At 44.6% G+C, this 143,446-nt stretch overlaps 2 protein-coding genes and 2 long non-coding RNA genes across 5 annotated transcripts; 3 read left to right on the forward strand and 1 right to left on the reverse strand.

The window, feature by feature from the left end:
- Nucleotides 1–27,719: 27,719 nt before the first annotated feature.
- LOC135376027 (uncharacterized) lies at nt 27,720–86,395 on the forward strand. Of its 2 annotated transcripts, XM_064608639.1 has the most exons (10): nt 27,720–28,058; nt 34,961–35,023; nt 36,045–36,196; nt 36,480–36,520; nt 50,965–51,082; nt 55,244–55,315; nt 56,325–56,454; nt 67,019–67,120; nt 71,404–71,436; nt 86,150–86,395. In XM_064608639.1, the coding sequence occupies exons 1-10, from the start codon at nt 27,876–27,878 to the stop codon at nt 86,267–86,269; spliced, it is 1,014 nt and encodes a 337-aa protein (XP_064464709.1). In that variant the 5' UTR covers nt 27,720–27,875; the 3' UTR covers nt 86,270–86,395. The 2 variants fall into 2 exon arrangements, with proteins under 2 accessions (XP_064464709.1, XP_064464710.1); XM_064608640.1 differs by lacking the exon at nt 67,019–67,120.
- On the forward strand, nt 57,206–58,001 carry LOC135376028 (uncharacterized). Its single transcript, XR_010417494.1, has 3 exons — nt 57,206–57,329; nt 57,386–57,604; nt 57,791–58,001. It is a non-coding gene; the product is annotated as an uncharacterized LOC135376028 (long non-coding RNA).
- On the reverse strand, nt 59,120–63,328 carry LOC135376026 (uncharacterized). Its single transcript, XM_064608638.1, has 12 exons — nt 63,072–63,328; nt 62,725–63,007; nt 62,254–62,319; nt 62,116–62,175; nt 61,703–62,054; nt 61,414–61,578; nt 60,891–61,077; nt 60,582–60,827; nt 60,291–60,462; nt 60,071–60,213; nt 59,559–59,706; nt 59,120–59,447 (listed from the first exon to the last, which is right to left on the reverse strand). Exons 1-12 carry the CDS (start codon nt 63,298–63,300, stop codon nt 59,435–59,437), a joined length of 2,064 nt encoding a protein of 687 aa, XP_064464708.1. The 5' UTR covers nt 63,301–63,328; the 3' UTR covers nt 59,120–59,434.
- A 36,558-nt stretch (nt 86,396–122,953) lies between the features above and the next one.
- Nucleotides 122,954–127,200, forward strand: LOC135376019 (uncharacterized). Its single transcript, XR_010417492.1, has 3 exons — nt 122,954–122,977; nt 124,288–124,341; nt 127,179–127,200. It is a non-coding gene; the product is annotated as an uncharacterized LOC135376019 (long non-coding RNA).
- The last annotated feature ends 16,246 nt before the right edge of the window (nt 127,201–143,446 follow it).

Here is a 143,446-nt window from a genome sequence, read left to right on the forward strand (position 1 = left end):
TGCGCACTTGATGTCCAGGAAATCCAATCAAGAATCCGCCGATAAGCACGAGCATGCTGGACTGTAGAGACTACGTCGAGAGCTGGATCAGTGGAGCTTCGGTGGCGAGGAAATGAGGGAACACACAATTTATGAGGGAACACACCTTGTTTCTTCGAGCCACCAGTCGCGTGATGCAAAACCATTCTCACCATCAGTTTTCCCATGGAGCTTGTCAGGCTCACATGGCGAAAGGAGGATAGAGCGTTTGAGGGATTGCCTAGTTTCAGGATAGGCACGACTAATGTCTCCTTCCAGGTAGAAGGTACGGAACCCTGTCGCCAAGACGTATTATAAACATGAAGCAGACCTTGGAGTGATCGCTCGTCAAGGTTTGGCAGTGCGGCATAGGTGATTTTCACAAGTTTCAACGCAGTCTTCAGCTCGATTATAGTAAGTCGCGGTCCATAACCTCCGGTGGCCGAGGCCTGTCTTGGTGAATTTATGTCATCATGCTCTGAACAAACCGCCGTGTACCGCTGTCGTCGAGGCGGCCGCCGGTGTCGTCAGGACGACGGAGAAATCTGTCGGTAGCATGTTTTCGTCTACACCCTTAATGATAGCCAATGCCGCGAGAGGATTGTTTTGTGGGGGCGCATCCTTCAGAGCTCTAATTGTCCTCCAGATCTGTCCCAAGCAGTACACCATCATTGGTCTAATATCGGTCCAACATTGGCAGCCAGTACAAGTTACATTGCTCCAATATAGGCCGTACAACTCGGACAGATATTGTGCCAATGAAACTGACAATATTGGTCCAGTGTTGCAAGTTGAGCCAGTGACAAATATGAATGATCTGTACGTATAGTAACTGCCACACCAGTCTTGTTTTAACTGGCTTCAATATGTAGCACGGCAACAGGAACGCATCATATTACGGGTCATTATTTTTTCTTTCGTACAATTTGTTATATTTTTTGTGTAGATACTGCAACTTTGCCATCGGCTGCTGGCGATGGTGAAATAGTAATATCCCGCTTGGTCTGGGATCCGGGTAGTCACATAGAACAACCCATCATAGAAAACATATGCGAGCATCCCTCAGCAACCTTCATTGGGAACATCGCGGTAACAGCCAGAATCATTGGCAAAATTAGCAAATTTCACGCACAACCCGCACCTTGTCTAAAGTGGAGCGTAACTCTCCTGCAACGGTGCGAGGCATACGTCTTAGCAACTTACAATCAATCTGTAATTGATTCGAGCGCTTAACGTACAACATCAGTATTGCAGGAAGCAAGCGCAAGCAAGTATCTAACCACATTCCATACGGGATTACCAGACTGAGTTTCAAGACGAGCAACCAATGTGACCATGTTTGTGATGAGAACAAATAGAATGAAAACGTGACATGTATCCTTAATACAAAAATGCGACCCAAGACCTTGGTAAAGGAGGACGGTTTAGAAAAACGGCTGCGTCCGTTCGTACTTTTTTTTCTTACTATGTCTACCTGTAATTGTATTATCGAACGGGGATCACTTCAACCGATCCCACCTTAAGAATCAGGTTTACGACCATGCCCAGTTTCAACGGGTACCAGTTCAGACTGGGAGCGGTTGCAATTTGCACCAGTTGAACTGTTATCGAACAAGGACCACTCCAAGTGGTACCACTTCAACCTATTCCAGTTCAACAATCAGATTCAGATCTGGTCTGGGACAGATGTTGGCCACGCGTGGGTATACCTCATGTTCGAAGTTCCTCTCGTTGTTGTCGTCAACGTCTACTGTAAGATTATGGTGGAATGATCACGGATGAAGACGGATTAACAATCTGAGAAGTCGGGAGCGCGGAAACATACGGCGGACGTTGGGCGTTACATTTCTAGCGCGAAAATGTGAATAAAGTATTACGGTCGATTAACATTGTAGTTATACACGGGTCTCCTAATGTGTGCAGCCACTATTCCAGGCATAGAAACAGTGAATAGCTGTATTTGCATTTGTGTTGACTGATAAACGGTAGATCCCATGGGAGAAGACATACCATTTGTGCATCGTTTTCTTCGGGAGTGTTGATGTGCTCTGTTCTAGAAGGACATCGTTTATGGTATCTCCACTCTTGAAGCACGTATGCGACACTGAAGAAAATGAACCAAAATTGCCGAACTTGTTCACAACAATTTCTCTTTTTTCGTGAATCTTTGTGCCAGACAACGGTCTCCAAACTCATTTATGTCTTCTCTTTTGCAGCTGACGCGAGTTCCATGAGTTCTTTGAGTGGAGTAGAGTCGGCGAGCGAGATGTCGCGTAAGTTCTCTTTCCCTGCCTAATGTGTTGAACGGATTCCCTTTATATGACCATTTTCTTGAACTTGCAGAAAGCACGGTCGGAGCTGCAGGAGCAGGTAACATGTTCTGTTCTGAATTCATATTGTCTAACAGATCATGCGCATCCTTTCTTTTAGAAATATATGAGATACGCGCGTTGATACATCGTTCGGACCTGACCAAGCTAATTACCGTCGGCAAAATAAGGGTTAACATCTATTTCGGATACGCACACATCCCTTGCACAGATGTAATATGCGCCGAACGACCAACTGTTAGAATACACAACATGTGAGCTGTAGTACTTTATTGGCTGCCTGTGGGGTTCGTATTTTAACGTAGTCAGTTCAAAGCAGTGGTGGCCAAGTGTCCCGCATAAGTAGTACGAAGTACCACATTACAAAGGTACTAAAGCACATAGCACAAGTATATTAAAGTAACCATTAGATGCATTACCTATTTAGTTTGCATTCAAATATATGAAGAGCGCAATACACACTTTCGTTGTTTATTTTTTTTTTCGCATAAATACAGTTACATTTACTTGTGACCATTTACAAGATCGTAAAATGCATACATGAAGAGTGTGTGTGCCTTTTAGGACTGCTCTCAAGCGGTGAATCACCCCAGGCCATAGTCATGATTTATTTGTTGTTGTTGTTGTGCCTTTTAGGTATTATACTTTTACTGGATCGTGTGATACCTAAAAGCCAAGCATACGATTCCGATATCAAACGCTTAGTATCTGTCAATGAAGAAAACAATGGAAGAATTCAGTGGAATCATGTATTGGGAAGAAAAAGAAAAGCCATCGAACCGTCATAACGTGTGTAACTACAAAACACCATGAAGGTCTTTGGAAGAACTGCGGAAGACAGCGAGGGCCCAGCCTCTGGCCTGTCCTCCTCCTGCGCGCCTGTTATTTTCCTTTAGTTGGCAACTCACTACCATCTCCGGAGCAATCGAGGCCACTATTAATTCACGCCCTCTGACCTATCCTTCCAATGACCCCCCGAGATTTCTCTCGCTTCCAGCTTTTTCACAGCTCCCAGATTTTTCGATGACAAACCAAAATTTCCATCAAACCCCCTGATCGACAGAAGCGCCGTCCAGCGCCGTGAAGTTATATTTGCTCACTTCTGGCGTAGGTGGACTCGGGAGTACAGCTCCGCAATGCCATCTGCCCGCCGTTTTCAAGACCTAGGGGTCGTACCCTTTGCAGTATAGGCGAGCTAATACTCATGTCTTTTACTCATGTCGGGGAGTGGAAGAATTGTGGAAGACAACGATGCTCTTCCCCGACCACCCTCTGCTCCTTCGCGCATGTTTTATTCGTTTCGCTGGCTAGTCAACAGTCTGAGCAATAAACCTTCGTGTGTTCCAGCTGGAGTCATTCCTTCCCCGTACGTTTCCCAACAATATTGTTATTGATAACTCGGCATGTTGAGCTTGTCAACGGTGGCGTTTCACGAAAAATGCCTCTTCGAGACAGAGCAAAAAACAATCGTAATTCCCAGATTGATGACTGCTGTTAAAGTTGAATAGTTGAGTACCTCGTGGAAAAGCACGAGAGAAACGTTGATATGCACTTTTAAGGGTAGGTGCTCAGGAATGCACTTGAAGGCTTCCCTTTACGTAGAATGCTAAAAAACAAGAGACAGCCAGACGCATAAAACTACCAACAATGCTTCCCGTATTCCGAAAACGAGTGTCCAATTTTGTAATCGCTGGTCATCCATATGTTTGGGGAACACTAACGAATAAACCAATGAGCTCAATCTGTATTTGTACCAAAACTAAAGCCCGTGCGTATGACGATAGCTAGCGCTTGCACACAAAATAACAAACGGTCACTGATGGAAGCTGCAAAACACACAAGAAAACTACGTTCGTTAACCCACACTATATAGGGTGTCTCAGGAAGCACTGTTTTACGTGCCGGGACCTTAAGCAAAAAATATTCAAAGCTAAAGATAAAAAAAAACATCGGCACTTAGACTTTTTCGACTAATTAACCGGTTTGGGTATACATATTTCTTGCGTGGAGTAGAGCCCGGATTCGGTGTTTGGATCAGCTATCCCGCTGTTAATTTCGTGTTCATTCGCCTGGTTGGCACACCAGGCGGGGGTGTCCAATCCCCGAGATCGCAAGAGACGCTTGGTCTTCCTCTACCCGACTAGTCCAGCTCTCGAGGTGCATACGTCATCATCCATGATGATAGCACGTTATCTCGCAAACGGAACGACAGAACCGCAAGCGCTGTTCACCAGTCACTTTGATAAGGGACAGGAAAGACACCAAAGCATCTCTGGCAGCTGTTCCTAATCTTCCGTCGCCCCCGTATGTGAACCGGGTGGATGAACACGAAATTGACAGCCGGATAGCTCCTCCATAGAGCGGATCGGTGCACTGCTCTGCGAAAGAAATATGTCAACACAAGCTGATCAATTCCTAAAAAAATCGCGAACTGTCGACGTGTTTTTTTTTTCTTAGAATATTTATCGCTGAAGGTCCCCATACGTAAAACGAAGGTCCCGTAAAATTAGACATTTAAGATTTTTATATAATCAGTGAGCAAATGAGTGGCTCACTTGTCAGTTCCTGACCGATGTCCCAAGGATCTTTACCAAAAATAATTCGATGGTGCCACCTGCTTACGAATTATTCAATTTTGGTTTCAGGTACGGTTGCATTGCTACAGCGGATAATGCGTTTCAGTTAGATTTTGTGGAATATAGCGAGCTGATAGACACGAGTAACTTGTTTAAGTGCTAATCCCGCACCAAAAGCAGGTCCCAACTATGTATGCTACCGAGAATAGTACGTTGAGATGAAGGAACGGTGGTATACAGGTGTAAATGTCGACCTTCTAGACACGCCAGTAGGATTGAAGTAACATCTTTTGAAAGCAAATCTACATATGCATTTTTTTTCGTTCTCGCCAAATTATTTATTTTCCAGATAGTGTGTTGTTACCCTTTATTTAACACATCCACGCGCCTTGTGACGACATATGTAACCGGAATAGCCGGACCAGGTTATTAACCCGCGTTTCTTTGCTGTAAGCTACCGTAGAGGATAAATTAGCGCTGTATCCAAAGGTTTGTACCATTAGCCATCAAAGTGACTTGGACTCGCAGTTGCCCTGACCTACTTCTCTCTGAGCTTCCTCGACTCTCAAGTGATTAATACGCCGTTCTTTCTGCTGACCTTGCGGGAGCCCAACTTTCAATAAGTTTTCCCCTAGAAAAAGCATGATGAAATACCAGCACTGATAGGTGCTATTAACGTACGCCTCCAAATTTTATATATCACGATTGTCAGACCGGCAGACGTCATATGTAGCCAATAGTTCGTTTTATTTCACGTTTTGAATGTGTATGGTTACTAGCTCCTGAATGTTAAGAGCAGACATTGTGTGTTTGTTTCACTAGACAACCGCGATCAGAGTAAACAGCGATTATGTAAGGAAGTGTGAACGAACGATAAGTATTATGTCAGTGTGTTCTTCTTTAGTTCGAAGTCCTGCGCACTGTGCTGTCTTCTGCGTACCCCGATTACAGACTGCTAGTACTTGATGCAAGAAGAATAAGTATATGTGAGACTGGTGATCGCGTCGGTGATATAGGATTTTCCCCCAGTCGGTCATGTGTAAAATGTACCGTGCAGGAGCAGGCATGCAGTGTATGGTGACGGTTGTTGCCTGTAAACGTAGAGAAAAAGTTAAATATGTTACGTCTTACGAGAATATTTCTGGTGAGAGATAACCGCCCAACTCGTAAAAGCAACCATGTTCCATGTTCCCGATTGAGTTTCTGCTATTGATGACTATACAAAACCTCAAAAACACAATGCAGTCCTTTGAATATCTAACCTATGTCAGGTTCAAGTGAGTGAAACAGGGAGTCCGCTTGGACATCTGACGAACATTTACGGAGACAATGAGGTGCAGAAGGTGGGATGTCTTACGGACATTGCTATTATATCTCTTTTGGGTGTTTATGTATAGGGCTATTTATTGACTTGTTTATTGATGTGAGTACCTCAAGTACCCGCAAGGCCGTTACATAAAGATTCAAAAATAAATTTGAGCGCTAGTGTAGGAAAGAGAACCAAAACTGTCCCTGTATAATTTTGGAAATACGCGTACATTTAGCATAGTTTGTTAGCAAATACGTATAATTAATAGTAACACGGGCACAAAGACAGTTTCTGCTCCGATTTCTTCTTTTGCCTTGCGTGGCTCAGCTTATTCGACAGGTGGCATTTAATACATCTAATATTTTCGCAGGAATCTTCAATCTACACACTGTGCGAGATCAGTGTGAGACAATAATGTCAGCTCTTACTGAATGTTGCTTGCAACGATAAGAAACCGAATCTTCTGTAATGGTTAAGAGAAATTCTGCTTGCGGCTTAGAATCCCAGTAAACCAGAAATATCTCAGGCGCGTCGTGGGAAAGTTGCGCACATCGCATATGTCCAAGACGTCTACCGGACTGCATCTGTACGTCCACAATGTGACGTTGAAAACTATCTGATACTGTGTATTCCTGGGATATGTGCAGGACGTAAAAAGAATGGACTACTAGTGTATTATTATGATCATTAGTTCATATCCGTGCCGGCGTCATTTCTGTTCATATATTTGCAAAAAACAAGCACACTGCGTTATGTGATGTGATGTTATCTTGATCTTTCTCAAAGTCACTTCACATTGTTTCAGACCCCTCACATATTTCACAATCACGTCAACAAAGCTTAGTGAGTGGGAGGAACTACCACACATCTTATATATTTGTGACCTTATCTTCTATAAATATACTTACAAATTTGGTTGATAGGCGCTAGAAATGTACAAGTTACGGCTGGAAATGCTAGGGTATTCGCTGAGTCATCGGCCCGGGTCGGACAGCATAAAAACAGGGAAACGCAGGCCGGGTCGGGCCAAGAAAAGTCGGGTCGTGCAGAGCTCGGGTCTTCCCTACTGGCACAAAGAATATGGATAGAGGACAAGCAAGTGTGGCTTTGTGCATAAGATGGCCTAAAATTGCGGGTGGTGAGAGAGTTCCCAGCCGTTGGTAAATAACGAAATAAGTAAATACCCAAATGGCGAGAACAAATCAGTTATAACACAGAAATAGTAAAATGGGAGCAATCAAATTTTGTATGTTGATAGGTGGTACTGTTTATTCATGACCCCCCTCACACACACATTCATTTAGGCATTACCAATAACCATCATAGTTCCTGCCCCCTAGCTTCAAGTCAAATCTTTTGTACTCCTGACAACAGTGATACCGTAAGGCTTGTGAACATGAGTCGAGTAACGACACCTACAAAAAAAAAAAAAAAACCTCGTACGTGTTAGCACATTGACTTCATATGTTTATTATTGGAATTTTTAGGTCAAGAGGGTAAGTACTGATCATTTCTCCTTTATTGATCCAAAGCAAGCAGCGTGCTCGGTATATTGTGTACCTGACGACAAACATTGAAAATGAATTTAGCTCAGTGTTTAATGAGCAAAGAAGTAAGATGAAAGAGAAATTTTGTAATTAATATTGGGGGGGGGCGGCCCCAATTCTTTCCCCTATGGTTTTTGGAATAAGCCCTTCTCTTGACACGGCAGGGTTGATTCGAAAGCCTTACTTTCGGGACTGTGTTGTCGCATTGAACCAGTGAACAATAGCGTTTTGACGCCCTGCTGAAACACTCTGCTCTGAAAAGAAAGCTAGTGTACATCTACATATCCTTAAGAATTCAGTTCGGCAACAAATTACCTGGCTAGAACACCCGGGTTACCTACTGCAAGGCACTCCACGAAAGCAATTCTGTAACTGAATCATCTACCACGGCATGCACTTGTGCAGAATTGCATAGGTATAATGACCCCGTTTTTCACGAAGTGTTACATTCCTTTGAAAAAGCAGGTTCTCCGCCCAGCTTTCAGCACACTTCCAGGGTGTAAGTCACAAACCCTCAAAGATCACATCATTCATGCCGCAGTCCTCTAGGAAAAATTGTCACCTAAAGCATTCAAAGACATTGTTCTTCAGCGCAGCAAGATTTACATTGGGGGAAGTAAATGCTGTATCACTAATCCGTTATGCGAACATTGTTCGAAAGTTGAAAAAAAAAAAACACTCTTCTTTTTTTTTTTTCTTTTTTTTTGCTCAGACTGCCTTAGCATTTGGATCCAACGCCAGGTTATGTTAAGTGTGTTGGATTAAGTGTGAGAGATGACACAACCCGTGTCATTATGAACAAACAAGTCCGTGACTACTTTTGTATTAGTCAGCTGTCGATGAATCTACCTGCACGTACGTAGGGTCTTCTTGTAGAACATATTATAATTTTGGTTGTTTCTGTTTGTCCATTCGGGTCTGTTGGCTACGTGTTTCCTCCTTATACCCTCAGGGTAGTGCTACCTACAATGTTGTTTGCTCAGAAATCTGATTTCCTTGCAGCTCCAACAAGAGAGTGATAGCAATATCCGTTGCTGCGCTGGGCTTGCTGTTGATAGGTGGGGCTGTCATATTTGCTTTCACAGGTATGACAACTCAGTGTGAGAGGCTATAGTCGATTTCCCGCGGTGATTAGTTCAAGACATAACGTGAGTTTCATCTTGAGGAGCCATGTCCAGAAATGTGAGCGGTGCTCTTCAGGCAAGAATTAAAATCGCGTGAAATATAATCGTACAAACCTAGTCAAATAGCATTATGAAAGAAGACAGTTAAAGCTGTATCGCTGTATCGTTTTGTTCCACAAGCTTCAGTATAATATCACCGTACCATTTACCAGCATAGCTGGGCGAACTCACTCATGAGGGCCCTCATGAGTGCCCCTCACCCTCACCTCATGCCTTTGAGGTGAGGGTGAGTGAGGGCAAGCCCGCGATCAGGCCATCCGTGAGTGCACTCACGAGGTTCTTACCCTCATGAGGTCTCCTGTGAGTGCACTCATGAGGTCTTACCCTCACGAAGTCTCCTGTGCGTGCACTCATGAGGTTTTGCCCCTCATGAGACCTCCTGTGAGTGCACTCATGAGGTCTGAGGGGCGCCAGGTCTGTGTGAGTGAAGTCACTGGTGAGGCCTGAGGGGTGTGAGGTCAGTGTGAGTGCATTCAGAAATGAGGTTAAATGACGCTTACGAGACGTGGGCAAGTTATGAAGGCACTAGTGATATGGTTCCAGCGATCCAGCTACCGGCAGGGTGCACTTTAAAGGGCTGATGTTCTCGTTTTTAGCAATTTCGTCTACGTCGCACTGGGAACACAGTCAAGCATCCTGAACTGATGGATTAGTTGGTGATATGGTTCCATCGACCCACGTACACGCAGTGTGCACTTTAAAGGGCTCGTCTGCCCGTTTTTAGCAGTTTCGTATATGTCGCGCTGGGAACACAGCAAAGCGTCTTGGCTGACTGATTACTTGGTGACGTGGTTCCAGCCACCCAACTATACCGGCAGGGTGTACTTTAAAGGGCTGGTGTGCCCGTTTTTAGTGAAAATATTTAGTGAAAATATATTTATTAAAGTCATTAGTGTCGAGAATTATGTTATGATCTGTGTGAAAGAGAAAAACTCAGCAAAAAAATCTGATGCAATAGCATTGAAGGGGTATCACATTTTTTATTAGTGATAATCAAGCAAGTTTTCAATTAAGCAGGAGGAGTATCACATTTTAATCAAAGAAGATATTTTTTAATCAATACGATTACAATCAAAATTAAAAGTTTTATTATAAAAAGTCTAACATGACCACCATATTGGAGCTTTAATTACAAGTGCCGGTACATGTAATTAATTGTGTACAGCAGAGAACCTGGAAGACCATGGGACAGGAAATAAAATCTATAACACTACAAAGAAGATATTCTTAATCATAACAACAGAAGGGGAGAATAATCTATTATTTCTCGTATAGCACGCTCCTAGCCAACAACCAGCTATAATAATATCTGCCCTGATTTGTTGAAGACCGGAGGCGTACGCCTGACAGTTATGAACATTTTCGAGCGCAATAGGAAAGATAAGTTCCAACATTACACAATTAATCAATTTCTTATTAAGTAATCAGCATAGACATACGGAAATAACGAGAAACAAAACAATCAACCGCTAATAGAGAACCAAAACACATCACGTAGACAAGAGGTACATGCAGGAAAATAAATGAAAAAAGAATCTATCAAAACGATAAACATGCACGGACGAATAGCAGACAAACACTTTGAACGGCACATGATGAATAACTTAATACAGCACAGAGCTAACGCTGAATAGCAGAGAAACACTCTAAACGGCGCATGTACCAACGGTAAACAACAGACACGTGCAGGAAAATAATTGAAAAAGAATCTATCAAAACAAGAAACATGCACGCATGAATAGCAGAGAAACACTATGAACGGCACACCATCCACACGTAGACAATGAAATAATGAGAAATACAATCAATAGCCAGTACAGAACCAAACATATGCACCAAAGCAAACAAGAGGTACACAGAAGAAAATAATGAAAAAAAGCAATCAATCAAAACGATAAACATGCACGGATGAATAGCAGAGAAACGATTTGAACGATGCATCTGCCAACATGTAAACAACACACAGGAAAATAATAGTAAAACAAACTATCAAACACTACAATTTGAAATTGGAATAATATATCTTTGAACTATCATAAAATCAACCTTGCGAGCTAACAATATAGAATTTTCATCCTGCTCAGGCACTATAAACATTACCTTGACAAAGCTATCCAAACACGCAGCACAGCTATACTTTACACAGTACAACCTGACTCGAGACCCGGTGGGGTCACTCTCTCCCTCTATGCAGCCCGGTGGGGTCACACTCTCCATCTATGCAGCCCAAAGCGAGGAATCTGTTGTCAATCTGTGGTTGGGGAAATCCTATCTTTTTCACATTCTTTCCTCCAAAAGGAAATATTCTTACGACTGGTGTACAGAGACGATTTTTTTTTATTGATCGCAAATATACATTGGAATTATTCGACTCTCAAGAACACAATAAGAATTCTATCAAAAAACAATAGCACGCAAAAAATCTAAGAATAGACTTTTATGTCAGTGCACACTGGTTTTAGAGAAACATTATCTAAGCAAACGAGAAAATATTATCAGCTAAAGAACTTTGATAACACACATACCGTCCCCCCTATTGCACTTTACTTTCAGTACATTGTGCTGCTTGGGTACGTCTTCGAAATGTTCATTCAATGCTTGTGGAGAATGTAGATATCTCTGTGACAAGTCGGGAGGCGAACATCGCAGGTAGGGAGAGAGTGACCCCACCGGGTCTCGAGTCTGGTTGTACTGTGTAAAGCATAGCTGTGCTGCGTGTTTGGATAGCTTTGTCAAGGTAATGTTTATAGTGCCTTAGTAGGATGAAAATTCTATATTGTTAGCTCGCAAGGTTGATTTTATGATAGTTCAAAAGATATATTATTTCAATTTCAAATTGTAGTGTTTGATAGTTTGTTTCACTATTATTTTCCTGTGTGTTGCTTACATGTTAGCAGATGCATCGTTCAAACCGTTTCTCTGCTATTCATCCGTGCATGTTTATCGTTTTGATTGATTGCTTTTTTTCACTATTTTCTTCTGTGTACCTCTTGTTTGCTTTGGTGCATATGTTTGGTTCTGTACTAGCTATTGATTGTATTTCTCATTATTTCATTGTTACGTGTGGATGGTGTGCCGTTCATAGTGTTTCTCTGCTATTCATGCGTGCATGTTTCTCGTTTTGATAGATTCTTTTTCAATTATTTTCCTGCATGTGTCTGTTGTTTACCGTTGGTAGATGCGCCGTTTAGAGTGTTTCTCTGCTATTCATTCGCGCATGTTTCTCGTTTTGTTAGATTGTTCTTCAACTATTTATCCTTTGTGTACCTCTTGTTTACGTGTTGGATTTTGGCTCTCTATTAGCTGTTGATCTTGTTTCAATAATATTTTCTTGTCTGTTGTTTACACGTTGGCAAATGCGCCGTTTAGAGTGTTTCTCTGCTATTCAGTGTTAGCTCTGTGCTGTATTAAATTATTCATCATGGCCGTTCAAAGTGTTTCTCTGCTATTCCTCCGTGCATGTTTATCGTTTTGATAGATTCTTTTTTCATTTATTTTCCTGCATGTACCTCTTGTCTACGTGATGTGTTTTGGTTCTCTATTAGCGGTTGATTGTTTTGTTTCTCGTTATTTCCGTATGTCTATGCTGATTACTTAATAAGAAATTGATTAATTGTGTAATGTTGGAACTTATCTTTCCTATTGCGCTCGAAAATGTTCATAACTGTCAGGCGTACGCCTCCGGTCTTCAACAAATCAGGGCAGATATTATTATAGCTGGTTGTTGGCTAGGAGCGTGCTACACGGTGAAGTTCATTTTTTAATATATTTTCTGTGTTGGATTCATAAAACAAAGTAATGTTTGTAGTGTCTCTTAGAAAGAAAATTGTATGGGGTTCGACTAGATTAAGTCACGAGGATGATTTTATGACAGTTAAAATAATAGATTATTCTTCCCTTCTGTTGTTTTGATTAAGAATATCTTCTTTGTAGTGTTATAGATTTTATTTCGTCTTGTGTTCCTGTCCCATGGTCTTCCAGGTTTTCTGCTGTACACAATTAACTACATCTATCGGCACTTGTAATTAAAGATCCACTATGGTGGTCATGTTAGACTTTTTATAATAAAACTTTTAATTTTGATTGTAATCGTATTGATTAAAATATCTTTTTTGATTAAAATGTGATACTCCTCCGCTTAATTGAAAACTTGCGTGATAATCACTAATAAAAAATGTGATACCCCTTCAATGCTATTGCATCAGATTTTTTGGCTAAGTTTTTCTCCTTCACACAGAGTCATAACATAATTCTCGACACTAATGACTTCAATAAATATATTTTCACTTGTACTTTTGTGTATGGCTATCCTTTGCATGTCTCTGCATGTAAACCGCTCACCTGTTGTAGCGGGAAAAAATTGTGATTGAAGTCGGCACAGATTGAAAAATGGCGAAAGAAGTCGGCCCAGGCTGAAAAAATGTGAGCGGGTAAGCGCGCACGCAGCCCTCCGGCCACGCTCCGCCCACCGGTAAGAGCCTCCACCCGAGCGCCGCCTGCTGGGTGTGGGAAAAAATACGCGCAGGGCTCAGGACAGGGTCCAGAGGTCCATGTTGCTAACTGGACCGCCCGAAGCCTGGACCCCCCCCCCCCTCCCCTACTACTCTTCTCCACACAACACGGCGGGGCAAAGTTTCGCGAAGGCAGCTTCCCTGCATAACTTCCAACTCAGTCAGTGAGAAGGAGTCGGCTTTTACACTTTGAGACGAATTGTGCAGTCTGGTTTCAGATAGGAATCTCATTAACGAATGAGATCGTGTCTACTATTTCCAGCAGGGATGGTGCAAGCCAAGAACAATCTTGTCGTTCACTCTTAGAACTGAACTTCAGCGCTAGCTTAAAGTGGATCATCATCTGGAATGATATCGTTATCTGCCATGAATTGTTAAAAAGGGGAGGTGTATGCCTGTTTTGTGACACTTATGCTGTCCATAATTGCCACAAAAAGGTTTAAGTCTCCCGTTTTCAACGAATGAGGGCAATAACAAAAGAGGTTGGCGAGTTGGTATACGTAAGATATTCTGGAATGTACACAAACGGCAAGGATGAAGGATGGGGACATCCAGATTTTCAAAATGGAATCCCGCGATATGTATGCATCTGTCGAGTGAATAACTTCGCGTGGTGCGTTTTAGTATTCATGTTAAATGCTTGGTTTGAAAAGAATATCGTGACGGAAGCATTTTCTGTGCTCCTTTAACAGCTTTATCCGGTGGCGACACTGGCGATGCTGACGACTCTGCCGGTGGCAGCGACGGAGGGGTACAGTATGATCCTCCCAGTGGTGTGGCCTCCGCGGACAGCCCGTCTTCAACACGAAGTACCACTACAACAACAACGACAAGTAAGACGTACTGAGCTGCATAGCACGACGGCTTTCCTCCAAGACTAGAAAAATGCTGCAACATTATATCTAAACTTTCATTATCGTTCAACACAATAGGAACTAGCACTTCAAGCTCCGTCGTATATATATGTTTTTAAGGAACTGCTCATAATGAGTGAACGTACATCACTTGCACTACTTCGTTAGGTACTTATATTTTGATGTTGGAAGTGCGCTTCCAACATCAGTGGAAGAACAATTCATCTGTCTTTAACCCACGAGCGCTACTGGTTGCATCATATGCATCTCTCATAAATGCCTAACGGATCGCGCCTTTGTTCTCTACACAGAACGAACAACTCCAACTTCACCCGAAAATGCACCTCCTCGTTCATGCAAAATGAGTTTCTCAATTTTGTCTTCCTATTACGAAAATTAGTGAAACCAAAACAATCGATAGACGCACCCATTTTTTGTGACGAAGATTTGGAAAACCTGCCCTCCTACGTAGATAGAGTCGCTCTTCTGACTGGAAGAAAGGTGAGGTTTCTCTGACTTTCCTGGGGGTTTCTTCAGTTGTTGGAGAAAAGTCAGTTATGGCAGCCAGCTATGATCCGGGGCGTCCCATGGCTCCGCCCGAGGTAACGCCCGTAGATACTGGACGACGAAACAACAACTGGAAGCTTATCTGAACAACAATTTCGACGTGAAATTGGATTATGTGCTCGATAAATTCAGCACAAGTTCAACACTGACATTCATGTGGGCCTTTTGCTGTTTTCAATGCAACTGCAAGAAGGAATCGTTCGTGCAACATCGTTCGAGCATATACCTGCAGAGGATTGTATTCAAATGAAGGAGAACCATGTGTCTTGCCAGACATCCTGCACGACATTCATTTTCTACCGCATCGCAGCGTGACCGCAATGAATCATGCACGAATGTATCGTGACCATTCGAATTGCACTGCCTGCATGCCCAAGAATTAGGGACAAAACGTAAAGCAGGCTTCACCTAAAACGACTTCCATAGAGCCTGGTATTCTAGAACGAAAAGCGCGTGTTACATATTCTGCTGGCAGCGCTTTGCATTTTGTTTCTCTAATTGCATCTTGCCTCTGCCAGGACAAAGCTTTTGAGCATTTTTTTGGGCATGAATAGTGGCATCTTCAAGGTTCCATTCGGGTTCCAAATTTTGAACCTGTAAAGGAGCCTTCCATCGCCGGACGAGAACGTTGCGGCGAAGCCTACGTTCAAGGCCACGCGCAACCACAGTTTGGGAAAATGGCTCAGCGCAGAAGAGACCTAAAAAGAGAAGATAAATACAGAAATAACAATACGGATTTGTGTGTAACATCACGTGGTAAGGGTATAGGATATAAAAAACTAAAAACTTGACAGCTGTTGACATCGTTGAGGTTGTTATAAAGAGCAAACGTGTGTACATTATGGCTGTTACGAAGTCTGTTGGTATCTGCTAAACTGTGAGCAATCAAACAAAACATAAAATAGAGTTGTGGTCGGAGTGAACGGCACAACAAACCATAAATGATGACGATGAGATTGGGTGTTCACCGCGGAGGTGCGTACCCTACACCACTGCTCGTGGAACGTTATGTGAAGATAATGAAGGAAGGAAGCAACTACAAGAAAGAACTAAAATGAACGGCAGAAAATAGATCCAGCGACAGCTTAAGACGACATGTACTACTTCGCACAGGAAAATGTGATATCTGAGGTTCTACGATGTACTGACGTTGTCAAACCAAGTTTATCGTAGGATAGGTTCATAATTATAGACACCATTGTGTCGGTCATAGAGAATGTACAATGACTCCAAGGCTTCGATGCTGTCATTGGGTCCATCTTTGAAAATTAGTGAAGCTAAATAAGTATACCATTTTAGTTAGCCATCGAACACTGATGCGACCGCTAGGAGAGATATCCGAGAGGCTTCGTTTTCGCTTTCTTCTTTCTCGATCGATCCTTTTTCTTTTTTTTGGGGGGGGGGGGCTTATTAATACCTGAAGACAATTTATGATACAGCTATAGGATGTCACGCTTCCTCACAAACGCAGGAGCCTCTCTAGCGAGGAAAACGCAATTGTAAAAGGCGGCCACTTGGCCCATTTGTATTATAACACTTTATCTACTGCACTCTTTTGATCACTGTAATGCTCGTTGCCTTGTCAATGTCATCTGCATTTTTTAGATAATGTAGATTTGTCGTTCACTCTCGAAACTACAACAACAAAAAACTTTAAGAGATCACGACTTTCTGTTGTTTGAGTTTGAGTTTGATTTGCGATTTCTTGCGACTAGTTCTGTTGTTCCCCATCTCCTCAAATGTATCTATCAAATCCATCAAAGTAAGCAACAATTTCAGACCACGAAAAAAAAGAGGAAAATGTTGTCCTGCGTTCCTGTCTTTTATCTCCATACTTAATACCAGCTAACGCCGTAGTGGATCAAATCTATCCCTATTGCAGCCTAATACTGCGTGTTTTCGACAGCCGTACTCTTGGCTTTTCTTTTCGTCTGTGGAGAGTGTGCTAGCAGTGTGCTGTCTTATCAGCGTTCTTCTGAAGATTTACAATATTGATCCAGCCGTACATGCTCGCGCTTTCAGCATAGAACTGCTTGGGACTGTGTTGTTCGCCATCGCGTCTTTTTTCATTCGTACATCTTTGTTTCTGTAGGTGAGAAGAAAAGTTTATTGACTGGTTGATAAGCAACTGCGTGCACCACGTAAAAGTCAATCGTGTAGCACCGATTGCTAGTACGTATGAGTCGAATAAGTACGAATGAAGCACGATCAACATTTTATTTACACATCAGAGTCTTCATGTTGGGAAAAACTTCGCATGGCTGCATATGCGATCACAATGTCCTCCTTTTAACGTTGAAGCCAAAATAAACGGGGGCATTTCAAACCACCTTACTCAAACTGTGACGCAACATTTGCGTCAGCTGGATCGAGTCGTCTGGATCGGGTCGTCTGGATATTTGGGACGTCGTTCCCGATTTCCGTTCTTAGCTCACCTCTCGTCAAAGAGTCCACATCTAACACGCGTGACACGCGCTGTTCGAGTTCGAGTTCGACACTTAAACGTGGCCTCTTTCCTCTTGTCTCTTGGATGCCACCTTCTTCCCAGTACGTGACGTCACGTTTCTGATATCTCCTAGCCTGTAGCGCTGATGAATTTCCTTCTATCCTTTAACATATCCTATGTTGCGTCCCATTTGTTTGCTCGCCGATTATGTAGGTTCTCTAAGGCACAGTTTTTCTTTTCTAGTCCTTGGCTAGAAAACCGTCCTTGTCAGCACTGCTGCATGTGGCTCATCGCGGCGTGATGCAAAAAAAAACATGCGTATACGGGGTCACGCTCTCCTGTCCGTACCCCTTGCATTTGGTTCCCAGATCTAGAAACACAGTTAGTACGTTTAACGTCTCCTGACGCAGATATTTCCCTGCAGTATCTTGCTCAAATTCTTTTACCACACCTCTGAAAAGATCCTATAACTGTGCTCGATCATCTCTGCTGTCCGATGAGAGGACTAGGGTCACAAGGCGTGGTAGATTCTCAAGAAGTAAATCGACATTCTTTCCTGTTAACGATGTGAATTTAGCAACTTCGGTTTTGCTGTCAGTGAGCAGTCTGACGTTCGCACCAGATCCCTTTATAATGTCCACCAGTTTTCTCACAGATGTGTAATATATTCCTTGCATATTCTCTTACAGATTATGGATTACCGTTCTTGCAATTATTCGTTCTACGGCGTACAGGCAGTCTGAAGACATATAGGAAAGCCCATCTGTTCGTACTCCAGTCGCAGACCTCCCAGAATTCTCAGCCGCAGAGCTATACGGGCACAAAAGCTCTTGCATACAAGAACAATAGCAAGAACGCGCGCAGAGTGAATAAGCTTTGGCAACGTCCTAGCATACTTCCTACTCAAGACAAGACCGCAGTGCTTTCAGCTCCAGTAGATATCTTGATGAACAAGGAATGATTTCATTGGATGAAGTATGGAAGGAAAAAAAAAAGTCACTAAAATCAAACAAAACAATATGATAAGTCGTAACTTTTGTGCACGGGTTTCGTTGATAGCTGCTGTAATCGCCCTCGCCTTTCTGTCTGTCATGTGGTTAACGCAGAAGCCGTGATGAAGCGGGCAACTCTACAAGATCCAGATAAAATAATTCCGGGCTTGATGCCCCGTACAAGTACTGCTTGCGACATACTTGTTTGATATCTCCAGGCCCTCGTAAAAGCGGGTTACCGAACCAAGTTGCTGTGCTACCGTCGCCTTCGCCTCACTTCCGTTCCCCTGGTGGCGGCGGTAAAGTCCCTCGATCGCTCTTTGAGAAGTAGCGACAACCCTTGCGGCGCCGACAGGGAGCGTTCGTTGGTCGAAGGTGCTCACGTGGTAGTTTGCGCCACTTCCGCCGTGTCGCTTTGCTTCCGTCCGCCATGATCTTCCCAAGTTCGCTCCTCGCTCAGTTCGTGCGTTCGTGCTCTTTGCGCGTAGTTTTTGAAGGCCGAACTATCGCGTTGAATCGCCTATCATCACCGACTGAAAATGACTGGCTGCTGTGCCTTCGGGTGCAATAGTCGTCCTGAAACAGGACAGGCAATGTTTGCCGTTCCAATGGGGAAAAGCAGTAAAGAAGTAGCAAGGCGGAAGGCGTGGCTGCACAAGATTGGAGGAAAAAACTTCAAGTCAACGAAAAGCACAAGTGTCATAGTCTTCATCCTTGTGACCCAAGCCGCCGTCTCTACTTCTCTGCTGACGTTCCCCACGTGTTAAAGAATTCGAGAAACCATTTATCACACGGCCAACAGATATATACAGGGTGTCCCAGAAAACGTGTCATTGAATTATGATAAAAAAACTACACCACCTAGAGTCGTGCGGTCAACAGCATTTGTTCTTATTAGGTTTTTGTCACCTCCTAATGTGAATGTCATGTAAGTTTAATTATGTAAATATTTGTGAATTGAACTCGGAAATTTGCCAAGTAAAGGTCACTTTTTTAACTCACCAATATGAAGAGCGTGCCAAATTCACTCCAAATCATGATAATTCACAGTGATATTCACGAGCTATCCATCGGAACAAATAGCCGAATATCATGCTTTTCGGAGCACCGGACCATAGCGCGCGATGGCTTTTTGAGCGCAATCGCTCTGAGTGCGACGAAAGGAGGTTCCGAAGCCAGCCCACAGAGTGATAGTAGAAAAAGTAACAGTTCCTAAAATTGGGAGAGGGAAAGCATTATCCCAGCGAAAGTCGGACGTGATAAGCTGTGCCTGTTAATTTGACTAAATTAGACACGCTCTTCACATTGGTGGGGTAAAAAAGTGACCTTTACTAGGCAAATTTCCGACTTAAGCTCGCAAAAATGTACATAATTAAACTAACGTTACACGACATTCACATGAGGAGGTGGCAAAAACCTAATAAGAACACCTATAGATGGTTAAGTTTACCTATGAAGACAACCCGATTGTGACAACCTGACAAGAACAACCTGACATGACAACACGCGCTGAAAAAAATACCCTTTTCAGGGCCGTTCCAATTAGTCAGCATGAGGCTTGCAGCTGTGTTAGCAGGAAATCCAAATTGTGTGTTTTTTCCCTTATACTTGAGGGTGGGAAAATTATAGTAGCCAGGCATAGGGACATTAGTGGGAAAAATTACGGTAAACCGAGGCATTACTTGGAACAGCTACCTCCTTACAAGACGCTGTGCAGAAAATGAAAAAAGTTTGGTGTAGTTGAGGTTGAAGTTTGTTTGATTCTGGAAAAAAAAAAAAGAAACGAACGAAAAGGCTAAGTTGCAATTCCTAGCAGATGCATTACAGAGAGTCACTATCGGTCATGCTTGTCCAGATGTTTTGTCTTTTTATCTTCCTAACAAGGAAACGGAGTCGTGCAGGACTGGCAAACAGCACTTCCGAGAAATAGATGAGAAGTCTTCCTTCGAAGACGTTTTCATTTGGTTTTCATTCAAGCGTTTCACTGCACAGCCGAATGGTTCTTCGTCATGCTGTAACACTAAGCGGCATGCTCCTACTTCTGATTTGGGAGTTCAAAAACAAGTCAAGGACGTTTAGCATTCAAAACGCACCCACATACACAAAATTTCGGTCTGCTGAAGTGAAATTAACATGCGGCAAGCAAGACAATGTATCAGCGAACCGAACCGGCGTCGATACCTGGGAAGAACATGGCGGGCGGAGGAGTGAAAGGGAGAAAAATAAAGAGGGCGAGGGAAGGGTTGTCGCTACTTCCCAAAGAGCGATCGAGGGACTTTAGGCGGCGGGGCTGCGCAGCGCCACCAGACGGGAGAGATGGCGATCCGATAACCGCGCGTCGTCTGCTAGCTCCAAATGCGTCGACGGGGCAGCGCTTTCCTCCGAATGCGGAGTGCGAATGCATGGACCAGTGAATGGTCAGAACACCTCAGGAAAAACACATCGGGAACAATCGAGAAAGTGTTGATAAGCTTATCAACACTTTCTAGATTGTTCCTAAGGTGTTGTTCCGCCCTCTACGCTTCCCTGCCCAGGCGAATGTGCGCAGTGATTGAGAGTGGAGGGGCACCACCGCGTTACTGAGGTCCCGTGTTCCACAGCGTTTCTTTTCCTCATTTTGTATAAATTTATTATTTCTTTTTTTATCCTAGCCAGCAAGCAAGGCTTGCTTGCTTCACATAACACCAGTAAATAAAATGAGGTAGTCCCTCGCTTGTGCCAGTTACACGGTGCAGCCGTGGTCCCTTGCATTACTGTGACACCTTTTACAAAAAGTCCTGACGACCGCAGGAACTGCTCAAATGTGGCCTAATTTCGGTGTACTTATGTTTTAAAATCAGTAAACAGGAACAAAAGGAAACAAGTTACAATTCCCATTCCACTCCGCATTCCGAGGAAAGCGCTGCCCCGTTGACGCATTTGGAGCTAGCAGACGACGCGTGGTTATCGGATCGTCATCTCTCCCGTCTGGTGGCGCTGCGCAGCCCCGCCGCCACCAGGGGAACGGAAGTGAGGCGAAGGCGACGGTAGCACAGCAACTTGGTTCGGTAACCCGCTTTTACGGGGGCTGGAGATATCAAACAAGTATGTCGCAAGCAGTACATCATGAGCCGTGCAGCAGTGGCCGGTGAGCGGCCACTGTAAGAAAAAAATAAATAAGGAAACAGAGAGAGAGAGAAACTTCAGTAGTTGCGTGGCATCGGCGAGTCCCGCAAAAGAAGCTGATTTATCGCTCGCAAATAATTTGTACGCGGAAGGTGGACGGTTGTTGTGCTGTAAGACCTACAGACTAATTTATTTATTTACCCTCGCGGCCATGAGGCAATACAAACGGGAGGTTAACACTTGGTAGAACAATGTTAACGAAGCAGCATGCAACATTTACAACCACATCAAAAAATTGCGCAGATACGTGGAGGTAAATAAACAAGTACATGAAACAGTTTGGTCAACTAGAGCAAACAATGACAACACGTACGACGTGGAAATTGAAAAATGACTATGAAGCGCAACAGTCATGTCAGCCAGACGCGTGAGCTTTCCACTTCATCTCCCCCTCTTCGTCCCTTCACCGAGCAAAGTGCCGCCAGTGTAGGCAGGCAGATCGCTCGAATTCCTACGTCACCCCACTCCCCCCCAGCGGTCGCATAAACGTTTCTTAAATCGTTTGGCATCGGTAATGGAATGCATATAAGCTCTTAGGATTAACGATCCTCTTAGGAATTATTATGATAATCAATTTTGTGAAACAAACACTCACAAGTTATTATTCGGCGAGTAGAAAGCCGACGCAGATTGAGGTTATGTATGGTAACATGAAAAACTTAGTGCGGCATCCCCCATTGTTCTTCATAGAACCCCGCTTCATTGTCCCTGATGTTTTGCACATGAAGGTGCGAATAGTCGAGCGGCTTCTTGAAAACCTGCTCTTGGAAATGCAGGACGTATACACTGCTATACACTGCTAATAAGTGTGCCACCCGAAAGGAAAAGACACGTTCGTGAGAAAGCTGGTGGACATTATAAATGGATCTGGTGCGAATGTCAGACTGATCACGGACAGCAAAACGGAAGTTCCTTAATTCACATCATTAACAGGAAAGAATGCCGATTTACTTCTTGAGAATCTACCACGCCTTGTGACCCTAGTCCTCTCCTCGGACACCAGAGATGAACGAGCACAGTTACGCATGGGCGCCGTCAGGGGAGGGGGGGGGGGGGGGCACTTGCCCATCCCTGACTCATGATTTTTCTTTTTTTTCGTTTTGTGACTTTGCCAGAGCCCTGCCTACGTGGCGAAGGCTGCACATCTCTGAAAGTTCCCGCCGTATTTCTCATACTTTTCTTTTTCGCAGCACACGACCTCTCCCAAATGTGCTGCGGTGTCCAAGCACTGAAAGCTCCAGCCACATAATAAGGCATGCGTTGCGTTATCATTAATAAATTTATGAGAATAAATTGCTGATGGCACTGGTGGTACTCGGAATAATTGCTCAAGAGAGCTGTCGAACGGCACCCATCCCGGGGGACTGTGCAGAGGCGATCGGGCCCGAGATTTTTGCCCCTCCCTGAAAAATTGCCTAGCGGCGCCCCTGCAGTTATGGGATCTTTTCAGAGGTGTGGTAAAAGAATTTAAGCAAGATACTGCAGGGAAAGATCTGCGTCAGAAGACGTTAAACGCCCTAACTAAGTTTCTAGATCTGGAACCAAATGCAAGGGGTACGGACAGGAGAGCTTGACCCCGTATATACATGTTTTTTTCGCATCACGCCGCGATGAGCCACATGCAGCAGCGCTGACTAGGATGGTTTTCTAGCCAAGGACTAGAAAAGAAAAACTGTGTCTTAGAGAACCTACATAGTCGGCGAACAAACTAATGGGACGCAACATGGGATAGGCTAAAATATATGTTAAAGGATAGAAGAAAATTCATCAGCGCTACAGGCTAGGAGATATCAGAAACGTGACGTCACGTACTGGGAAGAAGGTGGCATCCAAGAGACAAGAGGAAAGAGGCCATGTTTAAGTGTCGAACACGAACTCGAACAGCGCGTGTCACGCATGTTAGATGTGGACTCTATGACGCGAGGTGAGCTAAGAACGGAAATCGGGAACGACGTCCAAAGGTCCAGACGACGACAAGCTGAGGCAAATGTTGCGTCACAGTTTGAGTAAGGTGGTTTGAAGTGCCCCGGTTTATTTTGGCTTCAAAGCTAAAGGAGGACATTGTGATCGCATATGCAGCCATGCGAAGTTTTTCCCAACATGAAGACTCTGATGTGTAAATCAAATGTTCATCGTGCTTCATTCGTATTTATTCGAGTCATATGTACTAGCAACCGATGCTACACAACTGACTTTTACGTGGTGCACGCAGTAGCTTATGAAGCATTCAATATACTGTTCTTCACACCTACAGAAACTGCTGAAAGCGCGATCTGAAACCGCAGTACCGCTGAAAGCGCGATCATGTACGGCTGGATCAAGATTGTAAATCTTCAGAAGAACGCTGATAAGACAGCACACCTGCTAGCACCCTCTCCACAGACGAAACGAAAAGCCAGGAGTACGGCTCTCGAAAAACACGCGGCATTAGGCTGCAAGAGATTTGATCCACTACGGCGTTAGCTGTATTAAGTATGGATAATAAAAGACAGGAACGCAGACACGATATTTTTCTTTTTTTCGTTGTCTGAAATTGCGCTTATTATGATGGACTTTGATAGATACATTTTGAGAGGTCACAGCAACGGAAAGTCGTCAGATAATCGCAAATCAAACTCGGACTCAAACAGAAAGTCGTGATTTCTTACGTTTTTTTTTTTGTTGTTGTTGTTGTAGCTTCGAGGTGAACGACAAATCTACATTATCTAAAAAATGCAGATGACATTGACAAAGCAACGAGGATTATTGTGACCAAAAGAGAGCAGAGTAATGTGTTATAATACGAATGGGCCAAGTGTCCCCCTTTTACAATCGCGTTTTCCTCGCTAGAGAGGCTCCTGCGTTCGCGAGGAAGCGTGACATCCTATAGCTGTATCATAAATTGTCTTCAGGTATTAATAAGCCCTCCCCCCTCCCCCTCCCCCCCCAAAAAAAAGAAGAGAAAAGGAGAGAGCGAGAAAGAAGAAACGAAAACGAAGCCTCTCGGATATCTCTCCTAGCCGGTCGTATCAGTGTTCGATGGCCAACTAAAATGGTATACTTAATTAATGATGAAAGATGGAAGTCACTGAAAAGGTTAGCCACCTGTAGGGATCGAACCCACATCTTCTGGATTACCGGTCCAGGGCTCTACCAATTGAGCTAAGCTAACACGCCTCCCAGCGACTTTCGGGGTGCGTCATCTGAAGGGACGACAAACCAGCCACTCACTCTCACTCCTTTCACTCTTACATTTTTTGCTCACTCATACACACATTCATACGACGGAAATCGACGCAAGCGGCACCTGTTGAACGAGAGAGAGAAACTGATGTTCTGAGGCTGGAACAACATGGAAGGGACAGATACAAACAAAGCCTCAAATTGCCTAAGAAATCAACGATGAAAGATGAAAGTCACGGAAAAGGTTAGCCAGCTGTAGGGATCGAACCCACATCTTCTGGATTGCCGGTCCAGGGCTTTACAAATTGAGCTAAGCTAACACGCCTTCCCAGCGACTTCCAGGGTGCGTCATCTGAAGGGGCAAGCCAGCAACTCTCTCTCACTCGTCCTCCTTTCACTCTTACATTTCACTCACACACCTCACTCACATGCCGTTGATAAGGTTATCGTGCCTATCGGAACCAATCGCACTAGTGCGTGACTTAGAATCTCATCCACTGATTGGTTCCGGTTGACACGAGTCGACGCAAGCCACGTCACTTGAGTGCGGCCAACAACGGCAAGCTACCTCGACCCCCCCCCACCCCCCACCACCACCACCACCACGTTACCAACGTTACCAGCGGCCTGCTACAACTCTCTGTTGTCTGCCAAACGTGGACGAATGACTGATTCTTGCCACTAATCTTGTAGTAGATCACCGCTCCAATGCCTATCGAAAGTGCATCCTCCGCCAAGTAGACGGTCTTGCTGGGGTCCAAGTGTGTCGAAGGATCGGTAGGCGGGACATAGCGCCTATTATCCTGAAGCACTTTAGCGAATTTAAGTGAAAGGAAATCTCTTAATTCCTCAAAAACACAATCAAAGCTGAGCACAGATTCGGAAACGTCTTCACAGTACTCTTCACTATCCGAAGTACCCAACAAAACAAATGGACGCCCAGAGCTCGGTCACGGTTTCCGGGGCTGGCATATTAGCAAAAGTCAAGGCGATCTGCGGTGATGGGTGAAACCTCTTTGCCTGTGCGACTTGTTCTAGATGTTCGACCTCTACTGACGCCTTTGAAGCCGTTGAAGAGCGTTTCAAGTTGCAGAGTTGATGAACTAGAGTCTGCTACTTCCACCAAACCCTCACATTTCAACGGCATCCAATGATTAGGAAGTGACTTTGTTGAGAGTTATTGAGCAGTGGGATCTAGGCTCAGCTTTCCCAGCTTAAGTCATATATCCCTCCATTATATTACACAGTAATAGTGTGTCGACCATTAGTCGAACCTCTGTCGCGGTGGCGTTTATGCCAATACTTGATCCTCATCTCGAAAAGTCGTCACAGTGTTCGCAACGGATGGACCAATAGAATCTCCGAATCCTCGATTCCCAGTGCCCAAAACGGCGAATAGGAGCATTTCGATCCACCAAGCACATTTATTTGTATATTTTTAAAGGTTGCGCCTCCGGTGTCCACAGAAAACCAAATAGATCTGTGTGGTGTGTGGTTGAATTGTTCTGGACTGAAGGAGTTCAGGAAGGAACTCTCCCATTACACGCTTAAAGGCAATATGATTTCGGTTTTGATCGTTTGTTACTTTTATTGAAACAATGTATACTCGGGAGTTTCTCCTGCAGTCGATGAAACAACGTCATAGTTTACATTTACGAAGTAGATTCTAGAATCGTAGGCGTGGTGGAGTCGCAGAACCGTCTTTGGATTCGGATTGGTAAAATTGTGGATTCGTCCTACTTCTAGTCCTTACCTGTCGACGGCCATATAACGCATGAGAAGTTCCCTTCTGCACACGCGTTGGCTATGTACCATTTAGAAACCAACTGTACAGCTTTCCTTTGTGAAACTACAGGAACACTCGACAATGGAACATTTCTTGTGTTCCCGAATATCGGCACTTGGCACTTTACTTACATGTGTTGATGTGGGTGTTGTTCGCGTTGACGAGGCTCTCGTTCTGCCTGGAGAAAGGCTTCGGCGATACGTAAGGCATTATTGATACCAACGACACTTGTTGAGCAAAGCGAGCTTTGAGTCGCTGATCCTGTAAAGTGGTAATGAAAGCCGTGAAAAGCAAGGAACGTGCAAGAGTCTTATTTTTGTATTCGCTTAATGTTACGCCGGACCGCTGCATGCAAAGACATTGGCGTTTCGTCTTCAAAGTTTTACACGTTTTTTTAATGCCCGGTTACGTCTGTTGGAAATATTCGATGGGACTTCTCTCATCACTTGCGGACGGATCAACGAGACTCGAACCGTGACACTCTGTGCTCCCTAGAATCGCTACGAATTGTCCAATCGACAACTGGCGTGTTTCCAAAAATGAAGGAGGCACACGTGAAGGCATCTCTTCCGGCTAAAGGCCAAAAGTCCGTTGCACAAAGAGCCTCGAAGTCCCAGCAGATGCTTGCACAGACTGAGTAGCACACGAACGTCTGCAGTAGCAGATGAAGCAAGGAACTTTGACTGATAGTATTCATTAAAATGAAGTTATTCGCAGTGCGGTTCCAAACTCGAAAATCTCAGTCGTACTGACTCGTGTCAGATGTAGATGTTCAGCATTGCCCCGCTTTTAGTCTTTGTCATCTAACTCATCATGTAAATCTGTTATCCTGGATCATCTCATTGCTCATAATTGTAGATAGCTTTTAACTGCCGCACTCACTTGTTATCGTCATCCTCCCCTCTCTCTCTTATCCTCATCTCTCACACACTCACCATAGTTATGGCGCTCTTTTCCCTTTACCGCTTTCGTGCCACTACACCCATACTGTCTCTCTCTTTGACGTGCGCGGGTTGGGAACGCGCACCATTCAGTATCGCCGGCTAGCACCACTCCACCCGTTATGCGCCTTTAGACGCAAAACATACCGATCACTTGGTAAGACGATGGCAAAAAGTGAATGAACTGAAAAATTACTATTTGGCAATAGAAATCGATATCGATTAGCTGTAGTCCGTTCCATCAAATTAACGCATCAATGTAACTCATACCAAATTTTATTTTAACTCATAATTCACTTCCGGTCATAAAAATCCTAATATCTGCATAAGAACGAATCCTGCACCAATGGCGGGAGAGTACAAATGTTGTGCTGCTGTACAACTGTTTATGCACGTTGGCCCCACACAGTTCCCATTGAATCCATTTCACGAGGCGCACTTAACCTTCAACATGACAAACAAATAGGAGCTAGAGTAACACGTAAATATGAGCAGAGTGCCACTGATGCTTTCATATTCAATTACAGCTACAAGGCGTCCCCTGACCGACGAAGAACTGACTAAACTGGCTGAAACGCGTCCGATCACAGTCCTCTTCGTCGGTGACCGCAGCTACAGTACGATATCGAAGGAACAATTCCTGATATATGCACAAAGCCAGCTTAACATGGTAAGTGTGAAATAGATGTACGTACTGCGTATGGTGGGAATGTGTAGAGAGAAGGTATGTTTCTCACATTGTGGGAGAGGTTGTCTTCATGATAGAGCTTGCTGTGAAAGCTATAGAACTCTGTACTTTTTTTAAGCAAATGGATACGAAATACTTGATTGAGTCCACTTCCTGAGGTTCACCGGACCCCAAACTCAACAAAATGAACTTGTCCCGAATTCATCCACTAGGATGCATTCTACTTGCTGGGTGATTGTCCTGCTTGTCCTACCGTTTCAGGAAAACAACTTGATTTGATCATGATGATGATGGTGATTACCCAGCCAAATACGCGCCCTCCACTATGCAAAAAAACACCAGAGTACCTAAAGTCAGGTGTAGCAGGGATGCGTCTGCTCTACAGGGTGTTTAACGAAAGGACCTCGGCTGAATAATTCGTAAACACCAAAGCGGACCTTTCTTTTTGGTTAAGACATCTGCCGTGAACTGAGTTGTGAGCGGCTCATTTGCATACTCTCACGAATAAAATACACATCCCATTTTTCAATTTTATTTCACACACCTACGGTATATCTGTTTTATGTATGGGGACCTTCAGCGAGAAACATTCGTAAAAAAAAAAACTCGTCGACGCATAGGACTTTTTCGAGCAATTAATCGGTTTCGGTTTACATATTTCTTGCGCGGAGTAGTGCACCAATGTGCTCTTTCAATCAGCTATCCGGCTGTCTATGTCGTGTTCATCCGATTAGTACATAACACGGGGCGACGGAAGATTAGGAACAGCAGCAAGATACGCATTGCTATGCTTGGCATTGTATATGAACGTGACACGTTTGTTTTTTGTTTCTTTGAATATGTTTCGCTGAAGGTGCCGATACGGGAAACAGTTGTCTTGAATGCGTGCAAAGTAAACTTTAAAAATTAGGATGATTGACTACTTAGTGAGCGTGTCCATATGATCCGCTCACGACTCAGTTGATGACCCATGTCCCAAGCATGTTTACGAAAAAGAAATTTCTTCGATGGCCCCACCTCTTTACGAACTATCCAGCCTGGAGACCTTCGTGAAACAACCGGTATATGCCGCACTGCAAGAATGCCGTCTACTCTACACCCTTTCTCCTGTAGGACGATATATGTGCAACTGACTTCCCGCTGTCTTAATGACCGGCTTCCTGACCATAAACGAAGCGAGAAATGCAGAAACTCCGATGTCTACCTTCATCATCTAAGTTTCCGGTCATGTAGACTAACACGAGTACTGTTTGCCATGAGACCATCGACAAACAAACAAAAACTCTTGCATTTAATAAGTTCTTTGCTTCTGTATTTACGCGTGAGGACGCGTCTTCTGTGCCGTCTCTCCCTCCTCTTACTCATGAAATGATGCCACCCGTCGTGATTAATGCTGATGGAATAGTGAATATCATTGACAGATTAAAGCCCTCTGCCGCAGGTATTGACGACATTAACGCAAAAGTACTCAACAGCATTAAAAACCCCTGCAGTAGCTTCCTGTCCCTCATTTTCTCCCAATCATTACTAACTGAAGCCGTGCCCAGCGACTGCAAGGTAGGCAAGCTCGCCCCGATCTTTAAATCTGGCGAACGTAACCAGCTGACGAACTATCGTCCCATTCGCCTTACTAATGTCTGTTCAAAAATAATGAAACACGTCCTATTTTCAAACCTAATATCATTCTTGGAAACTAATAACCTTCTCTCACCATTCCAACACGGATTCCGCAAAAATTTCTCGTGTGAGACACAATTATCTAGCTTTTCTAATAATCTACTTTCCAACATGGATCATAACTGCCTAACTGACGCCATTTTTATAGACTTTTTCAAGGCCTTTGATCGTGTGCCTCATGAACGATTACTTTACACGTTAGCCCGCCTACGTATAAACCCGCCCGTCGTTGCTTGGATTCGCGATTTCCATGACAGACATGAATACACATCTGTCAATAATTGCTCTTCCCCTGGGTCACGCGTTATCTCAGGCGTCCCACGGAACTGTCTTGGGCCCACTCCTCTTTTTGATCTTCATTAACGATCTACCTGATGGTCTGTCTATTTGCCGACGACTGTGTCATTTACAGAAAAATATCTTAACTCCTCCGATCAATCACTGCTTCAGGACGACCTTCGCCGCGTTCAGAACTGGTGTTCCGGATGGCAAATGAAACTAAACAGCTCGAAGTGCAAGGTCGTTCATTTTACGAGAAAACGTTCCTAGCTTTGCTTATTACATTAACGACCTCCCCATTGAGTCCGTAACCTCCTTAACTTATCTTGGAATCACCTTCACCTCTGATATGTCCTGGAAGGAACACATAACCAAGCTCACCGCCAACGCTAACAGAACCCTCGGCGATCTCAGGCGCAATCTTAAACATGCTCCCATCACAGTAAAGAAAGTGGCTTACGAATCACTCATCCGCAGTAAGTTAGAATATGCCTCATCCATCTGGAACCCTCACCAAGACTATCTTTCGCGTGAGCTCGAGAGTGTTCAAAACCATGCCTGTCGCTTCATATGCTCTAATTATTCTCGTCATTCCAGCATAACAGAAATGAAATCTAGTCTTCAGTTATCTCTACTTAACATCCGTCGCAAGGTCGCACGTCTCACACTACTGCACAGAATTTACCATCACCTTCCATTCCTTAAGGACATCCTCATAACACCGCCTGACTACGTGTCATCTCGCATTGATCATCCATACAAAATAAGACGTCCTCAATGCAGAACATTAGCTTACTCTAACTCATTTCTGTCTCTCGCAATAAGCGAATGGAATGGTCTACCCGAATCACTATTAAACATATCAGGACAGTGCTTCATTTGGCTCACAGTTGTCATCATATCTCCTTTGCTAATGTGTTTTTACTACGATGTTCACTTTTGGATTCATATTTTTTTTGCATTAATGGCTTATTATGTACGGTGTACTTTTTGTGGCTCTCATTTATTTTGAATTATTATTTTTCTTTTTTCATGTAAATTCAGGTTTGCATCATGTTTGTAAATGTTCATATTTTGTCAATTTATCCACTCCCTTATGTAAAGCCCGCATGGGCATTTAAGGTGAAATAAATGAAATGAAATGAAAAAAAATTCCGCATAGCATTGGCGATTGTGTCGACGGCAGGTTGTGTCAGGCAGGTTGTGTCAGTCTCTCTGTGGTCCTCGCCCCGGGTGCTTCGCGACTTCGTTTGTCTTTTTATTCTGTCCTAATTGAATGTTCCGCAGATTTCCCTCTCTGCACTAGATTATTCTTTCTACTTCAACATTCGGGGAATAACTGTACCATAAGGGAAGCGAAAAACAAAACCGTAAAACAACCTTGTCTGGTGCGGAGTTTTCTTCCGTGTTTTGTTCATTTCTAACAGTTCAATGAATCACATATCGGCCGACATATTCTCTTCTGAAGAGCTGTCTATGCGACTTCCTCTCCCCGCTCCATATCTCTTGACCATTTTTGCAGACATATTTGCAGGGGTATGATTTCTGAGCCGATTGCGCATTTTTGCGCCCGGGCGATGTCCTCCCACATCCTGTTAAAAAAAGTCAAAATATTTAATTTCCTGCGCCGCTGTGCACCAATTATCCCCCCATATTGAACAGCAACAATACTAAAACAGAAGTGCGTGCTTGCACTTGCGATACCCTAGCTCACGCGTCCACCTAACAACAGTGGCTTTGTCGACTATCGAGTCAGTTCAAGCCATACTACGCTATTTATCTAATCCAATCCGAGTCCACATGGTTCCGGTTGTGCTTCTGGTGATACACGGTCTGCGGGCGCGCTCAAACACGTATTGCGGTACCTACATGGCTTTGGTATTGTCGAAAGTAACAGGTAACACAGCCCTGGAAGCTGATATTACAGTCGTACCCACTGGAGAGAGACTCCTTCATTAACACATGCCGTTGATCTTCACCCGCCATCCTCTCGGTTCTCTGAGAAATATTTCTACTTCTAACGAATCGTGTACGTAATACGTTTCTAACAAACGCTAGAGAGTCGTTGAGAACGCTGAAGGTCATACAACAATCCGGCTCACAGGTGCAGCGGCACAGTGAACTACGCAATGGCCAGACTGGGCCGACCGAACCCCAAGCGCATGCTCTCTTAATCTGTCATTCACCCACCTCGCAGCGGGCCAATATGGCATCATCCACACGACAGTTGTATCTAGTACACTACTACTGTTCTGCACTAAACAAAATCCCCTGCATGCTTCTTCCCGCAACACGGGCGTTAAAAACTCGACACCGTCTATGAAGCCTGCACCACTGACGCGTCCTGCTCCTGACTAATCTTCTTAGGTTTATGGGATAACGCATGCACTACGGTAACCCTACCATCTCCTCTCCCAGGCTCACGCTACGCTCTCCTCCCTTCCCTTAACAGATTGTAGTAACCTCTCGCTCACACAATTCAAAAATTCATGAGTGTCACCCGAACGAGACATGTCCTTCTGTCGAATAAAATAAAAAGGAATAAGGTGCAAAAAGTGCTGCAAAGTTTTACAGGACGGGCAGCAAGGAGTCACACAGAAACAAGCGCCAAGTGGTGTTTTCAGTGTTATTCTCTTCCGAAGCCAAAACAGATCCTATTAATTGCTTAGAACTCGACCAACCGTAAATTCGAGTGCCTGCTCGCCTGCGACACAAAACCAAGGGTGAGCTGTACATGTTTCTTTCGATTACGAAAAGAAAAAAGAAATACTCGAAGCGAGGAATTGATCGAAGTATTAGCTCTGGATCACTATGTCTATGTTTCTTGCAGTGCAACATAACCGCGCGTTGCTGTCCTTTCCACGAGAAATGCTCCATGTATCCTCAGTCATCCTTTTTGAAGCCAGAGAGTTGTACGTTGGAATACTCTTTATTTAAGAGAAATGTCTATCATGTCTCAGGATCGGCCGGAAAAAGCAAAACAGAACAAATGTGTTAGGGAGTCTGAGCATGTAAATTAAACGAAGTATCATTACTCGCCCCGCTATCCACCTATAGGGGCGGGCACAGGACGAATCTGAATTACTCTTCAAGAACAGTCCACGAGCGTTATCCCTAGGACGTTCTGGGGATACAGCTCGATACATGATGACACTGTGAGGACGTCATGAGGATCGTGCGTGTTCTCGGGCATAGCATCTGCTGTAGCAACCGGAAAATGGTGATTTAGGGCATCTGGGATAAACCACAGGATAAAAATGACCACTTACTTGGTTTCCCGGTTGAAGGTGAACAGTTGCCGTATTATGCAACCTTGAAATGCATTCATTGATTTATTAGTTGCCTAAGAACGACTACATGAATGACAATGGGATGAGGTGATTCGCCGCAACAAGTCTAAGAGCGATGACGGAATACATAGGGAAATGTTTAACCTTAGTAATTTAATAACAGTACAATATTAACAAGAGCAGGAACAAAGATTTACAGAGACCACATGAACAAAGAAATCAACGATGAAAGTTGAAACTCGCTGAAAAGGTTAGCCAGCTGTTCAGCTGGTGTTTCGAAGGCATCTATCCGGCTGTCACGCACCGCTATTTTTTTTTTTTTTTTTGCCTGGTAACTGCGCCTCCATTGTACTGAATACGGGTAAATGTCGATCGTGTCGTACGATAGTTATGGATCATGAGAACGATTTCCTGCAGAGTACTTAGATTTCGCGTTAACCATTTCATGGCCTCTTTAATGCCAAACCCGCAGCGCGTTATCCTCTCTAGTAAGCTCCTACATTTGACCCATATTGGCAAAGCATTACACGCAATTTCAAGGTGTCCTCGCATTTTATTTGTTTTGTTTTGTTGAAGTTCAAGGATTGCCATCGCGTTAGTCCTGGGTGCCCCGTATTTTCCATATTATGAAGTAGATGAGGTACACCTCGGTTCACCCGGAAAAATCAGGTCAACTAGTAGAGGACAATTCAAAAATGATAACGGGCATTCCAAAACGTAATTAAAAGCTTTCTCGTGGTCAACACGCGAAAGTTCAAGCTTCAAAAGGAAGCTTCATTGCTGTTTTTCAGTTATGTGCTTTGCAGAAAGTCGCTGAGAGAGCCCACAGCTACCCATATTTGCAGCGGAAAATGTTGCAACGTTGCGAGATCTCTACTCACAAACTGAACACAGAGCCACCACTGTATATGTCCATGTCCGGTACTGCCATGTACAGCTTGAGACAATAGTTGACATGCACGGCACTGGCGCATGTCTTCATCGCAGAGGTCGTCTGCATTATACCAGGAAGAGGTCGAATATGAAACTTTTTTGTTGTTCCGTGTTAGCGCCGCGAAGCAACTGTGGCTATGAGCGGCGTACAGATGTGGACCGGTGAACAGGGAATAGCATAAAGAAGTTGGGGGCAGGGGAGTTACTATGCGTGCTGGGCCGACTTCAGGGGGAACTGGAAAGTCTCAGGAAAACCCCGGGAAAACCTCAGACAGAACAGTCGGCGGTAGGATTCGACCCCAACACCTCCCAGTCAAAAACGGGTGACTGACTATTCTATTCATGTATCAGTATGTGTGTCCGCCCTTGTTTCCTGTTTTGATGTCACTGCAATGTAGACATGCGGCACGGTGCTGTCCCGTGCACTCTTTTCCCCAAGCTGTACAACACTGCTTAAACCCCACCCAATGGTTGGAAAAATGATTTTCGCTCTGCGTGGAACTCGCCATTAGCCACACTATACGATGTTGTTGGAACTTATTCTTGGACGAAGGTAATTCTTTTCTGTAATTTTTACCGCTATGTAATCTACGAAGCTCGAATCTACGAATTTCGACGCGTATGACAAAATTCGACGGGTATGGCAAAAACACTGCATAATATACGAATTAACGGACACTGTCTATCTCTCTTCCTATGTTCCAGATCAATGCAGCCTTTGCAGAAAATAACATCAAGCTGAAGATGAAAGTATACGACACCTATGTGGTACGATTTTATACTCGGCTTCCAGACATGCATTAGCATTAGTGGGCCTATTCATACAGAGGGCAACCACTGAGCCAAGGTCCTGTCATGAAACCAGGTTGAGGGCAAGGCAATTTCATAGCAGCAACAAATTATTGGAACATGTTTGCAAGGGCGTTGATATCGCAGTGTTCTGTGTTTCAAATTCAGTACATCATTAATGGGCAAAAATAAGGCTACTTTCGTTTCCGACCCGTGTTTCGCTCCGACAGAGAACCCACCCAGTTTCAGACAGTCCTTCCCCTTTGGTATTACTTTCGCAGACACTACAGGGCCGCATTTACAAATGTTGCTGATGAGCTACATTTCGTTTCAAGTCTCGCCTTCCGTCGACACGCTATCGGTTTTCTTGTTTTACAGCAGGGCCTTGTAGGTCATTATTGGCTCAAGCAGGACCACTGCCTCATCTGTTATGGCGTATTAGTGTTCATGTTGCTACATTTGACAGCATACACCGAGTGGATATAGCTTGGGTATCCTTACTACGTGAAAGTTAACACGTGTCAAAGTCATCGAAAATGAAACACAATCGGCAATTCTGTCTTTCTCAGTTCAATAAGCTCCCATGGCGCAACGCGTGCTTCATTCAGCACTCTGATTTCTTGCAATCGTCCATTCTCAAACCCATGTAGTGCAATTCTAAACATTTTTAGGTTCAAAATATAGGACGATGGCTTGTCTTTAAGCCGCGGTTAGTAAAGTTATGCTCTGTACTCTTGCAATCAGACTCACTGCTGGAAGCAGTTCAGAAAAACTGAAGCCGAGTTCAACTAGGTAAAGAAGACTACCTTCTGTCGAGAGTAGCTTTGTGGGTTCCTCAGGAAAAAAACGAAAGCAGCGGAAGGACAGTCCCATTAAAAAATCTGAGCCTAAGTCACGGAGCGACCACACTGGCGGCACTGATGATGATAAATATTGAAAGCAACGGAATTTCATGACATAGGGACACATGCATGACTTTGTTAACCGTGTGTATTTCCAGCTGAATGAGGAACAGGAAAGAAACCACCTCGTGGAAATTCCTGGGAGACAGTTTCAGTCAATTGACTCAGAGAGAACCTCTGAGAGACTTAAGGGAAGAATAGTTGAATACCCTGGGGTCAACGAGTCCGACATCGTCTACGTATTTACGAGGTGAGTTCGAGGGAATAACACACGACGCAAGATGCCTCTCCTAGATCGCAGACCCCTTACAAGAAAATTCAATGCAAGTCGTTTCACGCCGAATGCAAGAGAATGTGTTTTAGCATAAACAGTTGCCCATTGTTCAACGTGCTTACTATCTAGGTTTTCACCAAAGCTATAGTTCTGTTTATATATTCTGCTGGTGTGCTGCTATCGTTCCGATCTTCAGTGCGAAAGTCAGCTAATGGTCATCAAAATGGCTCCATCGAAACTTAACGTGTGTCGTTTTCAGAAAGCTCCTCAGCAAGGAAGGTTCTCAACAGACTAGTTGGGGTAAGTATACAAGGCAGAGCAAGTAATAACCACACCTTAGCAGGGACAACATTGGGCCAATTATGTTACATGTAGGGCTTGGCGGCCTATAATACGGCGACATATTGGGCATCCCGACCTCCGACGCATGGTGCTATAGGCAGTGAGAACTAATAATTATTGCAACCAATTAACTATACAACAATTAATTATACAACCCAAGTTTTACACAGAAAATCCGCGGCAAGTTTTGCACTTTTTACTTTAAATGATTTTAAATTTAAAATTTTGAATATTTTTAAATTGTGCAAAATCTAACTCAATGCAATACTTGACGTGGATTTTCTATGTAAAAGTCGGGTTGTAGAAAAAAAAACTAGATAGAAAGGAAGCAGACAGTGAGAACTAATTTATTTGAAAATCAACAACGCCATTTTGAAGAAACCACGCCAGTGCGGGCGACTGAGCCATGACGGTTGCAGAGGCAGGTAGCCACCTAGTTGCAAGGCGTCACACCAGATGGTGCCAGCATCGTCGCTCTATGCGAGAAAGACAAAACAACAAAGTACTAGCGGCACGTAAAAATGGCAGCACTGCTCAACAAGTCTAGGCATGCGAGGGAAAAGGCCTAACCACAGCGTCACCGCACAACACTACGCGGCTAACACAAGGCGGGAACCACTAGCCACACGACTGTAAACGAGAGTCAACAGGCTTGGTACTGGACACAGCTAAACAAGTCTAAACATGCGCGTAAGGCGAGAAAAGCCTTAACACGAGCACGTTAAAAGAACTCTCAAACATCGGTAAATCACTGACCTTTTTCCCCTGCGGCGATGATGAGAGAGCCATCCATCCGAGAGCCAGGCAGAAACTGAGCGGGCGCGGCGACTGCGGAGCAACCGAGCGAACGTCTCCTCTCCGCGAGAGCCAGCGAGCAACTGACTGGGACGCCGCGCCGCGGCAGCTACGCATACCCGCGCGACCTTAGCGCCCTCCGCGGTGACCACCTACGAGAGGCTAAGAGCGAAGAGCATTCCTGCGCCCTCTTCTTGCGTTGCTCATTGGTCGTGACGTCATCCTATTGTCTCAGGGCTACACTGTTTTTTTTTCAGTAATACTACTCTGGACAAGGTCCACCTGAAACAATAGTGTCGCGGTATTACGTCATCACGCAGCTGCGTGGCTCAAGGACGCGTACGTTCTAGACGGGACCTGTTATTTATTGAATCACTAGCCCAAGATTATGTCCTTTATTCTACTATAACGATTGCATAGGGAACTGTTGCAGAAAAACACAATACATAAGAGGTGATTGTAGGAATTCCAAAGTCTAACTAAATTAGACTTGCAAAAGAAGAAAATATCCTAAAACGTAACTCCATCAATGGCTAAGAAGAGGACTAGACACTCAACAAATCAACACAGAGTACGGGTAACAAGGAGCGCATAACTATGCGCCTACTCCATCCGACAGCCAAGCACGGAACTGAATCGTAATGCTTTTTCTCCTCTATAAAGTCATGCATCTGTCCCTCTTGCGGTTGATTTCTGAACTAATTTAATCGCAAAATTATTAAGAATAGCACTATTCCCATTCAGCCTAGCACTATCGACATCGTCAAGACTAGAATGTTCCTTGTCAAAAGAAAAAAATACAAAGCGTCAACAAAGGAAAGCATGCATGTCGGGGCATGTCAGGACAAATCGCACAACTGCCGGGCAACAGAGGAAAGCAAACACAGAAAAACACTTGAACAGAGTGAACACTCACCACCATCGGACACGTACACTACATTCCCTCATTGTAAATCCGTTCGACACAAAATGCACGATTCAGCAGTGATGAACAACACATCGGCACCCCATCTGAAGCAGACAGAACCCCACCGAAGCTACGCCCTTCCACTAACGGCCAACGAATTGCTAGGAACATAATTAATGCGTCCACACCCGTCAGTGTCGAAGAGTGAATCCCTGCACCCCCTGCAGGCTATGCTCATTGGTCGTGACGTCATCCTATTGTCTCAGGCCTACACTGTTTTTTTTTTCACTAATGCTCCTCTGAACGGGGTCCACGTGAAGCAATAGTGCTGCGGTATACGTCATCATGCAGCTGCGTGGCTCGAGGACGCGTACGCTCTAGACAGGGGACCTGTTATTTATTGAATCACTATCCCAATTTCCTTTATTCTACTATAATGATTGCATTGGGATCTATCGCAGAAAAACACCATACATGAGAGGTGATTGTAGGAATTAAGCATTTCATTACCAAAGTCTTACTAAATTAGACTTGCAAAAGAACAAAATATCCTAACACCTACAATGGCTACATACAATGAGCTAATCGAGACATGTCCATCCTTTCCGAGAGCCAGGCAGCTAACTGAATAATGTCGCTTTGTTCCTCGACTGGATAAAGCCATGCACCTGTCCCCCGTCTGGTTACTCTCTGAACTAAATGAATCGCAAAATTATTTAGGATAGCACTACTCCCATTCAAGACAGCACTATCGACATGGTCAAGAATGTTCGTTCTGAAAAAAACTACATGTAGAAGGAAAACATGACAGAACAGGTCAGGGCATGTCAGCGCATGTTTGTCAAACAACAAGGGGGGGGGGAAGCAAAGAGAAACACTTGAACAAAGAAGAAAACCAGCATCAAAGTATTTCTAAGCACACGGACTCCTCTTATTCAAAAACAGTGCTGATCATAAATCCGTCCAGGACAACACACACCATTTTTCGATTGCTACACTTTTTTCCAGTAACGGTCAATGCATTGCTACAGACTGCATGACATCATCACATCCTGCCTGAAGAAGACAGTGGCAAAGACAAACACTCCTATTCTTTATTGAATCGCAAGGTTATTTCCTTTGTCCGACTGTTAATAACGTTCATTTTCACAACAAAATTCAACACAAAAAAAACACCATGCATATTAGCGATTTTCACCCCCAAAGGCTCATCATGGTCATTAGAATCACAACACCAGTAAACTACCACTGCCCTTTTAAAATAATAAGTGAGACCACTCAATATCATAACCAGGTTTGTGTAATACATGACCCTTTCTATGGTCACACATTCGTTGTCTGAGGCTACACCTGCGAGCAAAAAGGCGCGAAAGCCGGGGGCAAAGTCCTATTCGCGCTCGACGGAGGACTAGACACAACGCCTTTACGGGAACATGATTGCATTCCCACCATATTAATGATCATTTCATTGCAGTTTAGAAAAACTACAACAAAACTATAATTTTAGGAGCCTATTAAAATTCTACTTTCTATGGAAACTATAATTGGCCTATTAGGTGCATCGCTATTAATGAAGCACTCCAATTTTTTCTCTCTTCCCATTTCAGCCTTGTCATGCAGTGAAACAGACTCACATCCAAAATAATTAATTTACACTGAGGGTGCCGTGCTTCAGGAATTCCTATCCTGCGCTCAGATGCAAGCGTTTCTGCACGAATACCTATAACAGCTTACTACTTCAACATACCGAGCTCCTAACAACATCTAACAAACAAGCAGAGAAACGCACTACTCAGCTTTAGCATGCGACTTTCTTCTGCGCAAAAGCAGTGATTTGAGGAAAGAGCAGCAAAAATTGCGCACACTTGTGCTTGGCTTCAAAAACTGAAGCATATGCTAATAAACTAAAAAAAAGACACTCATGTCTGGTATCAGATAATTCTTGCATAATGCTACATACACAGCCTCATTGTCCCTTCGTAAAGAAAGCACAGGACGAGGGCACACAAATTCCTTTAAGCGGGAAGGGAAAAGGCTTAAGACGGAGTGCTCAGGAATAATAGCAGAGTCACCGGACATCGCTAAGCGGCTAACACAATATAACAAGATCATAGCGGCGGGTAAAATTGCAACACTGCTAAAGAAGCCCCAACATGCCATGATGACGTCGTAAACCAGGAAAAAAAGCACGCCCGCACACACAGCAGCTCAGGAATGCACAAGGAGTGGTGCTTTATTGGAATTTCTCCTCCACGCTCACATACCAGCATTTCTGCGCAAATACTTATAACTGCATACAGCTTACTCCATCAACATACCAAGCAAAGTGAGTACTGACACTCAAAAACATATAACAAAAAACAAAATTTCCTCTGCCGAGCGGCTTTCTCCTGCTCTACCTAGATGCTTACTTTTTCCCCTCACCTACATTCTGAGTAAAAGCAGTGAAAGAAGAAAAAAAATGCGAACATTGACACGCATTTGTGTCCCAATAGCTGTAACTGCAAGAAACCGTAGCGCACGCTATTAAACTGAGAGACACCCGTATCTCTGCCACCAGATAATTCCTGCATAATGCCACATACCCAGTCGCATTACCCTTGTGTAAAGAAAGCACAGGACAGGGATACACAAATTTCCTTAAGTAAGCAGGGAAAAAGCTTAGGTCGAACCGCTCAGGAATATTCGGAGAATCCCCGCTTATTGCTACGCGGCTAGCACAACATGACAGCAAAAAGATATTAGTGAAGGGTAAATATTGCAACACTACTGAACAAGTTCAGACATGCGACATCGCATACAAAATACTGCTCATCGGGAAAAGGGCTTAAGCCTGCGACCGAAAATCATAGAGCATACGGAACTTCATTTTTCTATTTCGCGTAAACTAAACGCGGTCTGCTTGGAAAATGACGCACAAATTTTCTTAGGGAGCAGAGAAACATAGGACTTTTTACTCCGTGCTCAGATACCAGCATTTCTGCTCAAAAAACCATGACTGCAAAATTAAGCACTGCTTACTTCATCAAGATATCGAACACCCAACAAAATCAAACAAACAACCCCACTTCCACTGATAGAACAATATTCAGCTTTTACCAGGAGGCTTTCTTCTGCGTAAACGTAGAGAAAATAAGAAAAGAGCAGCAAAAAATTACACGCACTTCTGCTCGCATAGCTAGAGAAAAGAGAACAAAATAAAATAACGAGGCACAGGCTAATAAACTGTGACAAAGACATTCATTTCTGCTATCAGATAATTATTGCATAATGCTAAATACTCATTTGCATTGTCCCTGCGTGAAGAAAGCACAGAAAAGGACACACGATTTATCTAAAGCGAGCAGGGAAAGTCACTTCTACTCCGACAGCTTAATACCATAAAGTCAGTCACAGACAGATACATACTAACAAAACTCCAACAACAGGACCGGCGTCGGGCATTCATAAAATACCCTGCCCAAAACAGACTTCACCAGGTTCGCGAGGCAATTCCATTAAAAACGCTCGTCCTATCCTAGATATCCTAGATATCCTAGATATAGCAATGCAAACGCGACTGCCCTTATTTTTTAAACAACTATTTCACGCGATAGTACATAAATGTATCACTCGTGTCGCAACGAAAAGGCAAACAGATAGCACTTACTTATCAAGTGGGGTCCCAGCACACAGACACACAGACACACACTCACATTTTCACACTCACAAACACAGTCTATTTTCACAACCACATAAATCCATATTAATTCCTCAGGTCCTAATAATGATCCTGTCATCAATCCTATCAATAATCATCCTACCATCGTCAAAAGAAGGCACATATATATATGCGAACGCAAAACAATAGGTCTTCGTTCCAGGTGTAATAGGATATCGTCACTCGGCCGGCGCGAACCAAAAAAAAGAAAGGAATGCATGTTCGCTATACATCCACGAAGAAAACGGTGCCGTGCTTCTGCGCAGCGATCATTATACAGGAGTGAATTCACTTCGTTTTCCTTTCATTTTCTTGCACTCATATATTTTGCAAGAATACTATAGAGTAGAACGTGTAAATGTGAACATCATTCGCTACACACTGTAGCTCTCATCATTTTTAAACTAAACCACTTAACATGTGTTCATAGGCTTTCACTAAATAGGTGAGCCAATAATGACTCTAAATAAAATCAAATCAAATAATCATTCACCATCGCTGGCTGCAAGTTTGGGTACCCAACAGAGCAGTTGCGCTCCATCAACGCGCCTTGACTGGCCTTACACACACACACACACACCCGAAGCCTTTTTGAATACATTTCTGCTGTCGCCGGAATATAATATTTATTGCGAGGGTACTACAATGTCAGCTCTGTTGCTGTTTAAGTGATAAAACAGTGCGCTCACTCGAGAGCGAGAACGGGCCCCGCGCGCGGCTCGCGTGGGGCGCGGTTCGGGCGCACTGTTTATATCTCTTAAGGCAGCACAGAAGTCATTTTTAACACCCAATTTTCCGCCCAGTTAATTAACACCCAGTTAAGTTAACACCCAGTTTAGTTAACACCCAGTCCCCGCGCCCTCTCAGTTTCTGAGTGGCTCTCGGATAGAGCAGTCGCACCGTCGCCGCAGGAGAAAAAGGTGAGTGATTTACCGACGTTTGCCTTGTTTTTTTACCCATGCTCGTGTTAAGCCTTTTCTCGCTGTACGCACATGTTTAGGACTTGTTTAGCGTAGTGTTGTGTGGTGACGCTGTGGTTAGGCCTTTTCTCTTGCATGCCTAGACTTGTTGAGCAGTGCTGCCATTTTTTACTTGCCGCTAGTACTTTGTTGTTCTCTGTCTTTCTCGCAGAGAGCTACGATGCTGGCACCATCTGGTGTGTTGCCTCTGGAACCGTCGTGCCCCAGTCGCCCGCACCGGCGTGATTTCTTCTAGATTGTGTCGTTGATTTTCAAATAACTTTTTTCCACTGTCTGCTTCCTTTCTATATATAGTTCTTTTTCTACAACCCAAGTTTATACATATAAAATCCACGTCAAGTATTGCATTGAGTTAGATTTTGCACAATTTAAAAGTTTAAAAAATTTAAGTAAAAATATTTTAATATAATTGAAAGTAAAAAGTGCAATACTTGCCATGGATTTTCTGTGTAAAGCTTGGGTTGTATAATTACTACTGTAATGTTCCCTCCCCCACATTCCTGCCCCACTCGGCCGGGTTTGAACCAGATCTTGGGCTCAGCCAGTCAACACGTTAGCCTCTGAGCTACCGAGGTGGTCAGCCCACTACTGAAATTCCGAAATTGGCGCTGATGCTCAAACTGTATAGGCTCACATCGTTGTCTGTATCTAATTTGAACGGTTGTTGAAAAGGGGTCGAAGCCACATCGCATATTGTGGTCTATGGAGGGTCAGACCATTTGGGATGCTCAGTGGCGGATTTCCAAACCAGCCCATATCGCCGCGGACTCCAGTTCACGCGGCGTCACCGGCGTATAGCCGGCCGCAGAACGCCATGAAATGACATTGCGGCCGCTTCTATTGTGTTCAGAGCGTGTTCTGGACGGATGATGAGCGAAAGGTGATCTGTTTAGGTGCCTCTGGTTGATGATAAGGCATTAGAAGCTTTTATGCGTCTTGCTTTTGGGAACATGATATAGTCGATTGAAGGGACGAGCCCTGTAAGGGGGAGAGAACGCCTTTCTGGTCGAAGGCCGAACGTAGGAAAAGGAACTGCAGTCACGTCTCGCGCCTCTGTGGCGCAAACTAAGCGGAGAGGTTCGCGCGAGCGGGGAATCAAACGTTCGCATAGGACGCAATGTCTTTGGGTATTTCAACGCGGTCAAGCAGTGAACTTTTTTTCCCCGCTTTCCATGCTGCTCTAAAGGGCAGTAAAACAAGGTGTGCATTTCTCTGCATTATATCAGCGCAACTTATGCAGTGAAAGCTCGCTGTACTTATTATCGCTGAAATCCGAAAGGCGCTTGGATGTGGATGACATATTCAATGCACTCTGTCGCTTTTTAGCTCCACCCTGTGATCTCACTTGACGTCATTTTGACTTGGGGCTTTCCTCACCAATTATGAATGAATGAATTTTATTCCCACTTTAAGTCGTGGTTGGAGCCTTGAAAAAAAAAGTCGCAGTAACGACTTGACGGGTTCACAGCTCCCGTACAAAATGACATTGGTTAAGCGAGACGAAAAGCATCCGTGGAAGGGTAAACTATAAATGCATGCAATATGAATATCTTTCTTTGACACTGTCAAAATGAATCAATAGGGGCTCGTTCAAGATGCAAGGCAATATATATGAACACTCTGTTCACCATATCTGATTCTCATCGGGGGATATGCCGAAACCTCTTGGCGCGATTATTATAAGAATAACTATGCTCTTTGAGGTCAATTAGTGATAAGATATTATCTAAGGACGTTTTATGAGCAGTACGGTAATAACACAAAAGTTTATATCGATACGGGTTATTAACAATAATCAGCGAGTACCGTTCAAACAAACCAGTTGTGGTGTGGTTATATGGTGGACGATCCAAAGTTCGGGGGAATTTATTTTGCAACACAAGCAACCTATGTAGGTTGGACATTTTCGTTGTTCCCATACCAAGAAGCAGTAGTTAAAATGTGTGTACAATAATGAGTTTTAAAGTAGGCATAACTCGTTTGGTTAGATGCTTACGATATCTATACAGAAAACCAAAGAATCGCGATGCCTTGGAATGCACGTCATCAATGACCAAGAAAGTAGTAGTGTAGAAGAAAAAGTTACACCGAGAGTTTTGGATTTCCTACTATGTCGGCAACTGTGTTATCTATTTTAAGATTTACTGAGGGCTGAACTTGTTTTTGCGTGAAGAAAACCGCCTTAGTTCTACTGGCGTTAGTGTTCAAACAGTTAGGATCAGCCAAATACTTTACCCGTTCCAGTACCTCATTTGCATGTGTGACTATCCCGTCAGGGTCTGAACCGTGAAAAAAGATGCTCGCATCGTCGGCATGTATGATAAACTATATGGTATGATAAACACTAAAGAGCAAAGGACCAAATAAGCTACCTTGCGCTGCAGTGCAGAAGAGTAGACATTAATGACAACCTTCTGATGCCTATTATCTAAATATGACGAGGACAGCGAAAGTGTCGGGCCCCGGATTCCACAACGCGACAGTTTTAGTAATAGTATCCTGTGTGAAAACGAATCAAATGCTTTGCTGAAATCAATAAAAATTCCCAGAGTAATGAGTTTCTTTTCAGTGTTTTATTAGTACGGTTCCTTTCTGTACTAAAACAGCCAGCTCAGTCGATCTGTTCTTTCGGAAACCGAACTGCCATTATAATCAAGGGTTCCACGAATGATTTTACTTCACTTACGGAAATTGACTAGATGAATGTTAATGCTATTACATTCAAGCCCTAAACGGTTCAAACAGCAAACTGGAAAAGAAATGCATTCAATTTAGCTATCACACTTGCACCACGTTTTCTAGCACGCAGAACACCGCAAGCGCGAATGAATATACGGCGCTACAGTTCCCGAATCTCAGGTAAGCGATGGTCGTCGTCTTGGTCACCTTCGAATGGTTCGGACGACTGGGCTGACGTACTTTGGATTGAACCACGCGGCATCGCGTCACCATCTCGTGTGGCTCAGTGGTTAGTGTGCTGCCCATGTGACGTTGTATCTGAGAGGTACCGGGTGGGAATCGCGCCAGCCCAACTATTGACGTTCGCCTCGGCATTGGGCGCTTAGTATTGTTTAGTCGAGCCGGAGATGTCAGAGATGTCATGACGCTGAATTTCAGAACGACGGAGGGCGAAATGTACTTCTACAGAAGCAAACGGACCAATCCGCCTCACAGCTGATAATGAAGTCTGTTTATTGGCTGGAAATTTTAAACGTCACGTCCCTCCATAGCGTAGAACTCATCCCGGACTGCAAAAGACCACGTAGTCTGGAGTAGTAGTCTGGAGTAGAGGCAAAAGTCCACGTAGTGGTGGAGAGAAGCGTGCGGGTTACTCATGTTTGAAAGCATTTATATATGTCACTGAGCAGGCAGGAGCTGCTTGGGTATACTGCTTGTACGCGGTGGCCTTGGGAGAGAGAAATGTTTGGGATCACCTCTCAACCTTCCTGTTTCGGATTAATTCCATCCTAATAGAAATAGAATAAAATGAAAGTATGAAATACAGATAGCAACTATTTCACTGACCTCTCGCACTACTCCGTTACTTGAAGGTGTGGCGGCATATCCAGCGCCATCACATCAAGGCGCGAATAATAAATAGCCTTGTCTCGCTCAGCCCGAGCTCTCGCTCTGACCTGGCCTGGTCTCGATAGTGTTCAGTAGCACTACAAAGGTGCTAGTGGCCATCTTCAAGTTCGTTCAGTTCCTAATTTCAATTTGAAATGCAAAAATGTTGCCTACACTCTAAACCCAGTGACGGATAGCTGCCGTGTGATCAACTGGCACATTTTTATTAAAAAAAGGTGCCAGATGTCTTCAAGGGGCACGCGGTGCCTGCGAGAGCTGCGGGTGCCATATGCTCCCTGAAGCAACCGGTACGACATCCCTGCTGACGCCAGGAGCCACAGTGTACCGGACGTATCGAAGGGTTACTTGTACCCCCTAATACGCGAAACACATTGCGCCTCTCGAGTTCCCTAACAGAAAAATGACCTCCACGCTTCGCAAAAAAAGAAAAAGCAGAAAATGCTCCAAGCACATCGAACATGAAACACCAAATTTTATTGGCTTGCACATACCTTTAAATTGCATCCAGTACATAATCCTTTGCCGAATGGAAAGCATACACGGTTCACTAATCCCAACACACACATATGGAGCACACGTTGCACGGGCAGACAACCCATCCGATGATCCGATGCACCAGGCAGTCCTCCAAATGCCGAACACACAATCCTCGAAACTTCGAACACGGAACACGACAGTTCCTCAAACGAAATGACCGAGGAACAATTGTCCAACAAGTGGCAACAGACACCAATTCCATGTGAGAAGCAGTTGCAATCTTGAACGCGTATGTGTGACCGTTGAGACAGGAAACAACCTGTAAAGACACCGAAGTGAATATTACGCTGGTATTGTTCCAACGTTAATGCTGGAATAGTATTCCATTTTGTAACTCACCTCCTCGTAATCGATACAGTCCCACGGTCACCTATAACGAAAGGAAAGAAGGTTAGCTTTGCTCAATTGGTAGAGCCCTGGACCGGTAATCCAGAAGATGTGGGTTCGATCCCTACAGCTGGCTAACCTTTTCAGTGACTTTCATCTTTCGTCATTGATTTCTTAGGCAATTTGAGGCTTTGTTTGTATATGTCCTTTCTGTGTTGTTCCAGCCTCAGAACATCAGTTTATCTGTTGTTCAACAGGTGCCCCTTGCATCGATTTCCGTCGTATGAATGTGTGTATCGGTGAGCAAAAATGTAAGAGTGAAAGGAGGATGAGTGCGAGAGAGTGGCTGGTTTGTCGTCTCTTCAGATGACGCACCCCGAAAGTCGCTGGAGAGGCGTGTTAGCTTAGCTCAATTGGTAGAGCCCTGGACCGGTAATCCCGAAGATGTGGGTTCGATCCCTACAGCTGGCTAACTTTTTCAGTGACTTTCATCTTTCGCCGTTGATTTCTTAGGCAATTTGAGGCTTTGTTTGTATCTGTCCCTTCTATGTTGTTCCAGCCTCAGAACATCAGTTTATCTCTTGTTCAACAGGTGCCGCTGGCGTCGATTTCCGTCGTATGAATATGTGTATCAGTGAGCAAAAATGTAAGAGTGAAAGGAGGATGAGTGAGAGAGAGTGGCTGGTTTGTCGTCCCTTCAGATGACGCACCCCGAAAGTCGCTGGAGAGGCGTGTTAGCTTAGCTCAATAGGGTGAAACGCCTCGGCCAGGTGGCGTGCAAGTTCACTGCGTACAGCGCCACTCGCGGTGGCGGAGTAATTACCGTCTCGCGCCAGCCAGGCCATAGGCGCAGCTGTTTCCAGCGAAAGCAAGTGAACGGCTACTTCTGCGTTGTGCCGCCGTGCTTTCCTAGCTATGGCAATGTTGCGTCTATTTTGTGGATTCGGTAAGGTGGGGAACGTAGAAGCATACTTCACAGGAGCGTTATTTTTGAAGATGGTGCGCGATGTTTGGTAGAATATCTAGAGCTGTGTACTGGACAGGTATCACTAAGGAATCAACATTGCTACTACACTCAAATCCAAGTCCAGTTATATGTTATCAACCTGTCCAGGGGTGTTTTGTTTGTGTACAGTCCGAAGGAGACACAGACTGTGGTAGTCACTCGGGATGACTCGTTTCTTTCAGAATTAATCCCAAAGCTAGACTATTTTTACTTTACATATCTCCTCAATGAGCTCAGTGAGACCGAATAAACTTGTGGCTTATATTATTTGAATATCAACATTTGCTTTATTCTGTAGCAATGTTCTAACAATTGAATAAATGATGCTCAAATGGAAGCCAAAGGTGCGTTACTGACTTCAGTGGTTAAAAGGACAGTCTCGTGCCAACACTGTTGTTTCAAAGCCCCACTGAAATTACGTTCCATAGGGTTTAGAGACATATTCACTGCACTGGGACACATTTTTTGGACTGGAGTGCACGAGTTGATGATAGGACGCTCAGGACTTGTCCTCGCTACAAAAGCTATGCCGCTCCGGGGTTTTCACTGTCAGAACGAAAGACAGGAAGTCGCCCGTGTGGATGAAGTTTGGTAACAGCTTTTTTTGTTGGCCTTTTTCTTTTCTTTTTGTGGTCGCTATACCCTCTACTACAAAAAAATATTTTCTCCTGTATACGAAAAAAACACCCTCGAGATTTTTTAGTATGTTGTAGAGCAAGGCTCGTTCTATAAAACTGCGTTGGTTTCAGCCGTATCCTCCAACCTCTTCATTGCGTGTTTTACGCTCGATTGTAGCGAATTTTGGAAAAATCGCATACTTCCTCTTTTTTTCCTACAATGACTGTGAAAGTTACGTGTCTGGCGATTTTTCCTGTTGAAGTATTCCTTGGGGCCTTGGCAGGAAAAAATATTCATTAAAGTTTAATGGTTTGATTGTCCACAAAAAAATCGCGAAGTAGGAGGAAAATTGCGAAACTTCCGGCCTTTGTATCCCTGCACCGATTACAGCACGACAACCGGGATTTGGATGCTGTGTAGAGCATAGTTTCCTCTATCCGCAAAAGAAAACCACACAGTTCTAGGTGCTTTCTATGAGCCGCACCTGCCGTTCACGCCAGGCACGGTTTTCGCCAGCGCTGCGAACTTTACTCGTGTCTAGCACCCGCCACATTGAGATTTGGGAAGAAATGTTTCGTGGTGTGTCGTTTTGCACTATTAGCGACTGCTAAAAAATTTTTTCGTAAAAATTCGGGATCGTTTTGTGGGGGCCGATCAGGTCAGCTGGATCATTTCGCGTGGAATCGTCCAGCAGCACACTCCGGCATACACGGGACGGTAGTTTCGCCTTCCGTCGACAGGGGAGAAATTGGCGCTGGCGTCGTTCCGCTAAACTCCAGGCGCGCGCCCCTATTGGTAGAGCCCTGGACCGGTAATCCAGAAGATGTGGGTTCGATCCCTACAGCTGGTTAACCTTTTCAGTGACTTTCATTTTTCGTCGTTGATTTCTTAGGCAATTTGAGGCTTTGTATCTGTCCCTTCTATGTTGTTCCAGTCTCAGAACATCAGTTTATCTCTTGTTCAACAGGTGCCGCTTGCGTGGATTTCCGTCGTATGAATGTGTATCAGTGAGCAAAAATGTAATAGTGAAAGGAGGATGAGTGAGAGAGAGTGGCTGGTTTGTCGTCCCTTCAGATGACGCACCCCGAAAGTCGCTGGAGAGGCGTGTTAGCTTAGCTCAATTGGTAGAGCCCTGGACCGGTAATCCAGAAGATGTGGGTTCGATCCCTACAGCTGGCTAACCTTTTCAGTGACTTTCATCTTTCGACTATTAACCTCGCTTGTAATGTACATCGTCGCTTCACCGATGCAGTCGATCCTCTCCTGCCGCCATTTGCAATGCGTCCACCGTCTGCAACAGAATGTACTTCGATTGTCAAACACGAGTGAAACGCAGGTGTCGTACGATGCATCACAGCTAGGTTGACTTACCCTGAAAAAACATTAGACCTGTACTTAAAAAGCAAGGTGTCATCCTTCTCAAAAGCGAGGTTGCAACGCAGACAGCGGGCGGGAAGGAACGTACTGCGGGAGAATACGTTGTGCCATGTCACTCCTCACCGGAGGAGCGTGGGGCAACGTAGTACGCTCCATCGAAGTCACGCATATTCAGCCGGCACACGCATTATTCAACAAGCACACCAGTACGAGGTTCAGGTGACGGCTTTGTACCTGCTGAAATTTGGCGATGAGGTTCGCTGGGCTTGCTATTTGATTACCGTTACCGCTGTTTCCAGACGGTTACGGCTGTGTACCCGCTGCACTTTCTGAGGGAGCTTTTTTAACTGGCACATGTCCGTCACAGGATTTAGACTGTAGAGCTTGCAGAGGCTGTCTGGGTCAGGCAAGGTGTGTCTAGCGAAGTGAATTGCTGGCGGAACTGCAACGGCTGTCTCTGCCGGGCCGTTCTAGTACAGAAATATGTGATTCTTCGATTGTGGTCGATAGAGTATCATGATATCTTCATTGTGTCCTTCATTGTTTAAGTGTGCTGACTTGTTTCAGACTGGTACGAAGATAAAACAGGACCCTGTGGAGGACGTTTGCTGCCCAACATCTACTACGACCCTCCCTTTTCCTACCTAGCTGTTACACATTGTATGTGGTCCAACACCCTGGTCAGGTACGTCTTTTATGCGGGAATACGCAAATTCAGTGGAGTATACACTAAGTACACACTATACACATAAGAGGACATGCGTAGAAAAGCTTGCCCATGGGGTCCATGACGACGAAGCATGACCTTATAGGTAGTGATGAGTGCGGGCACGAAAGTTCGTACCCGCACACGTACCGCAACCGCACAACCCGCATCCGTACCCGAACATCCCGACGCCTATCCGCATACCAGCCGATATACCCGCAGCCCAATGCGTACTCATATATGAATTATATGCCACATGATCGTGACGGCACGAAATGAGTTATTGATACTGAGGACAATGTCCTTCCTTTAGCGAGCCATTTTTCCAACGCGTACGCTGTGGCCACTGCGGACATGGTTGCCAGCTTACTCATGCGAAGTGTACCAGTCTTGGTGTCGAAAGATAGCCGAAGTTAGCCCTATGTGGCAAACAATAACAACAACTTTATTTTGAGATGACGAATTGGATGTGGAACGTCTTGTAAAGTATTTTGGGCCAAATGTTCGAATGAATCGGGTCATACACCCCAATCCAACGGGTTGGTTCTGCGCCTGCTGGTACTGCGGGTATACCTCCGTAATCCGCTGAGGCAGTGCGAGTCTACCGGCACCTTGCCCGCAACCCGCGATGACACGGAATTGTGTACTCGAAAATAACAAACTTGCGCGGGTACCCGCGGCTATCCGCGGGTTTACCCGCACTGCAGTCATCTTTCCTTATAAGCACAACGACAAGGACGCGACGTAACAACACAACGCCAGCCTGTGTTGTGTAGTTACATACATCATTGTACTTGTTACAAAGTTGTTGTTGTGTTTCGTTGTAAAAAACTGTTTTCTCAACGCAATGCGGGCGACAAGAATACGTATCCGTAACGCATGCATTGCCTTCAGCAAAGATATTTCATCTTTGAACTCCAATTGGCCATGCAATGGGAGCACGAACTGCTTCTTGAATAGGTTCATTGATTTTCAGTCGAATGTGTGGCAAAAGCACAACTGATCGAAAATTTGATCCAATTGAAAATTTTCTAATTGGACCCTTTACTTTTTTTCGACTGGGACGATTATCCGAACTGTACTACCAGCATGCTCTGGTATGATGCACCTCCTTAATTTCATCACAAGGAATATAGCGTTTTTGAAACACAGCTGTTACACCCTTGTCTTGTGGCTTACACAGTGCGACTTCCGGTATACACTTCCTTAAAACTTTTCTTTTTTGGCAATGTAAGACGTCCTGTAATAATGCGGTTCCCAATGTTTCGCTCTACTTGGAGTTCGTCAGCCTGGCGCTGCGCCAGGCTAACGAGCTCCAAGTAGAGCGAAACAGCTGTCCCTGGCTGGGAGTGCACGATCAAATTGTAAACATATGCTCAACGTGCAGCTACAGAGCTTCGGCTATTTTTTTGCTTTATATATATATAAGTGAAATAATAAGACTTGGACTACAGATTACACAAACGTTAACAAAAACTAATTTATTTAATGGGCAATTTAACACATAGATTAAAAAAAGAATGGTCGACGTTTCGACAGACAACAAGTCCTCTCTCTCTCTCTTCTGTCCTGACTCTTTTTGTCTCTTTTGTCTCTTTTAGTCTCTTTTTGTCCTGATGAAGACAGTGCCACTGTCGAAACGTCGACCATTCTTTTTTTAATCTATGTGTCACATTGCCCATTAAATAAATTAGTTTTTGTTAACGTTCCTGTAATCTGTAGTCCAAGTCTTATTATTTCACTTTTATTCAACTTCATAGCCGTCTGATATATTAACCTATTTGTTCTATATATATATATGCAATACGCTACAAAATTTAGGTTCGAACGACCAGGATGTTGAATATAGATAGGGGAGAAAAGACACCAGAGACTGACGTAGGGAGTAGGGGAAAGTTATTTATTAAGCTGGCATTTAAACTAAGGGTCTGGGGAAGTCTACGTTTCGGCGGAAGCTCCGCCTTCTTCGGGACTGAGAGGAAAATCTCTGTACAAGGTCTTTTAAAAGGTTACAAAAGTGTCGTCACAGTTGGTACAATTCCACTGCGAGGCAGTCGTTAGTGAGTCATGTTCTGGAAGATTCCGGAAGGTTCCTGGGTCATTGGCCGGGGAGATTACGTGCCAGAGCCTTGGGTCGCGCTCGTTGAAAACCTGTTGTCCGGGGTGTTCTTAGAGTCATTGTGTCCAGCTGTAAAGAAAAGAAGAAAAGAGGCAGCGGGCACTCCGAGGACATACAGAAAAAAAGTTATCCGGATATGCTTCTTACAGTTGATAGCACTCCTTTATCCTCATTTATGGCGCGGGTAATATTAACAGTATCCTCCACCGCCACCATAACATCCTTCTGCAATCTGAACGGACACGACAAATATTTGCCGAGAAGCCACGAGTTACCTACAGACGTGCCCGCAACCTCCAAGATAGACTAGTCAACTCCAAAGTTCCCAAACCATTAACACCTACGGCGGGATGCCATCCATGCAATGGTAAAAGATGCCAAATATGCAAATCAATGCAAAGCACGGCAGCGGTCAAGAGTACAAACTCCAACTTCTCCCTTAAAATCAATGGCGACTTTGACTGTAACTCCAGTAACATTATTTATATCATTCAATGTACAACATGCTCCGCGCAATATGTAGGTCAAAGTAAAAATTCATTTAGGATTCGATTCAATAACCACCGATCAGATGTTTCGAAAAAAGGTAGCCTCCCGGTTTCTCGCCATTTTAGTCGACCCGGTCATTCCATTAATAACGTCGCACTTTTTATTTTAGAGTCAAATTTCACATCCGATCGCTGCAGAGAGCAACGCGAATGGTACTTGATCTACAAATTCCAATCTTTAATAAATGAGGATAAAGGAGTGCTATCAACTGTAAGAAGCATATCCGGATAACTTTTTTTCTGTATGTCCTCGGAGTGCCCGCTGCCTCTTTTCTTCTTTTCTTTACAGCTGGACACAATGACTCTAAGAACACCCCGGACAACAGGTTTTCAACGAGCGCGACCCAAGGCTCTGACACGTAATCTCCCCGGCCGATGACCCAGGAACCTTCCGGAATCTTCCAGAACATGACTCACTAACGACTGCCTCGCAGTGGAATTGTACCAACTGTGACGACACTTTTGTAACCTTTTAAAAGACCTTGTACAGAGATTTTCCTCTCAGTCCCGAAGAAGGCGGAGCTTCCGCCGAAACGTAGACTTCCCCAGACCCTTAGTTTAAATGCCAGCTTAATAAATAACTTTCCCCTACTCCCTACTTCAATCTCTGGTGTCTTTTCTCCCCTATCTCTATATATATGCAATATATATATGTATATGCGATAGGCATGCTACTTTCACTATTCTCTCTGGGCCGGCGGCGTTCTTGGCCATATGTTGCTCAACCGTCAAGCGACTAATTACCTAAGAATCGTTGAAAAAGCTGCGAAGCTGTCCCAAAAGAGAACATCTGTTCCTTACGGTGACATCATATCGTTACCATTTTGATAAAGAATCCGTTCGGTACATAGTCCGCGAAAAATTTGTGGAGGAACTCCTTTTTTTCTTGATGTTCTTTCTTTTCTGTTCATTGCGCATCTTCGGAGACGCGTCTTTTCTTCACCCCCAGTGTGAGAGGGTGGAGGAGCACAGTACCGCCTCATGCATCGAAGATGAGCTTTAACTTGCAGAAATAAAACAAAAGCGTGTGTATGGGGTGACTCTATCTGAACTGCCCTTACCTTGGGTTGCATTTTCTGTTTTCTGATAATATTTTTTCCAGGACGCAAGAGGCGACAGTGTGGTCTTTCTTCCTCTCACATTGGGGAAAGAAAGAAAGACGGGTCTCCGAAGATCCGAAATGAACAAAATAAAGAAAAGTCAACGTACAGGTGGACGCATCATCACAGTATCATGCGCGCAGGGAAGAATTTGAAAATATTTGAGAAGGAAGAAAACAAATGCACAAAAATATTCCGCTACGCTAAACATTTCGGGATTGCCGTTGTTTTCAAGTCATTTTCTTCAGCAAGACGCTCTAAATGTACGTGAAAGTATTGTACGCTTGCAGCAGTTGGAGATTGCCACATGTGCGCCACGAAGTCTCAGAGGCAGTCAATAAGCTCACATGACCATATGACTCTCGTTTTGCAGGATAGTGAACACGAGTGAATGCGATGACATGCATCTTGATCAATGCTACCAACATCTCATCCCTGCATATAAGTAAGGGTCACCTTTCATAATGGCTTCTCTCAGCGGATGAGTCGGTAGCGTATCCAAAGCGCCGATCCAAAGATAGCGGATTCTAAGCAGGCCGATGACGCTGGTTACTTTTTTTGGAAGGGTACAAATCGCTGAGGAACTCCGGTGTGGATGGTTTTTATATGTTGATAGTACGTCCATGGAATATCCAGTGGATTAAAATGGATATCTATTACACGTGCACAATATCCAGGACTACACGTCTTATGGATGTTCATAAGACGTTTCTGGTTATCTGGGAAGATTCAAAGCAGGCCGATGACGATGGTAAGTTCTTTGGAAGGGCACAAGTTGCTGAAGAACGCAGTCTTCCACGACTGACATTAAATCTGGTGTCTCATGTGCCGAGATTTCGGCACATGAAAAAAGCAAAAAAAAAAGTAACGTGTGGACAACGTTAATCCACAGACGCGACCGTCTTCGCCTCGCTCGTGATCGCACTTGTCTGGCGACAAAAAATTTCGAACTATGATTATGATCACGATTACTTACCTTCGCAATGGGACAGTTGGCCTCCATGAAGGGGGAAGGTGCTTACATTAACGTATAAACTACGTGTTTTCTACACTGCGCGTAAGCAATACCGTTCGAAGGTAGACATGGAATGATGGGAATGATGGCATGTAGTCTTGAGTCGGAGTGCCAACATGAAAGGAAGGCTGCTGAATAGCCGCATTGTTTTCATAAAAACTCAGGGCAACAGATGTTGCCTGTCCCAGTCGCAGAGCCCACTGGTGCCCTTGCCTGATGCCCCTCAACGGAGAGCAGAGCATAGACGCTTAGCACGAAGACGCAAATACGGCTCGCATTTACAACTACTAAGAAGTCAGAACAATGTCTCTCAATGGTGATTAGCTCCGAGAGTGTTGAAGAAGGCCATCTTAGTTCCTGTTTTGGGACAGCTCTTTTCCAATAGCGTACCTACTCTGCCTGTACGAAAATTTCTGGAAGCTAATTTGTTTATTTACAGGGACGACTTGAATAGAAGTCTATGCTACACAACGACAGACACGCAAAATGCGCCTACATTTTCAGGAGTAGTAGGATTCAACGTAGATAATTTCTGTAAGGCGAGCGCTCTTATAGATGGACTAACAGCGGTAAGCATCACTACGGGAAAAAAACATATATTTCGTATTTTCGTGTTGTTTAAATTGTTGAAATGTAAACGAGGTCGTCGCGCTGAGAAGTAATAGAACGCTTGTTTTTTTTTCGATTGTGCGAACTTTTTTCTGCGAAAATACTTTGTTTTGAATTTTCCGGTAACTGCATTTCCAAGGAAATTGTTTCGCGCGTGATGAAAAGAAGATACGAGGATTGACGGCATTAACGTTTAATAGCGATGGATCGTATTAATGATTGATTAGTATTGTGCGAGCTCCAAGCGTCTCAGCAGCAGACTATTAGTGATGAGGTACTCTGGTACTACAGACGGACCGCTTCTTGATAGAACCAAAGAATAGATCCGATACTCAGGTTTAAAGGGACAGTCGCATCGACCACAGATCGATTCCGAAACCACAGTGAAATGAGATTCCCCGTCCTTCACTGACCATGACTCCGAAAGTCCCATCCCGATCGACGGAATACTTTTTGCGTAATTCGTGTGTAAGCGGCGCAATAGCAGACGACGGATGTGGGCGTCAAGCGGAACTCTCTGCTGAGAATCTTTAGCAACGTCACATGGAATCTGACCAATCAGAACGCGGCGAGCCAGAGGAGACCCCGCGGCTTGCAGCTTGCATGAGCAAGGTCAGGGAGGCGAAAACACATACGGAGGTGGCGGACTCGGAATGCGAAGGTGGTGAATCGTGCTGTTCAAATGCCTTTAGTAATACCTCCCGTGACGAATATACATGTTTCATGACGGCCCATATTCGACGGATCCGCTTCCTCTGCAAGTCGCTGGTGATACGTGCCGCATCTGCGTTAGCGCAACCGAACGAGCCTCAGGATCAGGGGATCAGGGGTTTAGGTAAGTTCATGATGAAGTGCTCAATATGGCCTTCACTGACGCCGAAAACAATTCAGGTGTTTGTGCGGCGTCTGTGCGCCCCAGGAACCGCATGTGTACCTGTGCTGCAGTGCTGTTGGCAAAGTGGCAGAGTTGTGCATTGACAGCTGGCTGTGTATCAAGCAGCACGCTCTGTTCTAAGATATCTGCCACCGGTCAGAACTTCTGGTGGTGTGTGCAACTCAGTATTGCCGTGACGATCACCGGCTTCGCCTACTGAACCCACGAGAGAATAGGTACGTCGAGCAATCTTTGTTTTCCTCGTCGTCGTCCTGTTGTTTGCACAAGACGAATGTCCCATGAAATTTACAAAGACCCCAACCAGCTGTGCAACTCAAGGGCCTGGTTAGGGGGTTTTGAGTTAGAATGGTTGTTAGGAAATTACTGTACTACATTTTTAGAAGTGCCCATTCTTTTTACAGCTGCCTCAGGTTCACCACTTATTGTGTGTTTACAAGCTGGGTTTGGGGCTACCTTGAACCCAGGAACAGACGACAGATACCCGGGTGTGTGGTCCACATGAATCACCAACGTTTTCCATCCCAGTCCTATCAAGGCATCATTATCATATATTATAATTATTATTGTACCACAATTCCTGTACACACCTATGACATAATAAATTTGTGCTATTTCTAATTGAGAGGTGAGAAACAGAATCTGTGTTGCGATAGTAATCTCCAGAACTGCCAAGAAATATGCAGGAGCAATAAAATACCCGGTCATGGGTGGCTGTTATGTTTTTAATGTGAGTGCCATGGTTCTTATCGGTGACAGTATTATAGATTATAGCATGTAAGGGGCATAGCATGTCAAATAATTTTAGTTAACATTTGATAGCTTCACTAAGGTCGCTACACTTCGTTATCATAGTAAGTGATACATACGTCTGGGAATGTTGTCATTCCCATGGAAGATTGTTCTGCCTTCACACACCAAAACAAATTTCGATACCTGTCATTGATCCAATTTTTTTAGCAACATTGTTTTGAATATGGCTTGCAACTCCCTAACTTCCTAACTGCAGAGCACTGCCTCTTGTCTAATCATTATAATAGTTATGATGACAGCAGATTGGTTATGCAAATGTGAAGAAATCTTAAGTGTTGACTGAGTGTTGTCCAATCAAGAGCCATTACATAGGTCCACATCCAACTCCTCTATGCATAGATATTTATTATTTGCACATACAGTGATCAGAGTGATTTCCTTAATTTCCCTGCCAACACTGGCAATGTCCCTTGGCATCTGAAGTGGCGAGCTGCAAAAAAAAGAGAGATAAGACACATAATTAATGTTTGTCATTCCAAACATAAAAAAAAAGAAAAAGCAAACACACAAACACATTTGTAAGGGCTTCAACTGCAATGCACCCTGTAAGGCAATGGAAATGTACAATTTGGTGTTCTTTACATTTCTGGAAGGTTTCATGAACACCAGCTAATTAATATGGGTGAGACAAGTTCCACCTGCACTTAGCGTTCCCAAAAACATAACCAGTATAGTTCATCCAGCCAGCTGGGGGGGGGGGTGCAAAACAATTGGCGTGCAGTTACTTAGTAATAGTGGTAGAGAGGAAACAAACTGAAGGTGTTGCCAAAAATTGGGGGGGGGGGGTAGGGGAGGGATCTGGATAGATCACTGTGTGCACCCACGTGTTAAATTTTGGTAGGGCTAGGACATCCTGAAATGATCCCCCATGCCTCAGCCCCCACTGCTCGAACACTGCACTTCCCCTTACTGTAAGAGCCCTCTATACTATCCATAGCACTTCCTATCACAGCTCACAGAACAGCAACTTTGACCAATGCCTATGTGATGGTGCCTCGTAGAACAAGCAGCTTAATGTTTGGAGGTAGGTACATCATTTTACATTTAACCAGCAGCAATAATGTTAAGCATTTTGAAGGAGAAAACAAGGGTTTCATCTCAACGCTGCGTCAGTCTCTGCGCAAGCATTTGGGTGGCCCTGAAAAGGGCCTTTTTCTGTGTTTTTGGTTTTCTTCCTTCGGGTTCTTTTCTCCTGGCACGTAGCTGTGAGATGTCAGTGTATTCTCCCGTGCTCTTTACTTCTTGAACCTGGATGAAGAAAGCACTTTTCTGGGAAATCCTAATGTAATCCTACAAGCTAGGATGTAGCTCCTATGTACAAGCTAGGTCTCTCAGCAAAATCATCATACACACAAGTACCTTGTTTGATGCCGCTTCACAGCCTCCACTAAAGAGGGTTTTTCCCCATAAGATGCCGACCATGGTGGCTGCGCTTCCACAACTGGAGGTTCCGTTTGGTGCCTTTCAACACGGCTGAGGACCTCTGTTGTTAGTCTTGACACATAGTCTGTTGAGCAAGTTCAATGAGGTGTTGATTGAACACAGTCACAAGTCTCGCGCACAGCTACCAGTTTGTTTTACATCCCACGTAAATATATACACTCTTGGGGGGAAGAGAAAGCAAGTTGAGGAAATTGAACATTTTCAACTAATCTGTGTAAGAAATAGAATCTGTGGAAGAAATAGACTGTTTCCTACTAACATTCCCAGAACTACATTTCTCTGTTTTTACCCCAGTGTGTGTATTCGTTTTGGAGAGCATCATCGAGTTGTCTACACCTACCAGACTTTTTCTCTCACTCCTGTACGAAATGTGTATCTCGCATAATGCGACCCTGCATGCCAAAGACAATGTTGTATCAGTCACGTACCATACGTAGCGTCCTCCTTGAGTGGTACAGCAACCCAAGCCTTCTTGACTTTTGAGGGCTTCAGTCGATACTGTTTCGACCCTTCCTTTTCGATTTGGTCCCTGTCAGCATTCTCGTTGTAGTGCATCACTGCTAACTGTGTCCTATTGTACAAAAATGTATATATTAGGCACAATGAGGTTCTACACGTATGGTCAGCATGCATCCTGTTGTTCTGTACCTTGCCAACATTGCCTCATCACTGAATGAATGAGATTTGGGAACAAAATGGATGAGGACACTGTGGAATGCTTCCAGGCCATATGTCTGGTGCTGTGAGGACAGCAGTGGGACATCTTTCAAGAGTGCAGGGGCCTTTAGGATGTCCACGACTTTCCTGTATGTCTCGCTGTCTACAAGAAAAAAATCGTGAAGTTCAGTTTCAGTTATGTTTGAATCGCTGGAGGAGGCTTCATTTTTGGCAGAACATATAGTGTTCGCATATAACACTGTACTACCGCAATAAGCTTACCTTCTCTAAGCCATTCCCGTGGCTCTGAAGTAGCACCGTGGTAGCACACTGGATAGGCAGGATCGTCATGCTCATGGATGTCCACGATGTGGTTCAGTGCCGACATCCATTTGGCAAGGCATAGGTTGCCGTCTTCTCCACTTGTCTTTGGGCACCAATAAGCATGGCGAACAAGGCTGTCGATCCAGAGGCGAACTACCTGATGCTTGGCTGAGCGACTCAGTGCTATGAGCTTTTTCTTTATCCCTGCAAATTAAAAATTTAAATATGTGTATTACCAAGCAACAGAGGCACTGTTACATTTGATACCTTTGACAACATGCCAAACATCAAAGCGATGTTTAACATGGGGGCAGGAGTCCCGCATCATAGCCTTGATGCCGGTGTGACGGTCTGTGATTAAGGTGTCTACCACCATGTCATTCCATTCGAGAAATGCCAAGCACCTCTGCAGCCCATTTTTCTCCATGGCATTGCTACTTGAGACCTCTGTTGCCTATTCCATGGAATAGAAATCGTAACCTATACGTAAACCCAAACGCTCAGATGATGACAGTTCATGTATTTCATTATTGTACCGTGGAGTTTTGGTTGCTTACACGATGGAATTTACTCAACTGACCCATAACTGCATCGTTCCTTAGGCTATTCCTTACTCCTTATGGAACCTATTCAATTGAATAGTGTAGGCATGCTAGCTTTGTAGCAGATTGATTATCAGTTATGCACAAAAAGTTACCATGCTCCACAGTGACCTTGCAGCAACCATTGTTTTAAGGCTGTGAAAATAGTAGGTGGTTTTGTAGCAGCTACTGCAACAAAAAACTAATACCTTGACCAATTCAAAGTGAATTATCCGGTTTATAGACGTCTCAAGCAGCGTGTAGGTGCCATAGAGTGCCGTGTGCCCTGGGGAGTCACATCTCCCGTCACCGGCAACAATGAGTGGCTTTTGCTGCAGCTCATCCAGGATTTCCTTTTGTTTAGCCTGGTAGACCTGTAAATATGTAAAGAAACAGGATCTTAAAAACTAGTCGGGACGCCTTGTTTTGCTTGTTATTCTTTTATTCCTTGCAGTAGTGACATCTTTGTATGCTATTCAATGTGAGCATAGTATTTACATGATTGACAGCAGGAAGAAGGACCTCTCTCTGTGTCCTGTAGTACTGCGACTTTGATAGTGTCGCCACCTTCAGCGCTTCAAACATGCGGAATGTTTTTGCGATGTTCACTCCAGAAAATAGAATGGACGAGCAAAAGAGTATGTTGCCCAAGGGCCTGCTTCCAATCCAAGGCTGGCTGGACCACGTACGCCGCTGACAACATCTGCTACAATCTGTTGTGGCCTTTATCCATGTACCTATCAGTGTGATTTCTGTGGAGAGGTCCTTGTCATCACAACAAGAGAAAGATGACAGCAGTTCCCGTAGGCTAGATTCCGCTACGAGGAACAGCCGTTCATCATCACTTGGTCTGTAAGAGGAATGCATAATATTCACCCATGTGAGCCTTTGTTTACATGTCCAAAACTTACGCTAGGTGCACTATGTGAGACTTGGAGTGCTGTGGCCGTGAGGAGCTTGCAGGTTCATCACTAGAAAGCAGAGTTCGTGACATCAGTTGGCAAGCAGAGTTTGTACATGGTCACAAGCTCGATAAAAACAGAACTCACTCTTCGTTCCCGGAGGTTTCCGTTAGCTCCGACAGGTGAACTGTTGTGTCCTTTGGGTCCGGCATACTACGAAAGGAACAAAGTACACAGTGATCACCAATTACCCATTCCTGTTTTCTATGCAATATCTATAGATCAGAGCATTGCTCTTCAGGTGGGCACCTTCCTAATTGTATTTATTGTGTGGGGGCATGAAGAAGTATATGTTACCATAAGGACACAGTCACAAAAGGGTCCATGTACAGAACGTGGATGGAGTACCAGGACACAGACACATCATAAGCAAACAGTGAGTTTTCTGTTTACTTTCTCAATGGACACAGCAGTGTAAAAACCAAAACATATTTCTAAGTACATAAAAAATGACTAAAAGGAATTGTATGGAGCACAACAGGACACAGAGCACCGTTTCATATAACTATAATATGACTATGGTGGTCTAGAAGGCTCGGTTACCATAATATAACATACCACAGAGATTCTATGGTGGTATCCCATCCTTCTTCGTCTTCTCGAGGATTGGCAGATATCAGCAAGGGAGATTCCCCTGGGTCTTCTGCTGCTGCTGCTTCTGTTTCCTGTACTGGGGTAGAGGCTCTTGGAGTGCAAATGTCTAGGGGGCCTTCCAATACCATGTCATCACTTGCACCCTCAGTGGCACTTTGTGACGGCCTCAGGTGACGCAATGTGTCCAGTGGAAGGTGCTGTTCTGTTTGTGTGCTCCTGCTTAGCACCGAGAAGCGTGTTTGAGTACCTGGAAATTTAATTCTCTTTAGTTACATGCCGAACTTGACAAACCAAGCCTCAGGAAATAGTACCTAATGTAGATGTTGCTACGACTTTCTGTGTACTCTTGTGCTTTACGGCCTGTCTCATCTTTACCTCCATGCCCACAGGCACTAGGGTATAAAGAAAACCACACTGGCCTACTCTTAGGTATGGTGCCAAAGGCTCCAGGGGTAGTCCATCCAAAATTATGGCTGTAACAAATGAGTAACACACTACATAACCTATGCTATAGCATATGGTTTCATTTTCTCCTATCATATAACAGTCTTGCACAAACAGCTATAACTTTGTGGACATACTGCCTTCTGGATAGGGTGGTGGTAGGGAGTGCTCTTGGATGGGACCTGGATCAGCTGCACCTGGTTCTTCTAAAATAGAACCTAAGATTTAAGGAAAATCTTTCCAGAACAGCACCACAAGAACATAAGAAGTGCACCTAAAGTTGGGCACGACAACCGCAAAAACTGCCTCCCTGCAGCACACAAACAATTCAGAAGCAGAGAGATAAAAGGAAACCGGGAAGTGGAGTCCGTTTTTCCTTTTATTGATCTGTTTGTGAATTGCTCTGTGTCGAGAAATTGCAAACACCTATTTTAATAATATACCGACCACTTGCGCTTGACTCTGTCGAGGTGCTTGCGCGTGCCTGTAATACAGATGAAAACCAATCATATACCACTTTGTACAAAAGAAGACGAAAGTTACGGACAAGCTCAATAGCGCCGCAGGTTCAGTAGTTGCACTATAACGCATCGGGTAACCAGAAAAGCCAATCATATGCTGCTGTCATGTGAATGGCATCACATTTATTGAATTTTATTTATATATTTATTAACGATAGGTTAGGGGATACAGTATTATATCGTACGGAGGTATATCCACTTCGTCGTTTGCGCCTAAGTAGTTCATGCGGAAGAGCGACATATCAGATTGAAAATAACTACGTGTTACTTACTGTCGAAGTTGCTGGCTCCTTTTGTTCCTGGAACACTGTCGGAACGGCGTCAAGTTTCAGTCTTTTCCTTTTTTGCGCCAATCCAAGTTGCACCTGCAGGATACTCTCATCCAGGTACGCATCATCGGCGAAATGCGAGGAGCATACGCGGGCAGCATGAATACACCTTGCTTCGTCTGGATACCTGCTGGTGATAGCAGCTTCCCACTTTCGCTTCGTCTGGCTGTCCCTAGGCATGTGAAATGTCGCCTCGGGGTTTTCTACTGAAGTTTTCCTGCAGCCGGGAACGCTGCATCGGTTTCCCGACGGCATCTCACGCGAACTAACGCGAACGATGCAAGCGCAAAGATTCTCCTGGTTGCTTGCTTCCGTACGCGGTAAGAGTGGACAGCCAAACGATCTCTCGATTCACAAAGAGTATCCGCGTCACTTGAAAGTCAAATTCACATGTGAAAGCGGGCGACGTGCAGGAGAAAACAAAGCAGCTTCAGACTTGACGGCAGACGACAGCGTCCTTCACAGCGGATTAGCCAGATTCGACCTTGCGTCACACGGTGTTGTTGGCGCTGGCGCTTTCGAGGATCAAAACGCAACCCGATCTTTTAAATTCGATTTCTCATCACCTGGGCCGTTTTGTGAAGAGAAAGTTTTGCAAATTACTCGTGGTATTGTGACGAACAAATTTGTACTGGATTCGTAGCCACGGTTCCGGATGCGACAGTCCCTTTAAGGAAACCCAGTGTTGCAAACCTAGTGGAGTTATTGCCGTGGTGTCCTTCTTCACATATGATTAGTGATACCTCCCAAGCAGCACGCCAATATTGGTCCAATATGGGCCCAATGTGGGCTGCCAATATGGGGGTGCACATATTGGCAAGCCCGTTTTGCGCCAATATTGCCAATATTTCTGTAATATCACCAACGGGGAGTTCGTGTAATAATAAAGAATTATCCTGTATAATATTCACCACCGATAATACTTTTCTCTGATCTTTGCTTTTTTATTTCTGCGGATCTAATTGATCCACGTTGCACATGATTGCAAAAAAAGCAGACAAAACACGGCATCGCCCAAAAAGAACGAACAACTACGCCCGCCTTGCTGAAGGCCACAAGCAATCCCACGCAGCTGCCAATGCCAAAGATCCCTCAGAAGCCTTCATTGGGATCGCAATATTCTGTGAACTAAAAATTTCCCACCCGCTCCGAGACTACAAAGGAGCGAAACACTTTCGTGACGGTGACGGACATACGCCAGAGCAATTCACACGGCTTGCAGCAACTTGAAAGCACCTAATTTTACAGAAGAGCCATCCCTTCCTATCAGACATTGTGTTTTTTACTTAAAGGATAGCGAAGGAAGATGGCGGCTATTTCCAGAACGGGGAATGTTGAGTTGTCGAATTCTAGCGAACCTGACATTGGGATTGCCAAGTACGTTGACAGTTTCGAACTATGTGTATCATCTGCGGGAAGTTGTTGGATGTAACGATATCCTGAATTGGGTATTTCACAAGGTTCAACGTTCAATCTTGACGTGCTGCTTGGGCATTTGTGCAACACGGGTACGTACAATTTTCTATATTTTGAGTCAATATGGGGTGTACGCGGGCAATATGGGGCCCATATCGCCAGGATTTTTCCAATATTGGCTCAAAGTGGGCATTATGGGGCCTGTATTGTCCATTTTCATCCAATATGGGAAAACTCTTGGCGAAACAGGCCCCATACTGGACCCGTATCGCCAATGACCAGCCAATATGGGCCCAATATTGTGTGCTGCTTGGGTCCACTGACACAATGAATACGTCACTCACAAAGCAAGTCGTCTACCTCAGGCGGATCCTTCGCCTCGCAACCAGAGAAACAAAACTCCTGGCATGTATACATCATTTTTCTCAACACAACTGTATCTGTGCTATTTCGGATCTCAACACTAAACAGTACATTATTTACTACACCTGAAGGCACTTCAGGAAAAGCACGCTTCACCGGAGTACTACCGGTTTCAGCTATAACAACACTCTGAAAGATGTGTCCTTCATGTGCGTTTGATAGGAGCCCCGAAAGTGGCGAATACGAGGCCTCTGCTTAGACACCACGTTAGGAAACACGCGTGACGCAACATTAAGCACGGTGTCAAAGCATAGACATCATTTTGAGGTCATGTCGTTTTAGCGCTTGTCGACATATTCCGATTGGCTTCATGCCAGAAGACGAACGTATTTTGGCAACGTCAATGCTTCTTCCGAGACATAGTAGCAGATTTCCCCTCAGCTTAAGCCAATCGCATCGACTCAGTGTGTAATAGTAGGTCGCCATCGCATCATTGAAAGTGGTCAACAGTAGGAGACCTCATGTAGAAAACTGAGTGTTTAGTGCGAGATTATCGGATGAATATAACTACCGAGGTCGAAAGACGCCCGGAACAGTGCACAAAAAGAGTAAACGGACTATTTACAAACGATTTTCGAGCGGATCACGGGTGCGGCCATATTTATGGTCACGTGTAGGTTGACATTTGCTGTGACGTGCGACCAGGACCTGTCCTAAATGCATTGCCTTCTCCCAGCACGTTTTCGTCTATGGAGCAACATTGGACGCTGCAACTGTGCCGTCGAGACAGGGGAATTTCCTTGCGTGTCAGGCCGACTTCGGCGAGAACCGTCCTTATATCCATGCCGAAAGTAGAATACTCTTTTAAACGCCACACAACTGTGCCACAAAAGGTGCCGAGTAATAAAGACTCATAGCCGTAGGGATGATCACATGCATTTGATTTCAGGCTTGATCCGAAGCACGCAATTGGCGCCAGGCGCTGCGTCAAGTCCTGGCGCTAGCGTGAAGTAAACTAAAAATAAAACGTTATAGTTCAGTCCAAACCCGGGCCCCGTTAAAATTCATCTAATGCTGTTGATTCTGAAACTTTACTGAAAATGCTCATGGGTGTCATTTTCATGTGTGATGTGTGACAATGATATGGTGAGTGATGAATACACGTCTCGTCTGTCACCGTTCTAGGGCAAAGGCTCTACAGTGAGCAAATCGTGTACCACGCAGTGTGGGGTTTCGGGACACTCGTATGACACCAACTTCTTTGGTCCATGCAAGGCTCCGCAGACTGTAAGTGCATAGGGCAGAGTCAACACTATCTAGATGGATAAAGCCTTGTCACCCGTGGATGTGGCGTAGCCAATCAGAACAGTGTTTTTCACGGCGGTAGCAAATCCCGGTCGAACCTTCAGCTTCACCGGTCCTGGGGAGCGTCTCCACTCTTTTTTCCAAATTGGATTATGGATGTGCTGTGTACGTTTCAGCACGGCCATCAACACTTAAAATCCTGGGTCCAGTAGGTCTCCAAGGACTACGTTTAGTTTTCAGAGCTTCGCCAATACAATGGCTGTACATATAATCAAATCAGTGGTCTTTAGAGCAACACAGGTTTTACCTGGCTCCTTCATATGCATTAAGAATGAACATATCAATGTGTGAAAGGCACACCGTTCAGACAGCATTTCTTGAACAGGCACTCAGCTGTGTCTTCTTTTAGCGTTCGAATGTCACAACCAGTTCATCACTATGGCTTTCCAGAGTACAACTCTATCATCCTTGAGTCAAGTAAAAAACTCATCCATGGCAGCGCCTCCAAACATGTACCTCTCCAGATACAACAAACGTGAAACTGTGAAACACAATACTGCAACAGGAATTTGAGGTGCGAAAGGATAGCTTTGGCAGCACATAGAGTACACTGATGGTTCAAAGGGTGTTTCCGAGGTATCATGCGCTATGGTCACTGGCACTGTTACAAGGTCACATCGTGTGAAGGTCACCATGTCTGTCTTCACAGCAGAAGTGTATGCCATAATTTTAGCCCTTAATTATATCTTACAAAATCGTATTAAATCATCAGTCATGTACGCAGATTCTTTGACTCATTACAGACTATATGTAGCATTCATTGCACAAAAGACCCCATTGTCTATCGTGCAAGGAACCTAGCAAGCACACAGTTTATCGGTTACTTTTCTGCTGGGTACCCTGCCATGTTGGGATACCAGAAAATGAAAAGGCCGATCGAGCAGCTGCTGCTGCCCTAACATGCGACATAACGCCCTTTGACATTCCATCAAAAGATGTCGGGCTATATGTTTAAAAAGCAGCAGACACTGGCAGAGCTTTTGGAACCAACAGACAAGCAACAAATTACGCACTATAAAACCTATTCCTCCATCTGCATCCAATCAACTGTATGAGGTGCTATCCTGTCGGCTCCGCCTGGGACACACCTATTTAACACATGAATATCTCTTACGGGAAGTAGACTGTCCTGAATGCAGTGACTGTGGGGAACAACTCTCAATCTTTCACATCCTCATTGTATGCCCAGCCTACCAGCATCTCCGTGAACGTCATTTTGTTTCGTGCAATAGAAACTTCTTGCCACTGCGCACCCGGCTCTTCAGCTCGGCAATGAAAGTTTTGTACCCTTTGAAAAGGTATACATGTTTTTTTAGAGATACCGAGTTTTTAAAGGATCTGTGATTTTAATTACTAACCCAGCACTTAGCACTGGTTTAGTAAGCACAAAAATTGTACCTAGGTAAAACTTAATAACGCCACTAATGCGCCACAAAAAAAAAAAATCAAATCAAATCAAAGCTTTTAGCTGTCGTAGCCACATAGATGAACCACTGCCGTCCAGGCGTAGTAAACAGGAAAACTTCAAAATAAAGCTCAAAACTGTCCCATATTTCTATCGTCAGTAACTTTGTGGAAAGTGTTCTTTTTATCTACAGATTCGTGTCTATAGGTTTTCGGAGTTATTGGATTCGTAACAGGGCGCACCGCAATCAGACGAAGTCAGGCTTTGTGTCCACGTAGAGAAGGAGGGAGAGGAGGTAATAAGCAGACCTTCTGTATCTAGGTGGCGTTGGCAGAGGCCGCAATGTGAAAATGTTGGAAGAGCGCAATACAGCATAACCGGCGCGGATTGTTTCCCGGTGCCATTGTTATATGGCGTCTAGTTCCTCTACACCGTTGTCGTCATTAGCGATGCGACGCCTTAGCACCATGTGCGGAACACATGGATTACATATGATCAGTGTTCTCTTGCTGGGTGATAACAATCGTGCCGTTCGTACGAATACGCTGCTGTCTTTTTTGGGTGTTGTCCTGTCAAAATTCCAGAACGCTTTTAGAAAAACAGAACAAAGTTATTTTATGTGCCGCTAAACATACGAGAGAATGACGTTGGGACGGATTGCACACTTGCAATACAGGGCGATATTAGCGACACTTCCCCGTTAACGGCTCAAACTTCGCAATATGGGGTCCCTATTGCCAAGTCTAATCCAATACGGGGAAACTCCTGGCAAAACCTTATGTGCTGCTGCCGACACTCCCGACATCGGCCTAACATACGCTTGCAACACCGCTCAGAGTTGGGCCGATGTCGGGTCAGGATATTGGCCCGATATCATTTGGACATGCTGCCGATGAAATTTCGACATGCTACCGATTTGTGACCGATGTTGCGCCAACATAATTTTGTATTTTTATTCGTGTGCTGGCCATCGTAGGGATGAAAACAACGTTAGACTGGTTTGCGAGGAAACTACGTTTTATGTCTACCATTGTTTATTACTCGTTTTATTTTCTCATGGTTTTCTTTATCTCTCGTATTTCCCACGGCGTGCAATGAGCGCGGTATTACCAAAAGCAAGACGAAAAAAAGTTCGAAAGCTCCTTAAAAAACGAAGCGCAAGAAGCTTTCAAAAGGTACCGGCATTTCTTTCGAAACAAAAACATACTATATATTTCATGTCTTACGAGCTTCCGCAAATTCGAGAGCCCTGCTCGTCTCAGAATCAAAATGGTGGAGGTGACGTGTCTGATTTTAGTTCGCTCACGCATACAAACAAGGCTCGAATGAGGTATTGCTTCAAATATTAACTCGACATCAACGTAACGAATGTGTTTCCTACTTGCTTTTGGCGCGGGACACCAAGTAGGTCGATGGAAAGCCAGTGTCTGCGTTATGTCGTTTGTTTCGGTCAACATCTAGCCGACGATGCCAACTTCAGTGGGATGTTGGTCGCAAGTTGGCAGTGTCGGCGTCTTGTCTCTCGTTTCTGTGATCATCAAGCCGACATTGTCAATCTCTGTGAGATATCAATCGCACGTTGACATTGTCAGCGTCGTCTCGCTGGTGTCAGTCAACATCAAGCCGACATTGCCAACTTCAAACTTATATCGGTCGCAAGTTGGCACTGTCGGCTACATGTAGCTTGTTTCGGTCAACACCGAGCCGACATTGCCAACTTCAGCGTGATATCGGTCGCAAGTTGGCAGTTTCGGCTAGATGTCGCGTTTTTCCATCAACATCGAGCCGACATTGCCAACTTCTGTCGTATATCGGTCACAGGTTGGCAGTGTCAGGGATATGTTGGGCCGACATGCCCAACTTGCTGCCGATATCGGCCCGATGTCGTGTGCTGTCTTGGTTGGTGGTGTGCTGAAAACTGTTCTGGACCATGTCGAACAGTGGGAACACATGTCAGAACGCTTTTTCAGTACAGTCCGGTACACACAATACATCGACGCTGTGCCAGAATATTTTCGCAATACCCCAATACCCCACTATACACCCCCACACATACCCCAATTTAAGCAGGGTACATTTGCTCCGATGTGAACCCAATACGAAGTTTTACATTAAACGGGGTAGCAGGGTGTAAATATGTAGCACGAATACGGAAGCTTACTATGCGAGATATCACGGCCATGGCCACGGCAGACGTCTACGGATGACGTATCGTCATGCAGCGTAGGGTTACGTAGCGTAGCGTCGTAACGAAAACAAATGCGATGATCGATACCCTATCTGTTCTCATATCAGGGGTTGGTGCCGAACTTTGTATGATTATAGGAAGGCAGTTGCCTCAGGACAGAAGCCGCCGATATTTCGAACAGAGACTGTTCTTCTTCTGGGCACCGTCCTCATCATTGGCATGGTATTTAAAGGGTTAGGTGTGACGTGTTTAAAGGTTCATGCGAATTGTGGGTCAACAGCCCGGAGGGAAGAAAGGTTCCGTACGGAACACGTCACATCTAACCCTTTAAATACCATGCCAATGATGAGGACGGTGCCCAGAAGAAGAACAGTCTCTGTTCAAAATATCGGCGGCTTCTGTCCTGAGGCAACTCCCTTCCTACATTCCACCGGTTCGCTGGATTTCTACCCATCTTTGTATGATTATGTATCTATCAAACGATGGGGCACAGAAAATGTTTTTCTGTAAAACAGAAAAAACATTTCCTTGGTACCCTTGAGTGTGCTATGAACTGATCCAAATGAACGAGAGCGACACAAAACTGATTAACATTTCGTTATTGCCTTTCAGCCCGGACAAGCATGCTTCGACGACGACGATGCGGTACGTGCACGTTTATCTTCTAATTGGACAACCAACTTTATTAGCTACGCCATGACTAGATAGATTGACAGAAAGCACCAGAATCTTTCGTGAAAACTGGCTGCATCATTCGACATTCCGTCAAACACTCTTGAATGCTTTATGCTGGCACTATAGGACATTGATCCCAAATTTTTAATCAAAGCCCCAAAAACAATCCAAACGACGCACGCTTAGACACAGGCAGACACAACGCAGACACCTAGCTTCTTTATGTCTAGAGAGAAGTGCCCGTTTCATCTCTGATGACACAGCTTGCAGCTCACGCACCCGTTTCAAGCGTCTGAAAAACGTCGTCCCTTCCAGAGCTCGCTCTGTCCTTCAATCGTCATTCGACTAGTATACCTTCAACTCATATCTAAATATAGAGGTGATGGACATGTAACACAACCCTCAGGATAGCCTAAAATGTCTTGCACTCGTCCGCTACCAATCTCCTGGATCTGTCAACGCGGCTGTCATACGCTAATATGGCAAATACTCGAGCCCTGACTTCGACCTGTTTTGGATCAAACCTCCAGGACGAGAGGGCACTGAAACATCAAGAGAGTCACCACGTCGATAGTCACCACGTAGTTGATACTGAGACAGTTACTGAGTTGACTGAGATCAAGTTGATAGGATGATCTCACAATCACAACTTAGCACGCAGACGCTTCATGGACAGACCGCCGTTCTTTCATCACGCCATCCAAGATACTGCAGGCACCTGTGAAAATAAACAGTAAATACTTGAAACAAGTACACTGATGAACAATTTGTGCGCGTGTGTATTTGTGTGTGTGCGTGTGACCACTGTCAGTGTCTCAAACAACTGAACTACGCATGCACTATTTACACACGCAATTTCTGCTACAAAATTCTGCTACCCCAGGGAACGGGTTCACTCCAAAAATCGAAGTACGATTAATTAATGCATCACTGATGCGGCGGAATGCCGGTATTGAATGAGGAAGGGAGCGGAGAGGTTTTTCTCCGGCGCTACGCACATCCATCAGACTGTCACAATTTTCCAACTCGGGAGTTGTAATGCTAAAACATAAAATGGTATTGTACTTTGTTTCGTGTTGAAAGATAGAATAAATTAATTAATTAGCATAGTAAGTGCGAATTTAGGGGTAGTTCCTTCGTTAGTCCCACTTAGTTCGCACTTAGTATTCCAGTTTGTCCTTCAGTTATTTTATTATTTTATTTATGAATTATATATTTTCGATTCTTTAACTTTATTAACGCCTTTCTAGTACTCGAAATCATTACAAACTTTCGACCACCTTAGCAACAGAAAAATCGTACGACAGCCACGGCTATCGGTTCTACATCTGTGGCTCTAAGCGGGTCTGTCTCCAATCCACGTAGCACCTATGTCGTGTTACTCTCCGTTGGGGAGCCGAGTGGCGTGAGGAAATTTATCGCATTAAGTTGTCAGTTGCAACGCATTCGCAAAATCAACAAGCACAATTACCTGAAGCTCTGCTGTTACATACTAAACACGGACAAAGGGAACGAAGTGGGGAAGAAAATTGTAAAAAAAAAAAAGAATATAGCTCTGACTGCTCAGGTTTCCTACGGTTGCGAGCCTTGCCAGAGACAACGATATTCCACGATCCACTTTTCCGGTACCCTCTGCATTAAAGCTTCACAGCTGGTTTGAGTCCTGTGTTGTCCTCTTCGTATTCTCTGTTTCTCAAATTCAACGAAATGTACCTCTTTGATTAATATCCCTGGAACGTCTCTACCTGGTCACGAAAGTCCTGAATATCCGGATATCTTTGTGACATGTAGGGGATATCCCACAAAGCCATTTACCTTGTGATTCTACCCAGTAAACAACACATGTCTCAGCACATGTCTGTGTACGGAATATCACGCTCTGGATGTTTGCATTCCGATGTATAAAGCGCAGTTCATATATGCTGGGGAAGCTCCTGGACTATCCAAGAGACCAGGATATGAACACTCATTGAACGTCGCTCGAATATCACGGGGATGTCGTCTGAGATATACGGATCTGTAGGATGTTTATACAATCTTTTTTTTTTACTGTAAGTCTTATTTTACTGTGTAGTATTTCGATAGCGTTGGGAGCAAGCAAACATACATTGTCTGAGCGTCCGATACAGCGTGAATAAATAGTATTCGCGTGTTGCTCTCTTTGCAAAGCATTTACGTAGCATCCTTAAAAAAACAGACGAATGGCCTTACAGCTCTACGTAGCAGGTAATCACAGTAGAGCTGACATCCTGAATTAAAAACACAGTATTTGACAGGAAATTATGTCGGAATTATTGTTGGCATGGCATTGACTCAATGCAGGTGTAGCGAAATTGCAAAGGCACATCCATCCTCGTCACCGCTACAAAGTTTTTACGCCCCTCTATAATTAGCGCGATTTCGCTGAAACGACGTTGGCAACGCTTCGTTTCATTCTGCGGTTACGACCGATTGTCATCAAGCAAGATGGTGACTCATTACAGCAGGTATACCAGCAGAGTTCCAGTGCATATTACAGTGGCATTGCCAGATATGTTGTTTCGAGCAATGTGTATAGTCTGCGGGAAGTTATTGAATGTAACGACGCGCTGAGTAGGGCACTTCACACGCTTCGAATTTCGATATTCCCGTGCGACTTCGCCATTTGGAACAGGTACCAATACGGGTTCGTCCCATTATCTGCATTTTCATTATTAGGGGGTTCGCATGAGCTATATGGGCATGAGTAATATCTTGCTGACATTTTCCCCACATTGGTTGAATTTTTGCAATATGAGCCCACATTGCCGACCGACATTTTCCCCATTACTGCTCACACTTGGCAATATGGAGCATAGACAAAATGGCGTCAATGCAGGCTAGCTGGTGAATAAATTCCATGATAGGCAAGCCTGAGCGATGCGCAAGACACGTAAACAAACACAAACACGAGGGCTCAAAACCAGCAAGACGTTTAATATATAATAACGAACTTCATGAACACGTAGACGATGCGTGGGAAGACCGAGAGAGGGGGAATAGGGAATTGAGGACAAAGTGAGTTGAAGGAAGGTTAGAAGAGCCGCTTGAAGGCCGGATGGATACATACAGACGGCACACTAATACAATTGCCCACACTCTGTATGGCCAATGCGTCTCTCAAAAGACGTTTTCGCCTGTCTGGTTCCCACGCCAGCACCGCTGTCTGCGACCATAGGGGTTGATAATTATTACAGAGCCTTAGGTGGCCCGACAAATTTGAATCTGGGCTGTTTTTATGCTGGCCCAACCTTTGGTTAAAACCTTGAGACGTTTGACCTATGTATACAAAGCCACAAGCTAACGGAATTCTATACACAACATTTTTTGCACGTGGAACAAATTTGATGGTTCTGTGTTCAGCATTACATCCAGGCTCTGGTTTCGAAAAAGGCGTTAAACGATCTAACCTGAAGTTGTTCCTAAAGAGGAGACGGACCCCCATCTCATTCGACATAGCCTTCAAATTATGTGATATCTTGTGGTAGTACGGACCTACTGCCATGTTTTCGTTTTTCTCTTTTTCTTCCGTTAAACCTTTCGGGCGAGCATGAAACTGTGCAAGTAAATTGTGCTGGATTAGCTTAAACTCATATCCTGCTCTTTGTAACTTGGCGGTCTGTAGCTTGAATGCACTGAACACAAGATTTAAGCAAGACTTGGTCAGGGCACTGGTTATCAAGGAATTTATCAAACTATTTTTCACCAACTTAGAATGGCAACTCCTTCTAGGCAGAAAGGTTTTTTTAGTTGAAGCATCATAGTGCCAGCATAACCCACCTTTGAAGTGTAATGTCAAATCTAAAACCTTCAATTTCCCGTCGGCAGGATGCTCTTCCGTAAATGTTAATTTGGGGGCCGATTCACGAGCCACACGTTGCAGTTCTACCAAGCAGGATCGGGAACGAGACATAAATATCAGACCATCAACGTATCTAGCCACCAACCAAAACAGCGACCAAAACAGCGTCAGGCAAAGACGAATTTACAAAAGCACGTAAATGAAAGTCGAGGCAGCCTAAATAGATTTCAGATAGGAATGGTGCAAACAGACGAACCTGTGAAAACACAATCCTTTTGGGTGTATAAAACGCTATCTATGCAAGTTACATTAGAATTCAAGTACAAATTCAGCAATTCTAAAATATCACTTATAGCTATGCCAGCGTGAGACTGGAAACGTACCAAAAGATCCTAAACGCGTTTCACAGCAAAGGTTTTTTAAGAGAATAGTACAGATCTTTGACATCCAACGATATCGGGAACATTTCAGAACCATGAAATGGCAAAAGCATTTTGACAAATTCTTCGGAGTTTCTCAGAGATAAGGGGTTGGGTACATTTAAAACTGACAATGATTTCTGGATGAACGCTGATACGAACTTCTGCCAAGTGCTATTTTCATTAAGTACAATTCTAAGGGGTAGATTGGGTTTATGGTCCTTCAATAAAAATTTTGAAGAGAACGCGCAAGACGCAGTTCCTTTGATATCTTTACCAAGGTTGACATTTCGTTTTCATTCAAAATATTCGAAACATCCCTTTTCAATGTTCGAAGGTTCCCAATGAAAGGCACTAACAGCTCGTCAATCGCATCCGATCGCTTTTTTAAGAACTCTTCTCTCGGGAGAACACCAAAACGGCCAGATTTGTCAGTTTGAAGCAAGACGAGGATTTTAGCCTGCAACTCTTCCTGTGCCGCGACCACAGAACGGGATTTTGACACAGTAGCCGGGACCCGTGCATTGGGAAAGCTTGGCAATCGAATTTTCAATGAAAGCATGTGTTTGGGAACCACATTGCAGCTATGAGGTCCACGTCGGAGATGAAATCGAACTTTGAAGGTTTCACATTAGGAGGCCATACCAGTCGGGGAACAACTCCGATTCACGATTTTCTCGATTCTAGATGGTGCCACGGTCGACGTCCTTATCACGCCGTTCACCTCCGACTGCGAAATAATCCCCATTGTGCATGGTTCACGTCGCGAGTTTAAGGCGGCGCGCACCCTTTGCGCTCTTTGTCGAGAGGTAAAGTGTCGGACTTTGACACGAAAGGTCCGCAGTTCGATTCGAGACATTCACGTCTTTTATACTTACTTGCCGTACTACTTGCCTTACTATACTTACTATACTTACTTGCCTTACTATACTTATTGTATGCCGACGTACAAGTGTGATCGGATAGTACGGATGACAATATGGGCAGTACACACACAGATGGTATTATAAACGAATGTTGCCAGCAGTGAGTCTGAGGACAAGGCGATTCCCAATTAAGAAATGAGGAAATGGCCAAGGAAAGGTATCTTCATATGCTGTCAAAGCTCGCCCAAGATGTTGGTATTTCGGAGGCTCTCAACTGGATGTACCAGCGGCTGTAAATTAGGCCATAAACACACAGCGCTTACAGTGCAAGTCACGAAAATCTAGTGCTCGAAACAGTATTCCCTTCTTTTTTTTTTTGTACTCGCTTACATGCAATTTACCTTGATAATAACTCCATTATTCATGCAAAAATGACATTTTGGTATGTATATTTCTGGTAAGTAAGCATTATCAAATATATGAATTCATTTACAGGGCGTTGGTGCAAAATACTTTTCAAAATTTTCATCGCAGAATAGACTTCTTTACCCGAAAACTTCAGTAATCCGTTCCCCTATGTTCCCTCTTCTTTTTCTTTCATATTACATCGGCTCAGAAAAGTGATGTCAGTCGACAACCCCCAGAGACAGGGGCCTCCCTTCTTCTCGCATTGGTGTGCCAGTTTGCAAAACCGTACAAAGAAGGTGAAGGGCGATAAAGGCTTCGGGTCGACCCAACCAAGGAAGATACGGAAAGGTCGAGCGGCGAGGCCTCCCAGCGGGAGTCGCGATATTTCCAACAGTCTTTTTTGTTTTTCTGGACGCCAAGAGGAACGATTCGACAAAAAATAAAAGGACACAGACTAGAAAGATATTAACAATGGTCACCTGACAACATAACAGGTTCTTGTTTGAGTGTTGCAAAAAGTGCAGTTCGGTCTCCTTATCATGTGGGACAGGAAAATCACTATTCTTGTAGGGCAACACAGATGCAATTACAAAATTGGCGTTTCCAGAGATGAATATGAGCGCTAGTTGACAAATGAAGGAATGATCACCGAGAAGTCGTTTCCTATGTTCAAAGCTTGCCCGAGATGCCGGATTTTCCTCGCCGGAAAAAATGTCCCCGGGAAGAACCATCCCCAGGAAAAGCCCCAGAGAAATCTTCTCCGCAAGAACGAAAGCCGTTTGATCGAACGCGGGGCATTTCGTCCAAGGCAATCTGATCGAACACCGTTTCATCGAAACGGCAGCGGTCGTTTGATTTTTTATTGGTTCGTTTGAAGCAGATGCATACTCTAAACAAGATTGAACTAAAGTATTATATGGCTGTTAATAGAATATCTTTATTTTATACAATGGCGAAATTTCCTTCTTAGCATACAGACTTCGGGTGCCTTTCGTGTACATATCACTATCATCGTTCCCTGTCGTCAGCAGTGAAAAGGGTGCCCAGAAGAAGCACAGACTATTTGCTGCTCCCAACTTGAAGACATTTTCTTCGGTATGCGTCCCACTTGTTCGCGGGATACAATAACAACAACTTTATTTCGGGATGATAGGTGGGGAGTTTCATCGCCGGGCGCGATACTCTACCGCATTGCTGGAGGTGAAGTGGGGACTGAAGTAATGGGTCCCGTTACAATTTCACGGGATACTTCCGCATTGTTCCATTCAATTTAGTTTCCTTTCGGATGGGAGAGAGTAAAAAGCCAGAAGGCTGTGCTGTTAGTGAATGACAAAGGTCCGCAAATAACCAGTGGCCTCCTCTCTTTAGCTGAAAAAAAGAAGAAGCAAGAAACAAACAAACAAAGAAGGGGAGAACACTTATTGCCTGCTCCGTATGTTCGAGTCAGTTACAGAAACAGAGGTGCTAAGGACACGCTGCGAGCTTCGAACTCCCTTCGAAGAATCATCTTTCGAACAAACGGCGTCGCTCAAACGCCTTCGATCAAACTGCGTTCGACCAAACGGCGTTCGATCAAATGCTGTTATGCTGTTTACGTTGTTTCTTATTCATGTTTGTACGTTATCAATTACTTTTCTTCAAATAACAGCTTAGGATTTCGGAATATCCAGTTATAATGTGATGAGGAGGATGCGATGGACTGTGGACGGTGGACTGTCAAAAACAAGCCTAAACTAACCAAACCTCTGAAAACTAACCTAGGACCCGGTTCTAAACTAGGTTCCCACTGGGGGCGATTTCGCCGTATCCCGGAAATTACAGGAGCGCCGTTGTGAACAGCTGAGTAAACGGATCATAGCCGACCAAGCTCTATCACATTATTTATTTAAGTTGGGAGACGGGATTCTTTAAATTATCATTGATGCTAACGCATAGTAAAACCATTGAACAAGGAACATAAATGCACCCGCTGCGCCGCTTGCATTGTGCCGATTACATCTGTTCTTTCTGTTCCTCTCTCGCAAAGTTTGCTGAGTACTGACAACGCGGTAAGATTAGGAAGCGATTCTCCATCAGCAAATAAATATTGACTATGACACGAGGTGATTCATCACTAGTGATTTTCCAAGGTCCTGCTGCCTTCTACTTATTTCTGGCAGATATGTTGGGAAAATGGTAGCCGCGTTATGTTATAAAGAGGAGTGCTACAGAATACTGAGCGCAATGACCTTCTGTATTCGTACCAACGAAAGTAAACGCATATGCCCACTATCCTGAGGCTCTGACTTCACGCTCGCTGAACGTGGGTATGGTCCGACTTATTCACAATACGATTATACTGTGATGTCCAATGAGGTGGTGTCACGAGATTGGAAGGATTTTGAAAAGCTCATACTTTAGAAACGATTCAAGTGTGCCGCTTGGATAGACGCCATGAACTGTAAGAACTTTCGCGATCGTCACGCTAGCCCCCCCTCCCCCATATGTTATTTTCTCCTCGGATTTGCACTATTTGCGTGGGTCGGCTAGTGGCAGTTAGGGGGGCTCGGGCCCCCCGTAGCCTCCCCGTAGCTACGCCACTGACCGGAATACTAGTATTTTCATATATAGTTCTTTTTTTGTTGTTGGTGGTGGCCAGACACTGATGTTGATGTACAGTATTTTCAGCAGAAGCGGAGTTGTAAGGGCAATGAAACAACTGAATAAGTGGGTGTAGAGCTTTTATAACCCATAAACATCGGCACAGAAAAAGATGTAAGGACAACTGTAAAACCTGTGTCTCACCGACAGTAGAGAAATACAAGCATCCAGCGAACGATATGGCTAGCGAACTAATGCAGCGAACTATATCCATTTAATGTTGTTCGTTGAATGGAATGTAGATGTAATTATTCATTAATACGTGAAAAAAAAACGAAAAAAAAAGAACCCTATGTCTCCTAATTTCAACAAATCCGCAAAGCGAACGATAACACTCGGTCGGCTGTGATGTGCTTCATCGACTATTTAGGTTTGCATCTATATTTCAGGGGCTTTTAGTGCACAATTATCCGCACTTTACCCACCACGCACTTTCTTTTCGTAGTAAACAAGTTGTACATTATTGTTTTTCATCTTCGCTGGCTAGTCTATTTGCGAGCACGAAATGCTATGCATTCCAGTTATTTGATTTCTAATACAATAGCCACAAAACTTATAAACTTCATAATCAACACCATTCCATTCAGTGGTCATTCACTAGAGTGCTCACCCCGTGTCTCTTTGGCCTTTCCGTTTTCAGCCTTCTGATTTTCGGCTTTCTGATAGTTCGACGTTATGATTTTCGGCCTTTTATAGGCTCAATACTTACACTCAGTCAGTCTAAATAAATGCATTGCATTTAGCAACAGCTATTCAAAAAAAAAAGAAATAAAAAAGGAGAAGGAAGCTCCTAAAACTCTTTGAACTCCGTCTTTATGTACGCGAGGAGGTCTCGGAGCACGAATTCCGTCTCATAATGCGCTGATTATTACCCGGAAACTTCAGTACTCCTTGGTTTTCGCAGGGTACTTCACATTACACCAGACCTTTCGTTCAGCTGGTTCAGCGTAGAGTCACTAGTTCAGTGGCGAATCCCCAGTGACCCGGAGCTTTTCCTGATCTTCCTCAGAAGGCTTTCCTTTGTTTGCGGTGCAAAGAACGACGGGTACAGGTTTTGGGTCATCCAACGCGGAACCAGCAAGAAGTGTCGAAAGATGGAAAATCCAGGGAACCGGTATCGAAACATTGGCCGTATCTCAAATAACGTGATCGAAGTCCCCGTTGAAAAATAAACAACATGAACATGAAAATGCAAACACCGAACTTTTACTAATCTAATAATCAACTACCTAATGTGTTGTTCCGTCGCGTCCGCCCCACTAAGCCGAAGCAGCCAAAAATGTGGCTCTCGTTCGCTAAAATGACTTGGACAGACATCGAAATTTCATGCATGATGTAAAACCCCGAAAAACTAGGGAACACGAAGGGACAGACACAAACACGAAGTCTCAAAAACAGCTGTTCGTGTCTGTCCCTTCGCGTCCCCTAGTCTCAGGGTTTTACATCATGCATCATCTTCACCAGCTCGCTTGCTTCCTAGCCATTTTTTCATCGAAAGTTGTTGAGTTTGTGTGGTAAATAGTGATGTCGGACTTTTAAACACGGCATATCATCGTACCAAGCAATCGAGCATTGTCGTTGGTTTTCCTTCTTTCGCGAACGTGAATTTGGGTTCCGGAAAAGTCTGTTGCCCATTGCCTGGGCTGAAATAATTGTGCAGCGGTCGCTTGATCGATTTTTCTTATTGGTTCACGTGGAGCGTTGACGAAAAAATAATAATAAGATAAAAATGAAAATAAATCTATCAATGAAAGAAAGAAAGAGAAGAGTTCTACCTGCAGTTCTAAATGCAGTTATCCTGAAGAACATTTATTTGTGTGTAATCCTCTTGATCGCTGTTTCAACATTACGAACATTACAGGGCAATGAAAGATGGAAGTCACTGAAAGGGTTAGCCAGCTGTAGGGGTCGAACCCACATCTTCTTCACCCACTCCTACAGCTGGCTAACCTTTTCAGTGACTTCCATCTTTCATCGTTAATTTCATAGGCAAATTGAGGCTTTGTGTGTGTTTGTCCTTACTATGTTGTTCCAGCCTCAGAGCATCAGTTCTCTCATATTACAGGGCAGTCATGTTGAACGTTACTGGAATATTTGTAAAGTCGGCCTTCCACTAATCGTAAATACGGCAGATTCTCGTTAGCCTTATGAGACAGTTGTCTGAGTAAACACAAACCCGGCAAAATCGGGCAAATTGACGTTTCATGTGAAGCTAATAAACTCATCTCAATTCTCTATACGCGCACCGAAAAAAGAAGACGGTTGTTGGCCTGTGGTTGTTGGCGACAATGCCGGCTCAGACGATAATCCCTTTACGAGCAGCTAAGTAAGCTTTTGTTCTGGTCTCCAAGGTCATGCCCTAAGTCAGCGGTCCAGGAAAGTAATGAGGAGAGAGGAGTCAGCTGTCTCGTCAGAACGATGCCGTTCACTGGACTTTTAGTTGGTGATTTTGCGTACTCACATTTCATGCTTTTTTATAAAAACGATCTATCAATTCCTGAAACATATCGGGAGAAAGTAAATGGAACGTTTTTTTTTTTTTTTTGAAATGGCTATAGAAGTTTAATAAAAACCTGTCCAAAGAGTCAGGGGAAAAATTTTGTATTTTTTCATGTTCATGACGTCGCCGTAAAATACATACGACATGTATGAGAAACCTAATAACATTATTCTGTTCATCCCGTCTTCCTCTTTATGGTGAAATCACCCGCGTCAAAATCTGCGCGATAGTTACCGAGAAAAAGCATAAGATATGTTCCATAGGAAATACATTGGGACGGAGAGCTGGTATGCCCTCTTAAGGCAGAACTTCGGCGTTTTGGAGAGAAGGTCTGTGAGGTGCGACGACAGATGCACACTTGCAGGATTGACGGAGAGAGTTGATGAATGGACGTGCTCTTCACGGCGTTTCACAGCAGGTTTGCGAACCGAGCGACGGAGGACTGACCGAAGAGAAGCGAATTCTTCTTCTTGACAACGTTGCCAATCGGAAAATTCTTGGGTATGCCAAAAGTGTGAGCATCATACCGACGGGAAATTGAAGTTTTTATATTTGACCTTACACTGCTGGCAATATGGTGCTTCAAGTAAAAAACCCCTTCTGCCAAGAAGGAGTTGCCATTCTAAGTTGGTGAAAAATAGTTTGATAAATTCCTTGATAACCAGTGCCCTGACCAAGTCTTACTCCAAATCGTGTTCAGTGCTGTCAAGCTACAGACCGCCAAGTTACAAAGAGCAGGCTATGAGAATAAGCTAATCCAGCACAATTTACTTGCACAGTTTGAAGTTCGCCCGAAATGTTTAATGGAAGAAAAAGAGAAAAAAATGTAGTAGTTCCGTACTACCACAAGATATCACATAATTTGAAGGCTATGTCGAAGGAGATGGGGGTCCATCTCCTCTCTAGGAACAACTTCAGGTTAGATCGTTTAACGCCTTTGGTCAACCCCTATGGTCCCAGACGGCGGTGCTGGCGTGGGAACGAGACAGGCGAAAACGTCTTTTGAGAGAAGCATTGGCCATACAGAGTGTGGACAATTGTATTAGTGTGTCGTCTGTATCTATCCACCCGGCCTTCAAGCGGCTCCTCTGACCTTCCTTCAACTCACTTTGTCCTCAATTCCATATTCCCCCTCTCTCTGTCTTCCCACGCACCATCTACATGTTCATGAAGTTCGTTATTATATATTAAACGTCTTGCTGGTTTTGAGCCCTCGTGTTAGTGTTTGTTTACGTGTCTTGATCGCTCAGGCTTGCCTATCATGGCAATATGGAGCCTTTGTGTCAAGTTTCAGCCAATATGGGGAAAATCCTGGCAATGCTTCGCCTTTGTGGGTCAATATTCTGTGCTTCCTGAGGACGTTCGTGGGACCTTGGTTGCCTGCTGAGAACACGCGCAATACATGTAACAACACTTTTTCAGTACAGCCTGGTTGCTCAATATATTTAAGAGAAATACTAAGAAGCTGAGGCTGAATATAAAAAAAATGAGAGGCTCAGCGAAACTGAAGTTCGAAAATGATCAGGAGAACCATCCACTACCGCCAGACCGCGGTCGAACAAGTTTGAATCTCGATGGGTGGATGCCACATCCCAGACTGCCCCACCACCGCCACACCAACGCAACTGCCTCAACTAGCCTTGGCTACGATCCTCGACTGAAGCACACTGTGACAAAATCTGTAGCCAACGGAAGCTCCGGAGTAAGCGTTGCCAATTGGTTTCGAAATTGCACCTGCTTTCACCAGCTAAAAATACGCTACGTTCCCTCGACTGATTCGGTATGCCTTCCTGCGGCCACCCACAGAGAAATTAGAGCTCCGTCCAGCTCCTTCCTCAGTTCCTCTTTTGGTCTTCCTCCCCGCCTTTCCTTCTAACCTCTATCCGTATGGTTTAGCTGGCCTTCAAGAAAGCCACCTTTGCCGTTATGTGCCGTGATTGTTACTGAAAAGAACATTGTGTGAGCATCATCATCGTCGTCATCACTGCCTCTGACATTTCATCACTTTCACCATGGCGTTCATAAAAGCGATGAACTAGGCCACTAGACTTCATAGGCCAGAATCGACGCATCGACATGTACTAGCTCTTTAATTCGACCCTTTACGAACCTAAAGTCTTAATGCTATCTTCTATAACGTCTAACTTGAATAAAGGTCGGCTATGGTAGCACGCCTGCTGTTCACACCTTTACTCATCGATATATGACCTGGCCAAATGAAGATATCATCTGGACCACCACTGTGTCATCACGCGACCGGCTGGGCGACACCGTCATTAATTTTTTGTGTGCCTGACATGGCGCGGTCGACAGGAGTTCCACTCTATTACAGGGCAAGATGGTTCCATATTCAGTCGGTTCCGATTCCCTGCGGCATCTATTTTGTACAGTTCAGTACTCACTGTTGTGTTCACCTCCTTTTCGGAGCAGAATAGAATTTTCGCGCGCTTGTCTCCCAAGCTCTCTTAGAGATCAGGAAAGTTCCTTATCTTGTACATTTTTCTCCTCGCCGCGGAACACCATCTAAGGCTGATTAGCAATATATGCGAGTTTAACGTGACGAATTTACGTCATTTTATGGCTTCGATCACGGATGATTGTGTTAACAAGAAGTTAGTTTTCATTTTCTACATTAATCTTACGCAAGTTCGGTGGAACGCTTTGCCACTGAAGTCTCTCAGGAAAATCCTCTACCAAGACAAGCTCGTACTACCTATTACCGAGCTAATGCCTTTCATCAAACGCCTGCTGTTCCATACCTTTATCCATCACTATCAATCTTGGTCAAATGTTGATATAATCTGGACTGCCGCTTTTGTCATTACCGGCCGTCAGCGACTAGCCAGTCTTCCATTTTTTGTCCCTCGAAGTTCCCCGCTTATTGTATTCCTTACTGTTTTCATTCATTGGTGATTAAATATTGGTAACGATTTCCGTTCCTGCAGGATGTCTTTCGGTTGTTTTTGTGCCTCAGCTCTTTCGGTGTCGGGTTCCGTTCTCGTTTCTGTTCCCGATTTTGGTAAGACGAATGAAAATACATTTTTGTTTCTGTTTCGGTTTCTGGTGTTAGTAACGAAACCATTATCGTTTCTGTTTCTATTTTTGTTTCCGATGAAATTCAGGTAGATACCGTTCATAGTTTCAGCATCTGTTTCCCGTCACAATCCCTGGTTGCGTGGCACGAAACAGAAAAACGTTCGAAGGTTCATGATTCATATAGCCGCGGAGATGCATTTTGTACTCAAATAGCGCACAATACACGACGGGAAAGTCATTGGCTATCCAAGTGAGTTTGGACAACGTCGCATGTCTTCATGTACAGTTCTACGTATATCACATGTATGTTTATTTTTGCAAAGGAAAAAACTAAGAGAATTCGCGTGCCGATGCTTTCATTTCAACGACTCAGCTGAAATGACGATGGGTCTAAAGTTGAATAACTCTCATACGATTCACGTTATTGGACCGCGATTTGGATTCAGACACAGGCGTTCATCTATGTGTACGTCCATGGTGCGATCTGTTTAATGAACGCAACAACACAGCGCAGCAACCATCGACGACACAACATAGGCGCTGAGTAACAGCTGAAGTTTATGCTGTGCACCGCAGGAAAATAAAAGGGTAATGGGAGGGAACAAGGGAATACAGGGCACATTGGCTACACAGGAGAAGCCTCTAGATAGGCAATCTCCCGTAGTTGAAGCTCAATGCAAAGTGCACTGACAGCTTTCTTTTCTGTCACGCATCGTGAGAGATTCGAATATCGCTCTAGTGCACTGATCTCTCTGTCTGGCGAAAACCCGAGTGCTCCCTAATATAGGTCAGTAGCCAGATGCTCCTGAGTGCAGCGCCAAATTGTTTTCTGTCCCTGATTTTAGAGATGTAGCATGTTACATAAGCCTATCATTAAGGTACCTCCCCGTCTGGCTTCCGCACGAATTGTCACAGGTCACCGGAATGTCATAATGGACAAAGTCGCTCTACTTTCCGTGCTAAACAATAATCGTTTCTCCTTTTTTTCCTACAGCTGTGCTTCTTGAAGAAATGTGGAAAGAAATACAGCGAGATAAAAGCGCTGTCCCGTCGTAACTGGAACCTACCAGACAGCCATTACGACGAAATGGATGCCTGTGCTAAATATCCATGACATGACGTTCATCTGCTCCAGATTACCTGGTCGTGTCGTGCTGGCTACTTCGATTCGACTAAGTGGCTGCAGCCGCTGTCTTGTGTTCAATATTGCTGTTCAATATGTCACTCTATAACAGATTGATGCTCATTTGCCACTTGTGCGATAATTGTTCAAACTGTGCTACAAGAGCTATAACGTGAGGTTGCGTAAAGTTGGAGGCAACTCAAAACGCGGCTGATTCTTGGATGGTTATCCTACATCACGCGCTCTGAGTGCCGTCAAACTACTTTGCAAGTGTAGGTTATCCGGATGGTTTTAAATTTGGTTTGCGAATGTCAAGGCGAACGACAGGACAGAGATAACCATGACACATTACGCGTTTTAAATACGCAATAACACTTGTCACTTGTACACCTGGTTCGGTTGGGTTAGGTTAAAGGGAGACTCCGCATTTTTTTTTTTTTGTAAAGGTGAGCATCACACCGAACACGGAGCACTTCTCGATGCCGAATACAACAAACTAATGCTTTTTGCGCTGGTAGTTAATTCGTAAATGATGACAATGACAATGACAATGATGATGACCGAAATGCGAAAAGCAAAAGAAAAAAAAACAAAAGTTCCGTACTAGGGTGCTTCGTCCGGAGCAGGATACTATGACGTCACCCACCAGCATTATCGTCCGCTTGGAAACCTGTGTTCTCCTCGGATGACGTCAGCAGTAAGGTGGACTAGTGTTAGTGGTCTATGCGAAGCATTGCAGGCGTGTACCCCTCGATTCAAGCCGGGCACGTGATCTTTGACAAAATGCGATTGCCGCACACAAAGGGTTTTTTTTTTTTTTCGAACTACGACGACCTCAGTATTCCAGTGTGTGGCTATTTTCAGTGTAGAAGATTTTTTTTTTTTCAAAGCAGCTTGCTTGTGCAGCTCACAAAGCAGTTATTTCATGTGACCGTGTCAGCAGACTCAACGTGCTAGATCGCAGTTTTACTAGTGGAATAGTTTTGCGCCCTGATAACAGGTACCCTTCACAAACTTGCTTGTGGTTCATTGCACTTTTTTTTTTCTTCCCCTGAGCTTTTTGCTTCGTCATGGAGGACAAAAAGTGTAAGTGTCCCACTTTCCTACGTCCATGCATAGATTATGAACCGTGCACTTGTTTATTGAGACTATTTGTGTCAGAGAGTCGAACCCAATCTGAAACGAACACTGTTACTAACAGTCACTCACCCTGACGGGAGGACATCACGTTCCACGTGACCTTCCGACGCCACTCGCTCAAACGTCGCCCACCTACGCATTGCTGATGAAGGCCCAATAAGGCCGAAACAGCTGTCCAATGCTGGTGTGGCGACGTTTGGGACTTATAAACATATGTTCAACGTGCAGCCAAAGAGCGTATGCTATTTTTCCTCATTTGATACTTTACTGGCTTCGCACTGGGCTTTCAGAGGTGAGTCACTCACCCTGACGGGAGGACATCACGTTCCACGTGACCTTCCGACGCCACTCGCTCAAACGTCGCCCACCTACGCATTGCTGATGAAGGCCCAATAAGGCCGAAACAGCTGTCCAATGCTGGTGTGGCGACGTTTCGGACTTATAAACATATGTTCAACGTGCAGCCAAAGAGCGTATGCTATTTTTCCTCATTTGATACTTTACTGGCTTCGCACGGGGCTTTCAGAGGTGAGTCACTCACCCTGACGGGAGGACATCACGTTCCACGTGACCTTCCGACGCCACTCGCTCAAACGTCGCCCACCTACGCATTGCTGATGAAGGCCCAATAAGGCCGAAACAGCTGTCCAATGCTGGTGTGGCGACGTTTGGGACTTATAAACATATGTTCAACGTGCAGCCAAAGAGCGTATGCTATTTTTCCTCATTTGATACTTTACTGGCTTCGCACTGGACTTTCAGAGGTGAGTCACTCACCCTGACGGGAGGACATCACGTTCCACGTGACCTTCCGACGCCACTCGCTCAAACGTCGCCCACCTACGCATTGCTGATGAAGGCCCAATAAGGCCGAAACAGCTGTCCAATGCTGGTGTGGCGACGTATTTTTCCTCAACTGTTACTAACCGTTATTTTTGGCCGAGCCGGAACTGCACCAAACCGCAACCGTCAACGCCGTTTTGGAGCTGAACTAGAACTGAACCGTTGCGCGGTTGCGCAAGTTTAAAGGTTGCGCGTGAACATAAAAACACATTTTTCTTTTTCTTTTGATTAATTACTGCAGTGATCCGCTTCGGCTGGAGATTTTTCTCTAAAAGATGTCCACTGAAGGTGCCAAAGGGGTAGTAGCCACATCGAAAGCGACGGCGCCATGAATAATGTTTTTGCGTGAAATTCATTTGAATTTTTATTTAAATAATGACCGCCTCCCACTCATTCAGCGCAGCTTGTAGGAGGGGTCAGACAGATACTTAACAAATGAACATTCTTATAAAAAGATAAACATATGTAATTATATAAGAATACAAATATACAAGTTCTTCGATTGGTGCACCGGTTCGCGAATTTAACTGAAACATCCGATATATTGCTCTCCTCGCTGCGGGGGATGGCAGTCCCTCCATGGCACCGTCACTGCTAGCAGATAACAATGTTTATCTTTCGTCATGAAAAGAGTTGACGGCGTCTGCCGCGATGAGCTATTTCTGTCAAGGATACTTTAGGTGGTCATGCTTAACCTTCATAGACATAAGCCGTAAGCATAAGTAAGCATAAGTAGTCAGCCGTTGAGCCGTTTGTTTGCGATGGGATAATGTATCAATTGTCTCTGTTGTAAATGTGATGATCGTTATTGAATGAAGTTATGCGGTGTTAAACTTTGTTAAAGATTGTTTGTGTAACGTTAATGTTGTATGCTGATGATCAAAAATAGTGGAGGCCACACTCAGACAATCCATCTTCCTTAAATGCGTGATATACGGATGATGAACTGCCAGCTTCCCCGCGCAGACTGAAAAACATCCAAGTTGGCTTCGTGAGCCTTATTCTTGCCATTGAAGCTCGCGCATACCGACATTAACGTACTGGTTGAGATAACATACAGATAATGCACAGAAAACATATTTCAGAAACTGCATGTATGTGTGGCATTTGCGGGGCTCTCTGCCCTGGTCAAGGTGAAACACAGCGCATGCAAGAAAGAATACATACTCTTGAGCTAATGGCTCAGAAGCTGTCACGTGACGATTAGTTCGGCGGAAATCTGGTGATTCAGTCGCGCGCGATCGAGACAGATGTGGAACCATCTAGTAGCGAGAGTACTATCCATCGCTCAGCACACCTCTAATTCTAGTTCACTATATCAGAAGTGTGTTTATCTGAGCGACCTATAGCTTCACAGAGAAGCTCGCTTTGTAATAAATATACGCAGTTCTGGAACGAGATATTTCCGATATACCACATCCTTTGTTGTGATTTCGTTGCTGAGTGAGGAGGACAGGCGACAAGCCGAGGACAAACGGCAGAGGACAATGAGAATGTACGTGTGTGTGCACTGCCGCGCATTTTAGTATTTCAGATCTGCCGCTCAACGTAAGCAACTACGAAGGAAGTCCACCCTGTAAGCAATGTTTCAAGCTTAGCTGTGTAAACGTAGTGTAGTATTTGGTGCAATTGCCTTGCAATAAAGCTTCGATATCAATCAGAGTTGATGGCTGATTATCACCTTGACTGTTTGGTAGTGCTAGCAAATCAGCAAGTGAGCTGAAGTCAATGCAACCGGCACGTCCCGTGATGATAATGAAAGGGCGCAGACTAGCTGGTTCATACTGACGACCTGAGCAGACAACGAGGCACAAATAACAGATGAGTTCTCAGACAAGGAACAAAATTTTAATGGTACCCAAGGCTTAGTCTCCGGGGAGAAGGAATGTGCAGAAAGGATGGGTTGCTGATTCAATAGCCATGTGTAGCTGTCTTCGAAGATTCCCTAAGTAATCTACGCCATAAGTCATTTTCTTGGTTTTCTGGTTGTTTTCAATGGTATAAATCGGACGTGCAATAACTCCTTTTTAATAAGACCTTTTTTGGCATGAATTTATACCCCCGCCTAAGGCATATACTGTCTATACCTTCATGGAAGTATACCTCTGGTGATATATAAATTATACCTCGACAAAGGTATATATAAATATATAGGGTATACAAACTATACCCCCGTGAAGGTATACATGAACACCTTAGGGGTGCATAAACTATACCTTTGCAAAGGGATATATGAATACCCGAGGGTATATAAACGATGTCTTGGCGAAGGTATATATGCACACCTTAGACGTGCATAAATTATACCTCTTCGAGCGTGTGCATTATTCCCCTTGGGGCGTACAAAATGGTGCGTAACATGCTGTACGTAGCATGGGGCGTTCCATGGTGTACATGAGATATGCTTGCGATGTGCCTTGACAACCACTTGTTGTTACGTGCATCAGCGTTGATATATGCTTGTGCAGTACCTTATTTTATACTGTTGCTTGAACACCAAAACGCACGCCCGAACCATGTATCATTGATCGATGGCAAGCACAAACTACAAAAAGTAATTGGCAACTTGGCAAGAATATTTATTTTGTTGTCATATAATGGTTTCCAAAGGTTATGAATTCCAAACATTTTAGCCTTGGTTTTGTTTCGGAGAGCCCAGCAAGCGCTATCTCAATAAATGTTAATGTGTTAAGTGCCTTCATAGGGTAGATTATGTTAATAATCCAAAAGGTAGCAAAAAAGCAGAAACGGCTTGTGCTGCTCCGTCACATGCGCAGACCAGCTGCCTGTCAACATAGAGCTCGTAGCTGCGGTGTTTCTCCAGGATGACTGGATGAAGCGGTAGGACGTCGCTTTGAAATTATTGTATTACACAGTATAGCACAAAGAAAGATATGGTAATGAAAGCAGGTGACATTGTGGGTCTCCATTGCTAAATAAAGTTTGAAATAAATAGCACACACCTTAGTGAATAGTGTATCCATGCTATCTCCACAGCTCAGCGCAATTGCAGCAACTGTCATCTGAAAGTCATAAAGCGAGCCGGCAATTGGTTTTACATTTACGACTTCAGCATAAATATTGTAAGTGCATATACCATGCTATGCGGTCAGAAAAAGAAAGAGTTCAAGTGTCCCAACACACGAATATGTTTGTGTTCGCTGCCGTGACATGAATGTGTGGGGTAAGATCAATTTGTTTGGCAAAGGAAACAAAAGGCTAATATAGATAACGCAGCTGGTACTGGGTAGTGTTGAATGTTTCAGAAACTATGTTGTCAGTAGCTACCATGGCAAAACTCAGACGTACATCAGTATATGCGCCGTGCAAGCTAATAGAATACAACCATGAAAGACGGTGGGCTAGTTGGTATAGGTAACTCATAATCACAAGCGCACAAACACACGGACGAAGGCCAGAAGACAACACTAGCGCACTGTTCTAGTTGTTCGTCTGCGTGCCTTCGTCCGTGTGTGTTTATGCGCTCCTGACTATGACTTTTTTGTGGATGTCCTACCGTGAGCATTATGAGCGTGAACACCGAGCGGAGGGTAAATGACTTCGTGCCCGCCATGCAGAAGGTCGCAAATACATAAAAGTAACATTAAAACACGACATCGCCGCTCTCGACCGATTTCTTGTTCAAATCGTGCACTGGGCGCCGCCACAATTCGTGTGCGAGGCCGTTTACCACACACTTGGTGTTCCCTGAATGCTCACGGTAGTACTTATGCAAAACGAATTACGCTTACCTGTATACTGTACAGTAGTGATATCCTCTTCACTTCCATGTTCATTAATGAAGGCTGTTACGGTCGTCAACCCACTCGGGATTGGCATAACCAGTTTCCTCTCTGTATTTCGAACTCCAATAAGGCCTGGAATCAGAGAATACACATTGTTTTAACTGAGGAAAGAGCTCATTGAGGATCCCGTGACAAGGAATACTAACCGCTGTCTGACTCTTGAGGAATGGATAGATGTTTAGCGTCTCCTGGACTGTCAGGGACTTGATATTTTCTTGCCTTGCCTTTGCTGTAACCACCATTCTTTCCTTGTAGTGGTCCGTTTCCTCGGGCGCTGATGTTAGTAACCATTCCTGGTGTTGCTGTATGGTGGTGCCATTTTCACCTTCAATTTCAAGGTTGTCCATGTTCTGAAATAAAGTTATGTGCTTCGTGTGAATTAAAATCAGACTGGTGCGAACGGATCGTATGTGATTTCAATTGGTAACAAGGGAGAACGTATTCTACGATCCTGGAAAGGTCAGCCAGAAGACTGCTTGTTATTTCTTTGAAAAGACGATAGACAAGCAACAGTGTCAGTCGGTGCAATGCAAATGGCAGCGTACAAGTGGTACACTAAAAATTCTGGCCTGAAATTGCATCTACAGAATGTCTTGGTAACAACGTCAGAAAGTTGTAATAAAACGTACACTCGGCAAAGGCCCACGGTCCACGACATTTAATCTTATTACGCTTTTGTCACATCCTGATATGGATTTAATCCGTTTTTTTTAGCTTTATACTCATGAAATATCACAACACAGCCCCGAAATTTGTCCAGTTAAGCTCGCTCTTTTATGCTACCAGATAGAATCTGCCGACGTCACTCCATTTTGCCACATGCAAGTTCACATACATGTTCACGACCCAGGTGGCAAGAAAAATATCGTTCTTATGTCTTCCTGCTGTCCTACGCGTGTCTAGTTTAGCGCGCCGTTGCTGTCCGTGCAACGACAGGAGGCTCTTAACCACAGCCCAGAGAACTTCAGGAGGAGATGGTGGGGGGAAAAATTACAATTCCGCAATTTCAGTAGAAGTGAATAACTGACGGCACAAATAGCTGTACCATACTTCATTGCATGTGGTTATTTATACAAGGTGCCCCGACTAATACTGCCCCAACAGGTTTAAAGGAGCACTAAAGTGACTTTTAGCATGACATTGAATCTAAATTAGCCCTCCAAGAGGAAGTTTATCAAGAGGAACCATGCATTTTTTATTGTTATTTCAGTGAGTCACGTAAGCGCCGCACAATCAAATTTACAAAAGCGCACGGGGAACGCATCCCGCCGCCCCGTCCCACCCACGGGCCCACGCCGGGCCCGCCGGGTCTGCCGGGCCCACGTCCACGTTATTATGTGAAGTTTTCTGCTGTGCCCCAGTGAAAGAGCAGAGGGCATTGCGAAGGGGACGCCATTCAGAGGCACGCGCCCCCATTTAACCACCGTACCTCGTTCTTCGCCGCTACGGATTTTATGCATTGCAGAACACTCCGAAGCAACACAGCAAAAATGGGGGTTACTTTAGCGAAGACAGGACGCTTTACGTGAACCAACACTGCAGGGCAGGGTAATATTACCAGTTGCCTGTCCCAATTTATCTGTAGATGTCATTTGCACAGATCGAGTGAATTCACTATTTTACAGGCGCATGTGAAGGCTCCCTGGGTACCGTGGCGATGTACGTTCTTGTATATCGCGCGCTTTCTTTGTCAGCAGGAAAAAACTCCAACCGGGGGCGTACATAGACGGAAACGGTTGCGATGGCGGTTTCTCAACACACTCTACATCTATCCAATCTACACCTTAGCTCTACAGTGAAAATTTGCAAAGTTTGCAAGTTAGTTATGCGCAATGAGAATATCAGGGGGGTTCGGAAACACAACTTGCGTTTACACCCAGCTGTTTTCATTTACATGGAGCGCATTGTCTTTTTTTAAACCGCTTGTGCGCGTTGGTTTGGACACCCTGTATATAACACGATGGGAATGAGATGGTTTGTACACACACATATGCGGGATACTTAGCGCACAATCTTTGGTGCGGGCCCATCTTCTCCTTTTCTGCAGGGATTGGTCTTCTGCTTATGCTTTTCGCGAATGTTCCTCACTCCCTCCTCACTTGGATCGAGCTTCGCTCTTTCATTTTTGAATTTTCGCATCAGGTTCTCTTTCCACGATTGCTAAGACAAAGTTTCGCGAGATACAGGAAGCATACGTAAAGTAAATAACTTCTACAGCAGTCAGAAGTATCCATCTGACAGCGTCCTATTAAATGTCTCCTCAATAATTAACCACAAACGTACCCCTCCAGTTCTAATAGTATCCATCAAGCGGGGGCACTTCAACAAAAGTAGATAAAGCGCCCTGTCGTATAGGCATTGAGACGGAAACCTGAACAGAAAAAGGCGTTTTTTTAATGTAAAAAGATATAGACACAAGCAAAAGAAATCATAATGCTGATAGCATACGAGTAGCATACTTAGCAGCCATGGCAGACTAAGAGGCCGTGGCTTACCTTGCAATTTTGACACACGCTTGAAACAGCTCTGAAACGACGTGGCGTCTTGTTTTCCCATTTATGGGAGTACCCTTCGACAAGACATTTTCTTGGTTACCAAACCCGGGAAGCACGAATTTTTTTTATAATCACCCGGGTCCTTCAGTGGCGTGAGCGCTGTCTCAAGGGAAGCTACAAGCCTGAAAAATGTCAACACTTGGTTCTCAAACAATAAAACTGCCGGAAGTAAGCTTTGTTCTGATACTTAGACAAAAGTTGCACACTTTGATAACCATGCAGCAATTGGTGCATAGGCTTCAGAAATAGTGCTTTACTGTCGGCCCGGGACCATTAGAGGTGCTGCGTCTTCAAAATCTTGCGTGCTGCTCTTCTGACGTGGCCTTCAAGTAATATGCTACAATGATAAAATCTCAAAACAATATAAACTAAAAAAGCCACATTATGAAACGAATTCCGAAATTTACAGTGGTGGCGGTAGTGGTCCGGGAGTTGTGAGCAATCTTGATTTTTGCAGCTTTTGGTATCACTTCGTCCGGCTCAAGATCAATGAAATCTTGCAGATCCTGGTGAAACACCTGTGCAAAATGAGGCGGCATGTATAATGCAACAAGAAGAGCAGGAGTCATCCTGTTCACACTCTTGGTGTTTCTTTACAATATTTTCACTAGGCTACAGATTAGACTGTGGAGAGACTAAAAGGAAAGCAAGGCGCACAGAAGCACAGCACTCGTTACCATGAGCCTGCAAGCATGATGCAGAGGAGATGTTAGGCAGAGGACGACTAAGCGGATGACAGGCGGTAAAACACACACTGGACCCGTCGTCCTGTTACCTGCTTCGTCGTCCTCAGACTGAAATTAACGTTGCCCGTTACAATCTTATACGAGTGTGAATGCATTATTTACCTGCCGCCAAGTAACCTGGTCTTCCTACATGCTTTAACTTGCAGTACTGTCCTGCCGAAATAGTCTCTACTTCACCATTTCTCATACTAGTCTTCATATATTTCTATTTCGTCACTGTTCTCTGGCTACAGCATACCCGTTCAGCGACATGTGCGGTCCGAAACATCTAAACGTGCCAAATACTGAATCAAAACTCCCGAAAAAGTCGCCATAGCGTACTAATAGGTAAACTTATCGTCATCAAGCCAGGACTTGCTTCTTACGTCTGTTGCACAACTTTGAGGAGAACGATGGGCGACCCGGTTCCTTCTTCAGGTTCCTCACAACCTGAAGAAGTGCAGTCTCTTGCACAAAAGTTCTTGTTTGAATAAATATTAGTTGCTCCTAACCGTTTTTCATGTTACGTGTGTGATTCCCTCTAGCGGGCTCCTTGACAGTGTTTCATTTTTTCCCCTTTTCGACGTAATTGTTTATTGTTTAATATGAAACTCAACAACTTATGTTGTAGCTTTACAACTGATGTTGTAAAATTCAGAGGTCAATACGTACACCTGCACAAAATGCAATGCAATAGCTGATTCGGTCAAGTCCCTTTTTCGCCATTTCGGTTTCGTATACATCAGTGAGGGAGGCTGGATATGTAGTCTCGAGGGCTGCGCACAAAGTTTCAAGCGCTATGCTTCCTTCAGTAAACATGCAAGGAGACCCCACAAGCATTTTTGCACTGGCACTGAACAACGCACAGAAGATTTTGCGGTCGACCGTTTTTGCAGGACTACGCTGACAGCGATTATTCAGGCGACGTGGAGGAAGAGATTCGGCATGAAAGACGCTCTGACGAAGAACCAAGCATGTGGAGCGCTGTGGATCAATTATCCTTTCTCCTGCTCAAGTAGAAAGAAGCCGAGCAAATTCCAGAGTCCACAATCAGTGAGATATCGGAAGATTTGGTTGAATAGTTATTTAGATACAAGAATGAAATTTCGGAAGTCAGCGAAAACTCAATGAGGACCATTTCTAGCAGGCGTGAAAGGGAGAGCCACTGGAAACGAAACTCTGGGTTTGTAGAACCATCCACTGTCAGGCTGCCGCAGATACCAGGCACATGCGAAGCAGATAGCTATGGATACGTTCCCATCCTTGAACTGATCCAGTTGATTTCCAAAGTTCGCGATGTATGCTATGAAAGTGATGGCATCTCAGAGCCACATTTGCTCTAGGACGTCTGTGATGAGGAGCTTTCCAAACAACACGGGGTATTTGGAAAGGACGCACAAGGCCCCAAAATTGTGATACAATTGTATTTTGACGAGTTCGAAGTGTGTAATCCTATAGGCAGTAAAAGAGGAAAGCACAAGTTGCGCGCTGGTTACGTGACACTGCTTGGCAAATGTGTTGAGTAGCGCTAAAAAATGTCAGACAAGCACTTAGTTCTCTTGGCCAAGTCTAAGACGGTGCATAACCACGGGCTCATTAAAGTATTAGAACCGTTACTCGCGGACGTTAGAGAGTTAGAGAGTAGCGGAGTTCACATAAAGGAAAGCGCAGTGGAAAGCGCTGAACCTAGCTTCAGCGTTATGCGTAACAGGGTTCAACTTGTCAGTGGCTTTAGACAATGCTTCTCATGGGGCCTAATCTGTAGGTTTTATATGGCACATAGGTCACAGATTAATGACAAGCGGGAAGAGCGAGACTTCATGCTATGAACTACAGCTGCCTGTGGGACAGAGCAGACCTATCGGTATCAGGATGGGCTTCGCGTGCCCGCACGTGTGTGTGTTCTCTTGTTATACGTGTTTGGCTTGGTTGGCAGTAAAAGCAACTGACGTGGCTGAGAACACATCGTCTCTCTCTTTGGCTCCTCACTCAGCGAACATGGTGTCGGATGTGGGATGTCGAACACGCCACCAATAGCTATCTTCTCTACGTCCAGCGAGTCTGCACAGGGAAATCGAACGACGACAATAGCGCAGCAGGAGGGTTAAGCTCGGGTCATGGCAACGTTTAGCATCGCCCCGCCAGAGCCGTTCCAGTTTACAACGCCGAACGAGTGGCCCACATGGAAGAAAAGGTTCCTAAGATTTCGCACCGCTACTGGACTACTGCAGCAACCTGGGGGGCACGAGGTGGACGCACTGGTGTACGTTATGGTTACACAGGCAAAAGAAATATTCGCAAGATTTCGTCTCCCGGAAGCACAGCACAAGAATTTTGACGCCGTCCTTAAGAAGTTTGATGAATATTTCATTCCAAGGAGAAATGTGATTTTCGAGAGGGCCAGGTTCAACAACGGCGTCCAGTTAATTGGAAGGAGAATCCGTCGAAGACTTTGTTATAGCACTTCACACGTTGGCAGAGACGTGCGGATACGGAGAACTCCGAGAAGAGCTCATCAGAGACCGTCTCGTAGTGGGACTGAGGGACAAGAACCTCTCAAAAAGTCTTCCACTAGATGCAGAGTTGGATTTGCGCAAGGTCCAGCTTGCGGCGAGACAACGTGAAGAAGTTCGTCGTCAACAGAACGAAATTAGGACGCCGACCGACAACGAAGCTTCCATCGGTAGAGTGTCTCGTCAGAAGCACGGAGCACAGCCACGTCAAAACCGTGCGAAGCGATCGCCAAAGAAAGCTGGGAGGCAGGACTCACAGATGCAAGGTAACTGCAAGTGGTGCGGTAAAGACTGCCACCCACGGAAATTGTGTCCAGCAAAAGGAGAGACATGCAGCAGATGCGGAAAAAAGGGCCATTTCGCCAAAGTTTGCAGGTCTTCGGGGGGGGGGGGGGGTACGCTCACTTGATACAGCAGACGTAGGTTTCCTAGGCACTATCCGGCACAACAACAACTCTAGGTGGGACATCACTATATCAGTAGGAGGCGTCCCGTTAGGACACTGGAGCTGACGAAACAGTCACTACGGAAGAACTGTTTCACGACCACTTCAAGCGTCACGGTCCTCGACCACCGCCACGAAGGCTACACGGACCAGACAGAGTATCCCTCCGAATGGTAGGGGCCACAGAACTACGCCTGTTTTTCCAAGTGCGCGAAAGCTTACAGACAATCTACGTCTTGAGAGGACTAAAAGCGTCCCTACTGGGAAAGCCCGAAATAGTAAACCTGGGGTGCTAGGGAGCCTGTGCACCGTAAAGAAGCTGGAGCCGAAGAGTGAGGTTCCAGAACTCTTTCAAAGTCTCGGTCAGCTACATGGTGGCTACCACATCGCACTTCGCCCAGACGCCAAGCCATTTGCGTTGTCTTCTCCTCGCCGAGTTCCGATACCTTTTTACGAAAAGAGGAAGAAAGAGCTCACGAGAATGCACCATATGGGCGTCATATCACCTGTAGATCAACCTACCAGATGGTGCGCACCAATGGTCGTCGTACATAAACCGTCTGGGTCAGTACGAGTCTGCATTGACTTCACGGAACTGAACAAGTACGCTGAGCGAGAATGGTACCCAATTCCTAGCATCGAGCATACACTGGGACTTCTGCAAGGAGCAAAAATATTTTCGAAGCTCCATGCAAATTCTGGCTTCTGGCAAATACCCTTGACAGAAGACAGCAGGCTGCTGACAACCTTCATAACACCGTTCGGGAGATTTTGCTTTAATAGTCTGCCTTTTGGCATCTCTTCAGCTCCCGAACATTTCCAGAAGAGGATGATCGACGTCCTGGCCGGGCTTCCTGGAGTAGCCTGCGATATGGACGACGTCCTAATATGGGGGAGTAGTCAAGCTGAACAGGACGAAAGGCTACGTAACGTCCTACGACGTCTCCGCCACGCACGAGTCACACTTAACGAAGACAAGGGCTTCTTTTCAGTTCGTGAGGTGACCTATGTTGGACATACAGTCGTCGAAGCAGGTGTCCGACCGGACGAGACAAAACTGAGGGCCGTTCAAGAAATGATCAGGCCGACGTCCAAAACAGAACTCCGTCGACTCCTCGGAATGACTACATACCTCGGACGCTTCGCCCCACGTCTAGCGGAACATTTTACAACCACTCTCTTCTATGCTAAGTACAAAGCAAGCCTTTGTTGGGGACCACAACAGGAGGAAGCTTTTCTTCAATGGAAGCGAATGCTTTCTTCTCCCCCAGTTCTAGGTATTTACGACCCAAAAAGAGAGACTGTAGTAACTGCCGACGCATCATCGTACGGCCTCGGGGCCGTCCTTCGAGAGGAGTCAGAAGGACAAAAGTTTCAAGTCACTGCGTATGCTTCACCAGTCTTGACCGACACTGAAGGAAGATACGCCCAAATCGAAAAGGAGGCGTTGGCTCTTGCGTGGGCGTGCGGCAAATTGTGTGACTACCTTGTAGGCAAGTCCTTCAACCTCGAGGCTGACCAAAAGCCACAGGTGCCAATATTCTCTTCCAAGCAACTCGATGACTTAACTCTAAGAATTCAACGAATGAAGCTGCGCTTAATGCGATATTCCTTTACAATCACATACGTTCCTGAAAAGCAACTTCTAACAGCTGATGCACTTTCCAGAGCACCGCTCCAAGATACTTCGCAAGCCAGAGAACTTGAACAGGAGCTTGGAAGTTATGTAAGGTTGGCGACATCCGCAATACCGGCGACAGGTATATCCCTGAACTTGATGACGTTACGGCAACGGAAAGACCCGGTGTGCGAGCAAATATCAAGGTTCATCGACCAAGGGTGGCCAAGCGGCCGTGACCTTCGACCAGAGCTGAAGGAGGACTGGACATACCGGGTGGATATTTCGAGACAGGGTGATCTTCTGATGTGTGGGATGAGAATCATCGTACCCAAGTCGTGCAGAATGTCGGTCCTCCACTCCCTTCACGAGGGACATCTTGGCCCGGAAAAATGCAAGAGACGAGCCAACCAGACTGTGTGGTGGCCCACTGTAAACAAGGACATCGAACATCTTGTGAAAGGCTGTCATCAATGTTTACGCAACAGCACTAACCGAAAGATGTCACTAATGCCAAGCGGCTGGCCTGATCGTCCTTGGCAAAAGGTAGCCATGGACCTGTTCTTCGTAAGAGGGCGTTGGTGGCTGATTGTGACAGACTGTTTTTCCTGCTACCCCAAAATAGCATGTCTCGAAAATCTATCTTCCGCGTGCGTGGTTAACCACTGTAAATCTATATTCTCGCGCCATGGTATACCCGAAGTTGTGGTATCGGACAATGGGCCACAATTTTCCGAGACAGGAACTTCATCATTCGCTTCCTTCGCTAAGGAGTACCAGTTCATCCACGTAACTTCAAGCCCCAGGTATCCCCAGAGTAATGGTCTCACCGAGGCTGCTGTCAAAGTCATCAAGCAATCCATTACGAAGACTGGGGACCCGTACAAGAGCCTGTTACCTTACAGGACGCTCCCGCTCAAGAATAGACATAGTCCTGCTCAACTATTGATGTGGAGACAGTTACTCACGACTGTCCCAGCTGCTCCGCAGCAGCTGGTCCCGAGACTGCCAAATTACAACGCACTTCGTCAGTTCAAGCAGCAGTACTGACAACGGCAGAAAAGGGACTACAACAGACGACATGGGGTCCGGAACCTTCCCGAACTCCAGGAGGGGGAGGACGTATGGGTTATCGACTTGCGTCGCCAGGGCATCGTCACAGAGACAGCCCAAGAACCACGTTCCTATTGGGTTGAAACCGAGGGGCAGCAGGTGCGACGCAATCGAACTCATCTGGTACCTCTGCCTTCTCAAGCAGCGACCCAAGAAACGGAAACCAGCGACACTGGCCGTTCTACTTTTGGGCAGAATCGTGTGGTACAGGACACTCATGTTCATACTAGGTCTGGCCTCTGTTAAAACACCGCAAAGATACCAGGCGTCGTAAGTGTGTGTACAGGGAATAAAGACTAAGTTTAGCTGAATAGGTTTGCTGGACTCAAAGGGGGAGATGTGGGACAGAGCAGACCCATCGGTATCAGGATGGGCTTCGTGTGCCCACGCGTGTGTCTGCTCTTTTGTTATACGTGTTTGGCTTGGTTGGCAGTAAAAGCAACTGACGTGGCTGGGAACACATCGTCTCTTTCTTTGGCTCCTCACTTAGCGAACACTGCCCACGCTGGTCATGTGCATTTAGTAGAGTGGTTGCCTGCTCTTTCACGCACATACGGCGTCACTTCCAGAAGTTGTATGGCCGAGCTACCATCCTTTGATGCTAGCATATCACTGCCACCAGATATAATGCATGACATGTATGAAGGATTGGTTCCCCTTGTGATGAAGAATGCGATGAAAGCATTGATAACTGACGGATTCTTCACCTTGAAAGAGCTAAACAGAAGGTTACGCACTGATGTTCTGAGGCTGGAACAACATAGAAGAGACAAATACATCTTTCATATTTACATCTTTCATAAATACATTTCATCTTTCAGTTTACGCAGTTTCACGTTTGGAGGAAACGACAGGAGGTCAAGGCCGCCATCCTTAAGTAGGTAAGACATATTTGGTAAATTTAAGATCAAGGTTTCGGCCTCAGAAATCGGATGTTTTTTTCGAACATTCGCGCTTGTTATTGGTGACCTTATTTCAGATGGCAACCAAGTCTACGAGGTCTACCTACTGCTGAGAGCAATTGTTGACATCATTGTGGCGCCACAAGTGACTATAGATGCGATACCATTCCTGCAGGTGCAAATAAGTGACTTTCATGCCTTATTCAGGGGTCTCTTTATAAACGTTTCGATTATCCCCAAAATGCATTATATGGTGCATTATCCTCGCCTGCTTTTTCTGTATGGCCCCCTTTCTCGTTTGTCGTCAATGAGATTTGAGGCAAAACATCAGTATTTTAAGAGCTTGGCTCGAAAGACTTTATCAATACTTGCCATACACTGAGTCTCCGTCATCAAATGCATCACATGTACAGCCTACATGCTTCAAGAGAAGGCACCGTGACTGGTGGGTGTAAACAGGTGACCTTTGAATCTTTGCCGGACGTTCTACAAGCAAAACTCACAGAGCAGAACATTGCGTGCCCTCATGTAAGTGTGGTCCGTTCTGTTACAATGTCGAGGCAAACATACACTGTAGGATCTGTGTACACAGTGTCAGTGTTTGATGATGACTTACCGGAATTTGCAGAAATCAGTATGATTGCTCTGTGTACTGAGAAGCTCTTCGTGTTATCAACGCTGTAGAAAACAGTGTGTTTTAACGAACACTTTTATGCCTTTAACGTTGAGCTAACTGGGAATCGCGTTGTTACGGATCACTGTACATACAAGCATAACTTTCACGATTTGATACCTGTGTAAAATAAGTGGAAAGCTGTACGTTAACCCGAGGTAACCCATGTTCACCGGCAAGGATCGCTTTACAGATTAACGACATAAATATGTAAATGTGTATTGCATCTTCCAACCAACGTTATGAACCAACAAATGTGAACATGCATTTTGCGTAGCATGTGACTAAAATAAGTTTGTTACTTAAACGAATAAACTAGTATGTCTAAAATGTGTTTACTCCATATCACTCAAGGGGAAAAGGAAAGAAAGAGAATCAGACCAGATGAAAACGGCAAACAACCTCCCGACAACCCGACGGCCGTCACCATCGGCTAGAAAACCCAAAGCCTATCTTTCTTCTGCGAAAAGAATGTTCCCCCAGGGGCTAGATTTTGAACTATTCGCTATCCCGTAACGCTTGCTAAACGCTCGTGCTCCCCGGTTGACGGCAAATGCGCGTGACGGAATGAACGCGCAAATTTTGAAAAAAAACTATAACGATCGCTATGTGGAGATCAAGATTGAGCCCCTGGATTTTTCCCCGTTTGCATAAAGTAGGTCACTAATTGTTACCCTGTGGTTAACCGCTGCGACGGCTGAAACCCCAGGATCTGTTATCACGGGCGGAATTCGGCAGAGCCGAAGAAAAGGCACCAGTGATAAATTCTTGAGGCGATTGTTTAATTTTTTTACACCCTGCCAAAAAAAAAGGAAAAATCATCGAATTTGAAATTAATGGCTGGCTTAGTGTCTCCTGGTAACAACATGTTTGTAACAATGATGTTGTTGCACGAATCACTCATCATCCTGATCGCATGTCCTGCACTATATTCTGTAATGTCACACACTTGGTATATGTATCTGTAAGATATGATCGCGAGCAAAGGCAGGTTTTATTGTCCTTGTTTTCGTCTTTTTTTCGCTATCTTGGCCTCGGCTAACAAAAATAACATCACAACACGATGTGGTGGTTTCACAGAATAAACATCGGCGAAGCTTAGTCTTGCACACGTCCGCTACCACTCTCCTGGCTCTGTTAACGCAGCTGTGCTGCGCTAATAGGGCAAACACTTGAGCCCTGACTTCGACCTCCAGGACGGGAGGGCACTTAAACACCAAGAGAGTCACTATGTCGATAGTCACCCTGTAGTTGATACTGAGACTGAGTTACTGAGTTGACTGAGACCAAGCTGATAGGATGACCTCACAATCACAACTTAGCAAGCAGACACACCCCATCCAAGATACTGCAGGTACCTGTGAAAATAAACAGTAAATACATGACACAAGTACATTGATGAAGAATGTGTGCGTGTGCGTGTGACCACTGTTTACACACGCAATTTCTGCTAGAAAATTCTGCTATCCCAGGGAACGGGTTCACTGCAAAAATCGAAGTACGATTAATTACTGCAGCGGAATGCGCGTATTCTCTTGTTGTTGTTCTTTTCATCTTTTTTTTTTGATAGCACTACCACTGCGCAGCGCTATCCACCTCTACCCACATCTATCCACCCCTAAGAAATCACTATCACTAGCTGTTACTAAGTACCACTAAGTGCAAAGCCACAACAGGGACGCCAGCCTTGTCCCCGCCCCCTCCCCTGGCCTTGCTGCCGTAGAGAGGTATTCCATCTACCATTGTGCTTGCACGGCATGCCAGTATTGAATAAGGAAGGGAGCGGAAAGGTTTTCCTCCGGCCCTTCACACATCAATCAGACTGTCACGGTTTTCGAACTCGGGAATTGTAATGCTAAAGCATAAAAGATATTCTACTTTGTATGGTGTTGAAAGATAGAATAAATTAATTAGCATAGTAAGTGCGAATTTAGGGGTAGTTCTTTTGTAAGTCCCTCTTGATTCGCACTTAGTATTCCAATTTGTCTATTCTAACATTCAGTTATTTTATCCTTTTATTTATGAATTATTATATTTTCGATTCTTTAACTTTACTAATCCCTTTTTAGTACTCAAAATCATTACAAACTTTGGACCAGCTTAGCAACAGAAAAGTCGTACGACATCCACGGTTACGACCGATTCGCATCGCGTAGCAATGTAAGTGAAATCATGACTCTTTACAGCAGGCGTACAAGCAGAGTTCCAGTGCGTCTTACAGTGGCATTGCCAGATATGTTAATTGTTTCGAGCAATGTGAATAGTCTACGGGAAGTTATTGAAGGTAACGAAGCTTTGAGTAGTGCGTTTCACACGCTTCAACGTCCGATCTTGCCGTGCTACTTCGGCATTTGGTGCAGGTACCATTACGGGTTCGTCCCATTTTCTGCAGTTTCAGCCAGTAGGGGGTGTACACGGGTAATATGGGGAATGTTGCAGACATTTTCACCATATTGATTGAATCTTTGCAATATGATCTCATATTGCCGACATTTTCCCCATTACTGGCTCGCACTTGTCAATATGGAGCCCTTGTGTCAAGTCTCAGCCAATATGGGGCATCCAAATCCTGGAAGCGCTTCGCCTTTGTGGGTCAATATTCTGTGCTACCTGAGGACTTTTGTGGGACCTTGGTTACCCGCTGAAAACGCGCGCAATACATGTAACAACACTTTTTCAGTACAACCTGGTTGCTCAATATATTTAAGAGAAATACTAAGAAGCTGAGGCTGAATATAAAAATAATGAGAGCCTCAGCGAAACTGAAGTTCGAAAATGATCCGCAGAACCATCCACTACCGCCAGAACGTGGTCGAACAAGTTTGAATCTCGATGGGTGGATGCCACATCCCAGACTGCCCCACCACCACCACACCAACGCAACTGCCTCCACTAGCCTTGGCTACGAGCCTCGACTGAAGCGCACTGTGACAAAATCTGTAGCCAACGGAAGCTCCGGAGCAAGCGTTGCCAATTGTTTTCAGAATTTGCGCCTGCTTTCACCAGCTAAAAATACGCTACGTTCCCTCGACTGATTCGGTATGCCTTCCTGCGGCCACCCACAGAGAAATTAGAGCTCCGTTCAGCTCCTTTGCTCTCTTTTGGTCTTCCTCCCCGCCTTTCCTTCTAACCTCTATCCGTACGATTTAGTCGGCCTTCAAGAAAGCCACCTTTGCCGTTATGTGCAGTGATTGTTACTGCAAATAATATTGTGTGAGCATCATCATCATCGTCGTCATCACTGCCCTGACATTTCATCACTTTCACCGTTGCGTTCATAAAAGCGATGGGCTAGGCCACGAGACTTCATAGGCCAGAATCGACGCATCAACATCTACGCTCTTTAATTCGGCCCTTTACGAACCTAAAGTCTTAGTGCTAACTTCTATAAAGTCTAACTTGAATAAAAGTCAGCTTTGGTAGCACGCCTGCTGTTCACACCTTTATTCATCGATATCTGTCCTGGCCAAATGGACATGTCATCTGGACCACCACTGCGTCCTCACGTGACCAGCTGGGCGACACCGTCATTAATTTTTTTGTGCCTTACATGGCATGGCATGACGGGGCAAGATGGTTCCATATTCAGTCGGTTCCGTTTCCCTGCGGCATCTATTTTGTATCGTTCAGTAGTCACTGTTGTGTTCACCTCCTTTTCGGAGCAGAATAGGATTTTCGCGAGCTTGTCTCCGAAGCTGTAACCTCTTGGAGATCAGGAAAGTTCTTTATCTTGTACTTTTTTCTCGCCGCGGAACACTGTCTAAGGCTGATTAGCAATATATGGGAGTTTAACGCGACGCATTTACGTCATTTTATGGGTTCGATCACGGATGATTGCGTCAACAAGAAGTTATTTTTCATTTTCTACATTAACCTTACGCAAGTTCGGTGGAACGCTTTGCCACTGACCTCTCGACAAGCTCGTACTACCTATTACCGAGCTAATGCCTTTCATAAAACGCCTGCTGTTCCATACCTTTATCCATCACTATCAATCTTGGTCAAATGGGGACATAATCTGGACTGCCGCTTTTGTCATAACCGGCCGTCAGCGACTAGCCAGTCTTCCATTTTTTGTCCCTCGAAGTTCCCCGTTCATTATATTCCTTACTGTTTTCATTCATTGGTGATTAAATATTGGTAACGATTTCCGTTCCTGCAGAATGTATTTCGGTTGTTTTTGTGTCTCAGCTCTTTCGGTGTCCGGTTCCGTTCTCGTTTCTCTTCCCGATTTTGGTAAGTCGAATGACAATATATTTGGTATTATTATATCTGGTATTAGTAACGAAACCATTATCGTTTCTGTTTGTATTTTTGTTTCCGATGAAATTCAGGTAGATACCGTTCATAGTTTCCGCATCTGTTTCCCGTCACAATCCCTGGTTGCGTGGCATGAAACAGAAAAATGTTCGAAGGTTCATGCTTCATATAGCCGCGGAGATGCATTTTGTACTCAAATACCGCACAATACACGACGAAAAATCATTGGCTATCCACGCGAGTTTGTACAACCTCGCGTCGAGTTGTGAGTGCAAGATATAAGAACGAGCATGAGGAGGAACCACAGCCTGGGGAATAAGATGACTGTGCTTATGTCGATTTTAGCCGGCATGTTTTTGCAATACACATTCGTGAGCACTGTGCTATTTAAGTAACAATGTGTAAGGGTCACTTACTTACTTTCGGTGGCGCCAGCACTGAAGAAGCTCAAGGGCACAAGTACCAGGGCCTGGCGGGAAAAAAAAGCCTGATACGCGTCTGTTGCCGTCACCGCTGTCGGAAATTTGAAAAGGAAAATAGGTCAACGGTGAATGGCACAGCCGTGGTGTGCTCTAGTGGGAGGATTTCGAAGACAATAGTGACTTTTAGTATACCGTTGATAAGGATATCGTGCCTATCGGAACCAATCGCAGTGGTGCGTGACTCAGAATCTTATCCACTGATTGGTTCCGGTTGATACGGTTCGACGCAAGCCACGCTATCAACGGTCTACTAAAACTACCCTTCCCTGTAACGCAAAGAACGCTGGGAGAATACGGACGTTCTACTCGCTTCTGAAGCATACGGCATATTCTGCCAAAAAACTGCATTTCACACTATTCCAGTGGAAACGAGCACGTTATGCACCGCTCGTTAAGCGGTCGAGCGTCCGTCAGTTTTAACGGACAATCGCTAGTATTAATACTTTTTTTTAACAGTGTATGAAGCGAATGTCTTTCTCCACAGACTCTGGTGCTTTGAGGACAGATGCAACCTTTCGTGCACAGGATGATGCGGGCCACCATCGGGGAGTGTAAATTCTAACCGAGCTTCCAATTGACATTGTGCGTGGTGCTCTGTTAGGTTATATGCATCTCGTCTGTGTGGGTGTTATTGAAGCTGCTACTACTGTGACTGCCTGGGCCCTTGTCTGTGAGGTTAGGCCCTATGAGCAGGAATCGGCTAAAGGAAAATAGCGTCTCGCTGAAACGCAGTATCCCACGGGAGTTTGCACACACCCCACGAAGTGTTGACTAAGTTGAGCGTTGAAAGGCGACCGAATTCAGCATGTATCGTTTATACACTGGGCCTCTCATTCTTCAAACTGTTCTGCCACAGCCACTTTTCTTTCACTTTCTGACGCTCCACTGTGCCATTTCCATACTCACTGACAGTGAATTGTGCAAGACAGAACATGGATATGCGTCAGCTTTGTTGTCCCATTTTGTTGAAAACTTCGCTGTATTATATGGGCGTCATTTTGTGTCATATAACGTACACTGCTTGCTACATTTAGCTGATGATGTCCACGACCATGGACCACTAGATGCATTTAGTGCGTTCCCATTCGAAAACAATATGAAAACACTAAAAGAAAAACAGTTAAAGAACCCGGGGGCAACTCTTACGCAGCTATACAACCGGTACTATGACAACAGGAACCCCCAAAGTTCAAGGACCGTAGCTTGGGAGCTACTCATAGTCGAGGACACCTTCATCCACTGTGTACGGCACAACAGTACTGCACATTCGGCACTGCGGACTTTACACTAACACCAAATGTTCAGATTGCTTTTGTATTATTGATGGACAAGCCACTCGTGTCATAAACATCTCACCTCTACGAAGGCAATGACGGAGGGGCCAGCCGTGGCGTATGACGCGGAGTATAACGTGGTGGCGTATTTAAGCCGTGACGGTTAACACCTGTGGCGGATATACACGGCCCCAAAGTAAGCGCCATAAATTTGCAAAAACAAAGGGTATGTAGGCTGGTGTAGGCCTTTCCCATGCAATGCATGAACAAGCGCCAGTGATTTTAGTTAGAGCGTGCTCTTACGTGTCTGTAAACATTCTAGTCATGCGTATTAGCCCATTGTAAGTGCAAGGTGTACATACGTACAAGATGTACGCTCCGTTGTGTGTTTCTCTCGACTGCCTAGAATAAGCTGTACCATAGTAGCAATAATTATTGTGACAACATCGACTGTGACACATTGCGCCATTGTGACACTGTGACATTGTGACACTGCGCTACCCATTTATCTCTATTATAATTTTCCAGCAGGCATTGATAACCAAGCAGACCCTAAAACGAGGAGATGATTTAAATCACAAAAAATAGTGGTGATTAAAATCGCTTATTTAAATAAGAGCTAATAATTATAACACTGCTCACAACGTTCACTTGCGTAGGTTACTATGGTCCTATGCATTCGTGAGTCTCGATGAGCCATAGTAAGAGAACACGGCTTAAGGTCAGTAACGTAACTCGCACTGTATTTATTGGAGTATCGTCAATTCAATGTGGCGAACTCCGCTTTACAGAGGCTGGCCGGTGCATAGAGAATTGAGAGGAATACATAGAACGGATGAGTGTGATTTAGTGTGCATCCCGTGCAGACCTTCATGAGGACAGAGCTGATTGAACAGAGCATGAGTCATTCTTTGGGAAAAGATGAAAAAAAAAAAACGAAACAGGCGAAAAAAAAATGAAAGCGCACCTCTGATCGGTGCGTCCGACCTTGCCCCGTTTTCGTCTTGGACGCGACCTTGGTGTAAATACCGACCTGTGGACGCTGTGTCCACTAGCGGACGACGCTTGTCAAGCGCAGCTGATGAATTGCGGAGAATGCACACACGATAGCACATCGATTACAGCTAGAAACACAAAAACAAGTTTGCCTCCGACCCTGATTCAGGACACTGCGGCTGTGGGAGACAAGAGTGACAAATGTGACAAGATAAGAGTGACACTCCACTCTTTTGTTCGCAAGTTTACACAAGCCTCACACAATCAAGCTGAAGCAACTCCGCTTTGTTCACCTAAAGGAAATAAATCAGTGCCGTTAAAACCTACGTCGTCTGCTCTGTTGTGCATATCGCTAGAAAGCATAGCAATGGAGAAGACCATTGACTTGTGTTTGTGCCTCTTCTCTATTCTCGCTACGGGAAAGGAAATTCCTTACAACGTCTGTGATGTGGACCCGAAGAAAGGTAATACATAGAACATTAGTCAAGCCGATGGACGACACGGTGCGAAACCCAGACAACGCGAGCACGACACAACGCACATAACCGCCTATGTGTTGCCTCGTGCTGTACTTTTTCCGAGGGCAGGGGGGGGGGGGGGGGGGCTTATCCATGCAGATGCTTTTCTGAAGCAGATATCACTTGAGTTCTTATTCCTGAGCAAGAAATATCAAAAATAGCAATCAGAACCGTGCAAACCAAAAATTCTACCGCCGAAATGCTGCGTATATATGCCACAGGTATGGTACTATGCATGCTAAGCGGCAGAATGGAATAGGAACCGACTTACCTGTCAACGAGTGTGTAGCGGAAAAACGCAGTATTAGTCGTTCTTGAATCGTTGTCGCACCAAGCAAGCGAAGTAGACGAGCTTTCCACTTATCTATGTTATCTCCATTATCTCTATGCTAATTTATTTATTTATTTATTTATTTATTTTTATTCATTTTACCCCAAGGGCCCTTACGGGCATTACATGGGGGGTGGGAAAACAGTTAGTTACAGTACACAGACAACAGGAAAATAATTACAGTATACATACAGTTACAATTGAGAAATCAATACAGTATATAAGATATAAATAAAATGCAGAACATTTACATGATGAAAGTGAAGATAAAAATAGAAAGAGGAAAAAGAGGACACAATACAAAAGAGTTAGTACACCAATAAACAACCCGAACATACTTAATACATAATAAATTTGCAAGTAATCTAACAGAGAAAAAAAATAAAACACAAAAATCAGTTTAGCGGACGTATAATGTTCAAAAATGACTGGTGGTCGTGAGTGGTGGCTATGTGTCCTGGGAGATCATTCCAAATAACTATGGTGGAGCAAAAGAATGACTTCGAGAATGCGTTTGTATTACAGTGAAGACGTGTGATTTTATTAGTGGGGTCTAGACGGGGGAATATGATACCGGCACGAACGATTGGGGATTGATCTGTGGGTATGGTATGGAAGAATCGATGAAAGAGGGACAACTTTGAAATGGTATGACGATGTGCTAAGGTCGAGAGGTTGAGTTCAGCTTTCAGCGCAGATATTGATGTTGTGGTGCAGTAATTGTTGAATATGAATCGTGTTGCCCGGTTTTGGATGCGTTCAAGATTATCAATGAGGGATGTTTGGGCGGGATCCCATATTGCGGAGGCGTATTCCAGTTTTGGGCGAGTGAGAGTGAGATATGCTAGATGTTTTAAGTGAGGAGGTGCCTGCTTTAATGTTCGACGGATGAAGCCAAGTGAGCGATTAGCGTTCGAGATTATGTAGTCAATGTGTGTATTCCATGACATGTTTGCTGAAAGATGAACGCCAAGATATTTGTAAGAATGAAGTTATCGATTGTGTATGAAAATGGGGGAAGGGTGCAGAGTCGTTGACGTGTGAAGGAGACAATGTTACAATGTTTTACAATGTTACATTGTAGACAATGTTTTGCCCACCTGAGGGTTCTTTAACGTGCGATGAAAGCCCAGCACACGGCACCCCCTATTTAAGGTCCCTCGTGGAAGACGGCGTCTCTAAGCAATTAGTACCCTGCCACCAAGTTGCTGTCGTCCTAGGCCGGGTTCGAACCTGCGATCTCGGGATCAGAAGGCGAACACGCTACCGACTGAGCCACCGAGGCGGTAATAATGCGGAAATATCCATCGAACCAGTAGGACACGTTTTGAAGCAAATGGCCTCAGATTGATTGGGATCAGCCGATAGCGTGTGCTTCTTCTGGGCACCCTTTTCAGTGCTGGTGACAAATTTAAAAGCAACGATCCGAAATGGGATTATCATAATGTGCACGCAAGCCACTTGAAGTCTGTGGATGTTAAGAAGGAAATTTCACCATAGCATAAAATAAAGATATCAAATTAACAGCCATATAGAACCTTAGTCTAACCTTGTTTAGAGACTGTATCTGCAGTCTGGGACACCTACAGATTCACGCTACAAAAAAAAGAAGATAAAAGAAGAAGATAGAGTGCAAAGATCTGCTCCCCGGCTTATACTGTCTAGGCTTCGAAGGACTTCTTCGGTACGTGTATGAAGAACAAAAGAAGGGAACAAGATCAAAGAACCAAATTTTGTTTCACTTGCACATAGGCGCAAAGTAAATAAACTAAACAACAACAGATAAATAATGGTGATGTAGTAAATTAACTGAAACTGTTCTTTCTCTAAGACAATGGTCGTGTTAACTACAAACATTATTAATGCAATGTTAAAATTTGTCCACGTTCGACGCGAATAAATAATTCAAAAATACTATTTATTTATTCGCCAAAAATGTTTATTATTTGACAACTGACGTCAATTATTATTTGACAAAGTGTTGGGAGATTAGGGGTGAAAGGCACGTATGCCATGTTTAGTCACTATCTGTCAGAGAGGAAAACCTTATCAATATGTGAAACAGGATAGAATGAACAACTCAGGCCCTTGGACCGCTTTCTGGACGCGAAAAAAGTGGGTTAGGATGAGGAATGTGTTTATGGGCAAGCGGATTACACAGAGTTCAATATTCCTCAGGATAATGGCATTTGTAACTGAAGCTTTCTTTCAGGATAATGGCATTTGTAACTGAAGCTTTCTTTTATTGTTTTCTTTTTGTTTCATCAACGCTCCAAGTGAACCAATAAAAAAATCGCCGTTTCGACCATTTCGAGCAAATGTCCCGTGTTCGATCAAATGTCCCCTGACCTGTGTGGCCAACTGTACAAAAATACCAGTATCGAGAAGATAATATTCCTAGCGAAGTAGTGCAGCGAATTATATCGATTTTATGTTACTAATTGAATGGAATTTCAACTCAGGAGTCGGTATTTACTCGTATTAAGTGAAATTTTGACGATGTTATGCACTCACGAATCGACACATCTATTTCCCTTTCCGCCAGGCATTTTCGTCGCAACAGCGGTTGGGCGGGCCGTGCAACATTTATTCAAGGTTTGTTATCCGCCGCCGGAAGCTAATAAACTAGTCTCACTTTTCTATACACGCACCGTGCGCAGAGAGAGAGAGAGAGAGAGAGAGCAAGGAGGGTTGTTTGTATCAGTGTACTTTCTCTCTAGGTTACACAGGCAATGACTATGCAGGCTCAGAGGATAATCCCCTCACGAGCAGCTAAGCAGCCTTTTGTACTGGTCTCCAAGGCCATGCCTTAAGTCAGTGGAGGATGCAAATAATGAGAAGATAGAGAAAGAGGATGCAGCTACCAGCATGATGTCATCCACACCCTCACATCTCCCATACGAGCCAGCACTATGCTAAGCATGCGCACCGCTTGCTCGGCGGATGGATACGGTCCGCGCTGTTTTTCCTGTGCGACAGCAGATGGTTACACAGAGTGACATGGTGCACTGGGCTTTCAGTTGGTGTGTCTGCGTACTCATATTTCACGTTTTTTTATAAAAACGTGAAGTGGCAGACATATAAACTGGGTGTCCATCGATTCGTGAAATATTTTGGGAAAAATTAAACGATGTATTTTTTGTAATGACTATAGGAATTTAATAAAAACCTGTTGACAGAGGGACGAGAAAAAGTGTGTATTTTTTCGCATTAGCGGTGTCACCGTAAAATACATACTACATGTTTCAGAATTGTTGCTGCGTTATTTAATTCATCACGTCTTCCTCCACTCGCCTCAAGATCTGCGCGGATGTTACCAAGAAAAAGCATAAAAAATGTTTGATAGGAAATACATTGGGACGGAGAGCTGGTATGCCCTCTTAATCAGATGGACTCTCTCCTCCTCTCTCTGGCAAAATTACTTCGTTTCTGGCCAAATCCAACCCAGCAACGCTCTGCACTCAAAGCTGTTTTGACCTTTTTCGGACAGCGTAGGACTTTGATCCTTATACTGAAGGAGCTCATTATTTCATTCTCCACGTGACCACCGGCACTTGGGTAGAAAATCACCGCTGGCGATGAAACTTCCCATTCATCATCTTGCAATGAAGTTGGTGTTCTTTGTTTCTTCGGTAAAGCAGACGAGTCGGTATTTACTCGTGTTAAGTGAACTTTTGACGATGTTGTGCACTCACGAATCGACTCATTTATTTCCCTTTTCGCCAGGCATTTTCGTCGCAACAGCGGTTGGACGGGCAGTGCAACATTTCTTGAAGGTTTGTTATCCGCCTCTTCAGGAACTCCACAAATTCCCGGATTCCAGATTCCTTTTTGCTGTGAGTACGCTTCAAAAACATTCAAATGCTGCTCTCAAATCATTCGGGTGGCGCTGTCGTGCCCCTCTTGTCGTAGTCATCTTCGAATCTTCTTTGAAGAGTACCGAGAAGGCAGTCCGTCTTGACGGCGTAGTTTAACGGCTTATGTCTTGTAGGCACAGTGAAACAAGATTCAATGTGATAGACAACGCTTAATATTTTGCTAGCGAGATTTGAGTAAAGCACCACGGGGCTACGCCTGCTGTCACTTAATCCACAATTCGAGAAGCAACGATGATTGATGTTCCTCATGGCTACGCAACCGGCACGTAGTCACCTTCTTCCAGTTTAGACCCAGTGTTGTCCGCATGCAATTTAGCTTTTCCCCGTACTTGACGAGCAGTGGGTGTCCACTTAGAAACAGTGGTGACCGTAATTTTCGGTTTCAATCGTTTAAAAAAAAGGAAACGCTATGAGTGAATTTGAGAGTAAAATTGTGGCGTAAGAAGAATGCTGATGGCTCAGGCTATAAAACAGCTAAATATCCTGAGATTTCGCTTTTGTTGTTTTACGCTCCTTTCAAGGGCGAATTTCTTTGATGGAGAAAAAGCTTGTCATCCGTGGTTTAAGATTGCATGAAGCGGATGGTGGCCTCAAACGGGCAATGTCACATCGTACTGAAATAGAGGAGTCTACGCTGCAAGGTCATTATCAGTCTTAGCTGCTTTGTAGCACGGGTTTCATCGAATTTGACTCGTGATAAACGCCTTTTCTTGTTCACTTTTCCTACGACTGCTGTGCGAGTCCTACTACTGTACGCGCCAAATTCAAACGTTCACTCAGATCGTCGTTGTTTCTCATGTAACTCGAAAAAAAACTTTGTGTCCACATGCGACAACGTATCTGGCTGCGTTCACATCTGGGCGTTCAGATCTGGCTGTACACTTGGAGGGCGTAACAATTCTGTGCGAACAAGATCGATGTGATTGACGACTGTGTTAGCGCTATGGTAGAACACAATCATAGACTATTTGTCTTGAGTCAGCGACTTGATTTTTTTAGACGAGGCTATCCTAGACGCTATTGATAGTCAAGGCACAGATAGGAAAGCGCTGGGTATCAAATTGAAATGTAAATGATCGGTTGCTAGTTTGACTAAAATGCTAACAAACACCTGCTCTTAGCATAATGCGAAAGCGACTGTTTTTTATTTTTTACGTTAACCTTTGGTTAGGACACCCGTTTTGAACGATACCGTTGACGTATCCCAACACGACCCAACAGAACCAAAGCAGGTGATGTAACGTTGACCGAGCCATTCTTCATCCACGCGGAAACAAGAAATTGGCGGAGAGTACGCAACGAGTCAAGCTAAGTCAAAGATTTTTTTTTCTAATCTCTTATTAGAAAAAACAAATGTGTCGTTTCCGGATAAGGAGCCAGGGAACCGGGAGCCTAGATGCTACTGCATGCCTGCCCTGTATGTTCCAGGTCTTAAAGATATTATTGAGATTGCAGGGCGATGGTAGAGGTCTCCAGTCCAAGCCGGTATTTTGGCGTGCATGAAATCGCCGTTAGCGGACAAGGAAGTGAAAACATTTCCCCTCGCAGAATGAAACACGTATTTTCTTTGACACGAACCCAACATGACTGGTTGCGTCGTCCGCGCTTTCAGAATGATAGACAGTTTATGCCATCCATCTTCTTCTCAAGAAAATCGACAACGCGAAGGGGCCTCGGAGTGGTTTCCTCAAATGATCTCCGATAAGGTAATTTATTTATATCTTTACTCACTCACTCATTTACTTACTTTACTTACTTAGATAGAAACTTCCGTCCAATGAGGACAGGATTTTTACATTAAAATGTCGCTTGAGGTTCCTCTCAAATTCACTTATATTGGCGGTTAACACACAAGAGGAGGGTAATGAGTTCCACTCCTCGATGACCTTCGCAAAGAACGAATATTTAAACACATTAACACATGGGACGAATGGTTTTGTACAACTGGAATGATTCAACCTCGCAGAGTGGTGTGAAGGAGGTAAAAGATACTTGTCTTTATGTACATGTAACTGCCCATTGTGTAGAGAGAGCAGGAATTCCAGTCGAGCTTTTTTACGCCGTAAATGTCGTGGTTTCTAAATTTAGTTGATTAATCGTTTGTGTGACGGATGACGATAACCACATTTTATGAAACGGGCTGCTATACGCTCAACTCCTTAAATTTTTATATGTTCTCAAACTTGTGAGGGTTCCGCACGATTGAGGCATACTCTAGAATGGGTTTCCCTAGTGTCCTATAGGCGTTCATTTTTTGCAGTTTTATGATGATGATGATGATTGGGAATTTCGTGGCGCAACGATAACAAATTTTGCAGTTTTATGGCGAATTCGGGTGGTCATTTGTGGCACCTCTTTTTGCCAGATCCCGAGCACTCATGGTCGGTTGGTCAAAGAGAAGCAATCTCACATGTTAGCGTGGCACTTCCTGAGCGCCCGGAATTCGCCAGCTAGAATTTGCTTTGTCTGGTCTCGAAACGACCGAGTAGCGAGTTGCCCAACTCTATCCGGTGTCGTCACATCCGCGCTGCAACGGTGGCGAGTGCCCTCATAGGCCCGCACGTCGAAGGTCACCTGGTTTAGCAGACGACGGAACCCGAAAACGGGAGACCGCGATGCTCCTAGCGTGATCTAAGCGACTGAAACCGCTAGATTCCTGGCAGTCATTCGGGTGGCAACAGTCACGTGATCAACCTCAGGTGCCGACCTGCGTTTTGCCATGAAATTGTTGGCATAGTCGCTTGAAATCCATAGCACAAATATATTCAATGTGGATGTCCCAGTGAAGGTTACAGATGATTATGAGTTCCAGGTATTTTCCTCTTGTTGCGGGATGATTGGAGGAATATCTATTGCTGAGACCAACGAGTACACATTCCGGATCTTCTGCCTTTCCGAGGGTGAGAGGGAAAAGGAAACTGTAAATTATGCGTTTGGCCATGAACCGCATTTGGCGACTCGCGTTCCTTCTGTGTTGATGCCAAGGTAACGACGTCTTTCATTCTGCGGTGATAATTTCTTGTTAATTTCAGTGGCCCTTTAACGAAATTCTTAATGGTCGTTCGAGTCGCTCTCAAATTATTGAACATATAGGAAGAAATAAAGCAACGAGATGCGGACTTATCCAACAATTATCCGTAACGCTGTAACGAACGTAGTAAAATCATGCGCGCGAGAGACATGAGATTAGTAAGGCAAAGTAATATAATCCCTGTTGTTAAAATTCTTGTCTCACTGCTTCTTCTACAGATGATAAATTATGGCTGCGAAAACGGGTACATCTGCTTAAAGAGCGCTGGAGAAGACATGCCACAGGTAACAATTTTCCAAGCTATACCAATGGTGAAAAGCGTAATAATCACCATGAGACAGTTAAGGAAGCAAACATGTATGCGTAAGCAATATCAAACCGTAACAGATAGAATGATATTGAGGTTAATATGATATAAATAAACTTGATGACTGCACGAAGTCGGGCGTGGTGGACGGCATACAGACGTTACATTTTGTGGTTAAGAAAGTTCAATGGTGAAATCAACAAGGACTAGACGATTCCCTTCTACTTAGGCACATTCTTTCCTTCTACATTCTAGATACACCCATGTATCTACTCGGTAGCATCACAATGCATGTAACGATATCTTGAGATAAACGTGGTAACATGAAAGCGCCTAGCAAATCAACGGAAACGCTTCTCTAGAAGCGCAAGTCGCTGTCGTGCTTGATATTCTTGGTCCTCCAACGTCTCTCACCCTCCACTTGTCCGACGTGCGGTACCCTGTACCTCCTGCTGTACTCATGTGTGAGGTATCAACGGAAATTCGACGCCTGTACGTGTCTGTTGACTTCCGTAGGTCAATTTTACGCATTATTTTTTTTTCATTCCCGTACTGCCTCACGATGCTATTCCCCTTTATCATATCAGTCCCCTTTGGTACACTTTTCCCCCTTTTATTGCATTTTACACACCATTCACAATTCGGCTCACCAAGGAGAGCGAAGCTGACAATCACTACGTTTGGCAGCCGATATTTGAAGATGGAAAAGCGCCAGCCTGGTCTGTTAACGAATCTCACAAGACACACTACTCGACAAGTAACTTCAATACCTCCGCCTGCCACTCTTTTCGACTGCATTCACGTATATATTGTGGGGCCTCTAACCCTAATTCAGGTCAAGCCTATTTGCTGAGCATGATCGGCCGCTTCACAAGATGTTTCGAAACTACTCCCAACGGTGACACTAGTGCCGGCACAGCTGCACAAGCATCTCTAGCACACTGGCATATCTCCGGCTGGCAAGCATATCCGGCTTGGATTATCCTCAAGTGTCACTCCAGACAGAAGCGCCCAGATTGAACCACGACTCTTCCCTTCACACTGGAGGCTCCTTCGTGCAAGATAAATACGTACGACAGCCTGTCACTCGTCAGCGAATGGGATAACACGCCATTTCCGAGTGAGCCTAAGGGCAGGAATAGCCACCTGCAGTCGACCGCCATGTTAGTTGGGGGAAGTCATTCGTTTCATGTTCACGTGTAGACCGAGTCTTTCCGAAGCTTTGTACTCGTACTCGTAATGAGCGACTACTCGCAAAGCTCACTGGGCACACAGCGACAGGGAAAATGGAAGACCGCAAGGCTCGCGTCGCTCGACTCCACGCGGTCTTCTGAGGCATCACCTGCGGTTCCGCAGTTCTCGACGACTGTCTGTGAGAAGACATCGCTTGACAAGGACAAAGACACTTGTAACCGACACAGGAATGCGAACTTTTACAGAAGAAAGAACAAAATATGCTGCAATGACACTGGACACGGGACAATAGTTAGCAACACGGACACGACAGACCAAGTACACCACAAATCAGAACACTGTCCTCCACAGTAACGGTCGCAAGAAGCGGTGAGCGGTACGGTAGCAGTCTTTCAAAACACGACCTAGAACTGCTATACATAAAGTTGTGCGTCTGCTCGCCCACGCGGTTACCTTCTGAAATAATTTAATTGCAGAATTATTACTCCGTGGCTACGTCAGTGCTAGTCTTGCCCCCGCTGCGAAGGGTATGGTAGCACCCTCGGTATAATAATGGTTTTGCGGACGACACACAAAAAATGCAAATTTGCAACAACAACACACACAAAAAAAGAGCTAGAATTGCAAACAACGTCAACGTCCACCATGCACAGAAAGGCGAGACAAACGTCACCAACAAAGTAGGGAAAAGCACGCAAATCTATCAGTGTTTGTCCACCGTCCACAGTCATTATCTGAAAGGTAAGACGCTGCACGTCCGCACCTATCGACGGCCATACAGAGACCAATGACCATGCAGCGTTTGGCGGCGGAATCAACGAGCACCCCATTGCTTTGGGAGTATTCGCGGTGACGGACGTGAATGTCGTCCTCGTACGGATATTGTGAGGGGCAGATTTACGGCGGGGTCTCTTTCTGACGGAGTGGCGCGTGCGCAAAAATACTTCGATACTGGTGAGTAGTCTTGATTTTCCACATTGCATGAGCGCATTTATTTTATGCCTAATTCTGTGTCTTCTCTGTGCATGCTTTCCTTTGATGATTTTCCAAGCTGCATTTTGAGTTCTCGTGAGTATTTTCCTCATGCAATAGTGTCCGTATGAGCAGTGCCATTATTTTCGTGACCTGTGACCTTGATGAAGATAGAACTGCCACGCCCTTCGACCGACGAGAGTAGCTCTGAAATGGTGATAGAGGTCTTAGCTTTTTGTGGTTAAGTTAATTCACAAAGTAACCGCTACGGATTGGACACGTGATTTTCTACTTGGGAAAAGGACCATCAAGAATTCAAGATTAAGTTATCTGTCTGGCCGTCGAAGGTCGTGCATCGCACGTTCTGATAAAGACAATTGCTCTGATGGACAGTGGACTGATTGGATACGTTTCGTAGTATGGTAGACGGTGTGAGCGCGCGGCTATTTTTGATAGTTTTCCCAAGTTTGTGCACGAAGTTTATCCTGCCTTGCCGCGCATTAAGGACGTTGATGTTACTGCAGAAGTTATTGTTCATGCATGCCCACCAATGACATTTTTTACAGCGATAGCTGTATGAGGGAACTTTTATAAAAACCGTTACTGGATCCTCGCACTTCATTCGGCGCGCCATTGGTTGGTGCAGCAGCGAATCGTAGAGCAGATACAAAGAAAAAGAAAAGCGAGGTTAGAGCGCAGTCAGTGTGTCAGACGCTATGTGGCGGCCACGGACGGTTGTACGCCGTCCGCAGATGGGGAGGCTCGGAGCACCGACTGCAGCACGCGAACGGTATAGCACATCCAGCGAACAAGCGACCCAACGTGCGTTGGCTGCACAAAGACAACATGACCCAGCAGTGAGGGAACGCAAAGTGGGATGAGACGAAGCTAAGGTACAATTCGAAACTTTCCCATACGTGTGTAGTTGAATTTAATGTGGGTACGTCGGAGTTGACACTGGTCATCGCGGAGTCTGCTGAAAAGTTGCTGAATAACGAGCTTGGACATGTCTGTGACTTCGCCTTCGAGATGGCCCGCGGTTTCAGGCGCACGTGACCCTCGCACGCGCGCAACGCAGCGACCTCTTGCTCGTAGACCATATCGCGGTCACTTTTCGCACACTGATGCGAAAAGTTGTCGTTTTTTTTTTCTCGTTTCAGACACAGTGTTGTCCGCCTCCAATATTGTTCGTGACCATTTTGAGAATGTTGCCCGTAATTTTCACTTTTAGTATTGTAAAAGCCGTCCATCTGCGGGCCTAGTGAGGGAACAGCTTGTGTTTTTGCAATATCCCCTCGTAATTCTGCGCATACCGCAATAGGTCACGGCATGCCCTGGTGCTGTGACTCCGGTGCGGAAACATGTTTTCCCGAGTCATGTGACCTAAGTGATGTCACTGCACAGGCTTTATTGGGACAAAAGTTTTGGCGGAATAGTACCGAGGGCCCACGCTATTGAATACATATATTTTCCCGGAACGGCAGACCTGCTGCTTTGATTACTTACTGCTTACAGTTATCGTACTGATGCCATCTTTTCTCTCTCGCAGTACATTGAATGTTTGATACAGAAGATCTTCACCAACTGGGTTAGTGACGCAACTCTTTCAGTACAACTGTTTTTTTTTTGTTTTTTTTTGCTCGCGCTATTTACTTAACATGAAGGCTTCGCAATTATCGGAAAAATAAGTAATGTCTCGGAGCGAGGCGACACGCGGAAAGGGAAACACAGACATCGACGTCGTAGTATTAGTCCTTTTCGTGGTCCGGCTTTTCGTGGCTCTATTTATCTGTGCTTGAAGATGGCGGACAGCCGGGTTCCACTGGTCTCGCGATGAGTAAACAGTGCAGCAGCTGCTAACTCCTTCGTGAACGAAGCTATGTGCGATGTTGTGACTGGAGTTAGTCGTTTGTGTTTTGTGAGCTCGAACAATTTGTATCAAGTCGCGTTTGCGTTAGCCCCTTTGCACCGCTTGCCCAGTGTAGGGTCAATTATTTTGAGGAAGTAGACTGAAGTTTCGACAGCCGTTTTAGCAAGAAAATGCCGACAAAGCTTCTTTTTTTCAGGAAAAAAGCGTGCCATGTATTCGAGAAACCGCATAATGCTATAGGACATGTTTTGCGTAGGATTTGTCGATGTGCAACACCGTCGACAATGTTATGGAACGACGAGCGACGTAAAGCAAAATGTCAATCACATTTTAAACTTTCTGTGAGATTGTGTGCATTTTCTGGGAGTTTTCTTTGAATTAGACACTCCCATATGATGCTGCGTCGTGCAGCACGCTCTAAACTACTGCATTTCATGTCGATCGAGGGGACACGCGGTAAAGGACTAACGCAGACATCGACGTCGCAGGGTTTGTCCTTTACCGCGTGTCACCTCGCTCCAAGACATGCAGCATCCGTCCCCATATATTCTGTGAATAAATAATGTTGCAGGGTGACAAGAAAACACGATACACATGGCAAAGAAAGACTAACTCAAGCACTTTATTTGTCTCAGTGTCTCTGGTTTTCTTGCTATTGTCGTGCACCAGCTAGTCTACGCACTCTCCCTTCTGTCGAAAATGCCGCACGTCGTGCTCGGTGGATAATAAACCTCAGCTACACCTTTGTGCGATGCATGGAACTATCATGACCGAAGGTGGACTGTGGAGAGGAAGACTTAAGAAGTTCCCTTTCCTGCGAGTAGCGGCGAGGGCGGTAGCATGACGTAACGCCGCATGCAGAGATGACACGCGGTCTATGAGTTAAGCGGGCCCATTCGGGCGCGCAAGAGAGCTTTCAATCTCAAAAGGAACATTTTGCAAGAAAAAATAATAATTTGTTGTCACGCATTTTTATATAACATCTCGACCTGCCAAGCTCTGTGCATATTCCCTGAAAGGAAAAAAAAAGACGCCGATGTTGCGCGTAAGGTTTGTCTGCTGAGTGTGGCGACATGCTGCACCTATGGCAGGGTAGAACTGCGGGTAATTTAGACCACCTGAGGTTGTCTTGACGTGCAGCGGAAATCTCCGGCACGTGATGCCTAAAGCAACGTTTAACTTCCCAACATCCTGCTGTCTTCAGCCGGGATCAAACTCGCGACTTTGAGCTCAGCAAGCCAACAGGTTACCGAGTGAGCTACCAAGGAGGCCATGATCTCTGTCGTAGGACGCACAGGAGGTACACGGCAAGCGAAAGAATACTCGCCGGCCTGCAGCCACCTGTGCCGACACAAGGGACGCTGACGTTTTCTGTTTCACGAGCAAGTCGCTTTTCCAAATTTCTGTTCCAAAAACTGTTTTTTGTTTTCCATTTTTTGTATTTGACACAGATTTATTTTGTGACTATGTTCCGACCGTATCAATGATTGTTGAAATGAAATGTTGAAAAAAAAATACACAAAAATAATACGCCTGAAATCGATTGGGTTGCGAGATTTCCATTGGCACGCCCAGTGACGGTATCTTGGCCAATTCGTTCCTGATAAAATGTCTCCTCTTCACCGATGGGGTTCTCTCGCGATGAAAACCAGGAATTAGCGGCTACCTTCGAGCGTCGCAGTTTACGAAACACGCGGTATCGGCGGGAAGTAGAAGTTTGCGTCTCACCGCGATACTGGATGCAGCGTTTGACCCAAAACAACATTCATTCGATATATTTCAATCAAAATTCGGAGAGTGCACCGTAGTTTGTTGCAACGGGCATCCGGCATCCGGGCCCCGAGCGAAGCAAACGGGACAATCCCCTCATGAGCTCGCGCGACGTTCCCATAAGGATCCCTGAGGATGGTGACGAGTGAGCATCCTCTGCCACACCTCCTCATAATTACTATAATTAATTATCTGCAGTGGGACGCGAAAAATCCCGCGGTACCAACGAAGGAAGCAAATAACTGACGCAATAGATCACAGGTGCAAAAGAAGCCAATACTAAGCCGAATAGGCATGTCATCACAGGAACAGCATTACTTCGTCGCACTAACCTCCCACATACGTCTCACGTGCGTGAGAATTTAAAATATGCTTTCTTCTAAGCGTTTATAATGACGTTGACACATTGTGCCGTTCAAGATCGGCTAAAAATGGAGCATTATTAGACTGGAAACTGCACTACCTGTGGCGACAAAATTCTACGAATTGATTCTTGGAGAGCAGGTAGAGCTCCCTGTTGCTCTGAAGTTTGGCTCTCTGTGCAGGTACTCGCAGTTTTCGAAGCAAATTAGAACTTATTATAGTTAATAATATTTTCAGTTTACTTACTAATAAATTAATAATAATGATAATAATAACAATAATAGTAGCTTCCTCACTCGTAACATCAGCAAGGGAATTCAAGCAGTGACGTTTATAACAGGCGATGGTTTCAGTGCGTTTTGTCAACACGGATAAGCGCGATACCAGATGAAGTTCTGTTCATGAACCTCATCCGCACATTGTTTCACAGACTGCGGCGCAGGAATTTGACGAACACGACAGGCAGCATCTTGCAGATGCAATTGTAAGTACTGTTGTATCATTTATTTGAGCAACAACCCGTGGCAAACGCACCAGACTGCCACACAAATTTCATCGCAAACATGCAGGGCTGCACTACTTGGAATGATCCTGAGGTGTAAAGTTAAAATAGCGATACAAGTTCCTGAGGTGTTCAATTCAGGAAAGCCAAACTCGAGAGTATCACCTTCACATTTGCCAAGACTGCCGCTTTCTCGTGTTTCTCTTCCCTGACAATGTTTCATGAGTTTTAGTAATCGTCACGAAAGAATCGGAGGTGGACTGTCTGTAGCGACGAAACTGGAGAGAGGTGCACACTAGGGGAGAGGGGGAGAGTAGACTGGGGAGAAGAGGCACGCTGCGGAGACGGAGAGTACAGGAGGAGCGCCACGTAAGTAGGCCACGGGAGAGGAGGATGGCACGGCGCACCCGGAGAGCAGGAAGCGAAAGGAGTAGGAGAGGCCGCGTGGACAGCGCGACGCGTTGCGCCAGCAGTGCAGTTGTGGCGGTCGACATGTTCAGACTTGTCTAAGTGTGCGCGCCATCGGGTATGAAAGCTGCGGAAAGTTATGAGCGGCGGCGAAAGAAGGCCGAGGCTGCGTGACGGAGCCTTCAAGCTGAATAAACATCTCCCTTCTTGCAAACCAATGGCGTCATAGTGTTCGACATCGCCCCCAATGAGTTGAACTATGCTCCAAGCTAGAGGAAAAACAAGGTCGCACCCGAAAGTTACGGTCTTGAAGAGAGTACGATGGTCCCTGGAAGGCACTAGACCTTCGGTCCTACTTTTCTTTCAACAGGAGGCTGCAAACAAGTGCCCATCCGTGGAACCCAGCCCTCCCCTTCCGAATTGTTTCGGTTGAAGTCCGTCTACCAACGTCATGATGACGTTTCTTTGGTAGAAGTCTATAGGAGGGAGCCGTATACGCTCGTTGCGCTGCTGACGCTGTCTTGCGTTAGCGTTGTCTAGGGTCATGTGAAGGGCTGTCTAGCGTTGCGAAGAGGAGTTCCCAAAGGGTTTTCAAGTTGTAATGTTAAAGCATTTCCGCGGGATCCACCAATGCGTCGACCATGACTCTTTTCTTTCACTACGTGTTAGAGTCGTGAATGCAAGTGCGGCCATGGGCACCGTACGGACGTGGCACATGGAGAGAAGATAGCAGGAAGGAGGAGGACGCGTGTGTGTTCATGTGCCTCCTGTACTGACTTCTGGGGTAGCTGAGCCGACAGGCGTCTGAAAAGTGTCGCAAATCGAGGCGGATCCTCAGAGAGCGCCGTCGATGGTGAGATTCGACCCCACCATCTCCCACTGTTCAACACGATCTTGGAGCAACCATCTTGTTTCTTTCTTGTGACGGGAACGTATAGTGCAAAATTCCTCCAGTGCCCTTATCTGTAAATCAGTATTTAATGGGCGCTATATTATAGTCGACTCCCGATGCACAGATCAACTGCCGATGCTATTGATGTCAGTGCGACTACGCAGTCTCGGGCCAAGTGGGCAAAGCGCTCCAGGTGTGGGCTCCTCGAAGTTGTGCTTCAGGTGGTGTGGACAACGTCTCCCGCGGGATAAGTGTGAACATAGTGTAACATAGCCCGATAATGAACTAAACAGCATGCTGTTCCGCTGTGTACGCCTGCTAAGACTGACGACCGCAGAAACGTGAGTTTCATTCGCTAAAGCGACTTCGACGGACATCGGCAACCCGCGAAACCGATTAGTTAATTAGTGGCATCAGATTTTTAAATACGCCATATCAACTTATTAAGGACATAGAACTTTGTTTTATTTTTTATTTTTCCTTTTTGCTGTCTCGGGATTTCAATATATCATTTTCGAAAATGTGAATATCGAGGCCTTACCGCACAGACACATATATCCAGGAACTTCGGAACTACGCCTCAAGCGGGTATACACCGAAAACGGAAAACTAGCGACGACGTCACAAATACCTGTGTGTGTGGGAGAGATTTACTAGATGGATTTCACATGGTACTATACAACATGCACAATACACACATAACATACACAACACAAGATCAACGATACAGGGCGATGCAAATTGCGGATATTAACAAATGAGAGGCAATGAATGATAAATGATCATGGATGGGAAAAAATATGGATGGTGAAAAAAATATGTACAGAATATGAATTCGCTTATGACGGGACGCCGGCGACGGTGATGAGACAGCGCGAACAGCGCAGTTTCTGCATGAGCTTCAGTACAATGGGGCGCCTCGTATCAGCTTTGCTGCATTGTTCGTGTTGTCCAGAGCACCGTAGCAGTGCATTGTAATAGCACAGACGCGTGATGATGTTTTGTGGCAGATTGATTTCGGTCGCCTGCAGATAAAGTTATATCGCGTCTTCTTGTTTCGTTATTTCGTAGTGTTCTTCAACCTTTGCAAGCTGAAAGGGGTTGTGACACTTTCTTAGATCTGGTTGATGGTATCATGTACATGTACACTAATCACTTGTCATGTACACTACGATACGGAAGAGCAAATAATTATTTTTCTACTTGTTGCACTTCGCGAGAAACAAGCGTTGAACATCCGTACTCGTCAAGCTTTGACATAAGAGCTTCTTTCATTGTCATTGGTAGTAGCAAGCATGTGACATTCCTTATCGGCAAAGACGCCTCCAGCGACGTCAGAACCGCACTCGTCTATTTCTCAGTTTACTGCAAATCTAGGAATGCAGGTTGACATCGGCACAAGTGCGTTTTATGTTTATGTCCGGAGTAACTGAAAGCCATGTGTCGCAAGCCGCTTAATTAAGCACTTTTGTTTTGCTTCGTTATCTGAATACAAATACTTTTTCTTTTTGTCTTTCAGCGTTGCTCCATTAAAACGGTGCCCAGCCTTGATGTGGGAAGACACCTGGTGCTGTACGTGCGAAAGATTTCGGGGTAGCATGGTTAGACAGACGAGGATGCTTGAGCATGAAATAAACCTCTTATAATTAATGCCCAACGGATGAGCATAGAACCTGTTATGATAGCCAGCTGCTTCAGGTCCCAAAACGATAAGAATGGATATAGGAGTGTTCCAGATACCACGACAGCATAACTAAGTGTAGCTATCTGGCATTAGAAATGACTAGTGGGGTCCATGCGCATGATTGGAATTGATGTCCAGAGGCTGGAACAGATAGAAAAGACAAATACATACAAAGCCTCAAGTGCCTAAGAAATTAATGATAAAAGAAGGTGATGGTACTACAGCTGGCTAACGTTTTCAGTGAGTTCCTACTTTCACCGTTCATGCACATGTTTGTGCAGTTTTGCACGTCAGTCGTTTTTACACCAAAGCTACCGTTCGACGCCACAGCACGTATTGCGTGTTCTGGCGGCAAGGAAGGTTTGATATGTGGTTCCCAGTGAGAGGTTGTGTATGTGTTCCCAGGAGACAAGTGACCCCATCAAATCTGTGCGAAATGTACGGCAGCGACCTGTTTGTAGCATGGTGCACCAGTAACCATAAGTACAACGCACCAGAAGGCGTTTGTGTCTTATGGTGCATCTGATCTTTGGCGCATCATGCATAACGGTAGCAGACGTCTCGAATTAGGTTGGACAGGTCTCGCTCTTTCAGTTGATGTCGTGCTGTCCAACTTGCCTCCGTGTTGGTCGGCGTTTTGTCTCGCTTTGGCTGCAACGATATCCTAATGGAAGAAGGGTTCAGCTAAGCCGCAGAAGCAAGTTCTACTTTCAGATGGCCCTCTGTGGTGGGAATTACACTCCACCCAGCAAATGGAAATCCATATCGTGTTGGCTAATGCGCTACTCTTGTAGCCAATCGAATCGTATTGCATATCGTCATCCGCCTCCTAGACCCTCCTGGACCTCTGAGGAGCTGTCCTGCAAGAGTGGGAACCCATATCTCAACAGCTTTTTGATAATCTTGTGCTCAATATCACCGTGCCGTAGTGCATATGTGTCAGTGGCTACCAACATACAGCATATTGAAACATTTCCTATCGTAATACAAACATGTTTGCGGGTACCCGCATATAATTTTCTCCATGGAGCTGCTCCTTTTCACTATGGGAAATCCGACGTCGTTCTTTTTTTTTTCTAGAACACCGTTGCTACAATAAACCACATATTTTACAGTTGAGTTGGTATTCCTGTAGTGGAACAGTCGTAACTGCCACTATCCTTAATTTTTGAGCATGAGGACAATTACATGATCAATGATATCAAGTATTGCCCAGGTCAAGCTGCCAGTATTGCTCAAGTATTGCCAGTACTAAGGCTTGATGTTCAGCGAAGACATGAGTTGGAACAAACATAATAATAAAGTACTCACAAAAGCGAACATGGAGCAGTATTTTTTTTAATGATGAGTCCTTAAAGATGCTAATTCCAATACCAAATTAACTGCCTCTAAGGCAGTACGCTCAGTGTTAGAATATGGTTCTGTAGTTCGGTTTGCGACATCAACCACAAAACTTAAAGGGTTGGAGTAGATTCAGCGCGAAGCGATGCGCTATATTTTTAAGGAAGTTTCATAGTTTGATTCATCATCGCAACTATTGCAATCAGCAGAAGTTCACACACAATCTGATCTCGCCGAGTGCTAGTTCAGCGGCTAAAAATCTCTGTCTAATTTTAAATAATGAAACATGCATTAATCCATAGTTATATATTAATTTGACAAAGGGAGGTAGCACTCTAAATAAACACACGAGATATTGAAATCAATCAATCTTTGAAATATTTTTTTTATGTTGAGGTGCAAAGCACGCTGTGTAGGAAAAACGATCCTAAGCTTGTTCCCAGGGTCACCTAACGCACGCGTGCAACCAGGTGAAGCCAAGATGTGTACATCGTACCCTGAACACGTTTTTTTTTATTTCCCATTAGCAACTGTGGCTATGTGAACAGCAGGAGGGGGTGCCTTGTTGATGTAAGCTGTTTTGTGTTGTTCTGCCTTTCAACGCAGGCTCTCTAGAACTATGAACCAGTTGAGTAGAAATGAGTCATCAATGCAATGGACGTTTTTCACGCTCGCGTTGCGTCTGTCCATCGACAGCCTCAGCCTTCTTTGCAAAGAGGGCGCAAGTATCGAGTCTGGCGCCATCTATTGTATGTGTAGGAAACCTTCTTCGGCAGCGTCAGACCACATCAAAAACTTTCATTGCGGTGGCATGCAGTTAGCATGAGCCAATAGCAGTTGGAGCCTACCAGACCCAGGCTAAACTTATGTTATGGCAAAAGTTCCGATATACGAGAGTTAAGCTTATATTATCTCATCTAGAAATTAGAGGGAGTGACCAATGAGTGGCTTCGGTTCGATGGAGCAGTTGGAATTGGTTCGATGAGTGGAAGTGACCAATCGCAGTTGGAACCTTTTAAGGAGCTCTAGAGATGAGCGACTAATGAGAGGCTTGTAGTCAGATGGGCCAATGAGCAGACCACTTGCAGTTAGATGAACAACCAATAGCAGTTGGTGTCTACAGAGGGAGCTGAGCTTAGCAATAAGCGCAAGAAATGACCGGATAGAAATGTGAACCAACTGAGTAGAAGGTTCCACTAACACTGGTTCCATAAGGTTCCACCTAGGGATGAGTGACCAAGGAGTGGCTTGCAGTTCAATGGGCAGTTGTCTATGAGGAAGCTGTGATCGACTAGAACCAATAAGCAGCTGGGTGAGCAGTCACATATGCTAACAAGCAGACGACTTGCAGATAGATGAACCTATAGCAGTTGGTGTCTACCGAGTTAGCTGAGTGACCAATGAGCGCAAGAGATGACCGGTACCAATGATCTCTCTCATGGAACTGAACCAACCCATGCTCTAGGATGCTGCATGACCAGGAGGCTGTTGTACCAAATAAAGGTTGAAACCAACAATTGCCATGTGTCTTGTCTCAAGCCGCTGCCTGGTGGCTTAGGAGCGACAAATGGAGGCTAGCCAATCACTGTCCAGTACGCTTTGCATGGACCCACCGGTGTGATGGCCCAATCAGTAGGCTTAGCGTAAACAAATCAATGCGAAGTGGGCGGAGCCAGTAGAGAGGTAAGTTTGGACATCTGAGATAAAGCCACAGCGGGGCTGCCGCCGCGTTGGTGAAGGCAATGTTCAGCGGTGCCGGCCAATCAGAGCGAGAGTGATACCTACGGCCAATCAGCGGAACCGATTAATTAGCATGAAAGGTCAGCGATCAGCGTGCGTCAATCAGCGTGAAGTGGGCGGGATCAAGTAATTAGCATAAAGGGGCGGAGCTACGGCCAACCAATCCACGATCAGCGGGCATGGGCCAATCAGCGTTAAGCGGGCGTAGCCAAGTAATTAGCATAAAGGGGTGGAGCTACGACTGAGCGATCAGTACGCTTAGCATGAGCCAATCAACGTGAAGTGGGCGGAGCCAAGCCAACTAATTAGCATAAAGTAGCAGAGCTACAATTGACCAATCAATGATCAGTAGGTGTGGCGTGGACCAATCAACATGAAGTGGGCGGGGATAATGGCGGCCAATCAGATGGCTTTAGAATTGGCTTGCGTTGGATTACAACTGGATCGTGTTGGCTTAGAACTGGATTTTGGCTTAGAATTTGATTAGAATAGGCTCTCTCGGTTTAGAAAAAAAAGGGGTTCTTATACAGCATACCGGGTGTTTCAGTTAAATCCCCGGGCTAAATAATTCGCGAACGGGTGCACCAATCCACGAACTTTCTTTTTTACAAGTATCTGTCCGATACCACCTACAAGCTGCGCACCGTGTGAATGAGTGGGAGGCGCTCATTATTAAAATAAAAATGCAAATGAGTTTCGTAAAAAAGCGTAACTTCTGAAGCAGGGCGCTGTCGGCATTAAAATGGGTACTACCCCTTTTGAGACCTTCAATGGACACCTTTTAGAGAAAAATCTGCCACCGATGCGGGTCATTTGTTGCAGGAATTAATTGGTTTCGGTTTACGTATTTTTGTCGCGGCTGGTCGCGGCGCAGCGCAAAAGGAAGCTCTTTCACTCCCTTATCCATCAATAAATTACGTCCTTACATTAATGGATTACACCAATGAAATACGCCATTTTGCGCTTCGCCGCGACCAGCCGCGACAAAAATACGTAAACCGAAACCAATTAATTACTGCAACAAATGACCCGCTTCGGTGGCAGATTTTTCTCTAAAAGGTGTCCACTGAAGGTCCCAAAAGGGGTAGTACCCATTTTAATGCCGACAGCGCCCTGCTTTAGAAGATACGCTTTTTGACGAAACTCATTTGCATTTTTATTTTAATAATGAGCGCCTCCCACTCATTCACACGGTGTGCAGCTTGTAGGTGGTATCGGACAGATACTTGTAAAAAAGAAAGTTCGAGGATTGGTGCATGCGTTCGCGAATTATTTAGCCCGGGGATTTAACTGAAACACCCGGTATATGCATACTACTGACTGTTCGTCGCCGGTATAAACCCATATCCTTCCGTCGCCTGTGGTTGAAACGTTGCATGGCTCCCAAGACTCGTTTTCTCATATTTCTACCGCGAGCGATCTACTGGCATTGCCACCAGAGGGTCGGCTCACCGCACTGGCGTCAACACCATTGAGAACTCAGAGTCAAGGCCACACAGTGCAACAGTGTAAGCACCTTGATTAAACGTTTCTCAGTTCGTCTATTACCATCATAGGCATCGGAATCACTAGCAATCCACTTAATGTAGCTTGACGCACTTACATATTTCTCCAAGGAAAAGTACATAGTGCTTCTCTTTATCTGGCACAGTATATTTATAGAGAAACGACGATAGGTACCTGGATGTGGTTCACGCGGTTGTGATGTACGGCCTGGGGGCTGTGCATGCTAGTGCAGCAAGCTTTGTCACTGCTAACTTAATTCAGTGAAAAATCAATATGTAATAATAAATCATAACGAGTGAGAAAAATCGAAAATATGCTAAAATGGCCATTGTCGCAATGCTGAACATGGTGGAAAGCGAAGAGTAGAAGTGAAAGCAAACTAATTTAGCGCCTGCAAGTTATTCCGGTTTCTGCATTCTCTTCTCTTTTTTTTTTTTTTTTGCAAAGGGACCTTTGTACTGTTGTCATCTCATCTCACTAACTAGCCCAACTTTCAACTTTATGCAACTTTTTCAATGCAGTACAGGGTATCCAGGTTGATGTGTGCCACTACTTAATAAAAAGCCTGAGTGCACTGCATGAATGAACCCTACGTGATTTTGTGATTTGTGTGGCCTTCTCATTATCACTTTTCCAGCGCTCTTAATTAACTAGGTTAATTATCTAGCTTCGATTTTTAATCTGGCATGAATGGTATAATTTCAGAAGCTGTATGGCAAGTCGAGGGACATGAGAGAAAGTTGTTTGCAGTCAGCATATGGCTTGCATAGCTATGTTTTCCATGTCCTTAAAAATGTGCACCGCTTTAGTGACTACAACGTGGACACTGCCCGCCTGAAAGTGTTCCCTTATCATTATCAGTAAGGTGTCCACCTAAGACTTGATTCATGAGGCAGAGATGTGATCACCTTTCTTTTTATATTTTTTACTGGCGACTTTCCTGTGATACTGACAGAAAGGAAGGTGTACTTCCTGTGTTATTCCGGTGCTGCATTTATAAAATATTTTGCAAGGGTTGTCCACCAGCTGTCACTGTTTTTCTATAAAGATTATGTATGGGCTAGAACTATGTTGTATAACATACCAGAAATTTGACAGATCAGCTAAAAAGCGTGAAATCTTGGCTACGCGGCTCAAATTTTTTATGCTTCTTTAGGTACAGCTGCCATCAGTTTGCCACTTTGTTGATATCTGTGCATCATTTGATAGGTAGGAGAACCCAGCTGAATATCTCGAGAGGGTCAACTGGGTCACTGGCAAGGTCACATGGTAATTCACCTGAGGGCCACTCCCCAATACCTTCCGAAAGTGAGTTTATCTAGTCTCTGCACATAGGAGTGAGTGACTGCATCAAGTTTGCTTCTCCTGCCATGTTGCCATCAGAATGTGAATGCGCGTTTAGTTGCTTGCAGCTGACAAAAGATCACTTCCAGCTTCAACGGGGTCACTGGTGCTTAACGGTAACTTTCCACATTTTACAGTGTAGATGGGTTACAACGGAGTCGGACTGGACCCGAACGTGTACCGAAAACCGTTATTAACCGTTATTTTCAGCCGCACTGGTACTGCACAGAACCGAAATAGTCGCTCCCATCTTGGAGCTGAACCGGAACTAAACCGTTAAAAAAAATCACGGTTTGGGATGCAGTGTGATTCCTGCATGCCTTGGAAATTTAGACTGAGCTTTGTTCACTGTGGTACTGCATATAACAAATGCTATCACACACAGTTACTTTTCCTTTTGTTTTCAAAACATAGGCTCAAAAATTCGACACTTGTAGCACTACCTTCCATAATTTATTTTCAATTGTGGAAACATAAGTCTCCTGTTCGGATCCGACATATTTCGTCGATTCTTACAAAGATACAAATGTTTTCAAATCGAAAAATCACTGGAACTGCTCTTACGTAATACCTTAAGAATAATTAACTTTTTATTACAATAATTTATTTGTTGTCTTTTTGCATATTATTTTTTACAGTAGGCTAGTTTCATTTATAATGGACTGATGCCTGCCAGTCACATTTTCTTTCTTTAAAGAGAAAATTAACATAATTTTTTACTCTGAAAAGAAGCAAAACAAGTTTGACCACAGGTCCCTGCGATGTTTTGTTCTCAGTTTACAAATCGTTAAAGAAGCAAGGTTTGTGCGATGGGATTAATCTTTTTTTCTGCTTCGAGGCACAGCATTCCTGCAATTGATTATTCCTTGTAAGGCAACTTTTCTAGTGGTAAAACGGGTAGTAAAGCATTACTGAAGCTATTGATATTAGTTAGTCAAGCGCAAAAAACCATGTCGAAAGAAATTCTGCAAGCTCTCCCCAGAGTCATTCCAGGAAATTTCCAAAGCCGCTGGTCGTCTCCTAGAAATCGGAGTTTAATGATATTGATACCAGAAGAAATTGTTTTTTTCTTTTTTTTTCCTTTTTTTTCTTTTACGATGGCAAATCTGTTTCGGAAATACCAAAACGGCCTGTATTAATACAGTAAATTGAACCCGTTCATGAACTGAACCATTTCTAATAAACCGGTTCGAACCGTTGTAATAGTCCCCTGGAGCCCAACTGGAACTGAACTGGTATTATCGAAACGGTAACATTTTCTTTTCGACTCTGGTTTATAACGTGTCAATGGATACCCGTCAAAACTTTACTACAGTAGTATAAAAGTCATTTTCGAATTAAAAAAAAGCATCGTGGACATTAGTGCATTTTGCACGCAATTTGATATTTCATTTTCTAATAGGGGTTATTTACAGACCTTTCTAATGAGTTTATTTTAGGAAATTTCACGGTTTTGTTCTTGATTTCCATTGAAGCTTCTGTGTTCACATAACTTACTGAATTTCAGGGTTCGAATAAGTACATCCTGAAGCACATAGCACATACGAAGCAACATAGTAAGGAAGTCCTCGACGGACTGAAAGACATCCAGCAACTACAGCTAGATATCCTCAAGCGCTTTACGAATCTGAAAGGGAAGAAAAATAACAGCCCTCTTGTTGAACAGTTCTTGGCGACATCACCGCGGTCTCCCACTGAATTCTTTGCTCGGCTTCAAAGACATGGAGGAGGTGTTAGAAGAGAGATCTGAACGCGATAAGCTGTTCAGGGTTATTTACAATACTTACATTTTATTACCATATTATTATTGATATGTATAAATAGTTCATCATTCGTATCCTCTTCATTCTAGCAGCTTCATGTAAGTGCAAGGCTGTGCCATACTAATGCTTAGTCTGTAGTGCGATACATTTAAAAGCAATACAGCTGAACTTCCATATACCAAAGTCAAAGGGGGTTGGGTGGTCAATGGCGGTTGGTGGATATATGAATAATGCAATGTATGGAACATGCTTAAAGCCCTTAGTTTTCCGAGATTCAGCGAAATTTTACGGAATTGGCAGTTTTCCACAGAAATTCCTCCTTTTGCAGAAAATATCTAAATTACGTCGCAGTATTATCCATTTTTGGGCAGATTTGCAGCCAGGTCTATCGATTACAATTTCGCGATCTCTGGACAGGTTTGAATCGTACGGTCTCTAATCCAGTCACGCAAAGTAGAGTCACTGGCCAGACAGTCCAATAAAAATATGTACAGGGTGATTCATGGGGTTCATTTGGGGTTTATAAGAAAACGCTAGAACGAAAAAATATGCGGTAAACCGCTCCAGTGCGGCAATTAAGTTTGCCACCTCCAAGAAATACTTTTGTCGAATTTCTATCGCAATAAGTTGAAATTTTTTAATTGAACTCTGAATTTTGCCTAGTCAACATCATGTTTTTTTACAGAATCGAGAAGGTTGTGGCGAACTCAGTTGAATACACCGGAAGCCGAAATCTCTAATGCTACAGGAAGGGCAAAAAAATGTGGTTTTGGCTTCGGCAATGTGCAATCGGCTTTTTCTGAGGCGCGTATTTCAATGGTGCACGAAATCGGCCGCAAAGCTGCGATGAGAGGAGGACATGCTCCTGCCCTGTACCTATGGGAATCCATGTAGCTTCAGATTATTATGGCGATGCCTCTTTCTTTCCCTTTCCGCTGCAGTGTTCTGTCTATCACCATGGCAGGGGCATGTCTTCCTCTCATCGCATCTCTGCGGCCAATTTCGTGCGCCGTTCAGCCGTTTTTCACAATTTTTTGCACCAGGGGCATACCACCGGATATTGAATAAGAAACACAACTTCCCAACACATCGCAAATATCTTCAGTCAATATCGGGTATAATTTGGGATTGTCAACACCCCTATACGGAAAAACTATCCTTAGTTGTTGACCAGTGCTTGAAACATATTCCACCACTCCTTCCGTCATATGTCAAAGGTACGAATGATTTTATTTCCAAAATAAACGCCATTAAGGATAAATTTGCTAATCACAGTAACATCTTCTTAGCCACCATGGATGTGGTTTCGCTATACACAAACATCCCCCATGACGAAGGTCTTTCAGCAGTTCGTTCTTTTCTTGATACTCACCCCTAGAGCCCTGCACGGGCCGATTTTTCCGGGCCCGACCCGACCCCGGCGCATCGAAAAATGGCACGGCCCGACCCGGGCCCGGACCTTCATATTTTTATGCGGCCCGGCCCGGCCCGGTGACCCAGTGACTAGAGCCCGGCCCGACCCAGAATCTAAGCAAATAGAGCCGGTGAGCAGATCGCGGCATAGTATTTCCAGCCGCCACGTACGCGCTTCTGGCGATTATCAAACAAATTTATCCGTAAATTTATAAGGAGAGAAGACAAACATGCAAGTGATGGCGGTTTAACACCATAACCGCACCAGACGAAATTAAATCCAGAACGTACGCGGGCATGTGCATTATCGTTACATTGTCAAGATTTTGTGTAGGTAGAGGATTGTGTCGACAAACTCCTTCTCCCAGTCCATACCCCTCTCACCAAGCTTTGCCAAGTGATTGTGAAATACGTGAGGAGTGAGGAGCAATGTAAAGTGGCTTTCAGAACGTTCTAGAGGGTCGAATCATATGCCTAATGCAGTATCCCTTGCTTGTCTTTGCAAAATATGCACAGGAATGACGCAAGCGCATGATGATATGAACAAATGCATCTCCATTGTGTGGAATTAGCTGCGTGGCCCGGCCGCGTATCAGTCTCGGAAACATATTTGTCGGCCCGGGCCCGGCCCGGCCCGCGGTGATGGCGTATTTTGTCGGCCCGGAGCACACCGCCAATAACAAGGCCGGGTCGGGCCTGAGCCGGGTCGGGGGCCCGGGCCCGTGCAGGGCTCTACTCACCCCTCTGAAATCGTCTCCGTCTCTGCCATCACTCCTCCTTTAGAGCCAGTGCTTGCTTGCAATAGCTTTGCCTTTAACAACCAACACTTCATCCAGGTTCATGGCGCAGCCATGGGTTCTCGCGTTTCCCCTAACTACGCCAATTTGTTTATGGGCCAATTTGAAACTTTAGCGATGGATTCATTCCCCTTTAAACCGCTGCTTTTCCTCCGATTCATTGATGACATCTTTATTCTCTGGTCTGGTGGTGAATCAACTTTGCAATCGGTTTTTGATCATTTCAATTCTATCCGTGACACGATCAAATTCACATGAATTATTCTGCAACATCCATCAACTTTCTTGATGCGACAGTCTCTTTCAAGTCTGGTCAGACTACCACTAACCTCTACAAGAAACCTACTGATAAGCGGCAATATCTTCACTATGACAGCTACCATCCCAACAACCAAAAAAGAAATATAGCTTATGTTTCTACGCCTTAAGCGAATCTGCTCAGAAAATGATGATTTTATTAAACACGCTCAAGAAATGTCCTCCGACTTTCAAAAAAAGAAGTGATCCTGCTCAATTCGTCCATGACTCAGAACAAGCCTGGTTGTCACCCATGCGGTGGCACGCGCTGCCAAACTTGTAAATTTATCCTACGATGTACTATAGCACGAAGCACGTGTTTCCGATTTTATTTTCAAAGTACACCAATCCCTCCATTGTAATTCATCCAGTGTATGTTATTTGATATTCTGCCACAAATACAATGTCCAATACATTGGGGAGACCTCTAAATCCATGAGAAAGAGATTCTATGGCCGTAAATTCGATATTCGTAACAACCGCCAATCTCCAGTATCCATCCATTTCAACCTTCCTGACCACAACTTTGAAAATGACCCAAAAATTAATATTTTAGAACCTCGATTTAGCACCGATATTAAACGTACAAATAAGGAATCCTATCTAATATACAAATTCAAATCCCTTCAACCCCATGGTCTAAATCTGAGCCCTGGATCCTTGTATCACTTATTTTAATTATTGATGCGTACATACACATTCATAACATTCATATTCATACATTCATTCAACACATTCATAACATAACATATACATACAATACAGACATGGAGATATACAGTGCATAGTACTAAAAGGGGAAAAAAACTGTGCAACTTCATGTGTCAGTGAGTGAATGTGAAAGTTTTAAAAACGTTTGGATGGGAGGTAAAGATATCAACAGAGGGGTGAATTACATTTGTCAGTTGTTGAATACGTACGATCGGATTTGCGGGCATATGGTGGGATAAGTACAATATATTCGGGTTACATTGACAGGTACGGCGATATGAAGCTGATGTAATACAGATGGTGTATCGAGAAAACTGTGTAAGATCTTATAACAGAGCATAATATCATGAAAACGGCGTCGCGTTGAGAGTGGTTGGAGGTTACGAAATGACATTATCTCAGTATACGCATACATTCTAAAGTGAGGGCTTTTTCTTAAGAATACGCTATGTACAATTTGTAGAAATTTCTTCTGGACAGATTCAATCCGTGACGAGTCAGTGCAGGAAAGAGAGTTCCACACTGGAGACGCGTATTCCAGTCGCGGTAAAATTAAGAAACGATACAGGTGAAGAAATACAGAGTGTGTGGAAAAGATTTTGCATGTATATGTGAGCAACCCAAGAATTTTGAGAGCTGAAGACCGAACGTAAGAGACATGATCATGAAAACGCAGCTGGGAGTCGAAAATGACCCCCAAATCCTTCAGTACATCGACACGCTTGATGGCATCGGAACACATGTATGTATTGCATATTATGTTAGTTTTTCTTGAGTAAGTCACATGTTTCGTATCAATGGATTAATAGTCATCCCACTTTTAGAGCACCATTCAATTACAGAAGAAACGTCAGTTTGTAGCTTATGAACGTCATTTGGGTCGTGGATAACTTTAAATATCTTCACGTCATCGGCGTACTGAAGAACATGAGAATGACGAATATGCCCAGCTAAGTCATTAATAAAGACATTGAAAAGGAGCGGCACCAGAATTAAGCCTTGAGGAACACCTGAAGGGGGAAAGTAAGGAGAAGAAAAGGCACCGTGCACCTTTACGACACAGCATCTGTTACTCAGAAACCAAAAGAAGAAAGCAATGAGGGGGTTTCCGAGACCAGTCATATGACGTTTGTGAAGTGAAATAGTATGGTCCATCATGTCAAATGCCTTTGAAATGTCGAAATAAATTGAATCCACTTGTCCTCGTTCTGAGACACAAGGAGCCACCACGGACATAAACGATACAAGATTGGTGACAGTGGATCTGCCTGGCATAAAACCATGTTGTTGTTCACATATCTGCGACTTGAGAAAAGAAAAAGTGCGATCATAGATTGCTTGCTCAAATACCTTTGAAAACGCGCACAGTAGACTGACAGGACGATAGTTTGACACATTTAAAGGATCGCCACACTTGTGGACTGGTACGACAACCGAAGTTTTCCAGCAGGTAGGGAACACACAGCCTCGTAGAGACAGGTTGAATACATGAAGGAGGACGGGTGCAAGGAGGTCACCGTAGGCTTTAACGAATACTGCAGGAATTTTGTCGGCCCCTGGGGTCAAAGTAGGTTTTAGCTTCCGAATAGCTGCGATGACCTCCTCGTGGGACACTGCTATACAAGGAAGCTCGGAGCTCGAATTCGCAATTGGCTGTGCGTTACCGCGTTTATATATTAAAGAAAAATGTGTAGCGAAGAGCTGAGACATCAGGGTTAGGTTAGAAGATACCCCACCGTTACTGTTCAAAGCGCATAGACTGTTTTCGTTTTTAGAAAGACGCACTTGTTTCCAAAATTGTTTAGGATTACTCTTGAGATCGATTTCAATGGATTTGATGCGATTGGCATAGTCACGTGATTGTGCCTGCTTAAAGAGTGTCCGGTAGTGAGCAAATAGTATGTAGTGTGTTGTGGAGTTATGCTTTTTGAATTGCCGGTGGTGGAATTTTTTCTTCTATAGGTAAGATCTGGTCTCCTTCGAGAACCAAGTAGGGTATCTATGAACACTCTGTATGGTCCGAGTGGGGACAAAGGAACTGATACCTGAATGAACAATATCTGTAAATAAAGCAGCAGCACTGTTAGCATCAGTGGCATTGAATACGGGTTCAAAATTAGCTGCTGCGAGATGATTATATAGACCAACGTAATCACCTCGACGAAGATCGAAAATATCAGATGCTACATGATGATTACGGAAAGAAGTAGGCACGGACACTGCAAAAGGGGGGTGATATTTGTCTGGTGGAATCAACGGGGAAGCAGGCCTAACAGACGTAAAATTGGCCGAGCGGACGAAACAAAGATCACGGAATTGTCCCCTATGGTGGGGGCAGTGTTAACTTGGGAGAGTGACAAGAAATCGGCAAAGTCACGAAGACAGTTTACACCGTTTAAACCGTAAGACGGTTGAGGAAAGTTGTTGAGCTTCGAAATGAGGTAGATTGAAATCACCTAACATCAAGATGTCACAGTGTCTATCAAGTAATGGCTCCAGGGACAGAAGATACTGGGAGAGTTCTGACGGATTAAACAATGGTGGGAAGTAGTGGACACCCACAAGTAAGTTGGGGTCATTGAGGCGATGAATTTCTATCCATACCGACTCAGGGTATTGCTCCAAGTTGCGGCGACGTATAACTTTCAAGGCATTGGACACTGCAATTAGGCATCCACCGCCACGTGCAGTAGCTTTCCCAGGAACAACGCGATCTGAACGGTACACACTATAGCAATCGGGAAAATAGGCGCTGTTCGGGATAGAGTCATTTAGCCAGGTTTCAGAAAGACAGATGATGTCGTATTCGCACTCACACACAGCTGAGAAAAAGCTCGAACTCTTCGTACGCAAACCACGCACGTTTTCATGGTACAGACTTGTCCACTCATTCTTGACTGCCATCCGTGGGAGCATGTTGGTCGGAACTGTAGATCATGCTGCTGTGGAGCCGACCCCTGAACTGCTTGACTAAGCAGCCAGAGGGCCACACCGCAGGATCGTGAAGGAGGTCAAAGGTAGCGTCGTCAGTTGAGATGTGGAACGAGGCATAGGTTTCGTAACGTGATTTTAACTTTGTGCACTTGATAGGCGAGGAGTCAGTTTTCTTTGCGACGAATGCAGTGATGTCGTCTACAGTTGTCGCAGGAAGGAGCTTGGTGACGAATAGTGCCTTGTTGGCGCGGCGCGGTTCCACGGCACTTAGACCTTCGGAAATCGACGTGCCGAAGAAAGCTCTGGGCTGAGGTGCACGTACGTTGGGCATTTCAATCGGCGACATCTCACCGTTAGAAAGACTTGGTGAAGATGTGTTACCTACAGGTAGTTTAGCTGCCTGTGCCGCGAACGTGACTCCCGGCATTCGAGTCAAATTCTTAGATGGGGCCGAAGTAGGGAGGGAGGCAGGTTGCGACGACGCCACATTTGCACGAAAATTCGGAGTGACGGCTGCATCCCTACGAAGAGAAGCTTTACGCAGTTCAGCTCGCAGAGAGTTGATCTGGATCACCATAGCCGAAGAAGATTCATGAAACTCATTTTTGAGTTGGGCGTTATCACGGCGGAGCGCGGCAACCTCGTCGGTCAGGAAGGAAATCCCCTGAAGGGCAGCTTGGAGTAGGGAAACGAGGTCAAGGCCATCCGATTGGGGCAGGGAGAATCCCCGTGGGGAAGCCGGAGACGATGGTAGGTCGGTGTCGCTAGGCTTAGTGGTCCCCGAAGGCGATGGCACAGAGTCACAGAGCGGGCATAAAAAACGACTTACGACGTCCGGAATTTTGGCATCCTCGGAGGTAAGGTTCATCCATTTAGCATGCACCCGTTTGTCGCGCTTTGTACACTTCAGAGTAGATTGTTTACCGTAAAACGGCAGAGCGCAGATGACACACGTGTCGGCACTGGGCGCCATCTTGAATAATAATAATAATAATAATAATAATAATAATAATAATAATAATATTTAATTGGTGCCCAAGAACGAAATATCCCAACCAATTTGTCTGCCAGGAGGTAACTCGTGTTTAAAAAGTACGCGTTGGCTACCATGACAATGAATGAACACTGACACTGACATGTGCTCCAAAATGCGTACTAGTGATACCTATTGAACAATAAATGAGTCTGTCAGAGAACCCTGTCATTAATGCATAAGACCTGTTGGGTAGTTGGTACAAACCCATAATGAAGGTAGGAGAAATACAAATAACGAAACCACATACCACAGACAGCCGCAGCCTTCACCCCTTTTACTGGGACATCACATGAAGGGATGCAGCTTTGGATGTATCCAGTCATGTGATGTCCTAGTAAAAGGGTTGAAAGTTGCTGCTGTCTGCGGTGTGTTCTTTGTTTTTGTTTCCGTCGCCTTCATTACGAGATTCCTGTCATAATTCCTGCCGTTATTGAGGCCCTATACCACCACAGCTAAAACGTCTACTGACTTTCCAAAGAAGACGTCCATGAAGATATCTTGTGGATGCGGCATGAAAACATCAAGACATTCCCTACGACAACACGTGGATCATAATGGACGTCCAAAGGATGCCATCAATGTCCCAGCAACGATATCTTTAAAACACCCTGAGGAGATCTATGGTTTACGTGGTTGTAGCTTCCGAACCTCACTCAGAATGCACTGACAACGCGGTACGGTGCCATATGTACGAAATACCAAAAATAATTATGTTCGCAATATGTGTTATTACAGTTCCCAATATTTTTTTACAAAGATTGTTAGTATGTTCTGATTTGTTAGTACGTATACAGCTTTCGCCTGAATATTGCGTGCAATGTGTATCTTCTGGGAACCGCGGCCCACAAACCCTGGGTGGTTCCGTATTCAACACGCCGTAACACCGAAGAACACGAACAGAGCAATTGAACAGAAGATGAGTTGTTTATTTCCTTACATTTTCCAAAGCAGTGCAGCAACGTTCCGCCTCTCGACCCAGAGAAGGAAAAAAGGCCCCCAACTGCCTTCTGCCGTTGCTTAAATAACGTATCGGAAATAGGAGAGTCTCCTCCTATCACACAAACCTTAAGATGCACATGCGTCCGTTAATCCGAGGCGGATGCCCACAATCTAAACAGGTAGGGTAAATCCCATGGGCCCCTGAGTCTCCAGTATGATGCTTCGATAGAGACCGTCAGCGCCATCCATCCGTTGCGCGGACTACTAAAATCGTAAATAAAT

This window comes from Ornithodoros turicata, unplaced genomic scaffold, assembly GCF_037126465.1.
Source record: "Ornithodoros turicata isolate Travis unplaced genomic scaffold, ASM3712646v1 ctg00000979.1, whole genome shotgun sequence".
Lineage (NCBI taxonomy): Eukaryota > Metazoa > Arthropoda > Arachnida > Ixodida > Argasidae > Ornithodoros > Ornithodoros turicata.

Coding starts and splice junctions, on each gene's coding strand:
- LOC135376027 (XM_064608639.1), top strand. CDS start 27,876: ATGAGCAGAGTGCCACTGATGCTTTCATATTCAATTACAGCTACAAGG. Junction 35,024..36,044: donor AAGTATACGACACCTATGTG/GTACGATTTTAT, acceptor GTGTATTTCCAG/CTGAATGAGGAACAGGAAAG. Junction 36,197..36,479: donor ATCGTCTACGTATTTACGAG/GTGAGTTCGAGG, acceptor TGTCGTTTTCAG/AAAGCTCCTCAGCAAGGAAG.
- LOC135376026 (XM_064608638.1), bottom strand. CDS start 63,300: ATGATAGGAGAAAATGAAACCATATGCTATAGCATAGGTTATGTAGTG. Junction 62,176..62,253: donor GAAACCTCCGGGAACGAAGA/GTGAGTTCTGTT, acceptor TCTGCTTTCTAG/TGATGAACCTGCAAGCTCCT. Junction 60,214..60,290: donor GATGAGGCAATGTTGGCAAG/GTACAGAACAAC, acceptor TTTGTACAATAG/GACACAGTTAGCAGTGATGC.